At 42.2% G+C, this 144179-nt stretch overlaps 3 protein-coding genes and 1 pseudogene across 4 annotated transcripts in view; 3 read left to right on the forward strand and 1 right to left on the reverse strand.

Annotated features, from left to right (window-relative positions):
- Nucleotides 1–6258: 6258 nt before the first annotated feature.
- On the forward strand, nt 6259–8085 carry LOC117462199 (tripartite motif-containing protein 16-like; annotated as a pseudogene).
- Nucleotides 8086–67049: 58964 nt separating this feature from the next.
- LOC117462636 (zinc finger BED domain-containing protein 5-like) lies at nt 67050–68456 on the reverse strand. The gene is made up of 2 exons (XM_034104902.2): nt 68271–68456; nt 67050–67490 (listed from the first exon to the last, which is right to left on the reverse strand). The coding sequence occupies exons 1-2, from the start codon at nt 68454–68456 to the stop codon at nt 67050–67052; spliced, it is 627 nt and encodes a 208-aa protein (XP_033960793.2).
- A 3332-nt stretch (nt 68457–71788) lies between these two features.
- On the forward strand, nt 71789–104880 carry LOC117462198 (zinc finger and SCAN domain-containing protein 31-like). 2 transcript variants are annotated; one of them, XM_071206350.1, is made up of 3 exons: nt 71789–72280; nt 102675–103214; nt 104382–104880. In XM_071206350.1, exons 1-3 carry the CDS (start codon nt 72037–72039, stop codon nt 104465–104467), a joined length of 870 nt encoding a protein of 289 aa, XP_071062451.1. In that variant the 5' UTR covers nt 71789–72036; the 3' UTR covers nt 104468–104880. The 2 variants fall into 2 exon arrangements, with proteins under 2 accessions (XP_071062451.1, XP_071062450.1); XM_071206349.1 differs by having other exon boundaries at nt 102675–104880.
- A 29089-nt stretch (nt 104881–133969) lies between these two features.
- The window catches only part of LOC139435619 (zinc finger protein 3-like), a 22221-nt gene continuing 12011 nt past the window's right edge, over nt 133970–144179 (forward strand). Inside the window, exon 1 of the mRNA XM_071206348.1 lies at nt 133970–134454. Coding sequence (XP_071062449.1) covers nt 134211–134454 — 244 coding nt within the window. The 5' untranslated portion in view covers nt 133970–134210. The remainder of the gene's footprint in view (nt 134455–144179) is intronic.

Genomic DNA, 144179 nt, shown 5'->3' on the forward strand with positions numbered 1-144179 from the left:
GTTGGTGACCTATGCAAGACCAGAGTTGTAGTTCATTGAGCGCTTCACACAACAAAATGTGTTACTTCACAGTTTTACGGCACATTTTTATTTTTTTGACAAATTGACAAACATCATATGTGTAATTCGTTCCACAATTCAAACGGGATCAAAAGATAATCTTTCTCTCTCCATTGACTTTAATACATACTTTTTCCGAAATAAGGTCCCATGGAGGTCCCCCGGAAGGGGAGGGACTTTGCCACTCTATAAGCGGGATAATAACACCTTCATGCCGATCTAGATCCCTCCGCTTCAAGTCGGGCTCCTGATCAGCCTGTCGGTGTTATTTTCCCCATAATAGCGTCACTGCACATTATCCCTTACATATGATTATATAGAGTCATTATTCATTTGTTTTAAAGCAGGAGGCGCAAACTCTTGCCTCGGGGAGGGAGAAAAAGAGCCACAGTGGAGAATAAACAGAAGGGCAACCATGGCAACCATGAGCAGGAAGTCTTCTTCGCTTCTTTTGTGGCAGACTACAGCGCCACTTACAGGCCTGGCATATGTACTACAGCGTCTCCAGTACTTTCGAGCGGCAATGGCCGGCCGTGGCCCAACCTCTCATTCCCCTGATAGGTGAAGAATTGACCACTAAGTGGAGCACCCCTTTTGTGACATAGAAAATAATTCAAATCTGGATCAGTCTGTATCAGATCCGTTACAGCCCCATTTTTAAGAGATTTGGGTATAGAGGAAAAGAGAGAGGGTTGTATTTTCTGACACTTGGTGAGTTCCCTGACACACCGGGGAGACATATTCATGTATAAAAAGACGTACAAGAGTGCATTTTGCATGATAGGTCCCCTTTAAAGTTGTGACCAGATGGTGTCGCCCTAATCCGTGTATCCACGGTCCATTTGTTTTTATTTATTACACAAGTAAGTGGAAGAGCGTCTGAGAGATCTTTTCGTTTTTGTTTTTTACCTTACTAAATGGTCGGTCTTATGCATAGCCGCGGGAAGTCATTTTGCTCAGGGAGTGCTGCCAAAAGTGGGGAGGGAGCCGCTTAAAAAAAAAAAAAGGCGGTGCCAGGCCCGGCTGTCAGCAATACGAGCCGCATAAATTATTTGTCAAAGGTGAGACACGACAGGGAAAAACATCGTTTTTCATGCACTGGTCAATTTTGAGATGTTGTGCTATTTTGATTCCATAACATGTTTTCTTTCAGGCTTTTGGATGGAAAACGTAAGTGTTCATTTTACTATAGTTTGTCTATTTGCATCTGTATATTTTTCCTAAATTCACCAAAAGTTAGCATTCTAACGTAACATGAAGTACCGCGACCGCTGTTTGCACAATGTCATCGTTGGAAAAGCTCCGTCTCTCCTGCACAATCTAATCGGATCCAAATATGGTCATTTCCTTTGTATCAGCAAACAATCGTAAAAGCACAAAAGGGTCTTAAACCAAGAAACGAAATTTCATTGGCTGGTGTCAATTTCTGACAACGTGATTCGTTTAGATGCGTCACGTGGTGTGCTAAGACACGTCCTGATTAGCTTTCCGCTAGAAATTTAAATCTCAAAATGTCAAAAGAACGGCGAAAAAACTTTCACAGAGAAGACGACAACAATTGTCACTTGCACGAAGCAAGGTTATAGAAAAAACAAATGACCCCGAACATGAAATACCTTCACGGAGTGCGTCGAGGCGCAAGCTGTCTTCCAAAGAACAGGAGGGTTTAGCTTGCGCCTCACTGCAATCTTTAAAGGTCATTTTCTCAAAATGAGTTTTTTCCGTCCGCAAATTTCCACTTCAGTTGCACTTACATACACCAAACCTTCCAGTTATATTCCTAACAATATTATGAAGGCTTTTACAGAAGGGTTTGTTCATATATCATTCATAGCCTGAATTATATAAGGTTTTATACCTAGAAACATGGCGAAAATTGATATTTTAGGGCTGTTGACAGTATTTTCTGATTTATGGAGTGATAAAAAGAGATATCCAAAATCCCTTCTGTAAAAGCCTTAGATGCTAATATGACTACAAAATGAAATGAGAATTTTTAACCTGGCTTTATCCAAAGTTCAGATTTCGGTTCCTGAAATGTATTAAAATATGCGCAAATGTAATGAGATAATGGTATAATTTGCATATTCAGAAAACTTGTAATATAAGAAACAATTGCCTTATTGTAGGTAATTAACTGGAGAAATTACCCTATTCACCTGGGGTGTCTCGCCTTAACTAGGCTTAATAAACTATTATAGACCTACATCACTTAGCAACAGCTGCACATGCCCACATGCTAACTATGGGTCTTACAAACCTACATAACATTACAAATAGTCAGAAAATATTATTTGCAATATTAATAAAACTATGAATTCAATTTGAACTGATTTACAAGGCAACACACTGCACAGCGGCAGCAGCATTAAAGGAAAAATATCGTCTTACCTTGTGTTGGGGCTTCACAAAACTCCAAATGTAGCCTGGGGTGGCACTAATGAAGACATTACATTTTTTACATTACATTGCATTTAGCTGACGCTTTTATCCAAAGCGACTTACAATAAGTACATTCGACCAGGAAGACACAACCTTGAGGAAAACAGAATCATATAAGTACATCAGGTTTCATAGAGCCAATCAGTTCAAGTGCTACTCAACTGGCTTTAGATAAGCCAGTCCTTTATTAGTATATAAGTGCTCTGTTAGCAGTTCTTTGTTAGTCATTCTATCGCTCTAAGTGGAGTCAAAAGAGATGAGTTTTCAGTCTGCGCCGGAAGGTGTGTAAGCTTTCTGCCGTCCTGATGTCAATGGGGAGCTCATTCCACCATTTAGGAGTCAGGATAGCAAACCCACGTGTTTTTGCTGATGGGAACTTGGGTCCCCCTCGCAGTGAGGGTGCAGCGAGTCGTTTGGCTGATGCAGAGCGAAGTGCACGCGCTGGGGTGTATGGTTTAACCATGTCCTGGATGTAGGAAGGGCCAGATCCATTTGCAGCATGGTACGCAAGTACCAGTGTCTTGAAGTGAATTCTAGCAGTTACTGGAAGCCAGTGGAGGGAGCGGAGGAGCGGAGTGGTGTGGGAACATTTAGGAAGGTTGAAGACCAGACGAGCCGCTGCATTCTGGATGAGCTGCAGAGGTCGGATGGCACATGCAGGTAGACGAGCCAGGAGGGAGTTGCAGTAGTCTAGGCGTGAGATGACGAGAGCCTGGACCAGAACCTGCGTCGCTTTCTGGGTCAGCTGGGGACGTATCTTCCTGATGTTGAAAAGCGTGTATCTGCAGCAGCGGGTTGTAGCAGCGATATTTGCAGTGAAGGACAGGTTGTTATCCAGGATCACACCCAGATTCCTTGCAGTCTGGGTCGGGGAGACAGCAGAGGTGCCGATGTTGATGGTCAGGTCAAGAGTGGGACAATCTTTTCCCGGAAGGAAAAGCACTTCAGTTTTGTCAAGGTTGAGCTTGAGATGATGAGCGGACATCCACTGAGAGATGTCAGCTAAACAAGAAGAGATGCGTGCGACCACCTGGGTCTCTGAGCGGGGAAAGGACAGAATTAGTTGGGTGTCGTCAGCGTAGCAGTGGTATGAAAAACCATGCGGGCTAATGACAGATCCGAGCGAGTTTGTGTACAGGGAGAAGAGGAGGGGACCAAGAACAGAGCCCTGAGGGACCCCTGTAGTTAATTGACAAGGGTCGGACTCGGACCCTCTCCAAGTTACCCTGTAGGTGTGGTCTTTGAGGTATGAGGTGAGGAGGGAAAGTGCAGAGCCTGAAACTCCAAGTTCTTGGAGAGTGCGAAGGAGGATCTGATGGTTCACCGTGTCGAATGCAGCAGACAGGTCCAACAGGATGATGACAGAGGAGAGGGAGGCTGCTTTAGCAGTGTGCAGTGACAGCAATGAGGGCAGTTTCTGTGGAGTGACCTGCCTTGAAACCAGACTGGTGCGGATCCAGAAGGTTGTTCTGATGGAGATAACAGGAGAGTTGTTTAAAGACAGCGTGTTCAAGTGTTTTAGACAGGAACGGGAGGAGAGAGACAGGCCTGTAGTTTATAACATCAGACGGGTTGAGAGTGGGTTTCTTCAGGAGAGGGTTTACTCTTGCCTCCTTGAGACTGTTTGGAAAGTGACCAGAAGTTAGAGAAGTGTTGATGAAATGGGTGAGAAACGGTAGAATATCAGGAGCGATAGTCTGAAGGAGGTTTGAAGGGATAGGGTCCAGAGGACAAGTGGTGGGGCGGGCAGAGGTAATGAGGGTAAGAACCTCACTTGGCGAGAGAGGGGAACAAGTAGTTAGTGTGCCGGTTGACCGTCGGTCAGGTGATCCAGCGGTGAGTAGAGGTGAGTCAGAAAAAGACGAGCGAATATCGTCAACCTTTTTTTCAAAGTAGTTAACAAAGTCGCTTGACAGAAGGGAGGAGGGGGGAGGGGCTTTGGGAGGGTCCAAGAGGGTGGAGAAGATGGAAAATAGTTTTTTAGGATTGGAATAGGAAGATTAGATCTTGTCTTGAAAGAAAGTGCTTTTTTCCTGAGAGATGGAAGCAGAGAAAGAGGAGAGGAGAGCCTGATAGGTTAGGAGGTCGTCGCAATGTTTGGATTTCCACCGTTTCCGCTCTGCTGCCCGAAGGACGGTTCTATTAGCACGCAGTGCGTCATTTAGCCAGGGAGCAGGAGGGGACTGACGAGTCTGCCGAGATGTGAGAGGACAGAGAGAGTCCAGAGAGGATGAGAGAGTAGAGAGGAGAGTTTCTGCAGCAGTGTTTGGAGGCAGGAGTTGGAAGGAGTCAGAGGAAGGGAGGTCTGAGAGCACCGAGGAGGCAAAGGTAGAGGGGGAGAGGGAACGGAGGTTACGGCGGACAAGTGCAGGATGTGAAGAGATTAGTTTGTTATGTTTGGAAAGGGGTAGAGAGAATTAAATGAAGAAGTGATCGGAGGTGTGGAGCGGGTTTACAGAGACCCTCATTAGAGCAGATACATCCACATTGTCCAAAATGTTACTATGGACATGCATTAAAGTCAGATGTGTCAGTCTCTTCTGTGTCATATTACTCTAGTTGTAGAGGTGGTGGGCTGAGAAGTAGCTGGTGGTCCACTCTTTTTATTGGGTTGTTTGTTGGAGAAAAAAATCCAAAATCCTTTTTTGCGCCATTCTAGAAAGTTGTCACTCTGCAGTGTGTGTGTCGCGTCAATTACGTCACTCTCCCAAGACCTACGACCTAGATGACTCGGATTTTATTTGGAAAATAAATTCAAGCCACCTAATATATACAAATATATACTATGACTATGATATGCTACTGTATCCAGGTAATTGTGTTTTAAGTAAAATCATAACTATTTTATGTAGTTTCATCATTTTTATTTAGGTGGTAACTCAGTTACTCACCCCCAGCACCCCTACTTCCCGCGGCTATGGTCTCATGGCCATTGGAGCGAAACTCGCAAAAGTGATTTCAAAACAAAAGCACTCGTTTGCTTGGAACGGTGATATTATATACAAGGGGAAACAAGGTGAATATAGCAATCACAACGAAAACGGCCAAAGCACATATTGAGCCCAGAAAATGAATGTTATTATAGCTTTTAGTTACTAGTTAGATATAGATTATTAGATCATTCAAAACATAAATCAATTATTAAATACACATTGACAGATATTTATAGTTTAAGATATCCAGCAGCAGGACATCAAGTTATTCAAGTTAGCTCTATATTTTCTAACTGTGATAAAACACATCAATAATCATTATAATAACACAATGCAATTCTGAAAAGAGCCATTATGCATAAAGAGTACTTTTACTGTTGGTACTTTAAGTATAGTTTGATACCAATGCTTTTGTACTTTTAACAGAGTATTTTTACCCTGTAGTATTTCTACTTTTACTTTAGTAGAATATCTGAGTACTTCTTACACCACTGCTACCATGAATGTGGAGCTGTGTGCTACAAAAGCCTTAAATGTAGAGCAGGTTGTAAGCGAGGCTCCATTTGTAAATGAGGAAACAGTTCAGTGTCAGCGCTGCTCCTCCTCCTGGAATGAGTCAGAGTTTGATAAGCCCTCCCTCTTCCTCCTGCTCTCAGACACAGCCAGCTGCACTGTATTTCCTGGCTCCTCCCATTTAGATCCACACTGAGGAGGATGGGTGTAACCAACATATGGGTAAAGTAAGAGTTGCACACACACATCCTGTTCAGATCACAGCTCACATAGTTTCAGCTCTCAGGAAGTGAAACTCAGACACTCGCTGCCACTGAGAGGTGAAATGGCGCAGAAAGGAGTTCAGCTGGACCGGGAAACCTTCTCTTGTTCGATCTGTCTGGATCTACTGAAGGATCCGGTGGCGACTCCCTGTGGACACAGCTACTGCATGAAGTGTATTGAAGGCTTCTAGGATGGAGAGGATGAGAAGAAGATCCACAGCTGCCCTCAGTGCAGGCAGAGCTTCACACCGAGGCCTGTCCTGCTGAAAAACACCATGTTAGCAGCTTTAGTGGAGGAGCTGAAGAAGACTGGACTCCAAGCTGCTCCTGCTGATCTCTGCTATGCTGGAGCTGAATATGTGGCCTGTGATGTCTGCACTGGGAGAAAACTGAGAGCCTGTAAGTCCTGCCTCGTGTGTCTGGCCTCTTATTGTGACAAACACCTCCAGGGTCATTATGACGTAGCTCCATTAAAGAATCATAAGCTGGTGGAGCCCTCCAAGAAGCTCCAGGAGAACATCTGCTCTCGCCATGATGAGGTTATGAAGATGTTCTGCCGCACTGATCAGCAGTGTATCTGTTATCTCTGCTCTGTGGACGAACACAAAGGCCACGACACGGTGTCAGCTGCAGCAGAGAGGACTGAGAGGCAGAGAGAGCTAGAGGGGAGTCGACAAAACATCCAGCAGAGAATCCAGGACAGAGAGAAGGAGGTGAAGCGGCTTCAGCAGGAGGTGGAGGCTGTCAATCGCTCTGCTGTTAAAGCAGTGGAGGACAGTGAGAAGACGTTCACTGAGCTGATCCGTCTCATGGAGAAAAGAAGCTCTGATGTGAAACAGCAGGTCAGATCCCAGCAGAAGAGAGAAGTGAGTCGAGTCAAAGAGCTTCAGGAGAAGCTGAAGCAGGAGATGGCAGAGCTGAAGAGGAGAGACGCTGATCTGAAGCTGCTATCTCACACAGAGGATCACAACCAGTTTCTGCACAGCTACCCCTCACTGTCAGCCCTCAGTGAAGCTACACACTCCTCCAGCATCAACATCCGTCCTCTGAGCTACTTGGAGGACGTGACGGCGGCCCTGTCAGCAGTCAGAGACAAACTACAGGACGTCCTGAGAGAGGAATGGACAAACGTCTCACCGACTGAAGTCGATGTTCTACTGTCAGCAGCAGAGCCCACCACCAGAGCTAGGTTCTTAACATATTCACAGGAGATCACACTGGATCCAAACACAGCAAACACACAGCTGTTATTATCTGAGGGGTGCAGAAAAGCAGCATACATGGGACAACTACAGTCTTATTCTAGTCACCCAGACAGATTCACTGATTATCCTCAGGTCCTGAGTAGAGAGAGTCTGACTGGACGTTGTTACTGGGAGGTGGAGTGGAGAGAGGCAGCAGTTCATGTAGCAGTCACATACAAGAATATCATCAGAGCAGGGAAGGAATGTTTCTTTGGGCTCAATGACAAATATTGGGTGTTAGAGTGTTACCAAAACAGTTATACATTTCGTTACAACAATATCAACACTCCCGTCTCAGGTCCTCTGTCCTCCAGAGTAGGAGTGTACCTGGATCACAGAGCAGGTATTCTGTCCTTCTACAGCATCTCTGAAACCATGACTCTCCTCCACAGAGTCCAGACCACATTCACTCGGCCGCTACATGCTGGAGTTTGGCTTTATGGTTATGAAACCACAGCTGAGTTTTGTAAACTGAAATAGCCTGAAGTCATTTGAGGAACTCTTCTACTTCTTAAACTCATTAGGCGCATTCACACTGCCGTACTTTTCCCACAAAGGTTCATGCGAACTTAGTTCATGATCGCGTTCACACCAAAAAGAGCCGGTACTAAAATTAGTTCATGCGAACCTTTATACCCCCTCGAAAGTCCCTGCTAGAGAGCGGGGACTTTCGAGCGGCTCTTTTGTGAGAAAAGAGCTATATTTCTGATTGGCTGGGCGGATTGCAAACCACGCCCCGTAAAACTCCCAAAAGGTTTTGTGAAGCCGCCATTTCATTATCCTCGCATTAGCATTATTAGCATTAGCATTAGCCCAGCGCAGAAATGCAGAGAGACTAACTTATGGCAACACAAAATAAAACATGGGAGCGGTGGAGATGAGGAGGTGTCAGCGCTCTGGCGATTTACTCAGAAGGCCAGTCCCCAACTCCGGCGACTTCCGGCCGGGGACTTTGGGTGGCAGTATACGCCGTGAAGTGGTTTGCGGCCTGCCAGTAAACCCAAAGCAGAAGAAGAAGAAATGACGTCAGCGGCTTCATTTGCCTAATCCACCCCTAGGGACTTTTTCCGGTGTGAACGCGATCTGTACTTAGTTCATGCGAACTAAGAGTTCGCATGAACTAAGTTCGCATGAACCTTTGTGGGAAAAGTACCGCAGTGTGAATGCGCCTATTGTGTCCATCATTGTTGCTGAGAGCTGATAACTAAACTGATAAAGCTTTAACATCTTCTCATGAGTTGTTCTGTAGATGTTGTAGTTTCTTTAGGCGGCGCTCCTTCCTGTGTCTGTTTAGCCATGGAGGCTGTCACTGCTCAGGAGGATTTCTGTTAACCTCAACTGATATTTCTCTGCATGAAAATGTAAACTTTGCTCTAAATATTTGTTCAATATCGATATTGATGTATTTGTATGTTGTTGTTTCTCTTGTAAAGCTTGAGTCTTTAGAGAGAAAGCACCAGAGCTTCTTTCAATGTAGATAATGTATTCTAAAGGTCTTTTATTTTTGACTAAGTCTCAATGTGTTGAATGCATAAATGAAAGTTTGAAGAAGGAAAGAAAACACATTAAAAGAAAAGTCAAAAAACAGGTTGAGTTTGTAATAAATTCTATTTTCAAGATGTGACGAGTGCCACATTTACATGTCTGTAAAAAATATAAAATGTTGGGGTTTTTCTTGTTAATAAAAGAGCTAAGAGGACAAAAGTGAAAATCTCAGTTTTTGTTAAAATGAATGAACTCCTCTCCAGTGAAGCTGCACTAAGTTGAGTTGAATTTTAAATATATGTAGTTCTTGTTTTACTGCTACGTCCCCCTATGTCCCTCTAGGACAAAAATGGAGACAGTTACACACAACAACAAATAACATTGAGAGCAGTGACGTGCGGTGAGGTTCATGGCTGGTGAGGCACTGACTCTTTCAGAGTCAGATTTACAAATATTATATTCTGACCTTAATCGAAATATTCTGTTATTTTCAAAAGCTTTTTTGGTCTGATGTTTCGATTCATTATAAACAGACCGTTCAACAAAAGGATACCCACAATCTAAATATTGCATTGTTCTTTCTTAGTAAGATCCCATTTTCATTACAATTGTGGTCTTACTTGAAGATGAAGTCCTTGCTATCCTTCTGGACAACAATCTCTATTACTTTTTTGTAAAAGTCCTCCTTATCTTCCTCTAGTTTCAAAAGTCTAGTTTGTTGTTTGCGTCTACCGTCTCTGCATAGAATAACAGTAGCAACAAGGACCTGTGGGCTCACGTGCGCCCCCTTCAGTGCGGCAAAGGTTATGGCTGCCTCCCCTGGTGCTTTTTTCATTGCCGTTGTACGATGAGACCAGCGAGCCTAAATATCATATATACGTGAAATAAGTTATTTAGAGACTATGGATGGCGAGGATAAATGTAATAAAGGGATCTACAAACATTACATTGGTGACCTATAGTGAGATGGTAACAGGCATGCGCTTAGTGCCCGCTTTCCAGACAGTTTCTGTGGGGTGACGCATTCTGAGGTGAGGCAGAGCTCATCTGTGCCTCACCTTACCCCACAGTTAACTGGCTGGAGCGCACTCACAAAATAAGTGCCCGCGCTAAATTAGTGCCCGCGCTCCAGCAAGTTACTGTGGGTTTATGGCCCAATCCCAAACCACTCCCTCGACCCTACCCCTCCGTGTTGGAGTGAACTCCGTCTGGAGCCACACTCGCAGCTCAACGAGGCTCCCTCCTGTCAGATGGAGGGAGTAAATACAGCAGCAAGCTTTGGGACGGCCTCCCCCTTTCTCCGGCAGAAACAGGAAATGCCGTAACTGTATGTAACAACGGTTTCAAATCAGCATCTCTTAGACAAAAAGTTTAAATGAATAACTCAAATAAAACTCCAAACATCTTTCATTGAGTTTCAAAGCTCTTTTAGTTTTAAACCTGATGTTTATAAGCTTCTTAGTTTTTGCAACGGTCTGTAAATATACACAACTTTATAATAAAATGCACACATTTACCTTTTTCTAGACTAAACACAGGTTTGATCCTAAGTTAAAAACATATGAGGTTGTTAACATCGCAATTTATCAGTGGATGTTTGCTGGAACTACTTGTAAACAGCGTGTTTCATGACGGACACACACAGCGTGACTCCGGTCAGAGACCGGTCTCAAGTCAGCACCACTGCAGACTCGGGCTGCAGTCGGATAGTTTAAAAATCAGCTCCTAAGTTCTAACCCTATCGTCTATTCCTTGACCTCTGAGTGAAACGTCACGGGGTTAAGGGATAGTGGATAGGAGAATGCAAAAGGACTTAGGAGAAGAGACTGTGGTACTTTAGAGAATCCGAATGCACTTTCACTATCCGACGTGTTTATGATGCGCCAGCGGACGTCATTGTGTGCGTCTGCTGCTGTGGGGAAACCATGGAAACCACAGTTTTCTATACAGCGGACTACAACATGGATGTTTAATAAGAACGAGGGACTGCTGTGAACTCATCTAGAGACTCTGCACCGTGCTTTGATGCTGCTGCTTTGCTTTATGAACGTGGACAACAGAGAAACAGATTCTTCATGACCAAAGTTGGAACTGAAATAAAAAAGGAAAGTGAAACTTATGCTCGTCTCCCTCTCCCTCCGGTCCACATTAATACAAATGATCCCAATACGTATGATTGTATGAACTAAAGATCTTAAAATCAATACAGATGTATTTATTATAAACGTTAGTCCTTAACATCTATCACTGTGTATATCACCATTCAAACATCTTTTAAAAGTTGAACAAACCCCACACAGCTCAGTAAAGACTGAAATGTTGACTTTATTTGATCATTTCAGTGAAAACTAACGTTCATATTTCTCTCTTTGATTATAATACTGATGAACGTTCAAAACAAAGCACTTTGGCAACTTACCACCTACGTTATAAAATGCTTAATAAGCACCGTAACTTTCATGATATAATTTCTCGGTCATAATCGGTTGTTTCCGTGAACGGCCGACTGTTGAGTGACGGCAAATGCTGCGGCTGCAATGCATTGTGGGGCAGCATTTTCGCTTCTCCTGTCGGTTAGGGAGGTCCAGTGGTTCCTAAGCTAAAGGAGGTTATAAAGGAAGTTTGAAACCTCCTTTCCTATCATTCTAGAGAATTCTAGAGAATTCGAACGGCACTTATCATGGCTGCCACTGAGGGACTTCCGGGTCATTTCACTCCTTTAGGAAGGTTCCTAAGCTAAATGGACTATTCGACTTCAGCCCTCGTCCCTGCCTCACTTCTCATCGCTACCCGTAGTTGTAGCGGAGCTCGGCAAATTTGCTGATTTTGACTATAAAAAGCGATTGTAATCATACATAAATACAACACAGATCAGTGGAGATATTTTATTATTATTACTATTTAGTTTTTCTTTTAGTTGTTTTTCCGTTACATTGTAATATGACCAGTCTGGTGTTGCTCTGCCTCCCCTGACTGCACGTCGCTGATTGAGAGAGTCGGGGGGAAAGTGAACACAAGTGCATTTATTTATACCAAAGAATGGAGAGGAAGAAGCGTGAAGAGGGTTAGGAACATGTGAGATCTGAACTAAAGTGATGTTTTTTTTTATGTTTCAAGAATTAAGTCAGAATATTGAGAAACAAGTCAGAATATTTTAATAAATATTTTTCTTAAGAACATTTTTTTTCTGAAATCTCAGAATAAATATATTTGATTTCTTTTCTTTTTTTATGAAATTACAGAAATCTGAGATTAAAGTCAGAAAAAAATCACTTTGGTCAGACCTCAACATTTTCTTTACTATTGAAAGTCAGAATTCTGATGAAATTAAACTTTTTTTTCAGATTTTCTATTTATTTTTTAAGAAAATCTCAGAAATCTGACTTATATATATTTATAAAATATATTTTATTTATTTTCATGAAAACATTAAGAATCAGTCTTCATAGATCTGAGATTTAAGTAAGAATTTTGATTTATTACTCAAAAGAAATAATCACTTTTGGTCAGATCCAAAAGATAGGACATGTGGTCCTCATCCTCTTCTGTATTTCAGAATTCTGAGATTTTCATTAAAATGAATAAAAAAGAAAAAATATATATATATATTTTATTTTTTTACATATATATATATATATATAATCATAGATCTGAGAGTAAAGTCAGAATACAGAAAAGTTTCCTCTGAATAAAAGATAAAAATCATTTTTGGTCGAATTTAAAAAAAAATGTTCACATGTGACCCTAATCCTCTTTTGGACCCTCTTTTTTCCCCACGCTCTCTTAGGCCCTGTTTACACGGAGACGAAACGGAGACAAAACGAAAACGAACCGTAGTCGTTTGCAAAAAAATCTTCCGCCCACACGGAGACGGCTCAAGAAACGTGTCCGTCCACACGAGACTGCTCGACCCGCAGGAAACACTGTAGTACATATGTGACCCGCTCTATCGAAATCAGTCGGAAGTCGCAACGGCTCATTTAAAAATAAATGTGGATTTGCGTAAAAAACTATTTTTTCGGGGTTTGGGGTTTGATTTTAAATAAACAAAGTCTTGGCTTTCAGAATATGAAACTTTTATTTCCAAAATCACACATAAATACATTTTTGAAGCTTGTAAAGGGAAGATGACAGGCACCTCTCATGCGCAATCTGCTCTTCCGCAGCGCCGCCCCCCCCTCTCTCCGGCTAACATTATGAATGTACGCGTATAGTAATTATAAATAACACGGCAGGGTCCGTTACAGTTTGTTTTCATCTGATTTCAATTAAACAAAGTCTTGGCTTTCAGAATATTAAACTTGTTTCGGCAAATTCAGATGATAAATACAATTTTGAAGCTTGTAACGGCATAATTACAAGCGGAGAACGGAATAACTTAACGTCACAGTAGGCATACGGTGTTTCTCGTGAGGGTTTTCTCCGGGAAACAAACACAATACACACAAACGCAAAATTACACAAACACACACACACACACACGTATACACACACACACACACACACACACACACACACACACACACACACACACACACACACACACACACACACACACTCGCGAGCTTCCCCCAGACCAGTAATCCAAACGAAAATATCTTCCCTCTGTAGTATTTTGATAATTTGCTAATAATCAATCAGATTGATGGATTCCAGAGAAGAGAAAACTTTTTCTCAAAATGATGACTCGGTGACAGTCGTTATATAATGTGACATATTTCGCTTAATATTTGGAGTACAAAAACAATCCTGATATCATTACAAAGCTAGGAATCTCCTCTTTCCAGCAGTGTATACAACTCAAAATGTGTCTTCGGGTCAATGCGACTGATTTCGATAGAGCAGGTCACATATGCCGGGCCTGTAAATGGCGCTGTACTTCCGCCACAAAATACACCAAAAGCAGCGAATAAGACCACCTGAGCAAGGTTGCCATGGTTGCCTGGTTGCCCTTCTGTTTGTTCTCCGCGGTGGAGTTGTAATATAGTGCTCCATGTCCACTTGTTGCTTATGGTTGTGGTAGAGGAGCTGTAGATTTTGCACTAAAATCTGTAGCATGGTCAGTAGCGTCTGGAGCACGAACGCAACCCTGTGATCCGCCATTGTTGTTGTTGTTGGCGAAACACATCAGCAATGATGCGGGTAACGCGAGGAAAAGCAGCAGAGGTAGGCAGGGCTATGGCATCATCATTACACACGGAGCCCCCAGAGCGTTTCGTCCGCAGATCTACCCACCTTGGGAGCCTTTATCGTTATCCGCGTTTTTGTGTCGGCCCGGTCGGCCTCGTGTGACCGAACCGTCTATACCAGGGGTGGGGAACCTTTTTCCTCTCAAGGGCCATTTCAATTTTTCCAACATCCTCCGAGGGCCGTACAAATGATTGACCTCTGCTTAAAAATACTAAAATCACAGCCCATTCATTTCGCCTTTCTTTCAGGCTGTGCAAAGAAAAAGCAACCTCTTAATCTAGATATTTTACCATGACTAATGCATGGCACGGTTGTAGCATGACCACCCAAACAAAAATATATGGACACAAGATGTGTGCAAATGTATTTAGTTTCCTATCCATGTGAACATGATTTAAGTGGGGACCTAACCTCCTCTAGGGGGGTGTTCTCCCCCAGGAAGATTTGTTTGAATGTTGAAGTTAAAAGCATCAATCTGGTGCACTTTGAGAGCAACATTAAGAGATCTATGGATACATCTCTCAACACCCATATGAAACATAACTGTAAGCAGATTTTCTTTTTCTTTATGGATATTTTACAAATCACTCCCCTTTCAAACTGTATTCTTGTTTATTAATAACAACTTTTTTTACTGTCATATAGTATTTTATACCTGTTTACTTTATTCTCTTATTTTTTTATAACTATAATAATGATCATATAAAGATGTGCCTTTACCTCACTGGTTGTAGAAAAAGCTTCTTATATTCGTGTCACAGTCTGCTTTCTCACTCACCTATTTTCTGCATTAACATTCCTTAGTCACCTGGTAGTCACACCCTGTCTCTCTCTCACTCTGTTACACCCATCAGCTCCATTAGTATTTAGGCCCACTTCACTTTCACCTCAGTGCCAGATCGTACTTTGCAGCATGCCAGTCTTTCCCGCATTACCCTTCAGATTGCTCTCCCGGTTTCGACCCTGCCTGTCCCTGACCAGCCTGCCTCGCCTGCTCCCTGACCCGTTCTGTACCTGCGACTCCCGTCCTGCTTTCTCCTGGAACCCTCGCCTGTCCCCGACCAGCCCTTTGTCTACTATCTGCCGTTTTGTCTCCTACCAGCCTATTGCCTTCAATAAAGCTGGTTACCGACTATCCCTGGTTTCCCGTGTTCTGCATTTTGGTCCTCAGCTCGTTTGTGACAATTCGTTAGCATAGCTAGCTAACCAGATGCTAATAACAACACAGTTATTGACTTTATGTTCAGTATGACAGATGAACAGACCACTGGGCTTTCAACTAAAGGCAAGGCAAGGCAAGGCAAGTTTATTTATATAGCACCTTTCAACACAAGGCAATTCAAAGTGCTTTACAAAAAACAAAAGACATTAAGAAAATGGCATTTAAAATCAGTCATTAAAAAGAAAAGATAATAAAATAAACATTAAAAGAAAAAATACATGGATACACGTTACAGTGCAGTTTAAGATGTCAATAGTTCAATTAAAAGCAGCGGCAAAAAGAAAAGTCTTTAGTCTGGATTTAAAAGTAATCAGAGTTGCAGCGGACCTGCAGTTTTCAGGGAGTTTGTTCCAGATATTTGGAGCATAATAACTGAACGCTGCTTTACCATGTTTAGTTCTGACTCTGGGGACAGAAAGCTGACCAGTCCCTGAAGACCTGAGAAATCTGGATGGTTCATAATTTAGCAGTAGGTCAGAAATGTATTTTGGGCCTAAACCATAGGTTTATAAACCAGCAGCAGTATTTTGAAATCTATTCTTTGACACACAGGAAGCCAGTGTAAAGACTTCAGAACAGGAGTGATGGGATCCATGTTCTTAGTGTTAGTGAGGACTCGAGCAGCGGCGTTCTGAATCAGCTGCAGCTTCCTAATAGATGTTTTAGTGAGACCTGTGAAGACACCATTGCAGTAGTCCAGTCTACTGAAGATAAAAGCATGGACAAGTTTTTCCAAATCCTGCTGTGACATTAGTCTTTTAATCTTAGATATATTCTTTTGGTGATAGTAGGCTGATTTAGTAACTGTTTTAATGTGACTGTTGAAACTCAGTGCAGAGTCCATGACTACACCTAGATTTCTGGCTTTATCTGTTGTTTTGAACATTGCAGACTGAAGCTCAGCGCTAACTTTTATACGTTCTGCCTTGGCTCCAAAAACCATTACCTCAGTTGTATCTTTGTTTAATTGGAGAAAGTTCTGACACATCCAGTCATTGATTTGTTCAATGCACTTACTCAGTGTTTGAATTGGAGCATAGTCTCCTGGTGAAATTGTTACGTAAATTTGTGTGTCATCCGCATAGCTATGGTAACTTATTTTGTTGTTTTTCATTATCTGAGCCAGTGGTAGCATGTAGATGTTAAAGAGAAGAGGCCCCAAGATGGAGCCTTGAGATACCCCACATGTCATATTTGTCAACTCAGATGTGTATTTACCTATAGAAACAAAGTTGTTTCTGTCCTTTAAGTAGGATTCAAACCAATTTAGAACTGTTTTCGAAAGTCCCACCCAGTTTTCTAGTCGGTCGAGTAATATGTTGTGGTCAACAGTGTAAAATGCAGCACTGAGATCTAATAATACTAACACTGAAGTTCTGCCACTGGCTGTGTTTACTAAAGACACAGCCACGCAAAAACTGCGGCATGTGTACTGCTCCTTATGGGTACTGCAATTTGTGGAAGTGGTGGAGCGGAGCTGCGTTCTGGTGCTCCCCGAACTACACCCCTGTCAGACGAGACATATACCACGTGATGACACGTTAGGCTCGTGATGTGTTCAAGGACCCTGACCTTGGCCAGGAAAAACAGGCACTCGCTTGTTTAATTTTTTTGCGGTCTAGATTTCTTTCATTTTTTTCTTTTTTGCGTATGTTTATAAATTACCTCGAGGGCCGTAGCAAAAGGTCTCGCGGGCCGTATACGGCCCGAGGGCCGGAGGTTCCCCACCCCTGGTCTATACGATAGAGAACTGTAGTGGATACAACCCGTTTCGTCTCCGTGTAAACGTGGCCTAAAGTTTTATCTCAAAGTGTGTAGGGTCCTTTAATCCAATGTTTTAGTGAGAAGTGCATTAAAGATAGTTCAGTGTGTAATGACTTTTAAACATATATAATTTTAAGGGACATTTTCTTCTTAGATAGTGAAGAGAAAACTGTAAGACAAAAGAAAAGATGGCATGAATTCTGATGTGTTTGATTTCTTTTTTAAGAGCCTCAAACGCCTCTTCCCAAAAGGCTTTGTTAAAAAAAGGAACATGTACAGTATAATAGCGCTTATCATGTGTGACTGATTAGTCTCAATGTTGGGAGATAGCCACCAAAAGCTCTCAATGTTTAGGAATAATAATGGTCCCTCGACCAAATGCAGATTAAAACTAAAGTAACGGGTTGGTTTTGAAAATGTAAGAAGTAGAAAGTACAGGATTTAGTGTTAACAATGTAAGGAGTTTCTCCTGTCAATCTGCTCTACAAGACAATGAACGAATTACCCCCCATTGCTAAACAGAATCTTTTGATGACTAATGCTTAGTGGTCATGGAAGAAGCTTAAGACCAGATGTTAGAATCTGGCAAAGAGCAGGTATTATCAGAATGTATGATCTCTTTGACAGTGGAAGGCTTTAAACATTTGAATCACTGAAAGCTCATTACCATTTACAAAATACAGACTTCTACAAATATTTACAGGTCAGACATTGTGTGTATAAAAAAGACAATTCATTGGAAATCTCGAGAGACTCTCACCTACTAAAGATGTGTTTCCTGGATCACAAAGAACTAAGACGCTTTATATCCAAATTCAACCCGGAAATGTTGAATCTAAATGAAGAAAAATGTGGAGGGTTGAGAACATCTTGGTGTACTCTGCTTAACTGTGTGATGCATGATGATATCTGGGTTCATATATTGAAGCTACCTTGCAACATTTCAATTTGTAACAGATACAAAGAGTTATAATATTCTCCTTTTATATATAGTAAGTATAAGACGGGGATCCCACAGAATTGTCCAACATGTAAGACTCGTGTAGGGACTAGGCTGCATTGCAATGAAGAAATGCTGCAAAACTCAAGTACTTTGGAGGGCAACATGTGCAAACATCACAATAGCAATCGGTCAACAGGTGTCAGTAGAACCTCTATTGTGTCTGCTTAGATATGGCCCTCATCCTCTAAAACAGTGGTTCCCAACCTTTTTCAGTCAGGCCCCCCTTGGGTGATTGGAAATATTTTCGAGCCCCCCTTAACCCGGTTCCCACTTAGATTGTTAGAATTAATTGTATATAGTTGTACGAACATTACATTTTCTCTGCTAATAACAACAAGACAAAAATATATATACTTTTATATGTTATTATGGATTGAACATGAATATAAGTGCTTGTATTGGCAGATGATCCTGTGCCACTGTGAAATAATGAAGCCTAATTGAAACATTTACAAATACTGTTTATTGATCCGGTTCTTTAACAGTATTTTTATAGGTTATTTGTTATTTTTTTAAGGGAAAAACTAAATAAATTGAAAACAGAATTAACATTAATTTATTGTATATATAGTGTAGATTATGGGCTGCTAACACACATGACATACCTGCAGTCGTGGTAGTAACTACGTAGATTTACTCAAGTACTGTACTTATATTGAGGTACTTAAGTATTTCCACTTTTGTTTCTTTGTAATTCTGCTCCTCTACATATATTTAATACCTTCAGTTACTTTACAGATCTGGATTAATGATGTGAAATATAATAAACTCTTAAATAAGACTTTAGTTAGACCTGGAGTAAATTCACAAGCTACCCTGCAGTATACTACTTTTACTTAAGTACTTGATCTGAGTACTTCTCCCACTCTACAGGTAATTGGGGCAATAGAACTCTGACTTAAAGGTGGGGTAGGTAAGTTTGAGAAACCGGCTCGAGATCGCTAGAATTTGAAAATACACAAACGGAGAAAATCTGCCACTTCCTTATAGAGCCCCTCCTCCAACACACACGAACGCGCACATGACCAATGAGGGCACGAGATAAGTTTGTGCCCCGATGGAAGGCTGACAGGCAGGTAGGTTGTACTTTTTACAGTATTACGGCTTCTACAGATGACATTTTTTTATGGATTTTTTGTCAAAGCACTTAAGATGTTCATTGCTATCGGGATGTTAAGAGCATTCCATGGAATATAACAAAAAGTGTATCTCGAGCTGGTTTCTGAAACTTACCTACCCCACCTTTAAGGAAGTTGAAAACGGTGCATTTCTCCGTATGAATATGCCTTTTGGCCAGATGATGGACAGATTGCTCGTGTTTCCGCGCCCCCCAGGTTGGGAACCACTGCTGTAAAACATCATGAGGATATTGTTCAGTCTGAATGCTGGCCAGGAAACCCATCATGGGGAAATGGGTCGAGTAGGATTTAAATGTAGCAGTTTTAAATGTCTCGTTTTAATAACATTCTTGTAAAAAGTTGTCAGAAAATAAATAGTGGAGTAAAGTACTGATACCAGAACAATCTACCTGAATACAGTAACGACGTATTTGTACTTCACTACTTCCCACCTCTGGTTCCTCTTGGAATTTATCTCTTGTTTTTTTGTTGAGAGACATTGGATTTATTTGTCTTTCCCTTGGATTATTCAGTTCTTTTAAGAAGACTGTTTTTAGATGTACATTGCCTGAGAACCTTAAAGAGAACATTACTCCAGATGTATTTTCTGATTGTGCTTTTTTTGGAGGTGTTTGCAGTTGTCTTTGAGATGCCAGTCAAAGTCTGTCTCTGTTTTTAGTTTAGGCGCCTCTACTTAATCCGAAAACAGGATGCCCCCCCAACAAACAAACGTACATTTTTTACTTGAATATTTTCATCCACATCCGCTTGGAAGTGACTGTTATTTTGTATTGACTGTTGTGCCTTTTCATGTATGCCTCTTAATGTGCATATGTGTCTGTTGATTATGTATTTGTATATATTTTCTAAATCCTCGGGATTGTGGGAAACAGTATTTCGATCTCTCTGTCTGCACATACAAACTGAAAGATTGATAATAAAGTTGACATTGACTATGAAATGTATTATTTAGAGGACACTGTTGACAGGCTAAGCCAGGCATCCTCAAAGTACGGACTCCGGTCCGGATCCGGACCGAACCACAACTGTCTCTGGACTCTGAGCAAATTATACTTTTCATATGTATTATCTGTGTTATCTGCGAGACATCGCCACAATGCAACGAGTCAAAATGATCCGCTATGTCCATAGACTGGAAACAGCGCTCATCGGACATTTATGAGAGAAAGTCTCTAATGTCCGAGTGCAAGTGAATGCAGCATAAGATGCACGTCATGTAACCCCTCCCCCGGTCCTGGCGCGAGCGTGGACATAAGATTGGCGGCGATTTCAGTTGAACGGGACGGCGCAAAACGAGAAGCATTCGGACCCAAGCACTGAAGGAATGAGGTATTTGCGGTCTACACTGACAGAGAAGAGACTGTCAGTTTGGCTGTACTCAGCATTGAATCAAAACGCACTAAAGCTGTTGATCTTAATACGTTTGTGAGACGTTTTGCTGAACAAAATGGTAATCGCCGCATTCAGCTGCAATAGACGTCAACGTGATGCTCTGCTCACGGATGAGCATACAAAACTATTAAGATGATGAAATATATGATGTAAATATATTTTTTTCTTTGAGGGGGTCTGCCCCCAAAAAACAGTTTTAAGTCCTGAGAAAGTCAAATAAGACGGTGTGTAAAACTACACTGCCCAGCCAAAAAAAAGTAACCACTTTGATTTAACTAGGCCAGTAGTTAAGGACTTTCCACTGGATAATAACTGAAGTATAAAAGAATGCATGACTGAAGTGATGGAGACCATGTTGAAGGCAAACAAAAAGAGAACATAACAGGTCAAATCAAGCAAATCCCCCTCTCAGATTCCACAGCAACCAGAAGAACATAAATACTTGCTGGTGATTTGATTAATCAGCTTTGTGATGGAATAAAAAATGCACAGTGCATTTCCTTAGCTGTGGGTGAGTCCACTGACACCACTGACATTGCTCAGTTGCTGGTGTTTGTGAGTTTTTATGATGAGGCAAAGGGGGAGTTTGTTGAAGATGTGTTGGGCCTGACGAACCTCAGTGGACACACAAGGGGGCAAGACATTTATAAAGCAATAATGGGAATGCTGAATGAAAAAGAGTGCAGCTGCCTTTATTCATAACTGTGCAGCTCTTACACTGCGACTCTGAGGGGTCAAGCACAGACACAATAACAATGACAACTGCTGCATACAGATTATTTTTGTTTTTGCAACCTCGTGTTAAGAATCTTGTTGCAATTGTTTAACAGTTTGAATGACCGTAATAAACGGACCTTTGTCTTATTGAAACATTTATTTTGGACCTTTAAGATTTGTATTTGAGTACCCCTGGGCTAAGCCAACGCTTTAAGCCTCTGAGGATCTGCTTGGTGGGTGTAATTGACGCACACCTTGTTTGCTGCCGAATAAAAGTCAGAAACAACGTTTCCAGTTCGAAATAGTCCATTTATTTCCCTTTTTACTGGTTTCTGGTTTCCAGTGTCACCACACGATATTTATGGTTTACACAATACCTTTTGCTTTATTTTTAATCTCGTGTTTGTGTGTGTGCTCCGTGTGTGCTCCGTGTGTGTGTTCTCCGTGTGTGGTCAAAAACGGTATGGGCCTTCCGGTGGAACCTCTCACCAACAAACATAGGTTGCTACCTTTATACCCGCAGTTAATTGGCTCCTACAGACACACTTTGATTATCAGCCCATCCAGGGCTGGACTGGTACAGCAAATCGGCTCTGGCATTTAGACCCAGACCGGCCCAAATCCATAAAACAAACGAATAGTAGCGGTTATTGACAAGAAGAATAACTCAGTATAATTTAAAAAAACGCTATTATTATCCTTTTTACGTACCAGGGGCAAACTAAACTAATACATACAACAAGTATGTGTAACTATCAATCATTAGAAATTAGACCTTCAAACCCTCTCACAAAGCGAACAGTGACCGAGCACTAATAGGGGGGTCTGATGGTGGTGGAGGCGGGGAGGGAGCGGATCAACAGCTTGAGCAGCTGTCAACTCAACATTGTAAATAACTAACAAAAGACGATCACCGGTTCATCTTGTTTTTGGCTTGAGAATAGTTTGGGCAGCGTGAGAGCGTGAGATTGAGAGTGAAAGCGTGTGTCACACGCCAGATGCGTGAGAGTTGGCAACTCTGGAGTACCTGCTGCAGGTGGGGCACCAGTTATACGAGAGGGAGACAATAGCTGTACTTATTTTTTATGAGCCACATGCCATGATGCACCAACTTCAGACTTCCTTACAGAGCCACTCCTCCAACACACACGAACGCGCACATGACCAATGAGGGCACAAGATAAGTTTGTGCACAGATGGAAGGCTGACAGGCAGGTAGGCCAACCCAAGTTCCCATCAGCAAAAACACGTGGGTTTGCTATCCTGGCTCCAAAATGGTGGAATGAGCTCCCCATTGAAATCAGGACAGCAGAAAGCCTACACATCTTCCAGACTGAAAACTCATCTCTTTCGACTCCACTTCGAGCGATAGAACTATTAACAAAGCACTTATATACTAATAAAGGGCTGGCTTATCTAAAGCCAGTTGAGTAGCACTTGAAATGTTTGGCTCTATGAAGCCTGATGTACTTTATGATTCTGTTTTCTGCAAGGTTGTGTCTTCCTGGTGGAACGCACTTATTGTAAGTCGCTTTGGATAAAAGCCTCAGCTAAATGCAATGTAATGTAATGTCTGGGGGGGTATTCCCCCCCCCCCAGAAGAAAAGTTTTAAAAATAACCCCTTAAATGATGACTTCTAGTTAATTTAAGGGGGGGGGACCCTATAGTGCCCTGCCGCCCCTTTCTATGACAACACAATAGAGATAGGACCAGATGAGTCTACTATCTTTTCTTGGGCTCGTTTCTCCCACAGCTTGACACTCTGATATGACTCCCTGATAAACACTGCTATGTCATTGATTAGGTTGAAAAGTGTTCCACATTCGATGACATTTTGGGTAGTTTCAGCCAGGACAAGATTAAGAACAGGAGCATAGCACCACACATGGACATGAGTGGGTGACTGGGAGGTCATCAGTGCAGAAAATCCTTTGTACCGGCCTTGCATATTGGATGCTCCATCTGTTGCATTACCTATACACACATGCCCTTGTCCAGTTTCAGATGCATGAAGTATTGTCCGGTGGATGCATGGCACTTCACTAAAGCCACAAGCCTCTCTTGCACAGTCTCATTGACATATTTTAAGATTACTGAACACTGATCCTGAGAAGTTATGTCTTGTGTTGTGTCCAGCTGAACAGAAGACATTCCGGCCTTCTGGACATCACTGGAGATACTTTCTTTGATTAGACTACCAACAGTTTCTATTATGGAGTTAACAGTAGTTTTGGAGAGTAGGGTGATGAGAGACCCTCTACCTTTTGTTCCACTGGATTGGTGCAATTTCTTGCTCTTCTCTACGCAATCATCCAGATGCTCTTTTAAGCAGACATCATACTTTCCTAATAAAAGGATGAGCTCCAAAATGTTACCGTGGTCCACGGTGTTGTCAGCTAGCATATATGCTCCCTCATTCTCTACCTGCTTTGCACTTTCACCACATCCACCACACGCTCCAAAACCTGACGTCTCTTTTCAGACTTGTTCCCTATGAGCAGACATCTGCCTGCCAGCAAACATGCTTTCGATGTCTGCTTTAGAGCACCGTAAGAAAAAAGCTTCAGCACAGGTTGAATGTGTAATGCTCTTTTCGTGCTCCTCTGTACGCTGGTGTGCGTGCGTCCAATCTGACATTCCAGTTATAAATGTGCCAGTGTCAGTCCTCTTCCCAAATGCCAGACATACAAAACAAAACAACATATGACGTCCCTTGCAATATGACGCCACTTTCTGCTGGTGCCATCTTTACAGGTGAATACCGTCTGCACCAACTGGATTTCTGGTATGTTGTTGTGGGTGCTGTTCTAAAAACATCTGTAACATAGATGGCTCGGGCGGGCAAAGTAATCTATGTCTCCTGCTCTGTGCTCTCCTCACTCTCCTCCTCTGGGGATGCTACCTGGCTCAACACGATGATACAGAATGAATGGATCCCTGATAGAGGTCCATACAAATAGGCATTGACATAAACAATACCACACAGTTAATGGTCAAAACTACATGTGTGCCTCCATTTTTTATCTATTTCTATATTATTCATTCTATATATTGTCCATCAAAACTACCACAACAAGCTGACTATAAACATTTTTCTTCAGGTCCCAAAAGACCACTGTTGCCCTTATAACCAAATAAGTAAATACACTAAACAAAACAAGCTGCCAGCTGACAGTAATTGTTCATGAATGTTGGTTAACTTTCAATGAGAACACGTATCAGAGTCCCATTAAGCTATATTTTAACTTGCCAGGGAAAACCTAAAAAAGCCAGCTTACTTAGCTTGTAGGCTAACGAATGTTTTCTCTTATAATATTTGTCTTATTAATGCTTCATCAAAGGGATATTAATGGGTTCCAGAACTACAGAGTATCATAACCTTAATAATAATCTTTTCCTAATTTTCTTAGCTTCTGCTTACCGCCAGTTCCAGTGGCGGCCGGCCCATAGGGGCGCTAGGGGCGCCGCCCCACCTCTTGCCAGATACAAAATAAAAAATAAAAAAAAATATTAAATAAAAAAAAAAATATTTAAAAAAAATATATTTAAAAAAAATATATATTTTATATTTTAATTTTTAATGAACAAGGTAAATATCATACAATTAGTATCACAAAAATGTATAATCTACAATACAATCTCGTTTAAAATTGTGTTACGATGTCTAAAGTTACTGATAAGTCACCTGTTTCCTGCCTGGCCTTGCCCATGGCATTAGTTTATTCATTACGGGGCAGAGCCCCCGAGCGAAACAGCAGCAACCAGCAGGTTGCAAAAGTCTCAATAGTAAACTGTGCCGCCGCAAACATAATTTCAGCCAATCAGCGCCGTCAAATATGTTGGTCACGTGGGCGCTCACGTTGGCGCCCATGTTGCTTACGTGCGTTGACGTGATTTGTTTTTTAGACTCTGTGAGTAACTAAGGGTGACGCAGTATTTGGATGAGAATGGTGTGCAGCGTGGAGTCGCTGGAACCTCGGTCCGCCCAAGAGCTACTCTCCAAATCCTTTTGAAAGGAGAAGTTTGGGAGATAAATTGATACTAAAGACCTGGACCGGACCAACCCGATTGTATATATCACAGCAGGCTCGTGAAAAGACAAAACGTATCAACAAGGCTTCTCACATGCAGCTGGATGCAAACAGTAAATGCTATCTTTTGTTTCACATGCTTGCTCTTCAAACAAGCCGGCGGACAGATACGGTCTGTTCAGAACCTAGACAACAGTTAAACAAGTACAAACCACAGACTGTCTGTGTCATGGAGATACAGTCGCTGGTTTATTTATGTCTGTAGGCCGTTGTTGTGAGTGTGTACGGTCGGAGCATATATAGCGTTAGCTTAGCCAAGCTCCATTCAGGGAACAAGCATTCTAAAAGGTTTTTCGCCTGCCGTCTGTCTGCAGACTTGTCAAAGCATTAATTCATGGTTTTTACTAACCGGTATCAGTATGTTGTTACGTCGGCATCATTTAGAAACGTGTATTACAATTTAATCACGGTCAAATATGTTCATGTTGTTGTAGCTCCCGAGCCAGCGCGTCTTGTTTGAATGATGCGAGTAAACACAGCTGACAGCTGCGGTGAAACTCGAGCGACTAGAGCGATGCGATAGGAGCGTTTAGAGCGAAGCGAATATTCGCATCGCGTCCGGTCTGAACGCAGCATTAAAGCGAGCTCCACGCTGCACTGGAAACGCGCCATTACATCACCAGAAGTCCTAATTTAAGGGGTCATTTGTCCCAAAAAGAATTTTTTTACTCACTCTATCAATAGCCCCACCAAAAATATTTTCCACCAGCCGCCACTGGCCAGTTCTCCTCGCTCTCCCCCCTCGCGCTGACTCTCTCTCCCTCTCATTCATCTGCCTCACCACCAATATCGGCCACGGGTTAGAAGAGATGGACCTGCACCTGTACTAAACATGTCGGTTATTTTGACACAAGCGGCAGCATCAGCACGAAGGGCCTGCTTTTTTCTTGCCCGCAATTGTTCTGCTCTCCCTTTTCGCTTGGCCTTCGCCATTTCTAACTCGAACTTTTTTTTTTCTCAAAAGAAAAAGGCAGTTTGGCTTCAACGGCCGGCTCACCTCCTGGGGGCGTGATTTAATGATGCACACCGAGCGGCCCAAAGGGGGAGGTGATTAAAGATTTGATTGGGCCGGCCCAGTGTCAATTACTAAAAACATTTAAACAGAGGGCCAATCTACCCGTCTTATGGGCCGGGACTTCAGAAAAAAAGAAATGACGTGTCGGCCCAAAAGGCACGTCGGCCCACCGGGAAAATGCCCGGTATGCCAGATGGCCAGTCCACCCTGAGCCCATCTCTTTGCCTGCTTTAAGAACCACAGTAGCTCCTGAATCTGTTTAGTGGTAATGTTGGAGGAAATCTGGGTCTGGGCCAGTTGAAGATCCGGACCTCTTCACACTATAGCAACACATTTTAAACAGGTTCAGAAGAAGTGGCTGGAGGCAGACAGAGTTTGATGCAAAATAGCTTTTATTACGTCAAAGACATAAATCAAAGTCCGAGCAGACCCCGGAATCGAACTGCTAAACAAACGTTGTTCTAGCACTTTTAGAGCTAAGCCTTCTTGTTCCTTATTGGTTGACCTTGGTGAAGGACGACAAACCACCTCCCAATTTCTTTCTCCAAATTTTTCGCAGGCGTTTAATTTATTTACACTTCCGCACACGTGTCCTGGAGGCGCTCCGTCACATTGACCCTTTTTCACCTTCACCCAGGTTCATGGGAGTTTTACTACTGGTCTTTTCCCCAGTCGTAACCTTGTACCCGATTAGCTTCAGGCAATGTGAAGAATAATTAACCTGAACCTAAAAGTGACATTACGTTCAACCTGACATTAACATTACACTATATTATTATACTGTATTATACCAAGTATTAGAGCATTATACTACCAGGATAAAAACCTCCATCTCAACGTCAGCAAAACAAAGGAGCTGAATGTGAATTACAGGAAGCAGCAGAGAGAGGGACACGCCCCCGTCGCCATCAATGGGACTACAGTGGAGAGAGTCAGCAGCTTCAGGTTCCTCTATAGACTCTATGGGTACTGCCTCTCAACCACACTATGCAAGCATTCACCTACTGAGATATCTATAAACGTAGCCGGCCCCATAGGCGGCGCGTGAGGCTCAGGTTTGGGAAGGCTAAATAACTTTTTTTACCTGACGCTGCTCGCTTCCGGCGTCTATAGAAAAGAGATCAACTCAGTGTGCGGAGTTTAAATCTCTCAAGTCATATTATAGGATAAAGGAAATACAGTTTAAACTGCCGTATGCAGAGAAGACGCCGACGTGTCGCACTTATCATTTATATTACATCATCAATCCGATCATCGATCTTATAATATCATAATATATCATATATTTCCTTATCTGAGTCAGCTTCTCCAGCCTCATCTGGCTGTGCAACACTTACAGTGTCACATACTGTATGCAGAAGTATTATTTTAAGCAACACATTATGTTGACGAAACACTCGAGTCAAATGTAATTAAAGTCAGATCCACTCGTGTCTTAGACGGGGCAGTGATATCATAAAACTATACGCTTTCAAACACTCGGTAGGCCTAGTTATCTTTTAAACAATAAGTTCCATGTCAAAAAAGTCACATTTTGTCGTAAAACTGTTGAAATATAAGACTATGAAAAATACGCGACTACAAAGACTACAAATCCCAAATCCCATTCTGGCTCGCGTAAGTGATGTCCACAGGCGATAATGCTCCAAGTGGTTACGACTCGTAATTAAAGCGAAGAAGAAGAAGATCTCATAACTGATTTATTCCCTCCAATAAATAAGAGATTGCTACAAATAAATTAACTTTTACAAGATGCCGGTGTGCTTTGTACCAGGTTTTAATCACATAAGTGATCATACCACTTGCTCGTTCTATCGATTCCCGTCTGATGAAAGGACTAGGAGTCGCCGGATCAGACATATCAGGTAATACACATGTTGTGCATGGAACACAGTCAAGTTAGCTACCTAGCTAGTAGCGACGAGTAGCGAGCACGTTAGTTAGCATTACATTACTTTAGTAATGGTAGCCTTACCATGAAATTATTATTTTATTACATGAAGTAAACTAAAGCAAACAGATATTGTTCTAAACTGTATTAAAGTAAACAGGTATTATCTTGAACTGTATTGAAGTGAACATGTTTTATTTGGGACTGTTTTAAAGTAATCCTATATATATAAACCTTCTTACATTTCACTTTCCCAGACACCCTGACACCACACATCACACTACACTCCCTGACCAAGATATCAACACACACACACATACACTTTCCCAGACACCCTGACACACACAATACACTCCCTGACCAACACAAAAACACACACACACACACCCACACAACGTCATTTCAAGGTTCTTTTTGGGGCCAATATAATCTCAAGTACTGATAGCTTTGCATGACATTCTCTGGACGTGTTTCATTGTGATGACAGTAAGGGTGAGTCAATCTGTTTGTTGGAAAGACAGTAGTTGAGTGATTACTGAGAGAAAATTATTAGAAGAGATAATTATTCAAAGTGTTGTTACTGACCTTTTCTCTTTTATTTCCTTTCCCCTCACCTGTAACTGCTGAGACCCTGAGGAACATGCACACTGACCTGCCCTGGCAACCTGATTTCCACTGTACGTAATAGTATTTGATTATGGTATATTATTTATATACTTCAAAGGCACAATGCACCCCCAGAGACACACATGTATTGAGTGTGATATTGTTGCATAGGTCAAGTGAAATCATCTTTACACACTAGAAAACTGTAGGAGCGGCAACTTGTTTTGAAATTGAATTTTTAATATCCGATAATAAGTTGTTCTGTTTTCTTTATTCTTCTCTCTTCCCAGCTCCATCCATCACCGTGCTCTGTTCCTGCAGGTCCTGCTTGCTAATCAATGCTTTATTTTTTTACACAATTACAAATAAAGTCAATGTATTGTATGACATGAAGTTGTGCTTCATTCGGAGTCAATAATAATTTCATTCTGCCTTCATCCATTCTGCTTTCAACTGCACAATGATTGTGGACTGCACCGACATCCATTGGTAAGATGAACCAAGCAAAGAGGGTCACCATCATGCCCAAGGACATCCAGCTGGCCCGCCCGTCATCCGCGGAGAGAGGGCTTAGACTGACCCGAGACCAGCACACCCAAATACAACGGCTCTTTTAAGAGCCACCTACAGTTTCAAAGAGTTGCAATCCTACGTTATTATAATGATTAAACTGGTTCATGTATCACTTAGTTTACTGAACCGTGATGAATGAAAGAAATGAGTGAGGTAGTGGTTTACTGAAGTTACAAAGACATTAATATATGAGTAACAGGTCAGTGTAAACACAAGCTTCTGTCAATTATGGATCATTCAAACTATATACAAATAATATGTAATAACGTTCTAAAATAAGTATTCGGTATATTCCTTGATAGGTTTTGGAGAAGTTGTTTTAAAGTTTACTAAAATCTATCGTTTCAACTGCTTTCACTTTATAAAAAGGAACAGGTGAGTAGAGCATCATTGAGTTTCTTATTCTGTCAGTAAATTATCCAGATGAAATGTTTATCATTATTTTAGTCAACCCTAAACAAATTGATTGTACCTTTTTAATAATGACCTTACATGGTCGACAAAGTTAAATTAACTTCAGAAAATCAAATCAATTAATTTCTCCAACAGTCAACTATTTTCATAAAGAATATATATATTTTTCAAAGTCAACTTATTGTCAATCTTACTCAGTTTGTGTTTATAGACAGAGAGATCAAAAAGACTTTTAAATCAAATAAATTATACAATTTACAGATATGTATACAAATATATATTATCCTATATACACCATCATGTATAATGATGGTGGACACTTCACTGTCTGGATGGAAGCTTGCTGGTCCTCTGCTCAGTCGCATTGAGGCAAGCATTGCCTCAAGCCCCCGACCCCCATGCCCCTTCACCCAGCTCCCGGCACGGTGACAATGGCCTGATGTTGAGGCCGAGGCTCTGGCTCAGGTGACAAAAGCCATGCCATGCACACTGTGCGCCCCTCAGTGCAGACCTGAACCAGTCTACATCCTGAGTGGCGATGTCTCTGGCCAGTGGGTTGTATGTCTCCTCTCACTGTTGGTAAAGTTGAGACACCGGCTGGACTACTTGGAAGTGCCAGGCTTCCTCCACTGGCACTCAACATCTGTGGAGCTGATCTGCCACATGGCACATATTGCCAATGCCTGCAGCGTGGCTGCATTTGTACATCCCCCGTGCACAATCACAGACAGCGCTCTGCATCGCGCCATCGTCTCCCATGCAGATCTGTACAAATAAAGTAAGTACCATGTTTGTTAGCATGCTATAATAGATTGAATGAGCAATAATACAAGGATGGTCCGGATCTGGGGGGTGGGAGGGGTTATTTTTCCATAGTTTTGTCCTCTTGTCTGATTGTTGTTATTGTTTGTTTTTTCTGTATTTTTTGTAATGTGTGTTGTACTGGTTGTGATTGTACATTGTATTTTTCTAAATGTGTATGAATACATTTTTGAAAAACATTTGATCAGGATCTAGACTCAGTGTGTAGTTTATTAATTAATCAATGCTCTCTACATTAAGAAAACACATACCAGTGTACCCGAGGGAGTCACGCACAGCTGTGCCTGGATAACCAAACAAATTGACAAGATAACCAAAACCCTTGAATCTACACACAGCAAATAAACTCAAATGACACAACGAGATGTAAAAGGAGATCACACATACAGTATAGTCGATATAAAACTGGCCGCTTCAATCTGAAGAGCAACTAAAACAAAACACGGGAGTTTACCTTGTTCTTGTGAACACTAATGTTATCCACAGCATACACAGACCACGAAGTTCTAAAGGAGAACACTAGTTACTGAAACAAAACACATTGCACTCATATTACTCACCGAAACCTTGTAAAGCCGGTCCCGCTGCTCTTACAGAACCGACTAACTCCCCTTTCGTGTATGGACAGCTCTCAACATGCCCAGACTTGTAGTGATGTTCACCTCGTTTTATACTTTTATTCTCATTCTGAAAGAAACAGGTGAAATTTGCTAACGTGACGGCCGTCTTTGTGATGGTGACGCGTATTGTGCGAGACTAGAGACCTGTAGTTCACTCAGCGGTTTCACACAAAAAAATGTGTAACTTCACAGTTTTACGACACATTTAAATTTTTTTTGACTTGCAAAATATTCTTTAAATTGACAAACATTATATGTGTCATTCGTGGCACAATTCAAACGGGATCAAAAGATAACCTTTCTCTCTCCATTGACTTCAATGTATAATTGTACGCTTCCGGGGTCCCATGGAGGCTCCCGGAAAGGGAGGGACTTCGCCTCTCTGTACACTTGTCCCTGTTTGTGATTGGTCAAATGTAGCTAACCCCGCCCCTTTCACGTGAATGCGCTCTCAGCTGGTGAGAGAAACCCTGGCTTGATTTACCGAGTTGATAACCAGCGTCGTAGGACCGCTTAGCGAGATCTCGTTTGTTAGTTTGTTGTTTGTTAGTTTGTTTGTTACTCAAACATATCCAGGGTATGTTGAACTGGCTTCGTAGTACAGGGCACAGGTGGCTAGCAGCGCTAATGTCAAAGACACAGACATTATACATTACATTTGTATTTTACCAGGATGCAGTGACACAAATATTTGGGAAGGCTTAGCCTTAGGTGTGTTGTTGGATGTCTCGCTGATCACCCCTCAGCAGGATGCCCCCACCTCAGGGCGGAAGCGATTATTCGGACAACTGCATTAGTCATATGAACAATCTTATCCACGGTGTAGCCGCCGCAGCTGGACGTGTGATGAAATATACAGGGAAAAATGCATATTAATCAAGTGGAAACAAAATGCAAAAAAAGTATTAAATGTATTGCGAGCTGTAGCTGGATGCAACTGGGGCACAGACAAACATGCATTAATAGACATTTACAGATTAATTATGAGGTCCACAATAGACTATGGTTGTATAGTGTATGGAGCAGCAGCAAAAACATCGCTTTTATTGATAGAATAAAATATAAAGCATTGCGGCTGTGTATTGGAGCGATAAAGTCATCTTAATGCAGTTCTGATAGAAGCAGGAGAGACACCTCTGTATATCAGAAGAGAGAAACTCTGTGGACTCACTGGGTGAGGCTACAAGGACGTGGAGGAGGAAAATATCACAAACAGAATTGCTGGGAATATACAAAGTTCCAGGGGCGTGGGTTTGGGCTGGACAAGTAAGGGAGAGAACGAGGGCCTATGGAGTGGAGACCATAAAGTTTGCCAAAGCAAGCCCATTTAGCAGTGTTCCCCCATGGCTTTTCCCAGAGGCTAATATAGATGTGAGTATCATAGAAAGGAAAAAAGAGTGGCAAATAAAATGAAGTGGGAATTAAAACGAGTATGTATCCGAACGAAAAGTATTACAATTACCTACACATTTACCCAGATGGATCGAAGAAGCAAGAATGTGTGGGGATAGGCATGTATATCAGTTTATACAGCAGAAATACTAGCAGCAATTATTGGGCTACAATCATTTGAAGAGGTCAGACCTGATAGGGTGGTGATATGCACAGACTCACTATCTGCTTTGGAAAGCATACAGTCCACAATAACAGTTAGAGAAATGTAATCATTGAACTTAACCACTGCTTACTGAGACTTCAGAGGAGGGGAATATATGTGCAGTTATGCTGGGTGCCTGCACATGAGGGGGTTCAAGGGAATGAGCATGCTGATAAGTTAGCAAAAGAGGCGTTACAAAAGGAAAAGTGCATTAAAGTAAAGTTGCATTATCACTAGACTCAGACTGGATCATACAGGATTAAACGGCACAATGTTTTTAATGGGAAAAAGCGAAGTTGAAGAATGCAGGGGGTGTGGTGTGAAAGAAAAAGTGTAACACATCATATTACACTGCAAACATGTACAAAACAGAGAGGTAAAAACTAAGAGACAGGGTCAGAGAGACAGGAAGCGAGTGGAGGCTGATGGGGTATAATTCCACAAGTGGTGATAGGATGGTATGGTGATACACACTCTTGTACAGTAGGTACAGTAGGTAAGAAGAAGAACCTGTATCGAGGTGGCGTCTCGTCGCTACGGTAGTGATGGCAAAATGAAGCTTTGAATGAAGCATCGAACCACTTGGACAATTGTGTCAGAAATAGGTTCATTTCTCGAAGCTTCAGTTCAGGCGAAGTGCAAGGCTGCAGTGGGTGTAACGTATCTTTGCCTGAAAAATATTCAATGCACACACTCACTAAGACTGAATATCATGTTCTATTTGCAATTAAAGATTGATAATTGTGTGTATTGGGTTATTGAGAAGAGACTAGAGAGTACTGAACATTATTTTGGGTGGAGAGGGACCTTTGATCAGTTATTAAAGTATTAAAGTTGAAAAGCAATGATTAAAAGTCAATCCATTCCGGGCTATGAACCAGCTGCGTGGGGGATATCGCCACATTCGGGCCCGCCGGCTCTGTCCACTGGGCTATCTATTCCTTAAAGCAGTGGTTCTCAACCTTTCTACACCAAGTACCACCTGAGAGAATAGTTGGCTCACCACCAAATGACCAATGTTAAAATACAGTCTATGTCCAGTTCATGCAGGACTCGGAGGCAAATGTATTTATAATAACATTATTTATTGTCAGCAACAGTTACTTGTACAAAGGGCAGTCCCTCTCCCTCTCACTCTCACTCACTCACTCACTCACTCACTCACTCACTCACTCACTCACTCACTCACTCACTCACACACACACACACACACACCACAATTGAGAACATAAAGAACAAAATAATAACTTATTCTCACACAACACATGACAACTGTACAGTACTTCAATCATACATACACACACACACCACACACACACACACACACACACACACACACACACACAACCACACACACCACACACACACACACACACACACACACACTCAATTAAATGCAATAGCTTTATTAGCATGACCATAGTGACATATATTTCCAAAGCTCGATCTAAGTTGCAACATCTATACACAAATACACACAAATAAACACACACACAGTTATAAACAAACTACTTAGAATGTGGTGTATCAGCTCAGTTCTAATTCTCCTACTCCTGATGTCGGGTAACGTGAAACCGAATCCAGGCCCAGAACTGTCTCAGCTGCAAACGCCAGAGGAGTTTAGAACGAAAGACGGATTACGTATTTTTCACCTTAATGTTCGCAGCATGATTAATAAGATGGACTCCATCAGAATATGGGCCGATTCGACTGACTCTGATATCATTGTCCTTTCTGAGACGTGGCTCAAAAAGTTGATAAATATAAAAGATTACAATGTCTTTAGAACAGACCGCGTGGGAAAAGGGGGCGGGGTTGCGATGTATGTTAAAAACCATTTAGACTGCATCTGCATCGAATCCCTGACAAAACCAAAATGCTTTGAACTCTCTGTAATTAAACTATTGCTCCCAAGTGGTTCAGACATTATAGTGGTCAGATGCTACCGCCCGCCCGCTGCCTCAAGCGAAGCCACGAATATACTCTCCAATCTTCTCCATAACTGGACTAAATCCGAGATGGTTTTACTCGGAGACCTAAACTGGGACTGGCAAACGGATTTACAAAACTCTTTCAAGGACACTTGTGACTCTCTCTGTTTGGTGCAACTAGTTAACTCGCCAACTCGGTTAAACCAAAAAGATTTAGAGAAGTCCACTTTGATTGATGTTATTCTTACAAACGCACCTCACCGTTTCTCCGCAGTAGGCACGTTTTGTAATGATATAAGCGACCACTGCGCAATTGCTTGTGTGAGAACCTGTAAGATCCCTAAAGGAAAGCCACGTTTCATTCACAAGAGGCGATTCAAACATTTCGATGAGCAGGCGTTTCTACATGATGTTTTTAATAGTGATTTACACATTGTTTCACTTATGAGCAGTGGCGTGCACAGACATTTATAGGGGCAGGTGCTCAAGAGAAAAAAAAAAGGGCACCTTCTGAGTCGTCGTGGCGGTCTGGCGGCCGAAATTGTGCGCGAAAATGTGCCGGATAATGGCGGATTTTGTTAGTTTATTTTCGGTTTTTGGTTACTCCTTCCATCTCTCCCTCATTTCGGTCATCATCAGAGAGCACTGTTTCTGAACATGGTGCTGCTCTGGACTCTGACATTTCTGCTTCATCTGTGTCTGACTCAGAGATATTTTCTATGGATTTGTCTCCCTCATCTTAGATGGACTATTGCAGGACAGCAGGGGGCTGCTTCCCTGAGCCTGCTGTACCTAGAATACAAACAATATAGAAATATGATGTTTATTTCAATTATTTGGGTAAGGCAATGCAATGCATGACAACATTAAGACTCACCAGACTTTAACTGTCATGGCCAAAATTCAACACCCTACCACTAGTTGTTGTTTTCTGTCATTTGGCAAGTAGCTTCATGTCTGATTTAGTATCACCAAAGCACTTATGGCGCATTTCCACTGCAACGGGGTAGCCCCGTTTAAGCGTCCCTAAGCGTCCTCGCTCAGGCCTCGGGCTGCCTCGCTGGCCGGCCGCGGCCGTGGCGCATTTCCATTACAGTTTAGGACCTGGGGTAGCAACGCAGTGTAGGCGGGGCGATCAGCTTTTTGGTCGGAGCGACGCTGGGTAAAACTGCAGTGGCGTCATCTTCAATGCGACACAACTCACAAAACACACACAACAATGGAGGATGTGGAAGCGATCGTTTACTTGTTTCTTGGTGTGTGGCTTGTTATCACAGCAAGAAGGAAAGTGATCACAGCAAGCATTGTATTGTATTCATTGTATTGAACATAAATAAATCCTTTTTTTTTCATATACATGTGTTTGTCAAATGTTTTAAACAAATATTATCTGAATTGAATATTTGAAATTCAAGCACCAGTAAGTACTGCCCCATAATGACATTTGAGGAAATATCAGATCATGAAGAAAATCTTTCTAATCAATTAAGCGAATATCAAAGCTAACTATAAACATAAATACTAAAGTGTAAAACACGGCAACACTATATTCATAAATGCAAGTGTAAAATAGTGTGGACAATTGTAAACATGGATGGAGACTAAAGTATCCACAACATAAAATAATATATTAAATATAACCTCAATCTTTCTTCTAGACATGTTAAAAGCTTGCTTGAATGGGTTATAGGTTTATTTTGTTCTCGTCTTTGAAATATATAAGGAATGTGTTGTTTGAGTCTAGTAGAACGAGGGTATTACAATTGAGCAATTTCTACATGTATAATGTATTTATCATGTATTCTTAATACCATTACAAAATAAACATGTAATAATGTTTTAGAGGAGGACCTCAAGCTAGCAAACTCAATTTCTTGCTTTAAATCTCTTAAAAGTAAGGGGCTTTTTCCTAACTGATGGTGTTTGTTATTGCTTTATAAATTCATGTATGTTTATGATTTTTTTCTGTTGGGTGCCATTCATTATCAACAAGAGATAAGATAAGTCAAAGAAGTACTTTATTGATGGCAGTATAAAAATACAAATGTTGTATCAAAAAGGCATGCCATTAAACAATACAAATAAAAAATGTAAAACTGTATTGCAGCCAGCATAAATATACATGGAATTGTAAATATAAAATTAACATTTTAAAGAAAATAAAAAACAAGGAAGTACAAATGTTGCATTTAAAAATTAACTAGATAAAAAATATATAATATGTACAATAACTATTAAGGTTTTTTGAAGTATCAGGGAGGAGACGGGCCACGTCGGCTGCCCAGTCATGGTGCCGTTCCTGCTGGGCCCGATCCTCACCTCCTCGTTTCCTCTTGCCTGGGTGACAATAAGATAATAATTAGCAATAAGGAAAACACACAGGACAGGTACAGGTCACACAAGGATATAAGAATAACATGTATAAACAGAACAACAGTAAGGTGAACTAAAGAAAGTTCTGGCCCTGAATGATTGTGAAAAGTGAATTACATTACGTCCAGCCTGTTGATAATGAATATAAATATATGTATGATAGGATGTCACACACAACTGTACTAGCTGCTTACTAGCTAAGACTTTACTTGTAACAGAGCATTTCCACACAGTGGTATAGCTTATTTTAATTACTGACGATGGATGATCCACGGTTTAAAAAAAAAAATGATCACGATTTTTAAAAAAATGGCACGGTTGTAGCATGACCACCCAAACAAAAATATATGGACACAAGATGTGTGCAAATGTATTTAGTTTCCTATCCATGTGAACATGATTTAAGTGGGGACCTAACCTCCTCTAGGGGGGTGTTCTCCCCCAGGAAGATTTGTTTGAATGTTGAAGTTAAAAGCATCAATCTGGTGCACTTTGAGAGCAACATTAAGAGATCTATGGATACATCTCTCAACACCCATATGAACATAACTGTAAGCAGATTTTCTTTTTCTTTATGGATATTTTACAAATCACTCCCCTTTCAAACTGTATTCTTGTTTATTAATAACAACTTTTTTTACTGTCATATAGTATTTTATACCTGTTTACTTTATTCTCTTATTTTTTTATAACTATAATAATGATCATATAAAGATGTGCCTTTACCTCACTGGTTGTAGAAAAGCTTCTTATATTCGTGCACAGTCTGCTTTCTCACTCACCTATTTTCTGCATTAACATTCCTTAGTCACCTGGTAGTCACACCCTGTCTCTCTCTCACTCTGTTACACCATCAGCTCCATTAGTATTTAGGCCCACTTCACTTTCACCTCAGTGCCAGATCGTACTTTGCAGCATGCCAGTCTTTCCCGCATTACCCTTCAGATTGCTCCCCGGTTTCGACCCTGCCTGTCCCTGACCAGCCTGCCTCGCCTGCTCCCTGACCCGTTCTGTACCTGCGACTCCCGTCCTGCTTTCTCCTGGAACCCTCGCCTGTCCCCGACCAGCCCTTTGTCTACTATCTGCCGTTTTGTCTCCTACCAGCCTATTGCCTTCAATAAAGCTGGTTACCGACTATCCCTGGTTTCCCGTGTTCTGCATTTTGGTCCTCAGCTCGTTTGTGACAATTCGTTAGCATAGCTAGCTAACCAGATGCTAATAACAACACAGTTATTGACTTTATGTTCAGTATGACAGATGAACAGACCACTGGGCTTTCAACTAAAGGCAAGGCAAGGCAAGGCAAGTTTATTTATATAGCACCTTTCAACACAAGGCAATTCAAAGTGCTTTACAAAAAACAAAAGACATTAAGAAAATGGCATTTAAAATCAGTCATTAAAAAGAAAAGATAATAAAATAAACATTAAAAGAAAAAATACATGGATACACGTTACAGTGCAGTTTAAGATGTCAATAGTTCAATTAAAAGCAGCGGCAAAAAGAAAAGTCTTTAGTCTGGATTTAAAAGTAATCAGAGTTGCAGCGGACCTGCAGTTTTCAGGGAGTTTGTTCCAGATATTTGGAGCATAATAACTGAACGCTGCTTTACCATGTTTAGTTCTGACTCTGGGGACAGAAAGCTGACCAGTCCCTGAAGACCTGAGAAATCTGGATGGTTCATAATTTAGCAGTAGGTCAGAAATGTATTTTGGGCCTAAACCATAGGTTTATAAACCAGCAGCAGTATTTTGAAATCTATTCTTTGACACACAGGAAGCCAGTGTAAAGACTTCAGAACAGGAGTGATGGGATCCATGTTCTTAGTGTTAGTGAGGACTCGAGCAGCGGCGTTCTGAATCAGCTGCAGCTTCCTAATAGATGTTTTAGTGAGACCTGTGAAGACACCATTGCAGTAGTCCAGTCTACTGAAGATAAAAGCATGGACAAGTTTTTCCAAATCCTGCTGTGACATTAGTCTTTTAATCTTAGATATATTCTTTTGGTGATAGTAGGCTGATTTAGTAACTGTTTTAATGTGACTGTTGAAACTCAGTGCAGAGTCCATGACTACACCTAGATTCTGGCTTTATCTGTTGTTTTGAACATTGCAGACTGAAGCTCAGCGCTAACTTTTATACGTTCTGCCTTGGCTCCAAAAACCATTACCTCAGTTGTATCTTTGTTTAATTGGAGAAAGTTCTGACACATCCAGTCATTGATTTGTTCAATGCACTTACTCAGTGTTTGAATTGGAGCATAGTCTCCTGGTGAAATTGTTACGTAAATTTGTGTGTCATCCGCATAGCTATGGTAACTTATTTTGTTGTTTTTCATTATCTGAGCCAGTGGTAGCATGTAGATGTTAAAGAGAAGAGGCCCCAAGATGGAGCCTTGAGATACCCCACATGTCAATTTGTCAACTCAGATGTGTATTTACCTATAGAAACAAAGTTGTTTCTGTCCTTTAAGTAGGATTCAAACCAATTTAGAACTGTTTTCGAAAGTCCCACCCAGTTTTCTAGTCGGTCGAGTAATATGTTGTGGTCAACAGTGTAAAATGCAGCACTGAGATCTAATAATACTAACACTGAAGTTCTGCCACTGGCTGTGTTTACTAAAGACACAGCCACGCAAAAACTGCGGCATGTGTACTGCTCCTTATGGGTACTGCAATTTGTGGAAGTGGTGGAGCGGAGCTGCGTTCTGGTGCTCCCCGAACTACACCCCTGTCAGACGAGACATATACCACGTGATGACACGTTAGGCTCGTGATGTGTTCAAGGACCCTGACCTTGGCCAGGAAAAACAGGCACTCGCTTGTTTAATTTTTTTGCGGTCTAGATTTCTTTCATTTTTTTCTTTTTTGCGTATGTTTATAAATTACCTCGAGGGCCGTAGCAAAAGGTCTCGCGGGCCGTATACGGCCCGAGGGCCGGAGGTTCCCCACCCCTGGTCTATACGATAGAGAACTGTAGTGGATACAACCCGTTTCGTCTCCGTGTAAACGTGGCCTAAAGTTTTATCTCAAAGTGTGTAGGGTCCTTTAATCCAATGTTTTAGTGAGAAGTGCATTAAAGATAGTTCAGTGTGTAATGACTTTTAAACATATATAATTTTAAGGGACATTTTCTTCTTAGATAGTGAAGAGAAAACTGTAAGACAAAAGAAAAGATGGCATGAATTCTGATGTGTTTGATTTTTTTTTAAGAGCCTCAAACGCCTCTTCCCAAAAGGCTTTGTTAAAAAAAGGAACATGTACAGTATAATAGCGCTTATCATGTGTGACTGATTAGTCTCAATGTTGGGAGATAGCCACCAAAAGCTCTCAATGTTTAGGAATAATAATGGTCCCTCGACCAAATGCAGATTAAAACTAAAGTAACGGGTTGGTTTTGAAAATGTAAGAAGTAGAAAGTACAGGATTTAGTGTTAACAATGTAAGGAGTTTCTCCTGTCAATCTGCTCTACAAGACAATGAACGAATTACCCCCCATTGCTAAACAGAATCTTTTGATGACTAATGCTTAGTGGTCATGGAAGAAGCTTAAGACCAGATGTTAGAATCTGGCAAAGAGCAGGTATTATCAGAATGTATGATCTCTTTGACAGTGGAAGGCTTTAAACATTTGAATCACTGAAAGCTCATTACCATTTACAAAATACAGACTTCTACAAATATTTACAGGTCAGACATTGTGTGTATAAAAAAGACAATTCATTGGAAATCTCGAGAGACTCTCACCTACTAAAGATGTGTTTCCTGGATCACAAAGAACTAAGACGCTTTATATCCAAATTCAACCCGGAAATGTTGAATCTAAATGAAGAAAAATGTGGAGGGTTGAGAACATCTTGGTGTACTCTGCTTAACTGTGTGATGCATGATGATATCTGGGTTCATATATTGAAGCTACCTTGCAACATTTCAATTTGTAACAGATACAAAGAGTTATAATATTCTCCTTTATATATAGTAAGTATAAGACGGGGATCCCACAGAATTGTCCAACATGTAAGACTCGTGTAGGGACTAGGCTGCATTGCAATGAAGAAATGCTGCAAAACTCAAGTACTTTGGAGGGCAACATGTGCAAACATCACAATAGCAATCGGTCAACAGGTGTCAGTAGAACCTCTATTGTGTCTGCTTAGATATGGCCCTCATCCTCTAAAACAGTGGTTCCCAACCTTTTTCAGTCAGGCCCCCTTGGGTGATTGGAAATATTTTCGAGCCCCCCTTAACCCGGTTCCCACTTAGATTGTTAGAATTAATTGTATATAGTTGTACGAACATTACATTTTCTCTGCTAATAACAACAAGACAAAAATATATATACTTTTATATGTTATGGATTGAACATGAATATAAGTGCTTGTATTGGCAGATGATCCTGTGCCACTGTGAAATAATGAAGCCTAATTGAAACATTTACAAATACTGTTTATTGATCCGGTTCTTTAACAGTATTTTTATAGGTTATTTGTTATTTTTTTAAGGGAAAAACTAAATAAATTGAAAACAGAATTAACATTAATTTATTGTATATATAGTGTAGATTATGGGCTGCTAACACACATGACATACCTGCAGTCGTGGTAGTAACTACGTAGATTTACTCAAGTACTGTACTTATATTGAGGTACTTAAGTATTTCCACTTTTGTTTCTTTGTAATTCTGCTCCTCTACATATATTTAATACCTTCAGTTACTTTACAGATCTGGATTAATGATGTGAAATATAATAAACTCTTAAATAAGACTTTAGTTAGACCTGGAGTAAATTCACAAGCTACCCTGCAGTATACTACTTTTACTTAAGTACTTGATCTGAGTACTTCTCCCACTCTACAGGTAATTGGGGCAATAGAACTCTGACTTAAAGGTGGGGTAGGTAAGTTTGAGAAACCGGCTCGAGATCGCTAGAATTTGAAAATACACAAACGGAGAAAATCTGCCACTTCCTTATAGAGCCCCTCCTCCAAACACACGAACGCGCACATGACCAATGAGGGCACGAGATAAGTTTGTGCCCCGATGGAAGGCTGACAGGCAGGTAGGTTGTACTTTTTACAGTATTACGGCTTCTACAGATGACATTTTTTATGGATTTTTTGTCAAAGCACTTAAGATGTTCATTGCTATCGGGATGTTAAGAGCATTCCATGGAATATAACAAAAAGTGTATCTCGAGCTGGTTTCTGAAACTTACCTACCCCACCTTTAAGGAAGTTGAAAACGGTGCATTTCTCCGTATGAATATGCCTTTTGGCCAGATGATGGACAGATTGCTCGTGTTTCCGCGCCCCCCAGGTTGGGAACCACTGCTGTAAAACATCATGAGGATATTGTTCAGTCTGAATGCTGGCCAGGAAACCCATCATGGGGAAATGGGTCGAGTAGGATTTAAATTAGCAGTTTTAAATGTCTCGTTTTAATAACATTCTTGTAAAAAGTTGTCAGAAAATAATAGTGGAGTAAAGTACTGATACCAGAACAATCTACCTGAATACAGTAACGACGTATTTGTACTTCACTACTTCCCACCTCTGGTTCCTGTTGGAATTTATCTCTTGTTTTTTTGTTGAGAGACATTGGATTTATTTGTCTTTCCCTTGGATTATTCAGTTCTTTTAAGAAGACTGTTTTAGATGTACATTGCCTGAGAACCTTAAAGAGAACATTACTCCAGATGTATTTTCTGATTGTGCTTTTTTTGGAGGTGTTTGCAGTTGTCTTTGAGATGCCAGTCAAAGTCTGTCTCTGTTTTTAGTTTAGGCGCCTCTACTTAATCCGAAAACAGGATGCCCCCCCAACAAACAAACGTACATTTTTTACTTGAATATTTTCATCCACATCCGCTTGGAAGTGACTGTTATTTTGTATTGACTGTTGTGCCTTTTCATGTATGCCTCTTAATGTGCATATGTGTCTGTTGATTATGTATTTGTATATATTTTCTAAATCCTCGGGATTGTGGGAAACAGTATTTCGATCTCTCTGTCTGCACATACAAACTGAAAGATTGAATAAAGTTGACATTGACTATGAAATGTATTATTTAGAGGACACTGTTGACAGGCTAAGCCAGGCATCCTCAAAGTACGGACTCCGGTCCGGATCCGGACCGAACCACAACTGTCTCTGGACTCTGAGCAAATTATACTTTTCATATGTATTAATCTGTGTTATCTGCGAGACATCGCCACAATGCAACGAGTCAAAATGATCCGCTATGTCCATAGACTGGAAACAGCGCTCATCGGACATTTATGAGAGAAGAGTCTCTAAGTCCGAGTGCAAAGTGAATGCAGCATAAGATGCACGTCATGTAACCCCTCCCCCGGTCCTGGCGCGAGCGTGGACATAAGATTGGCGGCGATTTCAGTTGAACGGGACGGCGCAAAACGAGAAGCATTCGGACCCAAGCACTGAAGGAATGAGGTATTTGCGGTCTACACTGACAGAGAAGAGACTGTCAGTTTGGCTGTACTCAGCATTGAATCAAAACGCACTAAAGCTGTTGAATCTTAATACGTTTGTGAGACGTTTTTGCTGAACAAATGGTAATCGCCGCATTCAGCTGCAATAGACGTCAACGTGATGCTCTGCTCACGGATGAGCATACAAAACTATTAAGATGATGAAATATATGATGTAAATATATTTTTTTCTTGAGGGGGTCTGCCCCAAAAAACAGTTTTAAGTCCTGAGAAAGTCAATAAGACGGTGTGTAAAACTACACTGCCCAGCCAAAAAAAGTAACCACTTTGATTTAACTAGGCCAGTAGTTAAGGACTTTCCACTGGATAATAACTGAAGTATAAAAGAATGCATGACTGAAGTGATGGAGACCATGTTGAAGGCAAACAAAAAGAGAACATAACAGGTCAAATCAAGCAAATCCCCCTCTCAGATTCCACAGCAACAAGAAGAACATAAATACTTGCTGGTGATTTGATTAATCAGCTTTGTGATGGAATAAAAAATGCACAGTGCATTTCCTTAGCTGTGGGTGAGTCCACTGACACCACTGATATTGCTCAGTTGCTGGTGTTTGTGAGTTTTTATGATGAGGCAAAGGGGGAGTTGTTGAAGATGTGTTGGGCCTGACGAACCTCAGTGGACACACAAGGGGGCAAGACATTTATAAAGCATAATGGGAATGCTGAATGAAAAAGAGTGCAGCTGCCTTTATTCATAACTGTGCAGCTCTTACACTGCGACTCTGAGGGGTCAAGCACAGACACAATAACAATGACAACTGCTGCATACAGATTATTTTTGTTTTTGCAACCTCGTGTTAAGAATCTTGTTGCAATTGTTTAACAGTTTGAATGACCGTAATAAACGGACCTTTGTCTTATTGAAACATTTATTTTGGACCTTTAAGATTTGTATTTGAGTACCCCTGGGCTAAGCCAACGCTTTAAGCCTCTGAGGATCTGCTTGGTGGTGTAATTGACGCACACCTTGTTTTTGCTGCCGAATAAAAGTCAGAAACAACGTTTCCAGTTCGAAATAGTCCATTTATTTCCCTTTTTACTGGTTTCTGGTTCCAGTGTCACCACACGATATTTATGGTTTACACAATACCTTTTGCTTTATTTTTAATCTCGTGTTTGTGTGTGTGCTCCGTGTGTGCTCCGTGTGTGTGTTCTCCGTGTGTGGTCAAAAACGGTATGGGCCTTCCGGTGGAACCTCTCACCAACAAACATAGGTTGCTACCTTTATACCCGCAGTTAATTGGCTCCTACAGACACACTTTGATTATCAGCCCATCCAGGGCTGGACTGGGACAGCAAATCGGCTCTGGCATTTAGACCCAGACCGGCCCAAATCCATAAAACAAACGAATAGTAGCGGTTATTGACAAGAAGAATAACTCAGTATAATTTAAAAAAACGCTATTATTATCCTTTTTACGTACCAGGGGCAAACTAAACTAATACATACAACAAGTATGTGTAACTATCAATCATTAGAAATTAGACCTTCAAACCCTCTCACAAAGCGAACAGTGACCGAGCACTAATAGGGGGGTCTGATGGTGGTGGAGGCGGGGAGGGAGCGGATCAACAGCTTGAGCAGCTGTCAACTCAACATTGTAAATAACTAACAAAAGACGATCACCGGTTCATCTTGTTTTTGGCTTGAGAATAGTTTGGGCAGCGTGAGAGCGTGAGATTGAGAGTGAAAGCGTGTGTCACACGCCAGATGCGTGAGAGTTGGCAACTCTGGAGTACCTGCTGCAGGTGGGGCACCAGTTATACGAGAGGGAGACAATAGCTGTACTTATTTTTTATGAGCCACATGCCATGATGCACCAACTTCAGACTTCCTTACAGAGCCACTCCTCCAACACACACGAACGCGCACATGACCAATGAGGGCACAAGATAAGTTTGTGCACAGATGGAAGGCTGACAGGCAGGTAGGCCAACCCAAGTTCCCATCAGCAAAAACACGTGGGTTTGCTATCCTGGCTCCAAAATGGTGGAATGAGCTCCCCATTGAAATCAGGACAGCAGAAAGCCTACACATCTTCCAGACTGAAAACTCATCTCTTTCGACTCCACTTCGAGCGATAGAACTATTAACAAAGCACTTATATACTAATAAAGGGCTGGCTTATCTAAAGCCAGTTGAGTAGCACTTGAAATGTTTGGCTCTATGAAGCCTGATGTACTTTATGATTCTGTTTTCTGCAAGGTTGTGTCTTCCTGGTGGAACGCACTTATTGTAAGTCGCTTTGGATAAAAGCCTCAGCTAAATGCAATGTAATGTAATGTCTGGGGGGGTATTCCCCCCCCCCAGAAGAAAAGTTTTAAAAATAACCCCTTAAATGATGACTTCTAGTTAATTTAAGGGGGGGGGACCCTATAGTGCCCTGCCGCCCCTTTCTATGACAACACAATAGAGATAGGACCAGATGAGTCTACTATCTTTTCTTGGGCTCGTTTCTCCCACAGCTTGACGCTCTGATATGACTCCCTGATAAACACTGCTATGTCATTGATTAGGTTGAAAAGTGTTCCACATTCGATGACATTTTGGGTAGTTTCAGCCAGGACAAGATTAAGAACAGGAGCATAGCACCACACATGGACATGAGTGGGTGACTGGGAGGTCATCAGTGCAGAAAATCCTTTGTACCGGCCTTGCATATTGGATGCTCCATCTGTTGCATTACCTATACACACATGCCCTTGTCCAGTTTCAGATGCATGAAGTATTGTCCGGTGGATGCATGGCACTTCACTAAAGCCACAAGCCTCTCTTGCACAGTCTCATTGACATATTTTAAGATTACTGAACACTGATCCTGAGAAGTTATGTCTTGTGTTGTGTCCAGCTGAACAGAAGACATTCCGGCCTTCTGGACATCACTGGAGATACTTTCTTTGATTAGACTACCAACAGTTTCTATTATGGAGTTAACAGTAGTTTTGGAGAGTAGGGTGATGAGAGACCCTCTACCTTTTGTTCCACTGGATTGGTGCAATTTCTTGCTCTTCTCTACGCAATCATCCAGATGCTCTTTTAAGCAGACATCATACTTTCCTAATAAAAGGATGAGCTCCAAAATGTTACCGTGGTCCACGGTGTTGTCAGCTAGCATATATGCTCCCTCATTCTCTACCTGCTTGCACTTTCACCACATCCACCACACGCTCCAAAACCTGACGTCTCTTTCAGACTTGTTCCCTATGAGCAGACATCTGACTGCCAGCAAACATGCTTTCGATGTCTGCTTTAGAGCACCGTAAGAAAAAAGCTTCAGCACAGGTTGAATGTGTAATGCTCTTTTCGTGCTCCTCTGTACGCTGGTGTGCGTGCGTCCAATCTGACATTCCAGTTATAAATGTGCCAGTGTCAGTCCTCTTCCCAAATGCCAGACATACAAAACAAAACAACATATGACGTCCCTTGCAATATGACGCCACTTTCTGCTGGTGCCATCTTTACAGGTGAATACCGTCTGCACAACTGGATTTCTGGTATGTTGTTGTGGGTGCTGTTCTAAAAACATCTGTAACATAGATGGCTCGGGCGGGCAAAGTAATCTATGTCCTCCTGCTCTTTGCTCTCCTCACTCTCCTCCTCTGGGGATGCTACCTGGCTCAACACGATGATACAGAATGAATGGATTCCCTGATAGAGGTCCATACAAATAGGCATTGACATAACAATACCACACAGTTAATGGTCAAAACTACATGTGTGCCTCCATTTTTTATCTATTTCTATATTATTCATTCTATATATTGTCCATCAAAACTACCACAACAAGCTGACTATAAACATTTTCTTCAGGTCCCAAAAGACCACTGTTGCCCTTATAACCAAATAAGTAAATACACTAAACAAAACAAGCTGCCAGCTGACAGTAATTGTTCATGAATGTTGGTTAACTTTCAATGAGACAACGTATCAGAGTCCCATTAAGCTATATTTTAACTTGCCAGGGAAAACCTAAAAAAGCCAGCTTACTAGCTTGTAGGCTAACGAATGTTTCTCTTATAATATTTGTCTTATTAATGCTTCATCAAAGGGATATTAATGGGTTCCAGAACTACAGAGTATCATAACCTTAATAATAATCTTTTCCTAATTTTCTTAGCTTCTGCTTACCGCCAGTTCCAGTGGCGGCCGGCCCATAGGGGCGCTAGGGGCGCCGCCCCACCTCTTGCCAGATACAAAATAAAAAATAAAAAAAAATATTAAATAAAAAAAAAAATATTTAAAAAAAATATATTTAAAAAAAATATATATTTTATATTTTAATTTTTAATGAACAAGGTAAATATCATACAATTAGTATCACAAAAATGTATAATCTACAATACAATCTCGTTTAAAATTGTGTTACGATGTCTAAAGTTACTGATAAGTCACCTGTTTCCTGCCTGGCCTTGCCCATGGCATTAGTTTATCATTACGGGGCAGAGCCCCCGAGCGAAACAGCAGCAACCAGCAGGTTGCAAAAGTCTCAATAGTAAACTGTGCCGCCGAAACATAATTTCAGCCAATCAGCGCCGTCAAATATGTTGGTCACGTGGGCGCTCACGTTGGCGCCCATGTTGCTTACGTGCGTTGACGTGATTTGTTTTTTAGACTCGTGAGTAACTAAGGTGACGCAGTATTTGGATGAGAATGGTGTGCAGGTGGAGTCGCTGGAACCTCGGTCCGCCCAAGAGCTACTCTCCAATCCTTTTGAAAGGAGAAGTTTGGGAGATAAATTGATACTTAAAGACCTTGGACCGGACCAACCCGATTTATATCACAGCAGGCTCGTGAAAAAGACAAAACGTATCAACAAGGCTTCTCACATGGCAGCTGGATGCAAACAGGTAAATGCTATCTTTTGTTTCACATGCTTGCTCTTCAAACAGCCGGCGACAGATACGGTCTGTTCAGAAACTAGACAAAAGTTAAACAAGTACAAACCACAGACTGTCTGTGTCATGGAGAATACAGTCGCTGGTTTATTTATGTCTGTAGGCCGTTGTTGTGAGTGTGTACGGTCGGAGCATATATAGCGTTAGCTTAGCCAAGCTCCATTCAGGGAACAAGCATTCTAAAAGGTTTTTCGCCTGCCGTCTGTCTGCAGACTTGTCAAAGCATTAATTCATGGTTTTTACTAACCGGTATCAGTATGTTGTTACGTCGGCATCATTTAGAAACGTGTATTACAATTTAATCACGGTCAAATATGTTCATGTTGTTGTAGCTCCCGAGCCAGCGCGTCTTGTTTGAATGATGCGAGTAAACACAGCTGACAGCTGCGGTGAAACTCGAGCGACTAGAGCGATGCGATAGGAGCGTTTAGAGCGAAGCGAATATTCGCATCGCGTCCGGTCTGAACGCAGCATTAAAGCGAGCTCCACGCTGCACTGGAAACGCGCCATTACATCACCAGAAGTCCTAATTTAAGGGGTCATTTGTCCCAAAAAGAATTTTTTTACTCACTCTATCAATAGCCCCACCAAAAATATTTTCCACCAGCCGCCACTGGCCAGTTCTCCTCGCTCTCCCCCCTCGCGCTGATCTCTCTCCCTCTCATCATCTTCCTCACCACCAATATCGGCCACGGGTTAGAAGAAGATGGACCTGCACCTGTACTAAACATGTCGGTTATTTTGACACAAGCGGCAGCATCAGCACGAAGGGCCTGCTTTTTTCTTGCCCGCAATTGTTCTGCTCTCCCTTTTCGCTTGGCCTTCGCCATTTCTAACTCGAACTTTTTTTTTTCTCAAAAGAAAAAGGCAGTTTGGCTTCAACGGCCGGCTCACCTCCTGGGGGCGTGATTTAATGATGCACACCGAGCGGCCCAAAGGGGGAGGTGATTAAAGATTTGATTGGGCCGGCCCAGTGTCAATTACTAAAAACATTTAAACAGAGGGCCAATCTACCCGTCTTATGGGCCGGGACTTCAGAAAAAAAAGAAAGATGACGTGTCGGCCCAAAAGGCACGTCGGCCCACCGGGAAAATGCCCGGTATGCCAGATGGCCAGTCCACCCCTGAGCCCATCTCTTTGCCTGCTTTAAGAACCACAGTAGCTCCTGAATCTGTTTAGTGGTAATGTTGGAGGAAATCTGGGTCTGGGCCAGTTGAAGATCCGGACCTCTTCAACACTATAGCAACACATTTTAACAGGTTCAGAAGAAGTGGCTGGAGGCAGACAGAGTTTGATGCAAAATAGCTTTTATTACGTCAAAGACATAAATCAAAGTCCGAGCAGACCCCGGAATCGAACTGCTAAACAAACGTTGTTCTAGCACTTTTAGAGCTAAGCCTTCTTGTTCCTTATTGGTTGACCTTGGTGAAGGACGACAAACCACCTCCCAATTTCTTTGTCTCCAAATTTTTCGCAGGCGTTTAATTTATTTACACTTCCGCACACGTGTCCTGGAGGCGCTCCGTCACATTGACCGCTTTTTCACCTTCACCCAGGTTCATGGGAGTTTTACTACTGGTCTTTTCCCCAGTCGTAACCTTGTACCCGATTAGCTTCAGGCAATGTGAAGAATAATTAACCTGAACCTAAAAGTGACATTACGTTCAACCTGACATTAACATTACACTATATTATTATACTGTATTATACCAAGTATTAGAGCATTATACTACCAGGATAAAAACCTCCATCTCAACGTCAGCAAAACAAAGGAGCTGAATGTGAATTACAGGAAGCAGCAGAGAGAGGGACACGCCCCCGTCGCCATCAATGGGACTACAGTGGAGAGAGTCAGCAGCTTCAGGTTCCTCTATAGACTCTATGGGTACTGCCTCTCAACCACACTATGCAAGCATTCACCTACTGAGATATCTATAAACGTAGCCGGCCCCATAGGCGGCGCGTGAGGCTCAGGTTTGGGAAGGCTAAATAACTTTTTTTACCTGACGCTGCTCGCTTCCGGCGTCTATAGAAAAGAGATCAACTCAGTGTGCGGAGTTTAAATCTCTCAAGTCATATTATAGGATAAAGGAAATACAGTTTAAACTGCCGTATGCAGAGAAGACGCCGACGTGTCGCACTTATCATTTATATTACATCATCAATCCGATCATCGATCTTATAATATCATAATATATCATATATTTCCTTATCTGAGTCAGCTTCTCCAGCCGTATCTGGCTGTGCAACACTTACAGTGTCACATACTGTATGCAGAAGTATTATTTTAAGCAACACATTATGTTGACGAAACACTCGAGTCAAATGTAATTAAAGTCAGATCCACTCGTGTCTTAGACGGGGCAGTGATATCATAAAACTATACGCTTTCAAACACTCGGTAGGCCTAGTTATCTTTTAAACAATAAGTTCCATGTCAAAAAAGTCACATTTTGTCGTAAAACTGTTGAAATATAAGACTATGAAAAATACGCGACTACAAAGACTACAAATCCCAAATCCCATTCTGGCTCGCGTAAGTGATGTCACAGGCGATAATGCTCCAAGTGGTTGCGACTCGTAATTAAAGCGAAGAAGAAGAAGATCTCATAACTGATTTATTCCCTCCAATAAATAAGAGATTGCTACAAATAAATTAACTTTTACAAGATGCCGGTGTGCTTTGTACCAGGTTGTAATCACATAAGTGATCATACCACTTGCTCGTTCTATCGATTCCCGTCTGATGAAAGGACTAGGAGTCGCCGGATCAGACATATCAGGTAATACACATGTTGTGCATGGAACACAGTCAAGTTAGCTACCTAGCTAGTAGCGACGAGTAGCGAGCACGTTAGTTAGCATTACATTACTTTAGTAATGGTAGCCTTACCATGAAATTATTATTTTATTACATGAAGTAAACTAAAGCAAACAGATATTGTTCTAAACTGTATTAAAGTAAACAGGTATTATCTTGAACTGTATTGAAGTGAACATGTTTTATTTGGGACTGTTTTAAAGTAATCCTATATATATAAACCTTCTTACATTCACTTTCCCAGACACCCTGACACACACACACACTACACTCCCTGACCAAGATATCAACACACACACACATACACTTTCCCAGACACCCTGACACACACAATACACTCCCTGACCAACACAAAAAAACACACACACACACACACACACACACACGTCATTTTCAAGGTTCTTTTTGGGGCCAATATAATCTCAAGTACTGATAGCTTTGCATGACATTCTTCTGGACGTGTTTCATTGTGATGACAGTAAGGGTGAGTCAATCTGTTTGTTGGAAAGACAGTAGTTGAGTGATTACTGAGAGAAAATTATTAGAAGAGATAATTATTCAAAGTGTTGTTACTGACCTTTTTCTCTTTTATTTCCTTTCCCTCACCTGTAACTGCTGAGACCCTGAGGAACATGCACACTGACCTGCCCTGGCAACCTGATTTCCACTGTACGTAATAGTATTTGATTATGGTATATTATTTATATACTTCAAAGGCACAATGCACCCCCAGAGACACACATGTATTGAGTGTGATATTGTGCATAGGTCAAGTGAAATCATCTTTACACACTAGAAAACTGTAGGAGCGGCAACTTGTTTTGAAATTGAATTTTTAATATCCGATAATAAAGTTGTTCTGTTTTCTTTATTCTTCTCTCTTCCCAGCTCCATCCATCACCGTGCTCTGTTCCTGCAGGTCCTGCTTGCTAATCAATGCTTTATTTTTTTACACAATTACAAATAAAGTCAATGTATTGTATGACATGAAGTTGTGCTTCATTCGGAGTCAATAATAATTTCATTCTGCCTTCATCCATTCTGCTTTCAACTGCACAATGATTGTGGACTGCACCGACATCCATTGGTAAGATGAACCAAGCAAAGAGGGTCACCATCATGCCCAAGGACATCCAGCTGGCCCGCCGCATCCGCGGAGAGAGGGCTTAGACTGACCCGAGACCAGCACACCCAAATACAACGGCTCTTTTAAGAGCCACCTACAGTTTCAAAGAGTTGCAATCCTACGTTATTATAATGATTAAACTGGTTCATGTATCACTTAGTTTACTGAACCGTGATGAATGAAAGAAATGAGTGAGGTAGTGGTTTACTGAAGTTACAAAGACATTAATATATGAGTAACAGGTCAGTGTAAACACAAGCTTCTGTCAATTATGGATCATTCAAACTATATACAAATAATATGTAATAACGTTCTAAAATAAGTATTCGGTATATTCCTTGATAGGTTTTGGAGAAGTTGTTTTAAAGTTTACTAAAATCTATCGTTTCAACTGTTTCACTTTATAAAAAGGAACAGGTGAGTAGAGCATCATTGAGTTTCTTATTCTGTCAGTAAATTATCCAGATGAAATGTTTATCATTATTTTAGTCAACCCTAAACAAATTGATTGTACCTTTTTAATAATGACCTTACATGGTCGACAAAGTTAAATTAACTTCAGAAAATCAAATCAATTAATTTCTCCAACAGTCAACTATTTTCATAAAGAATATATATATTTTTCAAAGTCAACTTTATTGTCAATCTTACTCAGTTTGTGTTTATAGACAGAGAGATCAAAAAGACTTTTAAATCAAATAAAATTATACAATTTACAGATATGTATACAAATATATATATATATATATATATATATATATATATATCCTATATACACCATCATGTATAATGATGGTGGACACTTCACTGTCTGGATGGAAGCTTGCTGGTCTCTGCTCAGTCGCATTGAGGCAAGCATTGCCTCAAGCCCCCGACCCCCATGCCCCTTCACCAGCTCCGGCACGGTGACAATGGCCTGATGTTGAGGCCGAGGCTCTGGCTCAGGTGACAAAAGCCATGCCATGCCACACTGTGCGCCCCTCAGTGCAGACCTGAACCAGTCCACATCCTGAGTGGCGATGTCTCTGGCCAGTGGGTTGTATGTCTCCTCTCACTGTTGGTAAAGTTGAGACACCGGCTGGACTACTTTGGAAGTGCCAGGCTTCCTCCACTGGCACTCAACATCTGTGGAGCTGATCTGCCACATGGCACATATTGCCGATGCTGCAGCGTGGCTGCATTTGTACATCCCCCGTGCACAATCACAGACAGCGCTCTGCATCGCGCCATCGTCTCCCATGCAGATCTGTACAAATAAAGTAAGTACCATGTTTGTTAGCATGCTATAATAGATTGAATGAGCAATAATACAAGGATGGTCCGGATCTGGGGGTGGGAGGGGTTATTTTTCCATAGTTTTGTCCTCTTGTCTGATTGTTGTTATTGTTTGTTTTTTCTGTATTTTTTGTAATGTGTGTTGTACTGGTTGTGATTGTACATTGTATTTTTCTAAATGTGTATGAATACATTTTTGAAAAACATTTGATCAACAATAAAAAAGGATTTGGTCAGGATCTAGACTCAGTGTGTAGTTTATTAATTAATCAATGCTCTCTACATTAAGAAAACACATACCAGTGTACCCGAGGGAGTCACGCACAGCTGTGCCTGGATAACCAAACAAATTGACAAGATAACCAAAACCCTTGAATCTACACACAGCAAATAAACTCAAATGACACAACGAGATGTAAAAGGAGATCACACATACAGTATAGTCGATATAAAACTGGCCGCTTCAATCTGAAGAGCAACTAAAACAAAACACGGGAGTTTACCTTGTTCTTGTGAACACTAATGTTATCCACAGCATACACAGACCACGAAGTTCTAAAGGAGAACACTAGTTACTGAAACAAAACACATTGCACTCATATTACTCACCGAAACCTTGTAAAGCCGGTCCCGCTGCTCTTACAGAACCGACTAACTCCCCTTTCGTGTATGGACAGCTCTCAACATGCCCAGACTTGTAGTGATGTTCACCTCGTTTTATACTTTTATTCTCATTCTGAAAGAAACAGGTGAAATTTGCTAACGTGACGGCCGTCTTTGTGATGGTGACGCGTATTGTGCGAGACTAGAGACCTGTAGTTCACTCAGCGGTTTCACACAAAAAAATGTGTAACTTCACAGTTTTACGACACATTTAAAATTTTTTGACTTGCAAAATATTCTTTTAAATTGACAAACATTATATGTGTCATTCGTGGCACAATTCAAACGGGATCAAAAGATAACCTTTCTCTCTCCATTGACTTCAATGTATAATTGTACGCTTCCGGGGTCCCATGGAGGCTCCCGGAAAGGGAGGGACTTCGCCTCTCTGTACACTTGTCCCTGTTTGTGATTGGTCAAATGTAGCTAACCCCGCCCCTTTCACGTGAATGCGCTCTCAGCTGGTGAGAGAAACCCTGGCTTGATTTACCGAGTTGATAACCAGCGTCGTAGGACCGCTTAGCGAGATCTCGTTTGTTAGTTTGTTGTTGTTAGTTTGTTTGTTACTCAAACATATCCAGGGTATGTTGAACTGGCTTCGTAGTACAGGGCACAGGTGGCTAGCAGCGCTAATGTCAAAGACACAGACATTATACATTACATTTGTATTTTACCAGGATGCAGTGACACAAATATTTGGGAAGGCTTAGCCTTAGGTGTGTTGTTGGATGTCTCGCTGATCACCCCTCAGCAGGATGCCCCCACCTCAGGGCGGAAGCGATTATTCGGACAACTGCATTAGTCATATGAACAATCTTATCCACGGTGTAGCCGCCGCAGCTGGACGTGTGATGAAATATACAGGGAAAATGCATATTAATCAAGTGGAAACAAAATGCAAAAAAGTATTAAATGTATTGCGAGCTGTAGCTGGATGCAACTGGGGCACAGACAAACATGCATTAATAGACATTTACAGATTAATTATGAGGTCCACAATAGACTATGGTTGTATAGTGTATGGAGCAGCAGCAAAAACATCGCTTTTATTGATAGAATAAAATATAAAGCATTGCGGCTGTGTATTGGAGCGATAAAGTCATCTTAATGCAGTTCTGATAGAAGCAGGAGAGACACCTCTGTATATCAGAAGAGAGAAACTCTGTGGACTCACTGGGTGAGGCTACAAGGACGTGGAGAGGAAAATATCACAAACAGAATTGCTGGGAATATACAAAGTTCCAGGGGCGTGGGTTTGGCTGGACAAGTAAGGAGAGAACGAGGGCCTATGGAGTGGAGACCATAAAGTTTGCCAAAGCAAGCCCATTTAGCAGTGTTCCCCCATGGCTTTTCCCAGAGGCTAATATAGATGTGAGTATCATAGAAAGGAAAAAAGAGTGGCAAATAAAATGAAGTGGGAATTAAAACGAGTATGTATCCGAACGAAAAGTATTACAATTACCTACACATTTACCCAGATGGATCGAAGAAGCAAGAATGTGTGGGGATAGGCATGTATATCAGTTTATACAGCAGAAATACTAGCAGCAATTATTGGGCTACAATCATTTGAAGAGGTCAGACCTGATAGGGTGGTGATATGCACAGACTCACTATCTGCTTTGGAAAGCATACAGTCCACAATAACAGTTAGAGAAGATGTAATCATTGAACTTAACCACTGCTTACTGAGACTTCAGAGGAGGGGAATATATGTGCAGTTATGCTGGGTGCCTGCACATGAGGGGGTTCAAGGGAATGAGCATGCTGATAAGTTAGCAAAAGAGGCGTTACAAAAGGAAAAAGTTGCATTAAAGTAAAGTTGCATTATCACTAGACTCAGACTGGATCATACAGGATTAAACGGCACAATGTTTTTAATGGGAAAAAGCGAAGTTGAAGAATGCAGGGGGTGTGGTGTGAAAGAAAAAGTGTAACACATCATATTACACTGCAACATGTACAAAACAGAGAGGTAAAAACTAAGAGACAGGGTCAGAGAGACAGGAAGCGAGTGGAGGCTGATGGGGTATAATTCCACAAGTGGTGATAGGATGATATGGTGATACACACTCTTGTACAGTAGGTACAGTAGGTAAGAAGAAGAACCTGTATCGAGGTGGCGTCTCGTCGCTACGGTAGTGATGGCAAAATGAAGCTTTGAATGAAGCATCGAACCACTTGGACAATTGTGTCAGAAATAGGTTCATTTCTCGAAGCTTCAGTTCAGGCGAAGTGCAAGGCTGCAGTGGGTTTAACGTATCTTTGCCTTGAAAAATATTCAATGCACACACTCACTAAGACTGAATATCATGTTCTATTTGCAATTAAAGATTGATAATTGTGTGTATTGGGTTATTGAGAAGAGACTAGAGAGTACTGAACATTATTTTGGGTGGAGAGGGACTTTGATCAGTTATTAAAGTATTAAAGTTGAAAAGCAATGATTAAAAGTCAATCCATTCCGGGCTATGAACCAGCTGCGTGGGGGATATCGCCACATTCGGGCCGCCGGCTCTGTCCACTGGGCTATCTATTCCTTAAAGCAGTGGTTCTCAACCTTTCTACACCAAGTACCACCTGAGAAAATAGTTGGCTCTCCAAGTACCACCATATGACCAATGTTAAAATACAGTCTATATACAGTTCATGCAGGACTCGGAGGCAAATGTATTCATAATAACATTATTTATTGTCAGCAACAGCTACTTGTACAAAGGGCAGTCCCTCTCCCTCTCACTCATCACTCACTCACTCACTCACTCACTCACTCACTCACTCACTCACTCACTCACTCACTCACACACACACACACACCACAATTGAGAACATAAAGAACAAAATAATAACTTATTCTCACACAACAAATGACAACTGTACAGTACTTCAATCATACATACACACACACACACACACACACACACACACACACACACACACACACACACACACACACACACACACACACACACACACACACACACACACACACACACACACTCAATTAAATGCAATAGCTTTATTAGCATGACCATAGTGACATATATTTCCAAAGCTCGATCTAAGTTGCAACATCTATACACAAATACACACAAATAAACACACACACAGTTATAAACAAACTACTTAGAATGTGGTGTATCAGCTCAGTTCTAATTCTCCTACTCCTGATGTCGGGTAACGTGAAACCGAATCCAGGCCCAGAACTGTCTCAGCTGCAAACGCCAGAGGAGTTTAGAACGAAAGACGGATTACGTATTTTTCACCTTAATGTTCGCAGCATGATTAATAAGATGGACTCCATCAGAATATGGGCCGATTCGACTGACTCTGATATCATTGTCCTTTCTGAGACGTGGCTCAAAAAGTTGATAAATATAAAAGATTACAATGTCTTTAGAACAGACCGCGTGGGAAAAGGGGGCGGGGTTGCGATGTATGTTAAAAACCATTTAGACTGCATCTGCATCGAATCCCTGACAAAACCAAAATGCTTTGAACTCTCTGTAATTAAACTATTGCTCCCAAGTGGTTCAGACATTATAGTGGTCAGGATGCTACCGCCCGCCCGCTGCCTCAAGCGAAGCCACGAATATACTCTCCAATCTTCTCCATAACTGGACTAAATCCGAGATGGTTTTACTCGGAGACCTAAACTGGGACTGGCAAACGGATTTACAAAACTCTTTCAAGGACACTTGTGACTCTCTCTGTTTGGTGCAACTAGTTAACTCGCCAACTCGGTTAAACCAAAAAGATTTAGAGAAGTCCACTTTGATTGATGTTATTCTTACAAACGCACCTCACCGTTTCTCCGCAGTAGGCACGTTTTGTAATGATATAAGCGACCACTGCGCAATTGCTTGTGTGAGAACCTGTAAGATCCCTAAAGGAAAGCCACGTTTCATTCACAAGAGGCGATTCAAACATTTCGATGAGCAGGCGTTTCTACATGATGTTTTTAATAGTGATTTACACATTGTTTCACTTATGAGCAGTGGCGTGCACAGACATTTATAGGGGCAGGTGCTCAAGAGAAAAAAAAAAGGGCACCTTCTGAGTCGTCGTGGCGGTCTGGCGGCCGAAATTGTGCGCGAAAATGTGCCGGATAATGGCGGATTTTGTTAGTTTATTTTCGGTTTTTGGTTACTCCTTCCATCTCTCCCTCATTTCGGTCATCATCAGAGAGCACTGTTTCTGAACATGGTGCTGCTCTGGACTCTGACATTTCTGCTTCATCTGTGTCTGACTCAGAGATATTTTCTATGGATTTGTCTCCCTCATCTTAGATGGACTATTGCAGGACAGCAGGGGGCTGCTTCCCTGAGCCTGCTGTACCTAGAATACAAACAATATAGAAATATGATGTTTATTTCAATTATTTGGGTAAGGCAATGCAATGCATGACAACATTAAGACTCACCAGACTTTAACTGTCATGGCCAAAATTCAACACCCTACCACTAGTTGTTGTTTTTCTGTCATTTGGCAAGTAGCTTCATGTCTGATTTAGTATCACCAAAGCACTTATGGCGCATTTCCACTGCAACGGGGTAGCCCCGTTTAAGCGTCCCTAAGCGTCCTCGCTCAGGCCTCGGGCTGCCTCGCTGGCCGGCCGCGGCCGTGGCGCATTTCCATTACAGTTTAGGACCTGGGGTAGCAACGCAGTGTAGGCGGGGCGATCAGCTTTTTGGTCGGAGCGACGCTGGGTAAAACTGCAGTGGCGTCATCTTCAATGCGACACAACTCACAAAACACACACAACAATGGAGGATGTGGAAGCGATCGTTTACTTGTTTCTTGGTGTGTGGCTTGTTATCACAGCAAGAAGGAAAGTGATCACAGCAAGCATTGTATTGTATTCATTGTATTGAACATAAATAAATCCTTTTTTTTTCATATACATGTGTTTGTCAAATGTTTTAAACAAATATTATCTGAATTGAATATTTGAAATTCAAGCACCAGTAAGTACTGCCCCATAATGACATTTGAGGAAATATCAGATCATGAAAAGAAAATCTTTCTAATCAATTAAGCGAATATCAAAGCTAACTATAAACATAAATACTAAAGTGTAAAACACGGCAACACTATATTCATAAATGCAAGTGTAAAATAGTGTGGACAATTGTAAACATGGATGGAGACTAAAGTATCCACAACATAAAATAATATATTAAATATAACCTCAATCTTTCTTCTAGACATGTTAAAAGCTTGCTTGAATGGGTTATAGGTTTATTTTGTTCTCGTCTTTGAAATATATAAGGAATGTGTTGTTTGAGTCTAGTAGAACGAGGGTATTACAATTGAGCAATTTCTACATGTATAATGTATTTATCATGTATTCTTAATACCATTACAAAATAAACATGTAATAATGTTTTAGAGGAGGACCTCAAGCTAGCAAACTCAATTTCTTGCTTTAAATCTCTTAAAAGTAAGGGGCTTTTTCCTAACTGATGGTGTTTGTTATTGCTTTATAAATTCATGTATGTTTATGATTTTTTTCTGTTGGGTGCCATTCATTATCAACAAGAGATAAGATAAGTCAAAGAAGTACTTTATTGATGGCAGTATAAAAATACAAATGTTGTATCAAAAAGGCATGCCATTAAACAATACAAATAAAAAATGTAAAACTGTATTGCAGCCAGCATAAATATACATGGAATTGTAAATATAAAATTAACATTTTAAAGAAAATAAATAAACAAGGAAGTACAAATGTTGCATTTAAAAATTAACTAGATAAAAAATATATAATATGTACAATAACTATTAAGGTTTTTTGAAGTATCAGGGAGGAGACGGGCCACGTCGGCTGCCCAGTCATGGTGCCGTTCCTGCTGGGCCCGATCCTCACCTCCTCGTTTCCTCTTGCCTGGGTGACAATAAGATAATAATTAGCAATAAGGAAAACACACAGGACAGGTACAGGTCACACAAGGATATAAGAATAACATGTATAAACAGAACAACAGTAAGGTGAACTAAAGAAAGTTCTGGCCCTGAATGATTGTGAAAAGTGAATTACATTACGTCCAGCCTGTTGATAATGAATATAAATATATGTATATGATAGGATGTCACACACAACTGTACTAGCTGCTTACTAGCTAAGACTTTACTTGTAACAGAGCATTTCCACACAGTGGTATAGCTTATTTTAATTACTGACGATGGATGATCCACGGTTTAAAAAAACAATTCCAGTCGCTTTGCCATTTCTATTTCTTACCTAGAACCACACGCTGCGGTGTCGTGATGGCACTCGGTGTTGGTGGTTGAGTTGGTGTCGATTATTCGGCTGGGGTCCGTTCTGGATTCGATGACGAAGTGGACGGAACACTGCCATCACCCGTTGTTCGGGAATGTTCCTCCTCACGAGTCCCAATGTAATCATCTAGAACAGCAAAATGACTTGTTAATTCCACAAACTACTGCAGCACAATACTAAATAGCAACAGCAACTATAGAAAAGAAAAACTGAACGTAAACAATGGCACATATGGTGCTAAGGCTATCTGCCTTAGCTAGCTATGTAGCTCTCCGGGGCTCCATAAAAGCATGGGTTGTCGAACATTAATGTAAGGATAAAATAGACTTCTTTGTTAGAAGTGAGCGTACCTTGCAGGGACTCCAGTAAAGCCGTTGCCGTTTTCCCTACATCGCAGGAAAGTCCTCGAAAATCCGCGCTCGGACATCTGTGCAGAGACATCCTGGAACACTTTCACATTTCGCGTTGTTCCGTCGAGCTCCCGCTGGATTTTATCATCCCCAATGAGATGTAGGAACGTCGTCACCTCCTCGGTCGACCACGGTGTGCTTTTCTTCGACGTTGCCATTTTTGTAGCTCCTCCGTTTACAAAATGCTGCAAGCTTGCTTCTTGATATATATGTGACGCGAGGGATGATCTCGCGCGCGATCTTGTGACGATTCTCTCTGACCAATCAGCAGTCGAGTGTTGACGTCACAGCCCTGGCCTGGTCTGATAGAACCACGATTTTATGGGGCCGGAAAAAGAGGGAAAAAGTACCCGCTAGCCGGTACTAGGCTATATGGAAATGCCACCAAAAACTGGCCTGGCCGCTTGAGGACGGTCCAGGACGCTTAAACGGGGCTACCTGCTGCAGTGGAAATGCGCCATTAGTGTGGTTAAAATAAATGGTGGGCCTCTCAATAAAATTATATTATTATTTATTATTATTATTACTACTATTATTATCACAGTTCAAATCTGAGCATGAAAGGGCTCTAGACAGACAGTTTGTCCCTTAACATGACTCTGATCTTTCTTCTTCATCTTCATCATTGATGATAGGTAAGGGTTCATCAGGCACATCTGCATCCTCATCTTCCTTGCTGGTAGGCTCAGGCTGCTTTACCCAGGAGAGCAGAGAGCTGCTTCCCCGGGCTGCTTGCTGGAGCTCTCTTTGTTTTTCTTTTCTTATCCTGTCTCTTCTTGGCATTATTCTACAAGTGGTACATGCAAGTAGCTAAATCAATGTACTGCTCTGCTGTGCATGATAATTAAGGATTAATCTCCGAGAAACATTTAACAGCAGCATTAATGTAAACCTATAAGGTTACTAGGCTACTACTTATATTGTACTTTTTGAGGCATTTTTACTTTACTTGAGTATTTCCCATTTTCAATACTATTTACTTCTTCTCCACTACATCTCAGATGCAAATATTCTACTTTTACTCCACTACAATTATTTGAAAACTTTAGTTAGTTACTATGTAGATTTTGATTAAGATTATTACAAAACATACATTTAATCACTTCAGCCCTAGCATAATGACGCATTGTGAGCGTGTAGATCTGCTATTTTCAAAAGTGCACAACGAGACTAAATGGATGGATGCAAGAAAAGAAGTGAAGTTATAGTTTAGTTTGGCATCTGATTTAGGGTACTAAACAATACACTCGTTGTATTAGTTACCTGGTGGTTACTTACTTGGTCGTCACTAGGGCACTTTTAATCGTGTTGCTGCGTGCTGCTGAACCACAGACCCGCCGTGGCCTGCCTGACTGACTGACTCTGCGCGCTGCGCGTTCACGTTGAGAGCAGGGAAGGGAGGGGATGCAGCCAGGGCACGTACGGGAGTGCCGCGGGGCACGTGTGGGGATGTCTGACAAAATTACAACGCGCATTTGGGGCATTGCTGTATATATGAGAAACTTTTAATCCAGAATTGATCGATGTTACCATGAGCCACATACAGTACACTGTAAAAAAAAACAAAAAAACGAACTTTTAAAAGGGCACATTGCTGTCCAGAGGGCAAAACGGGCAGGTGCTCAAGCACTACCTTGAGTCTATGTGTGCACGTCTCTGCTTATGAGTATGACCGATGTTGAGTTAGCATGGAATTATTTTAAATCCACCTTCTTGGCTATATGTGACAAGCATGCTCCTTTTAGGACATCTAGGATAAGCGGTAAAGACAACCCCTGGTTTAATGATTCTATATCCTCTCTCATTCGACAGAGAGACACTGCCTGGGCTAAAGCAAAGAAATCGAATATTCCATTAGATTGGAATCTGTATAGGACATTAAGAAACAAATGCACGAAGCTGATTAAAGACTCTAAATGTGCCTACTATCTTAATGCAATACATGACAATTTGAATAACCCTGCAAAGTTTTGGAAACTTGTTAAATCCTCCTCAGGTTCTATCACTCCAAACAGCCTTCCTGATCTCTTAAGGGTAAATCAGAGTGAAATCAAGGGCAAAATGGATATTGCAGACAGCTTTAATAATCATTTTATTTCTGCTGGCTCAATCTTTGATTCTAGCAACTCAGAGATGATCGCTGCAGAAGGAGAGCCAGGTTCTCCGCCACTTGACCCTGATCAACTGTTCACCTTTGCCCCCATCTTGACCTCTCAGGTTCACAAAGCTTTAATGAGCCTAGATGTAAAGAAATCTTCAGGCCCAGACAAGATAGAGCCGTTCTTCTTCAAAGTTGCTGCAGGTCTGATTGCAGAACCCATAACCTCTATTTTGAATCTCAGTCTTTGTGCTGGTGAATTACCTTGCTCATGGCTCAAGCACTTTGAGATTTGTCTTGGCAGATGAGAAGCGCTATATAAATTAAATATATTATTAAATATATTATGGAAGTCGGCCATGGTTCTCCCCTTGTTAAAGGGCGGAGACCCCTCTGACCTAAATAATTATCGCCCTATTTCCAGACTGTCTGTCATGGCCAGGGCTGGACTGGGACAGCAAATCGGCCCTGGCATTTAGACCCAGACCGGCCCAAATCCATAAAACAAACGAATAGTAGCGGTTATTGACAAGAAGAATAACTCAGTATAATTTAAAAAAACGCTATTATTATCCTTTTTACGTACCAGGGGCAAACTAAACTAATACATACAACAAGTATGTGTAACTATCAATCATTAGAAATTAGACCTTCAAACCCTCTCACAAAGCGAACAGTGACCGAGCACTAATAGGGGGGTCTGATGGTGGTGGAGGCGGGGAGGGAGCGGATCAACAGCTTGAGCAGCTGTCAACTCAACATCGTAAATAACTAACAAAAGACGATCACCGGTTCATCTTGTTTTTGGCTTGAGAATAGTTTGGGCAGCGTGAGAGCGTGAGATTGAGAGTGAAAGCGTGTGTCACACGCCAGATGCGTGAGAGTTGGCAGCCCTGGAGTACCTGCTGCAGGTGGGGCACCAGTTATACGAGAGGGAGACAATAGCTGTACTTATTTTTTATGAGCCACATGCCATGATGCACCAACTTCAGACTTCCTTACAGAGCCACTCCTCCAACACACACGAACGCGCACATGACCAATGAGGGCACGAGATAAGTTTGTGCACAGATGGAAGGCTGACAGGCAGGTAGGCCAACCCAAGTTCCCATCAGCAAAAACACGTGGGTTTGCTATCCTGGCTCCAAAATGGTGGAATGAGCTCCCCATTGAAATCAGGACAGCAGAAAGCCTACACATCTTCCAGACTGAAAACTCATCTCTTTCGACTCCACTTCGAGCGATAGAACTATTAACAAAGCACTTATATACTAATAAAGGGCTGGCTTATCTAAAGCCAGTTGAGTAGCACTTGAAATGTTTGGCTCTATGAAGCCTGATGTACTTTATGATTCTGTTTTCTTCAAGGTTGTGTCTTCCTGGTGGAACGCACTTATTGTAAGTCGCTTTGGATAAAAGCCTCAGCTAAATGCAATGTAATGTAATGTCTGGGGGGGTAATTGGCAATTGTTCTGCTCTCCCTTTTCGCTTGGCCTTCGCCATTTCTAACTCGAACCTTTTTTTTTTCTCGAAAAAAAAGGCAGTTTGGCTTCAACGGCCGGCTCACCTCCTGGGGGCGTGATTTAATGATGCACACCGAGCGGCCCAAAGGGGGAGGTGATTAAAGATTTGATTGGGCCGGCCCAGTGTCAATTACTAAAAACATTTAAACAGAGGGCCAATCTACCCGTCATATGGACCGGGACTTCAGAAAAAAAAGAAAAATGACGTGTCGGCCCAAAAGGCACGTCGGCCCACCGGGAAAATGCCCGGTATGCCAGATGGCCAGTCCACCCCTGGTCATGGCCAAAGTCTTTGAATCTCTTGTAAACGAACAACTGAAAAAGTTTCTAACTGACCATAATATTCTTAACGAGTCTCAGTCAGGCTTCAGATCAGGCCATAGTACTACTTCAGCGGCTATGCTAGTCTCAAATGACATAATTGAAGCACTAGACAAGAAAAAACGCTGTGCAGCATTGTTTGTTGATCTGTCTAAAGCTTTTGATTCTGTGGATCATGCATTGCTACTGCAGAGGCTTGGCTGCATAGGTCTTGGCAAAATGGCATTGAGCTGGTTTAAAAACTATCTATCTGAAAGAACTCAGTGTGTCTCAGTAGAAGATTATACCTCAGCTGCTCTTATTGTAAACAAAGGTGTCCCACAAGGTTCTATTTTGGCCCCTGTCTTATTCTCCATCTTTATAAATGAACTAGGAAATGGGATAAACCCAGCACGGTTTCATTTATACGCCGATGATACAGTTGTTTACACAGTGGCTTCCTCTTTAACTCAGGCCATAGAGCTTCTACAGGATGCTTTTAATACACTGCAACACTCCTTGCTAAGGCTAAGACTGGTCCTTAATGCAAAAAAGACCAAGTACATGACCTTCTCTCGCTCTCGAGCTAATACAGCTGTCCCTCCGATTCTGACACTGGAAGGGACATGCCTTGACAAAGTAGCATCCTACAAATATCTGGGCATATGGATTGATGAAAAGATGGCCTTTGATGTTCATATTGGGAACCTACTGAGAAAACTTAGACCTAAACTGGGCTTTTTCTTTCGTTTAAAGAAATGTTTCCCGTCTGAAGCCAGGAAGAGAATTGTGCAGAGTTCCTTTCTGTCTGTATTAGACTATGGCGATGTGATCTATATGCATGCTTCTTCCTCCCTGCTTAAAAAGCTGAATTCTGCGTTACATACTCCTATACGTTTTGTAACGGGTGCAGGCTCTCGCACCCACCACTGGACTTTGTATCAGTCCTTAGGATGGTCCTCTCTGTCCCAAAGAAGACAATCACACATGTTGATTGTTATCCTTAAGTCATTGCTCGGTAAGCTGCCCTTATATATCTCCAGACTTCTGTCCTTTTATACTTGCTTTTTTAATACCAGACGAGCAGCAAATGGAATGCTTTTAAATGTTCCTTTGATGCAGTCAGAGCTCGGTAAAGCTGCATTCTCCCACTATGCTCCCGTTTTATGGAATACGCTGCAAGTAAAACTTTGTCTAGAGGCACTTCCTACTGTAAATGCTTTTAAAGGTATGCTACGATTAGCCCTTCATGAAACATGTAACTGTTTTACCTAATGCTATTGCTGATGTGATTATGCTTCTTGCCACTGCACAAATGGCCTTCTGTATTTATATTTGAATTGTATGTTTTTTTTGTTTAATGCCCTTGTTGTTATGATTCTGTTTAGTTGTATTTTTGTTGTGTGCTTTTGTGTGCTATTTCCTGTCTCACCCCTCTCTTCTCTGTGTTCCTCTGCAGGGCTGGCGTGTGACAGAGAGTTGGCTGGCTCCTCCCAGTAGCAGACGAGGCACACCTGTTTCCACTCACCTCTTCACCTGGAGAGATAAAAGCCCGGTCCTCATGCCACTTCCCTGCCAGATAATTCCTCTGTGTTTCGACCCTCCGGTGTGTCTCGCTGCTCTCCTTGTTTGGATTTATTGTTTGGATATTTGGCCAGCCAACTTCCTGACTCCACTGCCGTATTTTTTGTTTTCTGCTTGAATTAAGCTTTTTGTTTATTCACCATCTCTCTCCAGTCTTTTGCTTTGGGGTCCAAAATTCTATAGGCCGTAACACTTGTTTTATGTTGAAACTTGTTGTGTGCCGTGTTGGTCAGGACTCCCTGGAAGAAGAGATCTTGTATCTCAATGGGACATTCCTGGATAAATAAAGGATAAATAAATAAATAAAAAATCATCAAACACATCTGATAAGGGGAATTTTTTGTCCTGTAAGAAGACTTGGACTTTTCTGTGCAATTCAAAAAGCCTTGAAAGCACTTTCCCTCTTGATAGCCATCTTACTTCTGTATGGAGCAGAAGTTGGACATGCTCGCTGCCCATCTCATCACAGAGCACTTGGAATAGGCGAGACTGCATCGGTCGGGCCTTTATGAAGTTCACACTCTTCACAGCAGAGTCCAGCACAGACTTCAAGCCATCGGGCATCTTCTTCACCGACAGCGCCTCCCGGTGGATGCTGCAGTGTGTCCATCGCATCTCCGGTGCGACCTCTTTGATCCGAGCTGCTACTCCGCTGTGGCGGCCAGTCATAGCCCTTGCGCCGTCTGTGCAGACTCCAACACACTTTTTCCATGCAAGTCAATAGAGAACCGCAGTGACGCGTCCTAAAACCCGGATGTAAACTCCTTCCGGTTCCTTCGTCAAAAACGCAATGCAATTTCTCCATAGGATTTTGGAAAATAGCTCGAAATAAGGTCTGTGATTGAAACACATTTAAGAGACGGATCACGTTTTGTTCAGCCGGATAATATCCACATGTCTATCCTACTTTTATAATTTTCGAAGCATAAATCTAGTCGCAAAATGCTAACGTTATGCTATAAAGGAACTACAGCAGGGTCGCTGCTTCAACGTCACGCCAACTTAAGATCCATATTCAAACATACAGATTGTAAATGGTACAAGTTGAAGTGTTCGTTTGAACAGTTTGCAGGAGGCAGGAACTTGCTTTCAAGCAGAACAGGGCAAACAAACTTAGCGGGAGTGTTTTACGTGTTCGGTGTAATGACGTACAACGGCCTGGACAACTTCTGTAGTCCTATTCAGCCACTTGTTAACAACCATCGTTTTTCAGACACGTAAACTCTTCAAAAATCACCAGCTGGGTCACTGCTGATGTATTTAATGTCGTAGAACAAAACGTGATCTGTCTCTTCAATTTGTGTCAAACACAGACCTTATTTGGAGCTATTTTCCAAAATCCTATGGAGAAATTGCATTGCTTTTTATCGAAGGAACCGGACGTGGTAAAAATGCTAACTTACTTCCGGGTTTTAGGACGCGTCACTGCGGTTCTCTATTCTCTTGCACAAACGCGTCTAGGAGCTGGAATATGTGCTCAGCTGTTGTTCTGGTCTTCAGTGGTTGACAGAACAGAAAGTCTTCCTGAGCTGCACCATCATGTTCATATCTGACATAAACCATCAAATTGGCCAAATCTGCAACATCAGTAGTCTCATCCAGCTGGATGGAATAATAGCTACTACTTTTAATGCGCTCAATCAATGTATTTTTAACATCCTCTGCCATCTCTACTATTCTCCGTGACACAGTGTCATTTGAAAGTGACACAAAATTTAACTGTTTGGCAGCCTTCTCGCCACACATGATTTCTGTCATTTCTTTTGCGAGTGGGAGACAAAGTTTTTCGCCAATTGTGTGTGGCTTACCGGCTTTTGCAATGCGGAGGCTGGCACGATACGAGGCTTCCTGGGCTTTGGCTATGGGTGTACAGCTGGATTGGATCGTTGACTTGCACTTATTCAGTTGATCACATTTTCTTGTAAAGAATTCCGCTGGCTTGTCTTGCAGGTGGGCGTGTTTAGTTGTAAGGTGCCGTTGGAGGTGCGATGGTTTCATAGAATTATTACTTAACACTTCACCACAAATCACGCACTGTGGTCTGGGCTCATTATCTGTCCCACTGCAGCTGAATCCAAATGTAATGTAACCCTGGTTGTATTTCCGAACTGGTTTGTGTCTCTTTTTTATGGACTCACTTGCTCTGCTGCTGATGGAGTCACTCGCAGCTACGTTAGCATCGTTAGCACTGGGAGGCGTTGTGGCTGCGCATATCACTGTTGCGTTGCTGGCGGAGCCTGCGCTTGCGCTCGCTTGACTCTCCTCCTCCTCATTCACTTGTTCCCTTTCGCTGGTAATGTTCTCCTCTGTACCTCTCTTCCGTATACCTCCTGTTTCGAGCCACGTTTTTAGCATAATTCCGCTTTCTTCTTTCTTTCATTGCTTGCTTGCAACGTTCTAATCTTTCGCGGGTAGTATGGTCGTCATAGCAACGCCAAAAATAAATAAAAAAATGTTTTTCAATTTCTAAATCTAGAAACAACAATAGCCTATTATAACTAATTCAAACCACAGTTTCAATTATCTCAAGCTTATTTTCATTCGTTGTAGTATTTCGATAGTATGATTGAATGGCGGTCAATACAAATTCTGAAGTTTTTGCCAATCCGATAAAAAATCTTTGAAAACCGTGGATTTTTGGATCTTCAAAGAGCTCGATTACGATGGCCAGTCAGGCAAACAATTACATTTGATCATTTGAAATCGACAATCGGTCTTGATATATGGTTAAATTAAAATCACTAGGCGAGGCTATAATTTCTCCAGCGGTTACTCTCTTGAGCGAGGCAGAACATAATAGTTTTATCATGCCAAAAAGCTGCTGTGTCGTTTATTGCACCTCAAACATTAACAATAATCAGTAGTTCAGTGTTTCTGTACTTACTCTAAGAAGAAAGGACAGTAAAAGAAGAGCTCTGTGGCTTCAGGCTCGATCACCTTTCAAATGACAGCGTTGTTTCCCCCAAAAGTGGGCGGGGCTGTAAAGTCATGTAGATGTTACTCTCATCTATGCAAATCGATAGCCTACTTCTATATTTAACCATATATCAAGCCCGATCGTCGATTTCTAATGGCTTAATGCAATTGTTTGCCTGTCTGGCCATTGGAATCAGGCTCTTTGAAGATCCAAAAATCTTTGGTACATTTCTGATCGGATTGGCAAAAACTTCAGAATTTGTATTGACCACTGTTCAACTGACAGCGTTGTTTTCCCCGGAAAGTGGGCGGAGCCGTTATTTTTGCCCGGAGGTGACGCATTTGTTACTCATCTATAGCCTGTTTTAAATGGAAGTTGTTAAGGAAGGTCCTTACCACCAGCTGCTCTTGCAGTAATAAGTAGTGCACCTTTCTTACTGTCCCAAATGTGCACAATGTAGTGACAGATTTTCGTCTTTTTGTTTACTGTGTTTTCTGTATTTTGTATGTCTGTGTTATGTGAAAGATAAAGGTTAAGGTAAAATAAAAAAAATAAATAAAAAATGTTACATTGTTTTTTTTATATTTCAGATTCCTCCGCGTACCACCTAGCGGGAGCTCGTGTACCGTACCACAGGTTGAGAACCACTGCCTTAAACTATAGAACTTATTTTATATTACTCATAATTGTCTTTTTATTCACAACTTCTCCACATTTCGAAGTGTTTCCCGAGCCAGAACGACCTATCTTTCTTCCTGGCTTGCTCTATAATGATACAATTAAAATGCAATACCAACAACAACTCAACAGCAACAACGCAAACTACGACAACAACCCACACATTGCGCATTGTTTAGAGCGGTTATAAAGTGTTGAAGCGCTCAAATTAGAAACTGTTTCAACCTGTCACCTGTCAGAATAGAGACGAGGCAGTGCATTGAATCGCGTGATTGGACCGCGAACCAGTCAAGTGATTCATTCAGGAAATGAAGCAGTTGCTGGTTCGGACCCTTATTATACATCCATGGTTCGGACGTCACATGTCATGTGATTTGAAGCAAGCTTCGAATCACTGCTTCTATGGAATAGGAAGTCCAGGGTTGAAGCTCATGGATGTATAATAAGAACTGGATACAGCGTGGGAGGCGGGGCCTCATTCATTCCTATGAGAGTTGCTGATTAGCGCATGATGATAAAATGGCCCAACTTTTGAGAGACCGAAACGTCACAGATTACCCGGCATGCCTGAGAAGTATGTGCGCTCATAGCGCATGCGCAACTTTAACCAAAATGCTCGTTCACATCAAGCACGTCAATTTGCGTACACGTAACAGCACCGCGCGTTCATGACAGCATGGTAATGGATTGTTGTTATCATGGATTTGATATTAACGAGGCGGCAGTTAGCAGCTAGCGGCTAGCTAGTAATGATGCTAATGTACACATCCATCGTTATGTAGGCCTACTTATATTACGTTGTAACAGGATCTAGTGATATCCAAGCAACAGAGCTTCATTTAGCATGAAATAATTATTGCACTGTATATATATACACACACAGTGCAATAAGCTTCTTAGTGTAATAAAAAGCTAAAGGGACGTTAATCTAACGTCGGTAATATTAACTTTATTTAATACAACATTTACGGTACAATATGTAATCATACAGCCCATGTAGTATAATGTTTTACAAATGATGAATTACAGCAAACATGTGCAATATATCCATTATTACAGCTCCGTGGGCTGGCAGTAAGGCGATATGGGTCCGTTGTTATTGTGCATCCATGGGTAAAGATAAACGCATGTGACATGTAGCGCGGTCCGTGGGTTAGATGCAGGTTCATAATGCAGAGGGAAATAACTCTCAGAATAACATTATTAGCACATTTTTACAACTTGAGGAACGAATGTTTTTAATAAGGGCTATACAAGTGTTCATACTGGGTAGTTTATTTAGTTTAAAAAAAATTATCCAACGATTTACAGATCACTCTTTCCCCATGTAAGTCAATGGGAAAAAGTGTTTCCGGCCCTGGCAACCACACGGATGTGCAGTACCGCCGTTTGGCCAACACGAATATTTTCATCTGACTCCGGCGCACTTCCTGGGGGCTTGTTGAAGCTACGCTACGGTTCTCTCTCTCTGTGTTCCTGAGGAAGTGTGTGTGAGCTCCAGCACTACTGATCCACCATCTGTGTGTTTGGATACACCTCTGAATGGACTGTGTGCTCTTTTTTCTGGAGCGTTTACCTCGGACTATAGGAGCTAGCTTAGCATGCTAGCTGGAAACACATTAGCAATAGCCTACTAGTCAGATTGAGAGTTTGATGGAGAGAGAAACGGTGTGTTTAACGGAGTTTGCAGGAAAAGGTGATCTAGTAAACATGAGTAAAGTCCAAATGCTGCTGTCGTTGAAGAAGCTGCAACTCACTGTTGAAGAGATATTTGTTCTGTTTGAAAAAACGATAGCCGAGTACGAGGAGGAGCTGTCTCTTTCCAAAGAGGAGAACAAGAGACTCCAGAAACTACTGGACGCTGTGTTACAGCCTCAGCTTCGGATACACAGAGCAGGTCTGTTCCCTTTACCCTTAATTAACACTTTACACTCTTTAGTAGCACTTTATTATCACATTAATAACACTTGTCTTTAGACCCTTTATCAGCTCTTGCTGCAGGTAGTAGATCCTGAAGTAAAAGTACAAACACTGTGAAAATACTCCATTACAAGTTAAAGTACTGCATTCATATCTTATTCAAGTAAAAGTATGTAAGTATTATTAGAAACATGTACTTTATTATAATAATTCAAATTACGGAAGAGCAAACCTACCAAAATAAATATATTTATAAAAATACATAGGCTACATTGAATAATATGCCATTTACTGATTTAAATATTTATAGGATTAGTTTTGTATCATAAAGATAAAGCAACACTTTTTCAGAATAAAGCAAAACTATGAGTTTAAAAAAAACAAAAACTGAGTCAAGCAAAATAAAATAAATTTCAAAAATGTAACTATAAGTTGCAAACAAATCATTTGTGTAATCATGTGAACTATAAGTATTTTTTCTTTGTTTTAACATAGGTTTTTGTTTTCAGTTCTTGTTTCTTCTTTCTCAATGATCAGACTTTTGCTCTCGCTGCAGTTCTCTCTTTTGCACTCCCTCATTTTTTGTTTGAGATTCTGACACAAACCTCCCAGGTGGGCGGGACTTTCAGGGGTGCGTCCCCATTGTCTACTCAGTGTTTGAGTGACAGCCCAGTCCTCCAGCAATTGTACAGTGCAGGAAGCTGCGGTGCGGTAGCTAGCTGAGCGTGGACAGAAGAGCCAGCATTTCAATTATTATAATACCAGGGTTGCCAACTTTGGGTACCTGGCTGGAGTGAGATTTTGATATCATGGGTTTAATTACACATATGCGCACGAAATGACTGCTCTCGTGTCAGTAGCGGGACCTTAGCATATAGGATATACAATATATACCAGGGTTGCCAACTTTGGGTACCTGGCTGGAGTGAGATTTTGATATCATGGGTTTAATTACACTATGCGCACGAAATGACTGCTATCGTGTCAGTAGCGGGACCTTAGCATATAGGATATACAATATATACCAGGGTTGCCAACTTTGGGTACCTGGCTGGAGTGAGATTTTGATATCATGGGTTTAATTACACATATGCGCACGAAATGACTGCTATCGTGTCAGCAGCGGGACCTTAGCATATATATTGGATATATATACAATATATGCAAATACACAATATTGGACACAGACTATAAAGGACACACAGTCTTATTCACTAATGAAAGTCAAACACATGTTTGTTTCCACTGTTTTATTGTGTGCCTGTCGCGATAAGCAATTAATTGACTTATCGTACGATAAATAAAAATGAACTCGATAAATTGCCATTTACATGAGGATGTGACTAGCACTTTGAAAGGATGTACTTGAATTATTATTATTATATATTATCATTATGTCAGTGGTCTAAAATGGTCATACAACGGTGCCGACAATATTATCGTTTATCGCAATAATTTCTGGGAAAATGCATCCAACAAAATTAATTATCGTGAGAGGCCTATACATGAAACACACACACAAACAAATCTACAGACTTACTCCAAACTGCCAAATATATTAATTAACACACTCACTCTCATATACTCTTTGACTCTATGTTGGCCTAGTAGAACAATAAGCAGCATTTTTTTATAATTTCTACTGGATCTTAGATCTGCGCATGCGCAATACGGGTCGGCAGTTGCGGCTCCAGAGTATCTGTGTTGGGTAATCTATGGTAGGGCTAACCCATACAGCGGTGGGGCTCAAGTCAGTATTTGCAATGTAATTACACGCTCCCCTTGACAGTGAAACGCCACGCGTGAGGTTTAGATTATTTCCCTGTCTCAATCCAAATTGAACTGTATGAAATAAAAAGGCACATTTGTCTTGTAGTAAATAAAAAGGGCGACCTGGAGCCAATCCTGCAATTTCCCCACAGGTGAAAGAGTTGACATGCTGAAAGCCCAACCCCTGCAGGAGAGTCTGGGGGGATTCTCCCCCAGGAGATTTTTTGAAATACTAACATAAAATACACATTCTGGTACTCTCTTGAGAAGAAAAATAAAAACATATATTACTCCACGACATATTTAAACAAATGAATGCCATTTTAGTTTTGTGTTACTTTGTTCTGAGAGCTGAACCTGCTGCTCCTCACAGAGAGAAGAGGGAAGAGGCTGAATTAATTACTTTACATTGTGGATCCACAATGTAAAGTAATTCACAGCCTCTTCCCTCCTCTACCCTTATCCATAAGGGTGGATAGCCCCCATTGTTCTGTGTGTTAAAATGAAAGACAGCCCACACACCCATCAATCATCAAACCGTGGGGTCTTATTTCATTACTTGTTGATTTCTATCAACACGGCGCGTTTCCACTGCAGGCCTCGCTCGGTTTGGTTTGGCCTTATTAGGTCCGGCTCACTTTAATGCTGCGTTTCCATTACTCTTTAGGAACTGGGGTAGTTACTATAGTAACGCAGTGTAGGCGGGGCGATCAGCTTTTTGGCGGGCGGAGCGACGCTGCATACAACTGCCGTGAGGTCATCTTCAATGCGACACAACTCGCACAACAACAATGGAGCATGTGGAAGCCATCGTGTCCTTGCTTCTTGGTATGTGGTTTTTTATCACAGCAAGAAGGAAAACTTTGTTTCGGAAAAGGCTGCTTATAGCAAGACGGAATACAGAAGAAGCTGAGGGGAGACTTATGGCAATCGTACAAGGCGGCAGAGACTACTCCAGGACGACTCAACGACAACGCTACTCGGTAAGCTAACGTTAGCTAACTAGCAATGTGTTTCACGCTCATTATATGACAAAAGTGTTTCAAGTATTTAATTAATTGTAGCTACCACTTTTACGTATTAAAATATGTATGCTTTTGTTTGTGTATTTCAGAAGTTAGGTTGCCACCGCAGACCATGTGTTTGGATGCTTGACCGAGCAACCGAGTGGTGGGGTGTGATTGTTCCATCTTTCACACACACTCAGTGGGTGGAGAACTTCAGGATGTCTGAGGAAACCTACGTCTACCTGTGCAATAAACTGCGGCCAGCGATGGAGAGACAAGACACACCATTCCGCGAGTGTAGGGTTTGATGCGCTACCTGAATAGCTAAATATTCATTGTATACAGGAAACTTGAATGTTTTGGTTCATAACATCATCAGTGATATACATTTCTTGTGTTTGTAATTATAAACACGACATTGAAAGATTGTGGGCCATTAAGGCTAGTGCCATTTGTTTTGTTTTTATTATTACTACATTGTATTGAACATAAATAAATCTTTTTTTCTCTTTCACATATGTGTTTGTCAAATGATTTAAACAAAAAAATGTTATCAGAATTGACTATTTAGTAAATATTTGATTTTCAAGCACCACTAAGTACTTCCCGTAATAAGAACATTTGAGCAAATATGAAAGTAAACAAATACAAATATGAAAGTAAACAAATACAAATGATCTCTTATCCCCCTTCTCTTTCTGTTTTTTTCTAAATACCCCCTTCCAGTTTATTTGTAAAAGGAAATCTTTTACTTTAAGTAATGTCAGTTACCAAATAATGTTTTAGGAGGACCTCAAGCAGGCAAACTCAATTTCTTGCTTTAAATCTCTTAAAATTAACTTTTATCTTATGGGCTTTTTCCTAACTGGTGTTTCTTATTGCATGTTTATATCTCTAGATCTTAATTGGGCTATTTTTACAATTGTTTGAGTGATGTTTTTTTTAAAGATCCACAAATATTATTAGTAATGGTATTAGTTGTAGCCTATTTTTATTTAGGAAAAATATAGGCCTATAACTTCTATCTCATGTGAATCTGAGTTTTTGTTCTGCTGATTTAAAGCCCTTTAATTGTACATTTCAGTTTGATTGGATTCCAAAACTGTAATTTTGTGTGTGAGTGGCAACCCAGTGACTTTGTTTACATGCTCACGAAAATCAGTTTGTTAATCAGATTATGGCAGGAAATCAGATGATGCATTTATCAACAAGAGATAAAATGAGAAGTACTTTATTGAATCCCAATTTGGGAAGTGTTTTTTGTTGCAGCATAACAAGGCATGGCATTGTATGTACAATAGAAATAAAAAAGATATATATATTTGTTGCAGCAGCATAAAAAGGCATGGCATTGTACATATACAAAATAAAAATATATGGCATTATATATATATATAAAAAAGGAAAGATAAGAAATAAACAAGAATTAACAAAAACAAGAGCGATGAAACTGAATAATATTAAAATTACAGAGGTGGTTCGTCTTCCTGAGGAGACGGGCCACGTCGGCTGCCCCCTAGAACCTGGCCGAGAGTGCGCAGGAAGGCTAGGTTAAACGCATGAGTTTGAGCGTTCGCCTCTCTTCTCAAGGCCATTTCCTCCTCCCTCGCCCGGGCAACAGCCTCCATGGTCAGCTGCCAGTGCCGATCCACCTGAGCCAGGCTCTGTTCATGGTGCCGTGCCTGCTGTGCTAGGTGCTCGTCTCCTCCTCGTTTCCTCTTGCCTGTATGACGATAAGATAATTATAGCAATAAGAATTAGCAATAACAATGAAAAATACAGGACAGGTACAGGTCACACAAGGATATAATAAAATGTATAAGCAGAACAACAGTAAGGATGAACTAAAGACAGTTATGCCCTAGATGTTTACAATGATTGTGAAAGTGAATTACATTATGTCCAGCCTGTTAATAATGATTATAAATATATGTATATAATAGGATGTCACACACAATTGTGCTAGCTGCGTACTAGCTAGTTTGTAACAGAGCATTTCCACACAGTGGTATAGCTTATTTTACTTAATGACAATGGATGATCTAAAGTTTAAAAAAAAGTCACAATTCTAGTGGTTTTGCCATGCCTATTTCTTACCTAGAACCACACGCTGCGGTGTCGTGATGGCACTCAGCGTTGGTGTCGATTCCTCCTCAGCTGGTGTCTGTGGTCGAGTTGTGGTCCGTTCTGATGTTGAGGACGGAACACTGCCACCACCCGGTGTTCGGGACTGTTCCTCCTCACTAGTCACAATGGCATCATCTAGAACAGCAACATGACTTGTTAATTCCACGAACTACTGTAGCACAATACTAAATAGCAACAACAACTGTAGAAAAGAAGAACCTAAACAATGGCGCATGTGGTGTTAGCAAACAATAGCTCTAGCTAATGCTATCTGCCTTAGCTAGCTATGTAGCTCTTCGGGGCTCCATAAAAGCATGGGTTGTCGAACATAAATGTAAGGATAAAATACTTGTTTGTTAGAAGTGAGCTTTAGAATAGATAGGGACACAACGCTTTCAAGCAAATAACAGAGCGTTAGCAAAGACTTACCATGCAGGGACTCCAGTAACGCGGTTGCAGAGTCCAGGCCTCCCTCCCTCCCAACGTTGGCCGGTCTATGGCCATAAATAGCGTCCAACAGGTCGAACCACTTCCAGCTTTTCCTATCGGAACCACTCCGGCCGTTGTGGTCCTTCACGGCTCTATACTCACTCTTAAGCTTTTTCAGTTTTTCCCTACACTGCTGGAAAGTCCTTGAGAATCCGCGTTCGGACAACAGTGCAGAGACCTCCTGAAAAACTTTTAGGTTGCGAGTTGTGCCGTCGAGCTCCCGCTGGATTTTATCATCTGCAATCAGCTGGAGGAACGTCGCAACTTCGTCAATCGACCACGGTATGCTTTTCTTTGTCATTTTCTTAGGTTTACAAAAATGCTGCAAGCGTCCCTTAATATATGCGACACTAGGGATTAAGTCGCGCGAGAATTGTCGATTTTCTCTGACCAGTCAGCAGTCGTCACTAGTTTAGCATATTCCGCCCGGTTGTTGGCCCCGCTTGTTGGCCTCGATAGAACCACGATTTAGTCGGGCCAGAAAAAGGGTGAAAAAGTAGCCTCGGGCCAAAACTAGGCCAAGTGGAAACGCAACCAAAAACGGGCCCCGCACTGCAGTGGAAACGCGCCATAAGCTAATTTACAGATGGCCCTGAGTCCAATAGAGATGGCCCTGAAAAATGCACGTGGACGAAATGACACACGAAAGGTTTGGGGGACCTGCAGGTCTTAGATGCTGTCTGGTGCATTCTCTAGAATTATAAGATGAACCACCACAATATTATATTGTACAATTTAAATTGTATTCTTAATTTCACTTCTTCTTGTTTGTGTTTGCTGATTCAACGACTAATAGTCTTTCAAGAAAGTGTCAATGTCTGACTCATCTATGTCTGACTCATCTGAGTCGTCAAGAGCTTCAGCCAAGCGCTTCTCGCCAGCAGCCACATTCTCTGCCTCAAGTCCGAGCTCGTCAGATATGGCCTCCTGGCGCACATTCTCTTCCTGCTCGGCTTCCTGATCCATAAGAACCCAACCCAGTCTCACAAAAAAAAGTATAATAGCTACGTTGGTCCACAACGTAGGACGTAGTAGTTCTACGAAAACGCCTCTGAAATCGTAAGATGCCTACGTTTTTTTTCACCCTGTGTTTAAATTCCCCTGTCTCCCAGTGTTCAGTGTCGGTTCGTCTTGTGATTTGGCTTGTCCTCGGTGAGTGTTCTGTTCTGTCTGTGTATATATATATATAGCCTTGAAATAAAGGAATTATTTTTACTTTAATCTGCATTTGGGTCCTACCTGCTTCCTTCGCTCTACCGTAACAGGTAGGAGCACTTGTGGAGTGTTCAGCGTCCAGACTGGGTGAGGGGATGGTGGTAGGAGCACTTGTGGAGTGTTCCGCGTCCAGACTGGGTGAGGGGATGGTGGTAGGAGCACTTGTGGAGTGTTCAGCGTCCAGACTGGGTGAGGGGATGGTGGTAGGAGCACTTGTGGAGTGTTCAGCGTCCAGACTGGGTGAGGGGATGGTGGTAGGAGCACTTGTGGAGTGTTCCGCGTCCAGACTGGGTGAGGGGATCTGCATTTGGGTCCTACCTGCTTCCTTCGCTCTACCGTAACATTACGAACCGACCCAAGATGGACCCAGCGGATTCAGCTTTTTTGATGCCACAGGCGGCTGCTAAGAGAAGGAGGCGCAAAGCCAAGCTAGCAGCCATGCCTCAATGCTCCAGTACCGGCCCACGCAGCTTTGCGTCCATACTGGATTACCTGGCTTACACAGCCAGGGTCCAGGCTTCCGCTCCGGACCTTACAGCCAGGTTTCCGGCCCCAGCTGCCACAGTCCCATCTCAAGTTTCCTCTCGAGTCCCCTCTCCAGTTTCCTCTGGAGTCCCCTCTGGAGTCCCCTCTGGAGTTCCCTCTCCAGTCCCCTCTCCAGTCCCCTCTCCAGTCCCCTCTCCAGTCCCCTCTCGAGTCCCCTCTCCAGTCCCCTCTCGAGTTCCCTCCTCTAGTCCCTGCTCTAGTCCCTGCTCTAGTCCCTCCTCTCGTCCCTCCTCTAGGTCCCCTCGCGAGTCCCCTCGCGAGTCCCCTTCTCTAGTCCCATCTCTAGTCCCTCCTCTAGTCACTTCTCGAGTCCCCTCTCGAGTCCCCTCTCCAGTTCCCTCCTCTAGTCCCTCCTCTAGTCCCTCCTTTAGTCCCTGCTCTAGTCCCTCCTTTAGTCCCTCCTCTCGTCCCTCTTCTCGTCCCTCCTCTAGTTCCCCTCGCGAGTCCCCTCTCGAGTTCCCTTCTCTAGTTACTCCTCTAGTCCCCTCTCTAGTTCCCCTCTCGAGTCCCCTCTCGAGTTCCCCCTTGGTTCCCCTCTCGAGTCTCCTCTCGAGTCTCCTCTCGAGTCCCCTCTCGAGTTCCCCCTTGGTTCCCCTCTCGAGTCTCCTCTCGGGTCCCTACTCCGGGTCCTGTCCCGTTGGGGGCTCCGTCGACTACTCCTCTGCCGGAGGTCCTGCCAATCGTATGTCTGTCCCGTTGGAGGCCCCGCCGACTACTCTCCTGCCGGGGGTCCTGCCAACCCTTTGTCCTGTCCCGTTGGAGGTCCCGCCGTCTACTTTCCTGCCGGGGGTCCTGCCAGCTCCATGTCCTGTCCCATTGGAGGTCCCGCCGTCTACTCTCCTGCCGGGGGGCCTGCCAGCTCCTTTCTCGTTGGAGGTCCCGCCGTCCACTCCCCTGCCGGGGGTCCTGCCAACCCTAGGTCCGGTCTCGTTGGAGGTCCCGCCGTCTACTCCCCTGCCGGTGGTCCTGCCAACCCTGTGTCCTGTGCCGTTGGAGGTCCCGCAGAATACTCTTCTGCCGGGGGTCCTGCCAACCCTATATCCCGTGCCGTTGGAGTTTCTACCGGGGGCCCTGCCAGCCTCATGTCCATCACCTGTCTCGCCGGGGTTCCTGCCAACTCCTGGTCCACTTCCGTGGGGGATCCTGCCGAAGCCTGTCCGACCGGCTCCGGTTTCTGTCCGGCCGACACCGGGTCCTGCCCGGTCTCCGGAGCTGTCCCATCAGCGCTTTCCTGCCCGGCCTCCGGATCCGGTCCGGTCGACACCGGTTCCTGCCCGGTCTCCGGAGCTGTCCGGTCTTCGCCCTCGAGCCCGGCCCTCTGAGAGCCACGGCCTTCACCCTCGATCCCGGGCCCCTGAGAGTCACGGCCTTCGCCCTCGAGCCCGGCCCCCTGACTTTCCCGGCCGCGGACTCTGTCTTGCCCCCGGTCTTGCCCCCGGGCCGTCCGCCCGAGTCCCCTTTCTCCGCTTCTACCTTGCCCCCGGGCCGTCCGCCCGAGATCCCTTCCGGGTCCTCCGCGGTGCTCCTGGGTTGTCAGCCCAAACCCGTCCTCCTGACCCCCTCCACCCACCCTGGTGGCCCTAGTTTTATGTCTCCTGTGCTCATCAGTGTTGGCCCCACCCCTGATTGTTCCCACCTGTGTCTAGTTACCCTGTGTTTAAATTCCCCTGTCTCCCAGTGTTCAGTGTCGGTTCGTCTTGTGATTTGGCTTGTCCTCGGTGAGTGTTCTGTTTTGTCTGTGTATATATATAGCCTTGAAATAAAGGAATTATTTTTACTTTAATCTGCATTTGGGTCCTACCTGCTTCCTTCGCTCTACCGTAACAGGTAGGAGCACTTGTGGAGTGTTCAGCGTCCAGACTGGGTGAGGGGATGGTGGTAGGAGCACTTGTGGAGTGTTCCGCGTCCAGACTGGGTGAGGGGATGGTGGTAGGAGCACTTGTGGAGTGTTCAGCGTCCAGACTGGGTGAGGGGATGGTGGTAGGAGCACTTGTGGAGTGTTCAGCGTCCAGACTGGGTGAGGGGATGGTGGTAGGAGCACTTGTGGAGTGTTCCGCGTCCAGACTGGGTGAGGGGATGGTGGTAGGAGCACTTGTGGAGTGTTCCGCATCCAGACTGGGTGAGGGGATGGTGGTAGGAGCACTTGTGGAGTGGTCCGCGTCCAGACTGGGTGAGGGGATGGTGGTAGGAGCACTTGTGGAGTGTTCAGCGTCCAGACTGGGTTAGGGTTGTGGGTTAGTCAATCAATCAATCAATGTTTATTTATATAGCCCAATATCACAAATGTTACATTTGTCTCAGTGGTCTTCACAGTGTGTACAGAATATCAGTATGACAATACGACACCCTCTGTCCTTAGACCCTCACATCGTACAAGGAAAAACTTCTGAAGAAAACCCAGTTTAAAGGGAAAAATGGGAGAAACCTCAGGGAGAGCAACAGAGGAGGGATCCCTCTCCCAGGACGGACAGACGTGCAATAGATGCCGTGTGTAAATTGAAAAGATAATACATTTGCAACATAGGTAGTCCAAATGTTTGGAAATGCATGTGTGTATAATAGGAAGATGAATCCATGAGGATATCCATCCAGGACCGATGATCCAGGACCACAGCCACGACTCAAGATCCAGCGCTCGCGATCCAGGACACAGGACCGCAGGATCATCCATGACTCCGGATCCCGGCGTATATAGACGCCAAAAAGAAAGAAATGTGGGGAAGCTGGGTTAATCGGAACATGAGAGTACACAGGTACAGACGGAGAGAAGGAAGAAGTAAGATGTCCCCCGATAAACTAAGCCTATATCAGCAAAACTAGGGGCTGAATCTAATCAGCCCTAACTATAAGCTTTATCAAAAAGGAAGGTCTTAAGCACACTCTTAAAAATGGATAGGGTGTCTGCCGCCCGAACACAAACTGGAAGCTGATTCCACAAATGTGGAGCTTGATAAGAAAAGGCTCTGGCTCCCATTAGGGCTGTACCCGAATATTCGACTATTCGAATATTCGTTCGTTGGCCAACTATTCGGGTTTCAATTTCATTATTCGGATATTCGTTTTTTTTTTTTTTTAAACAAAAAAATATTTAAATTTTTTTTTTAATATTTAAAAAAAAAATTAATATATTTTTCTAAATGTATGCTATTAATAAAGGCGAATTGCCATAGTCTTATACTATATTTATACTTTTGAATTGCACTGTTAAAATGCGGAAATATATACAATCTCAGTCTGTGCTCCTGACATCGCGTTCACTGTTCACAGTCACGAACGCAAACGGCACGCTTCACCTCGCTTCACCTCGTTTCACCCATAAAATGCCGAATACTTCAGCTGTGTGGGGCCATTTTAAATTGGATGACTGTAAAAAGAAGGCAGTGTGCCAAATATGTGATAAGAAACTGGCCTACCACGGTGGCACAACAACTCTGAAAAGTCACCTGGATGCTGTAAGTAGTAGCCTAGCTTAGCTTAGCTGTTGTGAAGTTGCCATGATGAAGCTGCTTTATCCGCCGTTTAAACAGTAACGTTAAACATGATAAAAACGTGCACTTACTTTGCTTGGAAAATAGTTGCAAGCAAGCAACCGAATTGCTTTTTTATATTAGTTTTTTAATTTTATCAGAATAGTGAAAATAATAGGAGTAATGTGGGAACATCTGGGGCTAAGGCAATTATTGGCAAAAAGTTGAGTAGCTCAGCCTAATAATAAATTGTGTCAATAGGTGCATCCCCACGCATCCCAGCCATCAACATCCTCAAAAATACAGCAGACCCTACAGTTCCAAAAACCGATGCCATAGTAGATTTCATCGCTATGGATATGAGACCCATTTACATAGTCGAAGGCTTCAGAAAATTAATGAAGAAGATGGAGCCCGGCTACACTGTCCCCAAACGCTCCAGTATTTTAGATGCCATGTCTCTGAAGTACAGCGATCACCGAGACCAAATTGTAACTCAGATTGAAAACTCAACTGCCGTAAGTTTTACAACGGACATTTGGACCACCTCGGTGCGTATGGAGGCGTATATGGCTGTCACCTGTCATTTCATAACTCGGGAGTGGAAACTCTGTAACTTTGTTTTGGAAACCAAAGTAATGGAAGTAAACCATACGGGAGTAAATATTGCAGAACAGCTTGGAGAAGTGGCGGACGCCTTTGCCATTCTGAATTATAAGCGAGTAGCCGTTGTCCACGACAATGCCAGCAACATGAAGCTGGCAGCTGAAATATGTGTTTTGTATCTTTGTTTGACTGTTCAGGTTGTAAAATGTTATAGACGGAATGTGGAACCAGATTTGGTCCCCGGGTGCTGCGCTGGGTTAAATGCAGAGGACACATTTAGTTTTAATGTTTGCGAGTACTGAGACAATAAATACATATAAATCGTAATAGTATGCTCTTTCTGCGCTTCTGCTTAACAGCGTGTTGTCAGGTGTCTCGGATTCGGAGCGTGTTATGAAGCCTTTTGGGAAAAAAAAAAAATGTGAAAAAAAAAAAAGTGAAAAAAAATTAAAAAAATACAAATCTCTCCGCACCGAATATTCGAATATTCGCTGCTGATTACTACCGAATATCCGGAGCCCGAAAAATGGTATTCGGGACAGCCCTAGCTCCCATTGTACTTTTAGAGATTCTAGGAACAACCAACAACCCTGCATTCTTGGAACGCAATGCCCTAGTAGGACAGTAGGGTATAATGAGTTCTTTAAGGTAAGATGGCGCCTGCCCATTAAGGGCTTTGTAGGCGAGAAGAAGAATTTTAAATTCTATCCTGTGTTCTATAGGGAGCCAGTGTAAGGCAGCCAGAACAGGAGTAATGTGGTCCCTTTTCCTAACTCTGGTTAGTACACGAGCCGCAGCATTTTGAATCAGCTGAAGCGACTTGACTGACTTCTTGGTACTCCCTGATAATAAAGAGTTAGAATAATCCAGTCTTGAAGTAACAAATGCATGGACTAGTTTCTCTGCATCGTTTTGAGGCAAGATATGCCTGATTTTTGCAATGTTACGTAGATGGAAGTAGGAGGTCCTTGAAATTGATTTTATGTGGGCGTTAAAGGATAAATCCTGATCAAATATAACACCAAGATTCCTTACAGTCTCACTGGAGGCCAAATTAATGCCATCCATAGTTAGTATATCTTTAGATAATTTGTTTCGTAGATTCTTCGGGCCAAGTACAATAACTTCAGTTTTGGTCGTGTTTAACATCAAAAAGTTTAAGGTCATCCACGTTTTTAAGTCCTTAAGGCAGTCTTGAATTTTATTTAGATGATTAATTTCATCAGGCTTGATTGATAAATATAGTTGAGTATCATCCGCATAACAATGAAAGTTTACAGAATGATTCCTTATAATATTGCCTAACGGAAGCATATATAATGTGAACAAAATAGGTCCGAGCACTGAGCCTCAATGACACAAAAAGACAAAACTATCAGAGTAATGTTGATTTGTTTTGCATTCAGCAGCTCAATTTCTACTTTGAATATATATTTATACAACATAGTAACACAATTGTTTCTGATGTCAGCTTCTTCTTAACTACACATTTATTTTACCTAGACTGTGTGTGTATAATTAAATGAATTGTTGAATCATTAAGAATTTTTTTTGCCATAAATTGTTCATGAGCATTTTAGAATAGACTGAGCTATATGGTAACATTTGAAATGACCACAAATATAATTGCTTACCATCTACTAACACCTCATATAAAGCCTTCATCCGGTGAAGGCATTTTGCAGCCTGGTCCGACAGATGCCATCTCGGATGTGCAACATTTGTCTTCCAGGTGGAAGGCTTTTTCCCTGGTTTTGAGAGAAACACCATGGCCCTATACCCAAGGGTGTTCAGTTTCTCAACCTAAAAAAAAAGATTTAAATGTAATACAGAAACATTATCAGACTTAATTTTGTAAACTACAATTACAGACATAAACACACACCAAAACAGATGCCTCATCAAGAGCATGTGAGTTGGTTTTGTTCTTTTTTTGTTTTTTTAACCAATCGTCTTTTTTGGCCTCACATTTTTGCAGTTTCTTGGCCAGTCGTTGCTTTCTCGGCTGCAGTGTTTTGCAGAACTTGCAGGTCTTGGTGGACACAGCAATGACTGCTTTGCAGCTGACGCAGGTTGTGTTTGTTGACCCTCTTGGCATCTTGAACCTGCAATAAAAACAAGCACAAATATAAACACCAAATTGACAAAGGAACTAAATAACTTTAATATGATCAAATTATCAATTTGTCATGTAGGCCTACCCTACTTCAATGTTTCAGTGACATTTCTGCCAGAATACTGGTGGTGGATTACAGGTGACTCTTTCATGCCTTCTGTTACCCACCTCTATAGTACACAATACCAGTATTAACCTGGTTAACCATGCAAAGTAGTAGTATCGGAGAGAACCATCTTGCACCAAGTCTGTACAGGCAGGTCTAGAAGATCCATTCTGAACTATGTACAGACAGGGGGTGGTTGTTTTGTTTTGTAGTGAAAGTTTACACTTATTTAGTTAAAATACCTATGACATATATATATAGTATGTATTTTTACTATTTCAAATGTTCACTGTAGATGTTCTTATGACTGACAAAAGAGGAATTAAGTATGGACAGTGTTCTTGGACAGACATCAATCGGTACCACATTAGTGTCAGCGCATACATCTTGTGCATGAGATGCAGACTAAATTAAAGACATTGCTTATACTCTGTTCTATTTTTATTGGCCTACTAGTAGGCCTACTAATCAACAGGTTTTCAAATATTGCTCAACTGTTTTCAAGTAATAATATATTTCAGCATCATACATAGTATCAATACTGACATCATTGTCTTTGGGGATTTAACCTTATCATTAGTAAAACAACAATCTATCTAAAAAATCTCTGGCCCTGTCACCCATATTTAATGCAGTTGTTAAATGCCGCTAACTAAAAATAAAATAAAACCCATAAAAAAATAGTTCGATTAGCTGAGGGTATGTTTGAGAGTGACTGCTAGCTGCAACTGCCAACATTAGGTACAATGGATACTGCCACTTTCATTTTGAGCTATAAAATACAAAATAGCTCCGTAAACAAGTTTAAGGTAGGCCTATTACCGCACGTCCACACCCTATAGCTTACAGTTTAAGATGCATCTTAATAAATAAGTGGCTGTTTTGCATAAACATCTTTGCGTTGTTTAACATAACGTTACCCGTTATAGGCAAACTAAAAAGTTGGTGTATATTTAGCTTTTTAATGCATAGAAATGTGTGCTCATTACCTACCGTTCAAACTGTCCAGCTTAATAATTGGTACCTCGGAAGCGCGCTAATTTTCGCCCACGCAGCATCGATGTTGACAGCTCCCCCCTCTCAGACAGAATTGTATATGTTGTGTAACTATTTAATGGTGTTATCTTTATTGCTACCCCCTTCCCCATCAATGTATAGTGGTGGTCCATAGCGCAAATGCTCCAGAGATCTCGGAAATATGTTGGCACTAAACAATTAGTAAATAAACAAGTAAAGAATTGATGAATATTTCATATGCTCAGACACACACTCACAAGCGCGCACACACACACACGCGCGCACACACGCACATGGATCATAAATATATCAGCCATTAAACAATATCTTACATTTCTTTTCACACAATGCGTCTCCTTGCAGTATCAACACTAATTCGGCTGACTTTTGTATTTGATCCAACTGGTAGATAGGCTGTATTTACACCATGAACGTGCACACCTGATATAACGGGACACCTAGTGGTTAAAGCATGTTATTGAATTTCAGTATTTTTATTATTAGATATTAATAGGATCCCTATAAAGTATATTCATTACTCGTTATTCTCTACTAATAGTTAATTAAAGACTGTATATAATGACTATTTTGCACATCCCTTTCAAGATTTCAAGATTTTCTAAGGTTTATTGACATATCATATAGGCCTACACAACTATGGTGTAGTTCTGCACTGAATGAAAAACTTGGGTCGCAGGTTCCTCAGTAGTGCATTACAAGACATCTATCAATATTTGTGCATACCTCCAGCAATGTTAACTATGTTGAAGCACTTATTTTAACTGATATTATACATAATGTATTATACTCTTATAAGATGTATGTAGATATTTCATCTCCGGCCTTGTCAGGTATTGAACAATCAATAAATAAAGAACACAGAATTGTTAAATATAAAACACAGAATTTGTGTGATTATACTAAATGATTTACAAATAAACACCACTGCATATTTACAACTCTTACACATGCTGATGTCATGCAAATGTTTCCAACTTGGGATCAATAAAGTATATCTTATATTAAGATGATCGATGGCTACTACCATATTGCCAAGTGCATGTTTCAGGCTTATCAATTAATGTAATGTAATCAATTAACAACAGGGATCACAGACATAAGACCAGCTGTTAAATAAAGCTCTTCTGACCTTAGCTGGCATGTGTGTATATATATTAATACTGCCCATAATGGGCACAAGCAATTTTCACCCATTTATTAATTATATGTTTTAAATGTGAGTGTTTCCTGTCCCCTAAACCTCCAGGGATGTACACAGTTTAATACTGGCAACTTCTTATTATGGGAAATACGAAAACGTCTTTTAAAACTACAACTCCCAGTAGAGACGTGCCATAGAGAACATGTTGCGAAACAGAATAGCCAGCATGTGTATTTCTGGGGACGGGGAGGGGGGGACGCGGTGGTCCCGTTCAAATCCAGTTTTGGACAGTCTGCCGTGGTTCCATCCCATTTCAAGTGCTGTTCGACGCTCGGCATAACCCTCGGAGCACACTCAACCATCCAATCACAGAGCTTGAGGACTATCACGGGGTTTGTCAAGTGAAGCGGAGAGAATACTTACTTCCCGGTGTAATATTCTCTAAAGCAAATGAGCTGCTCCGACCCTCGGTCCTGACGGACTCCAACTTGTGTTTATTAATCAAACAAATAAACACAAGGATAATTATGTGTTGTTGAGTAAATGGAGAATTGCACTGGGGAAAATAACGTGTCGGCTATGCCACAATTTTAGATGCGGATTTTGTTAAACTAATACGTTTGCACTGTGGACCAACACTATACATTGACGGGGAAGGGGGTAGCAATAAAGAGAACACTATTTTACACAACAGAAATAATATCGATAGCAGCGTCCCTAGCAACCACCTTGGTAACAATGACAACGTTGTATGGACACAATTTCCTGAAGTAATCTTCGTAATAACTAGCCAACTAAAGATCATGCACATCCACTGCACACACAATCTGAAATAACAACTCATATTTCAATACAATTTCAGAGGCGTTTTTGTAGATAATCACCACTCTGAAATGCACTGATTCTAACTAACTCTTCCCAAATACTGTGCAATTAACTGATGGACTACACAGTATATTTACACTGACATGAATGTACTGGTATGTATGCTGTGTGTCTCTGTCATTGTCTCTCCCTGTGGGTGCCTGCATCTGTGTTATTGCACTTAAGGAACAGTTCTCAGTCATTTCATTACATTTTTGTATAAAGAGAAAGTCAATTCTTATTCCGTTTTTATTCAAATAAAAATCTGTACAAAAGCAACCAATGACAGGTATGCACATTCTTGCAGCAATGACAACTGTATTCAAGTTTCACCAAGGCATTGTGAGACAGGTTCTTAGGGATTTTTATGATAGCAGATATGTAATTTTACAATGATGGCAAAAGCTTAACATCTGATGTGAAATCAGTACAGAAACACATACCCTGATTGGTCTAAGGCAATGCATATATAATTTGGTAACCATGACAATACATATGGACGTGAACTGATAATTGTCAGTCACTGGAATTAGATTTACCCATTGGAGCTTCTGATGATGCAGGATGACAATCATTAGTTTATTTAGTCAGTCTGTAGAGGTGTAATTTATCTTGGTTAGTTTGTGAGAGGTCAGTGTGAACAGGACCAGAACTTTAACAAATGCATTTATCTTCCTTTGTTCCAAGGTGTTAAAGCAGCCTTATAGCTTGAAGTCATTCACTGCTGTCAAAGTTCTTCATCAGTAGAGGAGCTTCTGTCAGAGGGTTGCTCTTCGGAGGAGTCATCCAAAGACACCGTTTGCTGTCCCAAAATGCATTGGTATACAATACGTGCCATGGCCTGCTGCGCTTTCACTTTGTGGAGTTGTTTCTTTAGAACACAAAGTAGCCCCTCACGTCCTCTCTCCGTCAACGCCTCGGTACTGCCTGAGAATGTATGACATCAAATAAATAAATCATCAAATAAGCTAAATGTTATTGCCAGACCAAAACACTACCACAGTGTGAGAAAAAGTTTTTAGAGAGTACTTGTCCATGGACAAGTGAGTTTGGCAATTTACTTGTCCGAATACATTTTTCACTTGTCCAGAATGGACAACAATTGGGGCCACTGGAATCTTCTTCTTCGTCATCGTATTTTACACTTTCCCACGGTTTTTACGACACCGCTCAACGTAAGTGAGCGGTAAGATTTTACTGCATCACACATAGGGTTGGGTATCGTTTGGATTTTAACGATTCCGGTTCTGCTTTTCGATTCCGGTTATTTTCGGTTCTCGATTCCGGTTCTTTGAGAGGGTAAAAATGAGTCAAACTGGGAGAAAAATATATTTATGAAAACATTAAGTCAAATCTGTATTCCTATTTACAAATCACTTCCATCCATCTTCCATCCATCTTCTCCCGCTTATCCGTGGTCGGGTCGCGGGGGTAGCAGTTCCAGCAGAGAGCCCCAAACTTTCTTTTCCCTGGCGACATCAACCAGCTCTGACTGGGGGATCCCAAGGCGCTCCCAGGCCAGCGAAGAGATATAATCCCTCCACCTGGTCCTAGGTCTACCCCTTGGTCTCTTCCCAGCTGGACGTGCCTGGAACACCTCCCTAGGGAGGCGCCCAGGTGGCATCCTAACTAGGTGCCCGAACCACCTCAACTGGCTTCTTTCGACGCGAAGGAGGAGCGGCTCAACTCCGAGTCCCTCCCTGATGACCGAACTTCTCACCTTATCTCTAAGGGAGACACCAGCCACCCGGCGGAGGAAACCCATCTCGGCCGCTTGTATCCGCGATCTCGTTCTTTCGGTCATGACCCATCCTTCATGACCATAGGTGAGGGTAGGAACGAAAATGGCCCGGTAGACAGAGAGCTTTGCCTTCTGGCTCAGCTCCCTTTTCGTCACAACGGTGCGGTAAAGCGACTGCAATACCGCTCCCGCTGCTCCGATTCTCCGGCCCATCTCACGCTCCATTGATCCCTCACTCGAGAACAAGACCCCGAGATACTTGAACTCCTTCACTTGGGGTAAGGACTCATTCCCTACTTGGAGTGGACAGTCCATCGGTTTCCTGCTGAGAACCATGGCCTCAGATTTGGAGGTGCTGATCCTCATCCCAGCCGCTTCACACTCGGTTGCGAACCGATCCAGTGAGTGCTGAAGGTCGCAGACCGATGAAGCCATCAGAACCACATCATCTGCAAAAAGCAGTGGTGCAATCCTTAGTCCACCGAACTGCAGACCCCCCCCCCCCACGACTACGCCTCGAAATCCGATCCATGTATATTACAAACAGGATTGGTGACAAAGCGCAGCCCTGGCGGAGGCCAACCCTCACCGGAAATGGGTCCGACTTACTGCCGAGGACCCGGACACAGCTCTCGCTTTGGGAGTACAGAGATTGGATGGCCCTGAGTAGAGACCCCCTCACCCCATACTCCCGCAGCACCTCCCACAGTAACTCCCTGGGAACCCGGTCATACGCCTTCTCCAAGTCTACAAAACACATGTAGACCGGATAAGCGTACTCCCAGGCCCCCTCCAGGATCCTTGCGAGAGTAAAAAGCTGATCCGTCGTTCCACGACCAGGACGGAATCCGCATTGTTCCTCCTCAATCTGAGGTTCGACAATCGGCCTGACCCTCCTTTCGAGTACCTTGGAGTAAACTTTCCCGGGGAGGCTGAGTAGTGTGATGCCTCTGTAATTGGCACACACCCTCTGATCCCCCTTTTTGAAAAGGGGGACCACCACCCCGGTCTGCCACTCCTTCGGTACCGTTTCCGACTTCCACGCAACGTTGATGAGACGTGTCAACCATGACAGTCCCTCAACACCCAGAGCCTTCAGCATTTCCGGGCGGATCTCATCCACCCCCGGGGCTTTGCCACTGTGGAGTTGTTTGACGACCTCAGTGACCTCCCCCCGGGAGATTGGCGTTGATCCCCCGTCATACTCCAGCTCTGCCTCTAACATAGAGGGCGGAGTTGTCGGGTTCAGGAGTTCCTCAAAGTGTTCCTTCCAACGTCCCAACACTCCATCAGTTGAGGTCAACAACGTCCCATCCTTACTGTACACAGCTTGGATGGTTCCCTGCTTCCCCCTCCTGAGGTGTCGGACAGTTTTCCAGAACAACTTTGGTGCCGCCCGGAAGTCCTTCTCCGTGTCTTCTCCGAACTTCTCCCACACCCGCTGCTTTGCCTCGGCCACGGATGAGGCTGCTGCCCTTCGGGCCTGTCGAAATCACTTCATACGGTTTAATTTCTTACGGTTATTGAATACAATTATATAAAAATAATCTCTGCATTGTTTAGTTAGTTCCAAGTGGTGCAGTTTGAGAATGTACAATTGGCCCAGTCTCCTCTGATGTTACATTGCAACCTGCCTGTGAGACAGAGTCCAACCACACATGTCCAACACATAGGACATAACCTAATAATAATAATAATAATAATACATTATATTTATAGCCTACAGTATAGGCCTATAGCGCTTTTCTACAACTCAAAGACGCTTGCACGCTTGCACATGTCCTGCAATACACATGCTGCAGCTGCCCAGCTGCTCACTGTTTGTAAAAGTAAATAAATAGTATTTTCATTTCAATAATGTACTTTCTATACCCTGCTTCATAAACAATACTGACATCCGTGTGCTCCTCCGAGTCTGGGGGTCCGGGGATGTGAGGACAGCGCGAGGACACAGACAGGGAGGCTGCTTCACTTCATAAAGGAAATGGCGGTCAATATTAACAACACAGGAGCTAAAACGCTTAATAACCTTCATTACGTGTTAGAGAAAGAACATAAGAAAATTTGACAAAGATGAGGCTGTGAAACAGGCAGCGGATGCGCTGTGTGTAGAAAGAGAGAGAGGCCCTTCTCACCAGACTGGCGATACAGCTGATATTTTCGCTGCTTGATGCTCAGATACAGTCCTTCAATGGTCTTCTGCAGGTCATTTTGAATGGGTGTTCCTTGTGAAGAGAAGTATAACAATTATTTCACATAAAACTCTAATTAAACCCTTTCACGGCCATATAGCCTACAACAGAATAGAGAAAAATATGCTTTTTTTTATTGTGCAAGAAATAATTTTTTCACAGTACCTGTAGTCCACTGCTGAACATCAGATACCCACTGCTGTACTTGGTCATCCTGTAGTGACAATTCAGCGGTGAGTTTCTCCAGATCCTCTGTTGCTTCTGTAATCCTTTGCACCGTCTGTCAAAACAAATATCAAAGTAACAAAATGTTGACCAACATTTAAAAAAAAAAAATTGTAATTAACATATTTGTGTAGTCAGTACCTTCATGTATCTTTTAGCCAATGTTTGCTCAAGGTTTGCTGCCTTTCGCTTGTTCCAGCCACTTGCTTGGATTGTAAGCATATCCGTGCGAACTGAAGACAGAATTTATGTTAGGCCAGGAAACCAAAAATACAATAATTGAGTTTGCATGAAAAATACTTACCAGCTTTTGACATGTACTTCGAACATATGGCTGCTCGAGAGAGAGGAAGCTGTTCACCTGTTCAACCTCCTCCCCTATTGTATTCCCTGCTCCTTTTTGATTCCGTCCTCCCCATCACAACTGTAAACACATTTAGACGACTGTTACCATTTGGATAACAGAAAAATTAAGAAAATGAGTAATGTTGTCTTCTGCCAATTATTGTATTTACCTCACACAACCATGAATGTGCTTTGGCATGCATGATGGACAGAAATGGACGCATGTTCAAAAGGTTTTGCAGCTCTGGACAGTGGCTCGCAACCCTCTGCAGATATGGCCAGTATTTGCAGACCACATCAGAGTAAAAAAACTGTACATTCCCTGAAGAAAGCTGTTTCTGCAGATATAAAGGATATGCAAAAATTTCTCCACGGAACATATTCAATCCCTTAAGCAATAATCCATGACGGCAGACGGCAACCTCCACGCCTTCCTCATCTAGTTTGCTGGCAGACTTGTTGGCAGTCTCTCGGGCAGCCGACCACTGACCGGAACCACATCTTCCTTTTGCAGGATTCTAAAACAGATGAAAGAATATAGAGACATATAGACAGGAGACTGGAAGTATGCTGAAGACATTGCCTACACAATGGGGACATCATATTAATACACAACAAAGGCGAGAAGCATGCTACAAGTGTTCATTACACTTACAAATGCATGTCTTAAAATATGGAGAATGTAAAATAACTTTACGTGTCTTGTTGTCCCATGGATGTAATCGACAAAGGATGACACTTCAGCATCCTTGGCTAAAAACACTCCGTCGAAAAATCCACAAGGTCTTAAAGAAGAAATGTTTTATTATTGTACAAAAGTACCATAAAAGGCACTCTAAAATTTCAAATCGAGAAAATTCTACACACCCTGGTTGGCTCTTAAAGCGGTAGAGTTTACGGTTCCCATCGACTGCGACAGCCAACATAGAGGGTGTGCATGAAGGGCACTGAAAATGCTGCACCTGAGACAGCCTTTCGACCTCAAATTTGGCATAAGTCCATTCCAGAAAGGACTTCTGCAGTGTGTTGCCACATATCTTACCACTCTAAAAGCAAATAGAAAGGATTATTTATTTTTTAATTAAAATCATACAAATATATTTTGAACTTACGCAACTACAATTTAAATTGTACAGTTACTTCCATCTTGTACTCACCCGACCGAAGAGCTTTGTACGATGTTCGAGCATGCTGACAAAAGCTTGCCGTGACATTCCAGGAGCAGTGACAAGGTCTCAAAATTGACAGTGGCTGGCCAATAGCCTCTTTCAACCAGATCACCCATGCCTATCGACCAAGTCTTTCCACAGGTGCAGTTTATTTGTGGAAGGAACAGATTGTATCGCCCTGAAATGTAAAGAGACAAATCATTACTATGATACAGTATCAACTACAAACATTTTTTGTTTCATACATTTCTTTGATTTAATTGGTGAGTTTAAATTAAGTGTGACAAAGAGCTAAAATGCATTTGAATCCCTGGCTCAAAAGCGGAATACATAACAGAAAAAAAAACAAATAGAAAAGTCTTGAAATGTTCTTACCATTAATTCCAATCAAAATGATTTCCTTTCCTGCGGAAACACTTGTTTGCCCAGTAGCACAATCGCAGCAGGGATGCATTATAGGTATGAAGCATTCTAGGAAAAAACAATTGAAATAGTCAATTAGATTCATAGGTCATTTATTATTAGCGTCTTTTGATCAAATACATCTTCCCCCAGGAAGTTTTTTTGAACCTAATTTACTAATTGTAGTATATCATATAATATAATCGATATCATATAAAAGTTGTGTGTGATTTGTAGTTTAAAAAGTACCTCTTTCATGATATGAGAACTTTCCTCCCTCATCTTCCGTGATGTGAGTGGATGGTGACAGTGGCCTTAAGAACCCTTCTACCATAGAAGATCTGTTGTGGAGTACACTCGATTGGTGTATGGCAACATCACAGGCAGTGCAGGAAAGAGGTCTTGGCAAACAATCTTGACATGTGACGACTGCAACCTTTTGTCGACAGCGTTGTCAAACCCCCTCTTTAGGTTTCTCAGAAGATAACATCTGATTAACCATAAAAGGCCTTAACAACGTCCACTTTTCCAAGGAGGATGCTTGTCGTTTCTTCCACTGTGAGGAGAGAGGTTCTTCACTCGGAAGCCCTAGAAGTTCTTGTACCTCTTGTATGAGGGAGTCTTAAAAATAAAGTAGAAAAAGTACATATATAAAGCAAGGGTCAATCTAGCTAACCACTTCATGATAAGTGGGGAAACAATCATCATTAAGTGTAGGAAAAACATACCTAAGCTTTGGATGGTCCCAGTCTCACTCTCTTGACCACTAGTAGACGGAGTACATACAAGATCTACACTTCTTGAAGCACCTGCAAAATTGTGATGATGCATTTAATAACTTCCTTGAAGAATATGTGAATGTATTGATCTACAATTAATTGATGTAAACAACAAACAAAACAAAAACACAAACCAGTGGCCGAACTCCGCTTCCGTTTCTCTCCAGTTCGCCTCCTTTTTGGCATTGGTTGACCGTCATGGTCCTCTTCAAGCCAAACCATTGTCCTTGTTTGCGACCCTCCTGCTGTTGGTTTACTTTGATCCTCCTTTAAATCATTATCACGACACAGAACATATTTCCTTAAAACGTCAATCACCACCTACACATTATGATAATCTGATAAAACTTCACTATCATTGCATCATACTGTAACGTTCCACAATAGGAGTCGGAAACAGGGCTCAACTTATTAGTTTTAATAACTCCTTTGATAGCATACATATATAGGTTCATCCGTCACAGGTTCTACATCACACAGTACTCCACTCCCTCACTCACACACCAGTAGGGTCAACGTCATTCACTCTCCAGCCCTCCCCCCTCTGCTCCCCCAACTACCACACCGGCCAGCATTACTGTGCAGCTCTGTGATTGGCAGATAGACGGGGGATGATTGAGTGACACACACAGTACCCTATACCGTGGCCGTTTCTCAATATTGAGTAAACCTGCTGCAGAGCAACTATTTCAAGTATACTACGTCATCGAGTGGCGCCGAAGGACTGTTTAAATGCATGTTAAATGCCCAGCATTCTGCGCCACTCTTTGAAATAGTGGCTCTGCAGTATAAACGGCCCGGGTCGCTACACTACCTTCGGTCAAAAAATATATAGAACTGTGCTTACATTATAGGCCATGCTATTTATAGCTAAAGAGTACGAAACATTATGGAAGAATGTCGAACGAAGCTAATGTTATCAGTGTTTCACACGTGCTAACCAATGCTGACGTTAGCTCTTCACTCGAGCGTTCACATTTCGGCGATACCTTTAAAATAAACTTACCACACAGTCATCCAAGAGCACATCAGCAAGAAATATGGCGTCATTTTCTTCCAGTGGATTCATTGTGCAAATCAGAATGTATATGACGACTTTCCAATTGAACTGCTAATGTCTCTTCTGAGACTTTCTGCCTATTTAAAGAACTTCCTAAAACAGGCTGAAACCGGTATTGTAGCATGCCCGTCTCTCTGCCAATCACAGAGCTGCACAGTAATGCTGGCCGCATAGAGGGCCTGTGGTTGGGGGGGGAGCAGAGGGGGGAGGGCTGGAGAGTGTGTGACGTTGACCCTGTTGTGTGACGTTAAACCTGCGACCTGTAACCTGTGACCTCTGAACCTGTATGCTACCAAAGTAGCTATTAAACCTAAGAACTTGAGGCCTGTTTTCGACTCCTATTGTGGAATATTACACTATTATGACTTCCGGGTTCACAGGAAATGCCAGGCCTGTAGCGTTGCCATTAAGTACACAACAAATACCTGCGCATTACGAACATGGATGTACAGCTCCTTATCCGTTATCTGTTAGCGTAGCTAGCTAGCACCAGATGCTAACACTAACAATACACGTAAGGTCTCGCTCGGGCCACACTTAAAATACGTTAAATGTACACAATTTCCTGAGGCATTTTTGTTAAACTGCTACGTTCGAGTTGTGCGCTAACAGCAATATAAATAAATGAGGGCAAAGACGTTATAATATTACAATTTCAGAGCATACACTGATAGCATCGTCCCTAGCAACCACCTTCGTAACAATGAATGGACACAATTTCCTGAAGTAATCTTGGTAATAACTAGCAAACTAAAGATCATGTACACCCACTGCACACATAATCTTAAATAACAACTCATATTTCTCGCATGAAATGACATCAAAACGCATTTTAATGACCTAACTAACCTTAAAATAGGCATTTTACACCGAGAATAAAACGGAGGTCGGCCATGTTTCTTTTTCTGCAGAGAGAAATTTGAAGATCACGTGACATAGAAGCCAGCCATTGGAATGAATGGTGAAAAAAACGTAGGCATCTTACGATTTCAGAGGCGTTTTCGTAGAACTACTACGTCCTACGTTGTGGACCAACGTAGCTATTATACGTTTTTTTGTGAGACTGGGTTGAAGAACCAGGTCTTCATAGAGGTCGTCCCGTATCTCCTGCTCCTGCTCCTTCTGCCACGGGTTGAAGCCAGGGCGACGAGCCCTATTTCCTGAGGTCCACCACTTCTCCACGGCTCCGGCAGCATCAAAGTTGTCCATTGAGGGGCCCTCAATGGAGGAAAACATCAGGCGGCTGAGCTGCTCAGTACCCAGACAGGAACGCCAGTCGTTTTTCACCCTCTTCATGCAGCTGAACCCCCGCTCACACACTGCAGTGTTGACTGCCAGAACGAGGTATATTTCAAACAGTATTGACAGCCCCTTATACTGTTTGCATCTCTGTGTCACACAGGATGCCAGAGAAGATCTGTGGCATTCGAAGTGTGCGGGCTGCTGCATAACTCTTGTAGAGGTTGAACTCAGACTTCAGCATTTTAGTTGTAACACTGTGCTCGTCCATCAGGGGCTGATAATGCTCACAGATATCAGCAACGTTTTGTTTGCCATAGGCAGCCAGATCCTGTCTGTCAGAGGGCCACTGACTGGGGTTGAAGATGGAACATTTTGAAGGGACACTCCCTTTCTGGAGATCTTGGAATCTTTTCTCCAGGTGCTTGATGAGCACATCTGCAAACACATACAAAATGTCAAATTATAATCCCTGTCTCTGGACCACCATAAAAAATCATTTATATCATAACAAATGTGAAATTATATTCCTGTCTCTGGACCACCATACAAAAATTATCTATTAAAACATATTATGCCCATATTACATTACATTACATTGCATTTAGCTGACGCTTTTATCCAAAGCGACTTACAATAAGTACATTCGACCAGGAAGACACAACCTTGAAGAAAACAGAATCCTATAAGAACATCAGGTTTCAAAGAGCCAATCGTTTCAAGTGCTACTCAACTGGCTTTAGATAAGCCAGTCCTTTATTAGTATATAAGTGCTTTGTTAGTAGTTCTATCGCTCGAAGTGGAGTCGAAAGAGATGAGTTTTCAGTCTGCGCCGGAAGGTGTGTAAGCTTTCTGCGGTCCTGATTTCAATGGGGAGCTCATTCCACCATTTTGGAGCCAGGATAGCAAACCCACGTGTTTTTGCTGATGGGAACTTGGGTCCCCCTCGCAGCGAGGGTGCAGCGAGTCGTTTGGCTGATGCAGAGCGAAGTGCACGTGCTGGGGTGTACGGTTTAACCATGTCCTGGATGTAGGAAGGGCCAGATCCATTCGCAGCCTGGTACGCAAGTACCAGTGTCTTGAAGTGAATTCTAGCAGTTACCGGAAGCCAGTGAAGGGAGCGGAGTGGTGTGGGAAAATTTAGGAAGGTTGAAGACCAGACGAGCCGCTGCATTCTGGATGAGCTGCAGAGGTCGGATGGCACATGCAGGTAGACCAGCCAGGAGGGAGTTGCAGTAGTCTAGGCGTGAGGTGACGAGAGCCTGGACCAGAACCTGCGTCGATTTCTGGGTCAGCTGGGGGCGTATCTTCCTGATGTTGAAAAGCGTGTATCTGCAGCAGCGGGTTGTAGCAGCGATGTTTGCAGTAAAGGACAGGTTGTTATCTAGGATCACACCCAGATTCCTTGCAGTCTGAGTCGGGGAAACAACAGAGGTGCCGATGTTGATAGTCAGGTCAAGAGAGGGACAATCTTTTCCCGGAAGGAAAAGCACTTCAGTTTTGTCAAGGTTGAGCTTGAGATGATGAGCGGACAACCACTGAGAGATGTCAGCTAAACAAGCAGAGATGCGTGCGACGACCTGGGTCTCTGAGCGGGGAAAGGACAGAATTAATTGGGTGTCGTCAGCGTAGCAGTGGTATGAAAAACCATGCGGGCTAATGACAGATCCGAGCGAGTTTGTGTACAGGGAGAAGAGGAGAGGACCAAGAACAGAGCCCTGAGGGACCCCTGTAGTTAATTGACAAGGGTCGGACTCGGACCCTCTCCAAGTTACCCTGTAGGTGCGGTCTTGAGGTATGAGGTGAGGAGGGAAAGTGCAGAGCCTGAAACTCCAAGTTCTTGGAGAGTGCGAAGGAGGATCTGATGGTTCACCGTGTCGAATGCAGCAGACAGGTCCAACAGGATGATGACAGAGGAGAGGGAGGCTGCTTTAGCAGTGTGCAGTTCCTCAGTGACAGCAATGAGGGCAGTTTCTGTGGAGTGACCTGCCTTGAAACCAGACTGGTGCAGATCCAGAAGGTTGTTCTGATGGAGATAACAGGAGAGTTGTTTAAAGACAGCGCGTTCAAGTGTTTTAAACAGGAACGGGAGGAGAGAGACAGGCCTGTAGTTTATAATGTCAGACGGGTCGAGAGTGGGTTTCTTTAGGAGAGGGTTTACTCTTGCCTCCTTGAGACTGTTTGGAAAGTGACCAGAAGTTAGAGAAGTGTTGATGAAATGGGTGAGAAACGGTAGAATATCAGGAGCGATAGTCTGAAGGAGGTTTGAAGGGATAGGGTCCAGAGGACAGGTGGTAGGGCGGGCAGAGGTAATGAGGGTAAGAACCTCACTTGGAGAGAGAGGGGAAAAGGAGGTTAGTGTGCCGGTTGAAGGTGGCTCAGGTGATCCGGCGGTGAGTAGAGGTGAGTCAGAAAAAGAAGAGCGAATCTCGTCAACCTTTTTTTTAAAGTGGTTAACAAAGTCGCTTGACAGAAGGGAGGAGGGGGAAGGGGCTTTGGGGGGGTCCAAGAGGGTGGAGAAGATGGAAAATAGTTTTTTAGGATTGGAATAGGAAGATTGGATCTTATCTTGAAAGAAAGTGGTTTTTGCCTGAGAGATCGAAGCAGAGAAAGAGGAGAGGAGAGCCTGATAGATTAGGAGGTCGTCACGGTGTTTGGATTTCCACCATTTCCGCTCTGCTGCCCTAAGGACGGTTCTATTAGCACGCAGTGCGTCATTTAGCCAGGGAGCAGGAGGGGACTGACGAGCCTGCCGAGATGTGAGAGGACAGAGAGAGTCCAGAGAGGATGAGAGAGGAGAGAGGAGAGTTTCTGCAGCAGAGTTTGGAGGCAGGAGTTGGAACGAGTCAGAGGAAGGGAGGGCTGAGAGCACCGAGGAGGCAAAGGTAGAGGGGGGGTGAGGGAACGGAGGTTACGGCGGACAAGTGCAGGATGCGAAGAGATTAGTTTGTTATGTTTGGAAAGGGGTAAAGAGAATGAAATGAAGAAGTGATCGGAGGTGTGGAGCGGGTTTACAGGGAGGTTAGAAGTAGTGCAGTTCCTTGAGAATATGAGATCAAGGACATTGCCAGCTTTATGAGTCGGTGGAGACGGAGACAGTGAGAAAGCAAAGGTGGTTAACAGAGATGTTAGTTCGTCTCTATCTTCCCCGTCTGGAGGTTGAAGTCTCCGAGAAGTACAGCGGGAGGACCAGTTTCAGGGATGTGTGAGAGGAGATTATCTAATTCCTCCAAGAAGTCCCCCAAGGCGCCTGGTGGACGGTAGAGAACAACAATGGTTAGTTGTATAGGATGGGTTACTGTGACGGCATGGAATTCAAAGGTGGAAGGAGTGAAGTTAGGTAGCTTGAAGAGGGAAAAGCTCTATTTGGGAGAGAGCAGGAGACCAGTGCCACCTCCTCTGCCAGTGGGTCTGGGTGTATGGGAGAAGGAATATGCTGTGGAGAGAGCTGCTGGGGTGGATGTGTTGGATGGAGTAATCCAGGTCTCAGTGAGAGCAAGGAAATCCAGAGACTGCAGGGAGGCATAGCCAGAGATGAAGTCAGCCTTAGGAACAGCTGACTGGCAGTTCCACAGGCCGCCTGAAACTAGATGCTGGATCTCAGTGGAGCACGTGGGATACCTTGGTCGTTGTCTGGTCAAAACTGGTCTTCAATGGCATTAACGCTGCTGAAGTAAATCCAATGTGTCTGTCTCCCTCTGAAATGATTTCTGATAATCCATAAGCAATAAACCCTGCTTTTCTGTGTTCAGATGTCAGAGCGAGAGATAGCTTCACTCTCATGCAAAACTATATGCGCAAAGCCCTCACCTTTTTGTGTTAACATTGGTGTCTATGTGAAAACTCCCCTTCGATTCTATTAGCTCTAACGGTCAGAAAGAGATGTCAATCACCAAACACTACCAATGGGTTCCAGAGAAACGGTAAAAATGCTCATTTCCACCCAAATCACCCCAGAAGTGGAGTTTTTTTTTGCTAAACCTCTCTAAAAAGGTTAAATGTAACTTGTTTTGCATCAATCTCCATACAGGGTACTTATTATATATTGTACTTTGGATTTATAAAGCTTTTAGTCTACCTTACCATCATCCAAGGGTAGTTTTCACTATAAGTAAACATTTATTTTTGGACGGACACTATAATTTACAGTTGTTTACTATGTTCAATCTGAATTTTCTTTAAAATAAAAAAAACATCTATATTGATTCCGACTTTCCTACATCCAACTCACAGGTTTATAATTACTTTGAGAAAAAAGATTATTAATTGAATCCTTTTAGAAGTGCAGTTATGGTCATTTGTTCTGGAAATGTTTTTTTCAAGCCTGAGACTTGAAAAACAGGCTCAGGGCTTAACAGGTTAATATTTGCATACTTAAATAAGTTTTGAATGCAGGATTTTAATTTGTAACCGAGTATTTTCATTCTATACTGTAGGCGTAGTGTATCTATGAACGATCACAAATACAATTCATTGTTTACATTACAGCTAGTGCTAAGCCAGAAAAAAAAAACCTTTTTCATTTTTAACTGGAAGTAGAAAGGGGCTGGGCTATATAAGGTGAATTGAGCCATCACAAATACACAATAGGTGGGACTAGGAAAGATAATGTGAAAATATAAAAACAAAGGCATGAAGTAGGGCTGCAAAATGTCTCCCATTATAATGGTGATTAGATTTTTAAATACTAACATTTGTTCTGACTGTGTGTTTCCTGTTTCCTGTAGATGTCCAACTGCTGGTGGTGGTTAAAGAAGAGCTTCTCCCTGACCAGCAGGAGTGGAGCACCAGTCTGGACCAGGAGGACCCAGTGCCCCCCCCACACATTAAGCAGGAACAGGAGGAACTCAGGATCAGTCAGGAGGGAGAGCAGCTTCAGGAGCTGGAGAAGGCTGATATCACAAAGTCCACTTTCACTCCTGACCCTGTGAAGAGTGAAGATGATAAAGAGAAACCTCAGTCCTCACAGCCTCATCAAAGACAAACTGAACACATGCAAACAGAAGCTGATGGAGATGACTGTCGAGAACCAGAACCAGCCAGGAACTCAGATCCAGAGAGCAGTTTACAACCAAAGACTGAGGACGGCACTGAAGAGTCTTCTGAACCTGACACTGAAGACTCTTCTGAACCTGACACTGAAGACAGTGCTGATTGGACAGAGACCAGAGAACCTGCATCAGGCTCAAACTCACTGAAAAATAGACATGAATCTGTCAGTGATCAACAATGTAGTGCTGAAAATAAAAGATTCAGCTGCTTAGTCTGTAAGAAAGCTTTTTCAAATAGTGGAAATGTAAAGGAACACATGAGAATCCACACAGGAGAGAAAATCTTTAGCTGCTCAGTCTGTACCAAATCTTTTACACATAATGGAAGTTTAAAGGAACATATGAGAATCCACACAGGAGAGAAACCATTTAGCTGCTCAGTTTGTACCACATGTTTTGTGCATCGAGGAAGTTTAAAGGAACACATGAGAGTCCACACAGGAGAAAAACCATTCAGCTGCTCAGTCTGTAACAAATCTTTTGTACATAGAGGAAGTTTAAAGGAACACATGAGAGTCCACACAGGAGAGAAACCATTCAGCTGCTCAGTCTGTAAGAAAGCTTTTGCAATGAAAAGACATGTAAAACGACACATGAGAGTCCACACAGGAGAGAAACCACACTGCTGCTCAGTCTGTAAAAAAACGTTTTCACGGAGGGATAATTTAAAGGCACACATGAGAGTCCACACAGGAGAGGAAAAATAGAGCTGCAATGTTTGTGACAAAAGATTTAAATGGCGTAATCATTTCAAAAGACACAAGTGTGTTGGTCGTCAGATGCTTCTGTAACTGTAAGGAAATACATTTGTCTAGTTTGTATCCTGATGACCTAATGCTGTTACATGTAATACGTTCCTAAGCCTGATTTCTCCCAGCTGCAACCGATTAGCTAGTAATCACATATGTTCATTTATTTGACCCCTTGAGTCGACTATTTCTTATTTAATAATCATTACATCTCCTCAGGACCAAGTTCCTGTGTCCTGCCTTTCATCTGCTGATCATTCAAGGTGGACTGACCTTTACAAGGGACCAGCTAGTCTTAGTGTCTTAATGTAAACGTTTTGTAAAGTGATGCTAGACCAAAAACGTGTTGTTGGGTTGTGTGCTCTCTGCAGGACGGTGTCTGTACTCAAAGATTGTTTATGAAATGAGAGCTTCACTTTGTTTTTGTTGTCTAAACAACGCCAACAGAGCAATACGTCTTCTTTCCAGCAGATGGCATAAATGTTACATCATCCAGTTCAACTGTCATCCACATATTAATTATTCAAAACAGCAATGTGTAAGATATGGCTAGTAATTGACTATTTCAACAGAATGTGAAGAGGTTACAGTCTTGAGGCCATGTCCAATATGTTTATGTTTTGTTTGGTTAAAGGCACGGCGAGGCGGCACAGTTTCTCTCCACGGGCTGCGGAAGCGAAATGCTTGATGGGGAAACGTCTCGCTGGTATCTCGAGCTGAGCGCTCATTGGTGGTGTTTACCCCGTGCTGCTGATGAAACTCTCCAATTGGCTCGGCAAAAGTTTGTTGTTGTTTTGTGTCAGTTTTACGTTGCCACTTCCATTCCCATTTTTCATCATTGTTCCACAAAGTTTATCATCATGAAATTAATATCTATATATTTTATACTATACTTGCACTGCTTACCGTTTTCATACTTTATATATCTTAGCATATTCATACACACTGTTCATACTGCTCACAGGCTACTGTGTATATCTAGTGTATTCATACGATTCATACCCCTCACTGTTTATTCATCATTCTATATTTTATTCTGTAGATTTTGTACATTACTTTTCACTTTACTGCTTTTTGCACTCCTGGTTAAAAGCTAAACTGCGCAATAACAATAAAGTTGAATCTAATCTTGAGCAGGAACAAATGTATTTACTTAGTACATATCTGACATTAACGATTAAACACATTTGTGCATTCTTTATTAATGCAAACCGAGTCAAGCCAACTCCAGAGGTGGCAGAATGCACCTTAAAGTTGTTTGCAATCCGCCAAAAAACCGAGAGAAGAAGAAGAAGCCGACTCCGAGCTGCCCGGTTTCTGGCGAGCTTTTTGAGACCTCCACCGCTGCGCTCGGCTATTCTCGTCTACTTTCGAGGCGAGCCGCAGCTCGTCTCAAACAAGCCTAGTATCACTGCTGCTGTGGTCACATCGGGGACCCGTAACATTTACAATAGTTGAGATTAGGGATGCTCCGATCGGTCATCGATCAAGATCGGCCGATACTCACTCTCTACCGATCGATCGGTGCTCTCTAAACATGCCGATCGCTAGAGCCGATCGCATGACGTAAAATACATGACACTTTTCTCTGTCTGCGGCAAAACAAGCTCGCTAAAATGACTTCACCGGTCTGGCATTATTTTAAAGTGTCCGAAAAAGACAGTAAAATAGCGGAATGCAACGTGTGTGAAGCAGAAATCCTGCAACTCCACCCGCCGGACCGGTAAGCGGAGCGAAACAGACAAGAGTTAGACCTAACACACTTAGCTATTTTATCTACCTCTGGAACAAGCTAAACTAGTCATTATAAATATATCTATTCTTCACTGTCGGGTCACTCATTACTGGATCAGTGAGCTGCATGAGATACTGACAGGCTGTCAGGAGAGGGAGAGAGGAAAATAGAGCGCTTCCGCTCATTTCTCCCGTGTTATTATCCAAAGTGAATGTAAACTTGAATAATGTACATCATTTGAATGTAATAATTAAGTTGATTGTTGTTTGTGGAAGCTCCAGTGAATGAGCCCCATTAACTGAGTTTTAAACATCACTTTAAATGGAAGATTTAAATTGATGTTTAAATCTTCCATTTAGGCCCCGCCCACTCAATCGGATCGGCGATCGGTATCGGCCGATACTGATTCCGCCGATCGGCCCCGAAATTGTCAATCGGAGCATCCCTAGTTGAGATGTGAAGGGGGTTATGTTTTTTTGTCTGTGTTCTGGGTTCCTGCAGTTTTTTGAGGATGAACGTGTGTACTGTTTATGGGAGTTTACGCTGTTGACAGGAAGTTGTTGTTGCTATGGAAACACCAGATACTGTACCATTTCGGAAGGTACCTACCATGGATGTATAATAGTGGCGAAGTCATGCCCATCTACTTCCGGTCCATGGGACCTTATTTCGGAAAAATAATGTATTGAAGTCAATGGAGAGAGAAAAGGTATCTTTCGATCCTGTTTGAATTGTGCCATGAATTACACATATGATGTTTGTCAATCTTAAAAAATTATTTCCATGTCAAAAAAGTCACAGTTTGTCGTAAAACTGATGAAATATAACACTATGAAAAATTCCCAACTAGAAAGACTACAAATCCCAGAGTAAGTGATGTCACAATTGTTTTCCTCCACTAAGAAATATAATCTATCTATATGGCGCTGGCTAAGATAAGATAACTTTAACAAGATGCCTGTGTGCTTAGTTGTTATCATACCAGCAATGGGTCTTGCTCGTTCTTTCGCTTCCCGTCTGATGAAAGGACCAGGAGTGGCTGGATCAAGTTAGCTACCTAGCTAGTAGCTAGCACGTTAGTTAACATTAAAGCCTTGTCATTTATATTAGCCTTAATATGAAGTAACATTAAAGGAATGGTATGCTCATGACACTCATTTTTAAATAATTATCATCCGATAAAACAGACCAGTCTCTGCCAGTCTTTCTTTTTTTTTTTTTAATCCGATGACATTATCAGTGATTTTAAACTGATTATATACCGAAATAACATCAACACTGTGGGCGCCGCCATTTTCCGGACGTGACGTAAACCATGCGTTTGGTTTTCGAGGACATGTTGATCTCCATGTTATTTACTGTAGTTTCTCTCTTCAAATATGCCTCACTGTATCGCGAAATATTGCCACAATTCTGATAGGAACAATCCACGGAATGCTCGGTTCCATCTGTTGCCAAAAGGTAAGCGTAAGAAGTACATTCGGAGGCAGTGGCTAGCGAAATGTGGCCGGTGTTCCGGTTTAACTGGTTCCCCGATCAACTGGTTGACAGATGTGGAGGCGTGGCCTTCGACTGAAATACACATTTCGATCGCTTCTTCTGTCGTCTACATAAATCTTTTGGTATATTTGGCTGGATAGGAACACTTTGATGCACATTCAGTACCAGTGGGTGAGGTTGTGGTTACGATGGCGATATCCGGACGCGAACAGCGAGGACTACAAAAAGAAAAACGAGTTGACATGGGCATGTCTGTTCAAAACATTGCGAGCTCCAATAAATCATTTAAACCAGCTATTGTTGGCAGACTTATTACTGAATATCGTTCTTAATGTGATACCAAGTCCATCTGAGACCTGTGTACACCTTCAGACAGCCTCCAAGTGAAGCACACGTTGTTTACTCACAGTTTGAAAGCAGCGTGGAGAAGTCTTCAGCTGTGTTAAGCTGTGATCCGCTCGAATAAATCCTTAAAACCAGCTATTGTTGCCCGAATTATCACTGAATATCGTTCCTAATGTGATACCAAGTCCATCTGAGACATGTGTACACCTTCAGACAGCCTCCCAGTGAAGCACACGTTGTTTACTCAGAGTTTGAAAGCAGCGTGGAGAAGTCTTCAGCTGTGTTCAACTGTGACCCTCTCAGGTAAACTGTGATTCGCCCAGGGAAAATGGGATCCGCCCAGATTAAACTGTGTTACATCTTCTGTGGCTATCTACCAGCGATCATGTTTAATATGAAAGACACACACATACATCCCTTATAAAAACGGCATTCTGCAGCACTCATCCAGATAACATGTGACTGTTAACTCGTTTTGCAAAGATAGCAGCAGAAATGTCATTGCTGCATGTGCAGGGATATTTAGACTTTAAAATGCTGATGGGTCGGCAAACAATATTAGGAATCTTCTATTCCAACTACATAATATTTAGTGTCCATCGACATGAAAATAACAAAAAGGTTCATGCTGGACTCAAACCCGAGTCCCAACAGCAAAAGTCACTCCAGCCCTGCAGGTTATGAGTGCGCCACGGATCAACACGATACTTCCCAGAGAATCAAAAATAAAATAACAGTGTTCAAAACACTCACGTCAATTACATTACATGACATTGCATTTACCTGACACGTTTATCTAAAGCGACTTACAATAAGTGCATAAGACCAAGAAGATACAAACTTGAAGAAAACATAATCATAAAGTACATCAGGTTTCATAGAGCCAAAACATTTAAAGTGCTACTCAACTGGCTTTAGATAAGCCATTCCTTTATTAGTATATAAGTGCTTTGTTAATAATTCTAACGTCAATAAATCCTTTACAAACTATTCGTGTTGTCAGTCTTACATTTGTATCATATATCGTTATTAATATGATGTCGAGTCGATTTGATACTCGTTTATACTTGTATAAACAAGGATATCTGATCTCGGTGGGTCTTAATGAGGCTTGATACAGACCTCAGTCAGTATACTATATTATAATATGTATATTATGGCTTAAAGTGTACATACATTCGCTCACATTATAAATGATGGTCGGGTTGCATTTTTCTGGAACTTTTTAACAAGGTTAATCTAAAATATTGTAGTGTGGTGGTTCAATATGTCGTGTTGATCCGTGGCGCACTCATAACGTGCAGTGCTGGAGTGATTTTTGCTGTTGGGACTCGGGTTTGAGTCCAGCATGAACTTTTTTGTTATTTTCATGTCGATGGACAATGAATATTATGTAGTTGGAATAGAAGATTCCTAATATTGTTTGCCGACCCATCAGCATTTTAAAGTCTAAATATCCCTGCACATGCAGCAATGACATTTCTGCTGCTATCTTTGCAAAACGAGTTAACAGTCACATGTTATCTGGATGAGTGCTGCAGAATGCCGTTTTTATAAGGGATGTATGTGTGTGTCTTTCATATTAAACATGATCGCTGGTAGATAGCCACAGAAGATGTAACACAGTTTAATCTGGGCGGATCCCATTTTCCCTGGGCGAATCACAGTTTACCTGAGAGGGTCACAGTTTAACACAGCTGAAGACTTCTCCACGCTGCTTTCAAACTCTGAGTAAACAACGTGCGCTTCACTGGGAGGCTGTCTGAAGGTGTACACAGGTCTCAGATGGACTTGGTATCACATTAGGAACGATATTCAGTGATAATTCGGGCAACAATAGCTGGTTTTAAGGATTTATTCGAGCGGATCACAGCTTAACACAGCTGAAGACTTCTCCACGCTGCTTTCAAACTGTGAGTAAACAACGTGTGCTTCACTTGGAGGCTGTCTGAAGGTGTACACAGGTCTCAGATGGACTTGGTATCACATTAAGAACGATATTCAGTAATAAGTCTGCCAACAATAGCTGGTTTAAATGATTTATTGGAGCTCGCAATGTTTTGAACAGACATGCCCATGTCAACTCGTTTTTCTTTTTGTAGTCCTCGCTGTTCGCGTCCGGATATCGCCATCGTAACCACAACCTCACCCACTGGTACTGAATGTGCATCAAAGTGTTCCTATCCAGCCAAATATACCAAAAGATTTATGTAGACGACAGAAGAAGCGATCGAAATGTGTATTTCAGTCGAAGGCCACGCCTCCACATCTGTCAACCAGTTGATCGGGGAACCAGTTAAACCGGAACACCGGCCCGAACCGAAAGATTCACAGGCTCATGTATGCAGCGAACATTTCAAATTTCCGGACGACTACTCTGAGAGTATGATAAAACATAACATGGGATTTATGGAACAACCATTACTTAATGGAGATGCAGTACCATCGGTCTTTCTGGTGTCATCACCGACCAGGACACCAGTTCAGCCAGTTGAGAAATCGCCCTCTGCAAGTGTGAAGCGACAGAGGAGCAGAAGTAGTGCTCGGAGTAAGAATAAGGTATGTTATAGCGCATTTCCATTGCAGCGGCTAGTCCCGTTTTAACGTCCTTTAGCGTCCAGGCCAGGACAGTTATTGGTGGCCTTTCCATATAGCGTAGTACCGACTAGTGTGTATTTTCCCCCAGTTTTTACCGGCCCCATAAAATCGTGATTCTATGGCCAGGGACAACGAAGCTGGGTATGCTAAACTAGAGAGGGAATCGCTAGCAAGGGTGGTACTACATGCATACATATAGTATCTTATATCATCTTCCTATTATACACACATGCATTTCCAAACATCTGGACTACCTATGTTTGCAAATGTATTATCTCTTCAATTTACACACGGCATCTATTGCACGTCTGTCCGTCCTGGGAGAGGGATCCCTCCTCTGTTGCTCTCCCTGAGGTTTCTCCCATGTTCCCTTTAAACTGGGGGTTTTCTTCGGAAGTTTTTCCTTGTACGATGTGAGGGTCTACGGACAGAGGGTGTCGTATTGTCATACTGATAAAACATCAAAACTTCTTCCTCTACTGACGAGTCCGAACTCAAATATTCAGCCATGTTTCCGTGTGTTGACAAAGTGAACGCATGGATGACGTCACGACCATCACGTGACTACTGAAAATGGCGGCGGCCAGACGGAATATAAAGGTTTTGATAAAAAAGAGCTATAAAATCATTATTTACCGGGGAATATCGCTGATTTCTTCAGGGTATGGTTTAAACATAATGTTTCACTAAATACGAAGTTTTGATTAATTATCTAATGAGTGGACCATTCCTTTAAGCAACCCAAAATGTTAAACAGTAAGAGTCATATTTCGTGAACCCTTTGAAGAGTACTGTTACCGGTGTGATTATTCTATAATACACAATTTAAGCCCGGGGGAGAAATGCTAACGCTAGCATCGGCGATCGCCGATCTTTTCTACTTCATGCTATCTGCAAAAATGGTTGACATTAAAAATTAAAAAGACCAGGCAGTTCAGAGAGAATCAAAGGAAGGAAGGCAGGCAGATTTGCATGACATTCTTCAGGACGTGTTTCATTGTGGTGATAGTGAGGGTAATCAATCGTCTCATTGACAAGACAGTAGTGACGGCCATCTTGGTGACATGTGTTGTTCTGCGAGACCAGAGATGTAGTTCATTGACCGTTTCACACAAACAAATGTGTTACTTCACAGTTTTACGACACATTTCCTTTTTTTTTACTTGGAAAATTATCTTTTAAATTGACAAACATCATATGTGTAATTCGTGGCACATTTCAAACGGGATCAAAAGATAATCTTTCTCTCTTTATTGACTTCAATACATAATTTTTTCTAAATAAGGTCCCATGGAGGACCACGGGAAGGGGAGGGACTTCGCCGCTCTATAAGAACTGGATACAGCGTGGAAGGTGGGGCCTCATTAATTCCTATGAGAGTTTCTCATTGGCGCATGGATGACAAAATGGCCCAACTTTTGAGAGAGTGAAACGTCACAGATTACCCAGCATGCCTGAGAAGTACCCGTATGTGCGCTCATAGAGCATGCGCAACTTTAACCACGCCCCCCAAAAGGCTTGTTCACATCAAGCACGTCAATTTGCGTACACGTAACAGCACCGCGCGTTCTGGATTGTTATGATGGATTTGATATTGTTAGGTGCCGTGTTTGTGTGGGTGTGTGTGTGTCTTTCTCTCTCCCTCTGATTCCCCAGGTACAGCCCGATTGTCCCCAGGTGCAACCTCTCTCCAGGTGCTCCCAATCCTCAATCAGGGCCTCTATAAAGGACCTGAGGAAGGCTGCAGTAGTCTCTCTCCTTCTCCTCTGTCTCCGTGTGAGGCCTGTACATGTGTGCATTGTTAAGAGTTCCGGTATACATTGGTACCTTAGTTTACTTTACAAGTTGGCTGGTGCGCCTGTTTTTCTTTTTTGTCCATTAAACCCTCAATTTGTGGCTTCAGAGATCCGTTTCCTCTCCCTTTTCTCTCGCCCAGTCATTTTATATCTTGTTACTTCCCTTTGGTTCCCCTAGCCCAGTAAGGAATGTAACAGATATTAACGAATAACGAGGCAGTTAGCAGCTAGCAGTTAGCAGCTAGCAGTTAGCAGCTAGCAGTTAGCAGCTAGCGGCTAGCTAGTGTAACGTCCGAGCCATTAGTAATTATGCTAATGTACACATCAATCGTTATGTACTTTTATATTGCGCAGGTGTGAACGCACCCTTATATTACGCTGATGTAACAGGATCTAGTGATGGTTTTGTTCAGCATTGCCAGTTTCGCTGTTGAGCTTTATGTTGTGCCCAGCATTCTCATGTGCTCTGAAATCAAAATGTGGATAAGCATAAAACAACACTAAAATAAAAACTACAATACAACTTGTTATTTGACACACACAAGGTTGGAGAAGGACTTTCGGGCGGCACCAAAGTTGTTCTGGAAAACTGTCCGACACCTCAGGAGGGGGAAGCAGGGAACCATCCAAGCTGTGTACAGTAAGGATGGGATGTTGTTGACCTCAACTGATGGAGTGTTGGGACGTTGGAAGGAACACTTTGAGGAACTCCTCAACCCGACAACTCCGTCCTCTATGTTAGAGGCAGAGCTGGAGTATGACGGGGGATCAACACCAATCTCCCGGGGGGAGGTCACTGAGGTCGTCAAACAACTCCACAGTGGCAAAGCCCCGGGGGTGGATGAGATCCGCCCAGAAATGCTGAAGGCTCTGGGTGTTGAGGTACTGTCATGGTTGACACGTCTCATCAACGTTGCGTGGAAGTCGGAAACAGTACCGAAGGAGTGGCAGACCGGGGTGGTGGTTCCCCTTTTTAAAAAGGGGGATCAGAGGGTGTGTGCCAATTACAGAGGCATCACACTACTCAGCATCCCCGGGGAAGTTTACTCCAAGGTACTCGAAAGGAGGGTCAGGCCGATTGTCGAACCTCAGATTGAGGAGGAACAATGCGGATTCCGTCCTGGTCGTGGAACGACGGATCAGCTTTTTACTCTCGCAAGGATCCTGGAGGGGGCCTGGGAGTACGCTTATCCGGTCTACATGTGTTCTTTAGACTTGGAGAAGGCGTATGACCGAGTTCCCAGGGAGTTACTGTGGGAGGTGCTGCGGGAGTATGGGGTGAGGGGGTCTCTACTCAGGGCCATCCAATCTCTGTACTCCCAAAGCGAGAGCTGTGTCCGGGTCCTCGGCAGTAAGTCGGACCCATTTCCGGTGAGGGTTGGCCTCCACCAGGGCTGCGCTTTGTCACCAATCCTGTTTGTAATATACATGGATCGGATTTCGAGGCGTAGTCGTGGAGGAGGGGGTCTGCAGTTCGGTGGACTAAGGATTGCACCACTGCTTTTTGCAGATGATGTGGTTCTAATGGCTTCATCGGTCTGCGACCTTCAGCACTCACTGGATCGGTTCCCAACCGAGTGTGAAGCGGCTGGGATGAGGATCAGCACCTCCAAATCTGAGGCCATGGTTCTCAGCAGGAAACCGATGGACTGTCCACTCCAAGTAGGGAATGAGTCCTTGCCCCAAGTGAAGGAGTTCAAGTATCTCGGGGTCTTGTTCTCGAGTGAGGGAACAATGGAGCGTGAGATGGGCCGGAGAATCGGAGCAGCGGGAGCGGTACTGCAGTCGCTTTACCGCACCATTGTGACGAAAAGGGAGCTGAGCCAGAAGGCAAAGCTCTCTGTCTACCGGGCCATTTTCGTTCCTACCCTCACCTATGGTCATGAAGGTTGGGTCATGACCGAAAGAACGAGATCGCGGATACAAGCGGCCGAGATGGGTTTTCTCCGCCGGGTGGCTGGTGTCTCCCTTAGGGATAAGGTGAGAAGTTCGGTCATCAGGGAGGGACTCGGAGTTGAGCCGCTCCTCCTTCGCATCGAAAGGAGCCAGTTGAGGTGGTTCGGGCACCTAGTTAGGATGCCACCTGGGCGCCTCCCTAGGGAGGTGTTCCAGGCACGTCCAGCTGGGAAGAGACCAAGGGGTAGACCTAGGACCAGGTGGAGGGATTATATCTCTTCGCTGGCCTGGGAGCGCCTTGGGATCCCCCAGTCAGAGCTGGTTGATGTCGCCAGGGAAAAGAAAGTTTGGGGCTCTCTGCTGGAACTGCTACCCCCGCGACCCGACCACGGATAAGCGGGAGAAGATGGATGGATGGATGGATGGATGGATGGATGGAAGGTTGTTCATTTGTGTGTATACATTTACAACACAGGCTATATACATATATATATATATATATATATACAAGTATAATTAATACAACTGTTAATTCAATTTGAGCTTTGACACATATATCTTTATTTATATATGTATAAGTATGAAGACTTCCTCGGGCGATATCATATGGTATAGCTAAGAGGAAATAACTCTCAGTATAACGTTATTAGCACATTTTTACAACATGAGCAACGAATGTTTTTAATAAGGGCTATACAAGTGTTCATACTGGGTAGTTTATTTAGTTTAAAAAAAATTATCCAACGATTTACAGACCACTCTTTCCCCATGTAAGTCAATGGGAAAACGTGTTTCAGGCAACCTGATCTCACCAGAATGCGTGACTCCACCACGACTCCTTAACACCACATTGCGTGGTGGACTCACGAACTTTGTTACATTTACGTGTCTGCACCACGCAAACAACCCCAATGTAAAGTGAATGAGGCTCTTTTGTCGTGGTGCACACACGCATTTCTACAACGTCCTGCAGTGAGCTTTTATTCTATAAAACGTTTTTAAAATCTATTGTATAGCTTGTAGTAACTCACGGGAGGCTTCTTTTATTTTATTTGTATTCATAATAATTTTTATTTTTCGTCAGAATGTATTATGGTGCATTAGTTACGAATTTTTTTTCTCAAAAAACAGTGCATTGTGTGTAATACAACTGCGATTTTTTTTAAATTAGTTAGTTTTTAAGGAAGGCCAGAGCTTCAGCTGTGTCCAATAGATTGTTCCCTTTTAGTTAACGTTTTTTAAAAGAACATTATATTCTGATTTGATCATTTCCCCTTTATTGTATTACGGAGAGCAATGTGAGCATCCATTCCCATTGGATAACGGAGGATTTTACCCCGGAAGTAAGTATTCTCCTTACTGTCGATTGATTTTACAGTGATATCAGCACTACTCATCAACTCAAAAACACCAGATTATCCTTGTTGATTACACAACATTGATTGGTTTAAATTGTGTACAATGCTTTTATATATAATATAATTTGACTTTATTATTAGTATAATCAGTGATCCATCTGAATAATAAATGAGGGACTGTTAACCTACAAGATTTGTACCATAGACTTCCATTATAACCACATTGTTGTTTCCCCTCCCCCCCTTTAAATTAAAGTGAAAAAAGGATTTTGCACTAATTGTCCTCTGCATTTTACCCTAAATGTTAGTGGTGCCATGGCAGCCCGGGGACCGACTCTAATTCTGAGGTGAAATGAAAGGAGTATCTGAACATCCATAACATGCATGTTGTTTTAGGAGTATAATAATTATCTTTATGCTGGTTGGTCTCCCACCCTCGGCGGGTTATCAGCACAAATTATGTCCCCATATGATAAAATCCACCATCCCCCCGCCCAGCAACCTAACGGAAGTGTAGTACCGCGGTTTGGCCACAACGAATATTCTCGGCAAGGCAAGTTTATTTATATAGCACTTTTCAACAAGGCAATTCAAAGTGCTTTACAAAAAACGAAAGACATTAAGAAAATGGTATTTAAAATCAGTCATTAAAAATAAAAGCTAATAAAATAAACATAACAAGAAAAAATACATGGATCAAAGTTAAAGTGCAGTCTAAGATATGAATAGTTCAATTAAAAGCAGTGACAAAAAGAAAAGTCTTCAGCCTGGATTTAAAAGTAGTAAGAGTTGCAGCGGACCTGCAGGTTTCTGGGAGTTTGTTCCAGATATTTGGAGCATAGTAACTGAACGCTGCTTCTCCATGTTTAGTTCTGACTCTGGGGACAGAAAGCTGACCAGTCCCTGAAGACCTGAGAGATCTGGATGGTTCATAATTTAGCAGGAGGTCAGAAATGTATTTTGGGCCTAAACCATTCAGTGCTTTATAAACCAGCAGCAGTATTTTGAAATCTATTGTTTGACACACAGGAAGCCAGTGTAAAGACTTCAGAACAGGAGTGATGTGATCCACTTTCTTAGTGTCAGTGAGGACTCGAGCAGCGGCGTTCTGAATCAGCTGCAGCTTTCTCATAGATGTTTTAGTGAGACCTGTGAAGACACCATTGCAGTAGTCCAGTCTACTGAAGATAAAAGCATGGACAAGTTTTTCCAAATCCTGCTGTGAGATTAGTCTTTTAATCCTAGATATGTTCTTTAGGTGATAGTAGGCTGATTTAGTAACTGTTTTAATGTGACTGTTGAAACTCAGGTCAGAGTCCATGACTACACCTAGATTTCTGGCTTTATCTGTTGTTTTGAACATTGCACACTGAAGCTCTGCGCTAACTTTTATACGTTCTGCATTGGCTCCAAAAACCATTACCTCAGTTTTATCATCAGACTTCGGCGCACTTCCTGGGGGCTTGCTTGGTACCTGTTGTCACCATAGAGTCTAGACATATAAAGAGTAGACGCCGCATTGGCTGCTGGGGCGCAAGAAATACGGCCGCCATCTTGGACCGGTCATCCTACTCATATTGTACAGACATTCTACCGAATATTCTCGGCAAGGCAAGGCAAGGCATTCTACCCATAGACAGCAGAGGTTTCAAGATGCCAGAGCACTGTGCGGCATATTGCTGTGCAAATCGGCGGACGATTGCTAACAGGGGTCGGGGGGTTACTTTTCACAAGTAAGATTCAACATTATTATTGGTTGTATTTTGTAAATAGAATATTATTGTACTGTATCGATGTCTGCCAGCGAAATCGTAGCCAGCAAACATTATGTTTATGGCCAACTGAGACTTTATAAATCATATGCAGCAGCATATGCAGCATAACAAGTGAATTTCCCCGTTGTGGGATGAATAAAGTACAATCTAATCTAATCTATCTAGGAAGAAGAAGGAAGAAAATAAGCTTGACCTCCTTCTTAAAAAAATGTGTGTTGACTCTCTCAAATTTCCTGTTTTTCTTTTGAAGGTTTCCCAAAGACGCGTGCGTGCGTGCGAGCGTGCGTGCGTGCGTTCGTGTATATATATTCTTTTCAAATATTATGCTTCTTCATTTCAGCCGGAAAGGGCAGGACTACGTCTACTTCCAGAAAAGCTGAAGAGAGCCTGTCTGTGGCCCCTCAGGACGACCCAGAAGCTTCAACCTCACACTCACAACCTCAGCCTAATGATGTGAGTATTTCTATTTTCAACATCATATCATAATGGTCCTAGACAAAGTAAAATCTCTCTTGTTTGCTGCCACTCATATTAAGCACACTCACAAATAAACCCATACACACACAATTGAAGACATGTTGAACATGCATTCCTGGCACACACACACACACACACACACACACACACACACACACACACACACACACACACACACACACACACACACACACACACACACACACACACACACACACACACACACACACATGATGCTGGCAGTGGCTTTGACAGGTGATGGCTATAAGAAAGAATGTGGGCCATACTCTAGTTGTGTCAAAGTGATGTATGTGAAGTGAAACATCACTCAAACCATGTTCATCCCTCTTTCTACTAGGATCATAGCTATGTCTCGCCTGCTTCTCCTACTGCTCTTAAGGCCAGACTCAATGAAGCTTTAGCAAGAGTGGAGAGTCTCGAGCGAGAGAGGAAGAATACCATGGCTAGAGAAAAGAGGGCAAAGACCACAGTGAGGAGTCTTTTGGGGGATTTGAGGGAAAATAACCTCATTAATGAAGAACTCAAAGAGAGGCTTGATTTCTACATTGAAATTCATGTATATCTTACTCTTACACTCTTTATTAAACTCCTTTGTTATTATATGAAAGGGACTTATTATTTTTTTCTCATACAATTTCAGATCTTCAAATAGACTTCAAGGCAAAGCAGAGCCATGAGTACTCAAAGGACCACAGAGAGTTTGTCCTCACACTCCATCTACATGTTCCAAAGGCCTACAAATACCTCAGAGAGACTACAAATCTTCCCCTCCCTCATCCACATACATTACAAAGGTAGTCTTAAAGTTGTTCAATTTCATTTTTGGAAATTACGGTTGCAAATATGTTAAATAGCTACTTCTCAATTTTTTTACAGGTGGCTGTGTTCGGTGGATGGCAAGCCTGGCCTGAACAAGATGATGCTGGATATGCTGGAGAGAAGATGCCAGGAAGACCAGGCTAAATATGGATGTGTTGCACTCATGTTGGATGCCATGGCCATCAGAAAACATGTGCAATATAATCCACATAACCAGTCAATGTCTGGTTTTGTAGACATGAGTGATGGAAACAATGAGACCGATGCTGCTACTGAGGCTCTTGTGTTCATGGTGGTTGGCCTACAAGGACATTGGAAGGCTCCCATTGCATATTACCTGACGAAGTCTTTGTCACCTGAAACACAAAGGGTCCTTCTCAGTCATGCTTTGGAGGAGCTGCATGCATGGGGCATTCGGGTGGTATCTGTCACGATGGATGGGCATGCCTCCAACGTCAGCATGTGCAACCAACTTGGGTGTGAGCTGAAGGGAAACCCACAGGAGCCACTTAAAACCAGTTTCCCGCATCCCTCGACTGGTGACAAAGTATTTGTAATGATGGATGCATGCCACATGCTGAAGTTGGCACGTAATATGTTGCAGGTAAATGATGATTGTTGTAGACCTATTTGTACAAGTTATGTCTCTGCTGCTAAAAGTTGTATCTAAATATTGTTGTCTGTTCATTTGCACAGTTATGGCTGGACGTGATGATCAACATTTTGCTGTTTGTACTTGTTTGAGCAGTGACTGAATCTTTCTCTGCAGGCATACAGTCCAATTGCAACGACCACCGGACAGATCAAGTGGAGGTTCATCAATCATCTCAATGATGTGCAAAACAAAGACGGACTGCATGCTGCCAATAAAATCACAGACAAACATGTCTACTTTGAGAACCACAAGATGAGGGTGTCCCTGGCTGCACAAACACTGAGTCGCTCCGTGTCAGTTGCTCTCCGTACAATGAGGGATCTTAGGTACTCTCAGTTTAAAGACTGTGAGGCAACGGCAGAATTCATTGAGGTAAACAGTTAGTGATTATAGAACCAAGTGCGTGTTTTATTAAAAAGAATTGATCAAAATGTGATTTGAGCATCAGGAACAATTTGTTGATAATTCTCTAAGTTCAACATGCAAATAAATTCATGAAACGTGATATTGCACATTCATAAATACAAAAGTGTATATATAACCTTACACATACCTTCACAAATTTTAGAGTGGTAAAGCTCTGTGTGAAATTTGCTGTAGCACAAAGCAGGCCTATGGAGAGAAGGAAGTCAAGCAAATACTAAGTTTGCATGTTGCACGTTGAACATACAGTTTAGAAATAAGTACTCTGTTCTCTTTATATCTTGAATAGATGAGTATTGATTACAACTATCTGATACCTAATGAAACACTGTAATGATAGTGATTTAGATGCCGATATTTCTTTATAGATTATTGACAGGCTGTTTGACACAATGAATGGACGCAATCCTCGTGCCAAAGGATTCAAATCTCCCTTGGGTGCTTTGAATTGGATAGAGAGGAAAGCATTTTTGTCAAGAGCCAGGGAAAAGTTCACGACATTAGTTCAACGATACTCTGTTCCGTTATGCATTGAGTTCATAAGATGCTCTGTTCTCTACATCAGGTTCATATGATGCTACTGTTACAATGGGTTTTCCTTTAGTTTGTCTGCTAACCTGATGCTATTTTATTTCAATGTTTTTCTGTGTTCAGTGTTGTTTGTTGGAATTATCTTGTATTCATTGTTTTTGAGGTCCCAGATGCTTCTAAATTCAATTAAATTCAAAACCTTTATTTATCCAGGTAAAATCCCATTGAGATCAATGATCTCTTTTTCAAGGGAAATCTGCAGCAGTAGGTTCCACAAGAAGACATAAAAACATAAACAACAGAACAACAAAAGGACATCATACAGCAAAATGTACAGGGATTACAATTTACATATTTAACCACATGTACAGGTACCAACAGCATCTGATTTTGTAGCATCCAACCGAGCTTTAAAAACATGTAGTGGTACTAGCTTGTTAATTTTCCACTCCTTTTGCAGACTGTTCCAAGTTAGTGGAGCTGCACATCTAAAAGCTTTCTTCCCTAAGACAGTCCTAGCACTTTGCACATTTAATAAAACCACAGCATGCGATCTCAGGCAATAAGTACTTTCAATTCGCAGAGAGATCAGGGAGCAGATATAAGATGGTAGTTTATCCAACATGGCTTTGTAAATGAAAAAGTACCAGTGACTGAGCCTCCGTACAGTAAGTGATGGCAACACCGCCTTGGTATACAGAGTACAGTGATGCGTAAGTGCTTTACAATTTATCAAAAATCTCAGTGCGCTGTGATACGCAGCATCTAACTTGCTCAGGTAATTGGCAGGTGCATTCATATATAACAAATCCCCATAATCCAGCACAGGTAAAAAGGTCACAGTGACTAGCCTTTTCCTGGCCTCAAGCGAGAAACAGAACTTATTTCTGTAAAATAAACCTAGCCTAACCCTCAGCTTTTTAAGCAGGTTATTTACATGAAATTTAAAAGTGAGACAATCATCAAGCCAGATACCCAGGTATTTGTAACAGGTAACCACTTCAAGTTATATTCCTTGCGTAATTACAATATCCAAAGCAGTCTCCGGTGTATTTTTAGCTTTAGCTTTAGAAAAGAGCATTACCTTGGTTTTATCCACATTTAAAAGAAGCTTAAGCTCAGAGAGCTGAGTCTGAATAATGTTAAAAACAGCCTGTAATTTAAAAACAGCCTCGTTAATCGAGGGACCTGCACAGTACATAACGGTATCGTCCACATAAAAATGTAAGGTTGCTCCTTCGACATTTTCAACTAAACTATTAATATAGATAGAGAATAATAGCGGTCCTAAAACTGAACCTTGTGGTACACCATTAGTGATGTTTAACCACTCAGAAGACAGCCCATCAAAGTGAACACATTGGGACCTTTCAGAGAGGTAGTTCACAAACCACCCACTGCATGGCTGGATAGGCCAATACTGACCAGCCTCTGCTTCAAAATGCGATGATCGACGGTATCAAAAGCTTTGGATAGGTCAACAAATAGAGCTGCACAACTCTGCTTATTATCTAAAATACTCGTAATATCATTTACCACTTTCATTGTGGCAGTGATGGTGCTGTGTTGCTTTCTGAAGCCTGACTGAGGTTTAGACAGGATGTCATTTGTACATAAAAACTCCTTTACTTGTTCACTCACTAGGCGTTCAAGAACCTTAACCAGAACTGACAATTTAGAGATGGGTCTATACAGTGGCGGCACCAGAGTATTTTTGCTGGGTAATCTATGGTAGGGCTAACCCATACAGTGGTGGGGCTCAAGTCAGTATGTGTAATGTAATTACATACATGATACACGCTATATCGCCACCCTTGACAGTGAAACGCCAAGCGTGAGGCTTTTATTAGCTTGTATTAGTCTCCTTTTATCAGCTAAATTACATCGAGAGCAACAGGTGTGAGTTAAACAATACAATAGCCTATTCTGCTAATTCCACGTTGTTACAACATGCTACGCAGCGGCAGAAACAAGAAAAGTTGGCATTTAGAATTGACACAGAGAGAGAGAGAGAGAGAGAGAGAGAGAGAGAGAGAGAGAGAGAGAGAGAGAGTAGAGAGAGAGAGAGGAGAGAGAGAGAGAGGGAGAGAGACAGACACAGGTAAACAGAGAGAGACTGACACAGCACACACAGGTGGCCTGTGTATCTATTGTCATACAAAACGCTTTTTCAAATGACTATTACAAAATATATTCAAAACTCACTATTCACTCTTCAGGTGGGTCATGTGACTCTGGCACCTGTTCGACTTGTACCTCAATGGGAGGGCGTTTAAGAACACATCTATCCATCCGAAATATACAATTAATCCTAGAAATTCTGCTGTCTGTCTGCAATTTACTCGGCGCGAGTTTGGGGACTTTTCACTGTGAACGTGACGTATCGACGTATCAGTAATGCACGACGCAGCAGACCCAACGTTTCGTTGCTCTGATTGGCTGTAGGTCTATTCAAATTGCATTCGGAGGCATTTTGATCTGACCACGGCCCGCGCTGATATTATAACGCCAGAGAATTTTCACACCTTTAGTGTATAAAACTCCCCCACTACTTAGACTATTCCTTACACCCCTCTAGCATCAGCCCCAGTGGACTCAACCATATTGCGTCAGAAACATGCACTTGTTGTTACAGCAGGATCAGTTTGTGTGTTATGGACACGATTTTCGCAATCCGTGTTCTCAACATGCTTACTTTCATGGTCGGGCTAAGGTAGGGCTAAGCCATTTCTTGGTATGGCTGTAGCCTACCCCAGGCATACCCTGGCGCCGCCACTGGGTCTATAGTTATTTAATAAGGTGGCCTCCCCTCCTTTTAGTAGAGGCATAAGCTGACTTCCATACTTTTGGGATTTTGTTCGTGCTGAGAGCGAGGTTAAAAAGAGTAGTAAGAGGTGGAGCAATAAAATCTGCAGCTATCTTTAAAAAGAAAGGTTCTACATTGTCCGGACCAGCCGGCTTTTTAGGATCTGGCTTGGTTAAGACTTCACGAACAACATCAACCATAAAAGGAGTAAAACTGAAAGGGTTTTCCAGACCACATTGTTCAGAGTCACCGACTGTGGTGTTCACAGAAGCAGAATTAGAAACAGAATGAAACAGAGAGCCACAGGACACAAAATGCTCATTAAAACAATTTAACATGGTAGCCCTATCCGATATAGAGCCAGATGCTGTGGTAAGGCACGGAGGTAGCTCATTACGGATCTCACCGGTGGATATTGATTTTATGGCTTTCCAGAATTGTCTAGGGTTGTTCAGGCTCTTTGTAGTAACTGACAGATAATACTTAGATTTAGCACTTTTGACATGTGTAGTGAATCTATTTCTTAGCTGCCTAAAACGCAGCCATTCTACCTCTGAGCCTGATTTCCTAGCCTTTGCCCAGGCCTTGTTTCTCTCATGTAGGAGACTAGATAATTCAGCAGAAAACCAAGGATTGTCTCGTCCCTTCACTCTAAATGTACGCAGGGGTGCATGTCTATCTATAATTTCCAATTATACCATAAATAGTATGTATTACACAACATCAAGTTTTGCAGGTGTCAGAAGGAGGGTATGTATGTTGAAATGATGTTCTCTTGTTTCAATGTTTTTCAATCTTCAGTTTTGTTTCTATTTGAATGATCTTGTATTCAGTGTTTTTGAGGTCCCAGATGCTTCTAATGGTACGTATTACACAACATCAAGCACATGTAGGTGTCAAAATGGTATGTATTGCATGTGTTCTTGTTTTCAAGTTATCCCAGTTCTGCAATTACATTGTTCCTAGTTAGCTAAGTGTCCTACAAGTATACTGTATATGTTTTGCCATGATCAGAGTAATAAAATGTTTTTCTTTTGCAGGTACTGTCAGTCATCGGATTTGTCATTAACATCGACACGTTGATGCTGATGATTCCTGAACTGCTCCAAGTTCAGCGGTATGTCCTCACCTACAGGTTCAGCCAGGATCACTTGGAGCTCCTATTTAATTCCATCAGAGCGTCAGGTAGGGTTGATGTTCTTTTAATTGCAATACATTCTGAAAATTACTTATGAGTAATGTATGTATTGTGTGCCTGTTTTCCATACAAGGTGGCTGAAATAACAATCCATCTGCACGCCAGTTCCAGGCCATCTTCCGCCGTCTGATGGTTCGGTGTTTCACCTAGTGAGACAGGCAATGTGGCAGCCCAAGATCACACTGTCTGCGGTAGAGATGTCCTCTGCTGAAACTGCCAGTTTGGTGGTCTGGTGGAAAATGCGCTGGTCTACATCGCAGGATTTGTAGTCCGGCAGATTCTGCGAAAGCTGTCCTGTGATGTGTGCCGTGCAAGCTTGGTCAGAGATGCTGTACCTTCATCATTTGATGAGAGCTACCACCTTCTAGCCCTGAAAAACAACGGTGGCCTAGTGATTCCATCACAAGGCACAGTGAAGGTGCTGAGAGCTGCAGAGAGGGTGATTCGCCAAGCTTCAACAAGGCAAGCTCCAAAGGAGTCGACAGTCACCTACATCATCCGGGAGGAGATTGGAACGGAGGGTATTTTTCAGCTTGGGGAACACATTGAGGAGTTTGGCATCAACAACCATTATTCCAACTTGTTGTCATTGGTTGTGTCTGTGTTTCTGAAAATAAGACGACACCACATTGCCAAACTCACCTCTCTTGACCTGCAGAAAGGGAGCATGAGAAAGAAGCTCTGCAAAACATTCCTCTTTCAGGGCTTTTAGCTCATTTAATGAGCAACTTTGTGTAAATATGGTTTGGGGCGGTGTGGTGTCATGTTCTTGTGTTTAACTTGAAAATTGACATTTTTTATATAAATATAGATGTAGATTTTCATTTTTTCTGACATCAATATAGATATTCATTTTTACTGATATATAACTTCTGTCTATGTATAATGTATTATTGTTTCTTCATTTTTCAACTTATTAAAATAGCTGAGTAGTAGGCCTACACAATCTGCTTCTCTATCATATAGGGGAACTACACTGTTAGCAGTAACTTGGTATGCATGTATTTCATGTTAGCTTAGCTTCTTAGCCTGAGCTAGCTCTGTTTACTTCCAGTTCGGAGGCAGCAGGTCCCGCCTCGGCTCCGCCTCTTTGCCCTTATTTGGAGCAGGCGGGATTAGACTCTGACGTCACAGTCGAGCCGTTAGTGCCGACTCCGCCTACTAAGGGCTTCTCGGCAACTCTGCAGAATCCTATGGGTGACGTCACGGACCCTACGTCCATTTATAGACCCTTTTTGTGTTTGTACACAATGATGACGTAGAACGTATGCGCACGCATGGTGGCAACAGAAGGATCATGGCAGAGATAAACAGCTTGTCAAGCTACGCAAGGGGATTATCAACTAAAGATCGGGAATGTTACCTTAACAAGTTGACTTTGACAAATGGTGTCCGACTTCCAGATCCGTGTTCTATTGATGAGTGGGTTGAAGACGTTAGCAAGTGGCCGAATATACAGTGGCCAGATACCTATTTAATTGAGAAACCGAGCGTGTACACCAGAGAGAAATTACAAGCCTATAAGTCACTGGATGCTTACGAATACGTTGTCTGTGGTCATGTACAGAACGTCAAATAACATAGACTCAGAGTTTTGTATTTTGAGATCAGAAATTCTCCCTAGTCAAAGACAAGGACACAAGACAACGATGTATGAGGCTTGGGTTGTAATCAACTAACGAGAAAACTACATCCTCACAGCGAATTGCACCTGTATGGCGGGGTAAGTAGCCTATTATTTGATGTCGTGGGCTTGTAGGTAACAGTTCAGGGGTGTGTTACTGTCCTTTCAGCTGGCTATTACTCTCCTTTCCATATCAAAAATCGTATGCCTTGCCCTGTAACTTTCTCATCATAACCAGGGTTTGAAACTAACATTTTCATGAACAACAACACAGTGACAACAGGGTTCAAAATGTCAGCAGCCAATATCATTCAGTTACATTCAAAACCTGATTAAGCTTAGGATACTTACTCACATGTCTAGTAAGTTAGATGTTTACCTACTTCATAGCCAGAGCCGAGATTTGTCTGAGAGCAAATGTTACTTTCAAGCCCAGTATGTTTATTATGATTTTGTGAAATTTCAGGCTTGGGTCATGCTGCAGCCATGCAGCTGCAATATTATTCAAAGTTGAGCTCTATGTTAGGATGGGAAGGACAGAGAAAGCAGCGGTTACTTCTGGAGTGTGCATGTGGAAAAACATCAGCAGGAAAGAAGTCAGACCAGCTCCATTGAGGGAAATCAGCTTCCACAAACCAGAGGCTTGGCAGGCAACTTCCAGCAGCTTCAACATCTGCTAGGAAGAATAGTATCACACCCAGAGGCATGTAATAGTTGACAGAGCCTAGATAAGTTTCCTTTTGCCATCGTGCATTTAATTAATTCTCAGGATTTCTTCTCAGTGTTTTGACACCATAATGGAGCCTGAGAAAGGTGTTACTTGGTGATGCAGAGATGAAAAGGCCTTACAGACCAACGTGGCATCATGACTTTTTGTAAACATACACGCTCAGTTTGAATAGTTTCAGTAACATTTGTTATGTTAGTTTGAATATGTCTGTCATTTTGTCTTCAGATTACTGATTCTTGAAATTGTTTGTTATCTACAGCTTAACTGGTCTGGTTTTAGAATAATTCAGTCATTATTCTTAAAATGTGAACATTATGCAGCACACTAATTGTGTCTTTTTGTTGCTCTATTATCAGTGTTGACAGATGATGACATCCGGGAACTGCGGGATGTGGACCCAGGTGCTGCAGTGCTGACGAGCCTGGAAAACAGTGACACGGACACTGCATCGTCTGACACTGATTCCAAGGAGCATCCAGACTTACCTGATCCCTTGACTGCTTTATTTGATGCAACACACCGGGAACTCTCACCACAGGAAATGAAGGTGAAATGTGAGGATACATTTCACAAACTAAAAACTACACTACAACCTCAACAATGTGAGAAACTGGAATTTGTGACACGGAAACAGTCAAGGTCAAATGAGTGGCACACCTATAGGGCTGGTCGGATCACAAGCACCAAATTTCACCATGCAGCCACAACTGACAAGATCAGCAAAACATACCTAAATGATATAATGCAGTACAACAAAACAGAGTTAAATGTCCCATCTGTGCTCTGGGGGCAAAACATGGAGGAAACGGCAAGACAAGCCTACACTCCATTTATGTCCCAAAGCCATCCAGATTTCAGCATCAGCTCATGTGGCTTAGTAGTGCAACCTTCTGAGCCACACCTTGGATCATCGCTAGATGGGATAGCAAGATGTACCTGCTGTGGCAAAGGGGTGGTAGAGATAAAATGTCCCTACAAATACAGGAATAGCCTTCAATGATGTACAGACAAAAGCAGTTTTGTCTGGACAAGTCATTCTCGTTGAAACATTCACACACATACTACTCTCAAACTCAACTTCACATGTTTGTGTGTGGTGTTAGCTACTGTGACTTTGTGTTGTGGACTAAGGAGAAGTTCATGAAGAGTTTCTGCAGGAGGCTTTGCCAAAAGCACATGACTTCTTTAGCTCGAGTGTGTTGCCTGAATTACTGACAAGAAGACATGATCCTGTCTTGGTGTCACAGAGAGCCTGCGAATACTGTGAAAGACCAGATTTAGGTCAAATGATAATCTGTGTCAAATGCAACAACCACATTCACTACAGTTGTGCACACATAAAAAGGAAGCCAGCAACATGGTTATGTAGGAAATGTCTGAGAGTTGAGGCTTGAATGCCTTCATGTAGGCAACATAATGTATTGTGATAGGAGACCAGATATGGTGTAAGATGTCGGTTATGGATTGTCTTTCCCTGGTTGTTAAAGTTGCATTACAGTTGAAACAATGAATTCATCATCAGCCTTTTCTTTACATTTGATGTTGTTATTGACAGCTGTGTCTAGATGCACTTCAGTGCAACAAGATATTTTAAGTTTTATTCTGTAATGGTATATATGTATCCATAGAGATAATTTGCGACCTAAAATTATTATTTACTGTTTACAACATACAGAACCAGTTTGATTCTAATATATTGTACATACTCCTACTTTCCATGTTGTTAATGTTTAGTGGCACTTTAATGGAATGAAACTCTGTTAGTAACAACATTACAAATAAATGTGATACTGCACTCTGAATTGTTGAGATAATCTGGGGGGGAAAGGACCATTAGACACACCAGTGGCAGCCAATGTGGGGAGGTTTATTAAAATGCATTAAGTTTTAAGTACAGTAGGCCTATATACATGTTTTACAAATGTAAAATCACTTTATAAGTCATACATGGTTATGTGTAACTCATTTGGGAACAACACTCTTAAGAGGTTTGTGAGGGCACCACATACAATAACAACATCATCTAGTATGTCAACCTGCGACAAAGGAATAACTGTTTGTAAATCTTAAAGTTTTTCCACCGACCAATATCTCGCTCTACAATCTACATGGATCCTCACACGAGAAAGTTGTCTAGATGTGTCCACTTCCTGTGCAGAAAGATGCTTCTTTCCTTTTGTGAAATGAGGGATACGAAGGGTTGCACTATAGGCCGCAAGCTCGTCTCTGATGAGAAATCCTCTGTCTGCTAAAACCTCATCCCGAGGCTCCAAAAGTTTGAGGAAACCTGACTCCTTAGTGATGTGCTTGTCTGAAACCCGTCCACCCCATCCAGGAGACAGAAATGAAATTGCACCAGCTGGAGTGATGCCGATCAAATATGTAATGGTGTTGTTGTGTTTATAGTTTGACCATGTCTGGGCCCTGGAAGTCAGATTACTGGGTCGAGCTATGAACATTTCTGTGCAATCTATTATGCACTGGCATCTTCTAAAGTTGCGCTTGAATATTTTTGGCATATTTTTGGCATATTTTTACGTACTGCACCCTTAACATTTAATGTGTGGCTTGAGGACCAAGGCCATAGCAGGGACCCAGCTCCGCAAAATATTTGATAAGGTGGTTTTTGATACCTGAAATCTATAAGCCAAGTCAGTATTACATAGGCCCAACCTTAATTTCATCAACACAATCAATAGGTGGTCCTCTACTGTAAGTTTGTTGTGAATTCTTTCTACGCTGCCCATCATTTTTGTAATCAGCCACTCAAAGACCACAGAGGTCAGTCCTGTGAGAAAAATCAAGTGTCCAATGTTGCACTTAACAGTGGTGTAGGACAGGGTCGGCGTAATGGGGGGTCATTTGCGGGTCATGCCCCCCCAAATGAGTCACTGTGCCCCCCCAACGCAGGATGGGCAAGCCTTGCCACTTTGCCGTTTAAAAAAAAAATCAAGTGAAAAACGTTTCCCACTAAAGGTTTTTTGTGGTGTGAAATACGTCAGAAATAAAGAATACAAATATAAAACACAGCCTGAGCTGTGCTCACTGCTGCCTCTCTGATTGGTGTGTTGCTTGACCAATGACCCCCGACCTTTGTTTTGTTATCATTACGTGGCTGTGTGTTTAGATGAAAGCCCAGTGGTGGATCTGTTTCATCTGTTACAACTGATTATACAGTAAAGCCATCGAAAATAATATGATATACAGTACAAGTAGGCCTACTTCTGGGTCTCTGTGTTTTCATTCAAGCTCGGCTCTGTGTGTGTGTGTGGCTACGAGCGCATTTTGTGAGTGCGCGAGTGGTAACGTGGAATGTTGATGTTAGCATCTGGTTAGCTAGTTATGCTAACGGATATAAAGAGCTGTTTCTACACCAAGGTGGAGGAGAGTCCTCTCCTGTCAGACTGAGAGGATCGTATAACCTCAGCTCAGTGAGGTAAAGACTCTCTCAGTGTTTAGATAGTTCACTTTAGTGTAGGTTATCTCAGTGGGTCTCAAACGGTTTGGTCACCATTTATGTAAACAAGTATTTGCGAGGAATACCTTTTATATGATCATTATATAAAGTTTATATTATATAAAGTTTTAATCACACAAAGCCAGAATAAATTGAATAACGACTTCTTCCAACCTTATACTTTTTCTCCAGAGTGCCGTGGTTCATTGTTTATTAATGTGTTTCTGCAGCATTTACCGACCGCTGCAGTATTGGCTGCTCTTCCACAGGAGTTTATTCTCCCGTTAGCTCCCGGTTAGCTCACACTGCAGCGGCCGCTCTAAAGTATTCACTGTCCGACTCACACAAGCAGCTGATGCATATCCCCAGTTCCCCTTAGCCTAAGTGAATGTGTGTCAGTCTGAATTGACGCTGTTTGGTATCACAAACGCTGTTATGAAAGTTTCTCTGGTATAAAACGGGTGATGTCGGCATAGCAACCGAAGCTAAACTGACTACTTGCATCCGATAGCTGCAATAATACAAAACAACACGTCTGCCTCTCTCCACAATGATCAATGCCAGTGAACGGATGGTCAAAGTAAGGCACAAATAAACAGAATCACACGAAGCCTGGTTAGTGTTGCCTGACTTTATAAAGTGTGTTTATAAGCACAATGCTTGTAGGCAGGCATAACAGTCGACCCATGGGAGGTGGGTTTAGTTTCCTGCACGCCTCGACGTAAGAGAGACGTAAGCGACGCCACCTCTTAGCTCCGAAGCTCTTGCCTCTAGACCGACAATTTTTTGGAGCTGGAAGTGAACCCGATTCCGGAGCTAAGAGCCGGCGCCGCTGCGGTGTGAACAGGAAAAACCAGCGCTTTTTCAGCTCCAGCTCGGAGCTGGAGCGGAAAAAGCGCTGGTGTGAAAGGGGCACTAGAGGAGGTTAGGTCCACACCCACCTAAAACATGTTCACATGGATAGGATACTAAATACATTTGCACCCTTTTTATATGGTGGCCTATGTCCATATATTTCTGTTTTGGTGGTCGTGCCACAACCGTGCATGTATGCACAAGTCATAGGTGCGCTATACAATAGCACTACACCCCTGCAATTTGTGTGAAAGACAATAGACTTTACAGCATGTTTTTTGAAGTTGCGTTGGTGTTTGTGTGTTGGTTATTGACGGCAGTGTGTGCCCCCCCTTTGTAAATGATTGCCCCCCCATTCGATTTGTTCTAGAGCCGACCCTGGTGTAGGAGAATGTAGATTTTTGCAGCTCCTCTTTCAGATTTACATTTTCTGCTCATAGTGTGTCAAACTCCTGTCGCAGGTTGACATATTCCTCCTGAAGTTGACTGTATCTCAGGTTCAGATCATCGTACTCTCTCTTTGGAACTGGGATATCCTCTTCAGCTTTAATATAGAAAAGTGAAAAATGTGCATGTGCTGCAACCGATGCAAACAAGTTCACAATTCAGGGGTTCTCACACATTTTTACCAATGAATTTTCAAAACTTTTCCATGACAGAAGAGAAGATAGATTATTGATCCCAGGGGGAGATTTTTCCTCTGCATTTGACCCATCCAGGGGCCAGTGTACACGTCACACACAGACATACAAAGCAATTGGAGCAGTGGGCCTGGCAGGAGCACACACACACGAGGAGCACACTGACTCTTTCAGTGAGGGTGGGAACCCTGACAATCAATCAGTTAATTGTAAGATGATATATTCATATATTCATAAATATATTCATACCAGGACAATGATCCATGCTGCATTCTTGTTCTGGATCCATGCTGCATTCTTGTTCTGGATCCATGCTGCATTCTTGTTCTGGAATTTCAGAAGTAACACGTTGATTTGCTGCAGTGTCAGCTCTCCTCCTTTTCCTATGGTACCTACAGTAACAGTAGAAATGTATAGTTACACTAATCCATATCTCAAAACAGCAGCTGTAGGCACCAAAGCTTATGCAAGAGAGGAAAACAAAACAAAAACGACTGAGAGGAGGGCAACTCTAATCTTACCTGTCCATATTTACATTTCGGTTCTGGCTTTGTTTTGTGTACATGAACACAGATGGCACAAAATCAGGACTACTAGAGTCCAATGATGCCTCGCCTGCAAAAATAAAACACAAACACATTTGTTTAGCCTAGCAAGCTACTAGGCAAATCTAACGCCAGCTTATTAAACTTTAGCTGCATTTGATTATTATTCTACATCATACAGACAATCACTAATGTAAACAAGGCTTTCCCGTAAAATCAAAGAGTAGGCATTTTTGATTATGTCCTCATTCCAGTCCACACGTTTAATCGCCTGCTGTCACAGACGCCGCCGGTTGCTCTGAAATGGTCGTGGTCCTCTCGGAATCCTATACAACTTTAGTCCGCCGGTGGAATAGCGATTCGTACAACCGTATACGCAACAACCAGACATGTTGATGCTGGATACAGTTTGTAAATGCTTGCTAACCAGTTGCTACCTCGTCTTTGTCATTCAGAACTGCTGGAAAACAACACCACTTCTGTTGCCCACATGCGCGCGCACATTTTTGATGACGTCGGCTGTAAAAGGGTCTTATAGGTCTTTTAAATTGACAAACATCATATGTGTAATTTGTGGCACAATTCAAACGGGATCGAATTCTCTCTCCATTGACTTTTATAAATAAGGTCCCATGGAGCTCAACCGGAAGGGGAGGGACTTCGCTTCTCTATAAATCAGCCAGTCTTCAGACAGAGAGGGTGGAGGGAACGTGTACAGGGTGAGATCCTTGTTGCTGGTGACGATGTGCACATGAGAAATAAATGCCCCCACCGGGTTATATTTGAACTCTCTGCCTCCTTGCTTGGTCGGGTTGCTCAATAGTCAGCTTCACAATGCTTTATACTTCAACAAACCAGTATTGTACTTTTTACTTCACTACAATTATTTGACAAAATTAGGTACTAGTTACAAATTCAGATTATTAGCTAAAATAAAACACAACTAAACAATGATGTATAATTATAGGTTGAGATACTCAGTAGAAGTTGCTCCACCTTTAACAGCTCATGAACTCTGGTACGTGCCAGGCGGGCTTTGCTGGTTGTGTTGTGTTTCCCTCCTCCCAAGGCCATGGGAAGTAGGGGTGCTGAGGGTGCTGCACCCCCTGGTGGAGGACAGGGGATCTGCACTTCCACAAGATATAATACAAATATAATACAAAAAAACCGAATTTTCAGCCTTGATGTAACAACATTCATAATTAAGTAAAGATAATACCCTTTTCACCCCGGTTACATTTTCCATTTGCCCTGTACGATGGGCGCTGTAGTGATGAAAGTGGGGGATGTTGGCTTATCAGGCGCCCGCAGCTCACAGCCAAAGTGAGAGAGATAGAGGGAGGGGGTGCACCGATACCGGCGGGGATTGTTGTTAGCTTCTGCTGCGCTAACGGATATAAGAAGCTGTTTCTACAATAATGTGGAGGGAGAGTTCTGTGCTGTCAGACTGAGAGGCTCAGTGAGGGTTTAGATAGTTCACTTTAGTCTAAGTTATCTCAGTGAGTTTCAAACGTTTTGATCACAATTTATGTAAACAAATATTTCCAAGGCACACCTTTATAATTATTAAGATAAATAAAAACAGGTTTGAAATCATTCCAATGTATACTATAGGACAGTAAACCAAACATATCGTTTAAAACTGGAGAGATTTAAAAATATGCATAAATAAATAAATGTTAACTTGTCAAATAAGTTATGAATGAACAACACAAATAAAATAAGTTACATTTATTTGTTATTGGCTATGGTAGGTTATTGATTATGTTCATACTTATTTGATTAATAAAAAAACGATCTTTTTCATATGGGTGTTTAGAGTTGTACCCCCTAGATCAGTCTCTAGTAATTGGGCGCTCAAAGTGCACCAGATTGAAATATTTTACTTTAAAATGTTAAAAACATCTTCCCGGGGGGGCACCCCCGGACCCCCCCTAGAGGATGTGAAGTCCACCCCCCCAATTAAAACATGTTATAATACTAAATACATTTGAAGCCTTTTTATATAAGCTGTCCACCATGTTTCGGTGTGCATCACTCCGTGTCATTTCTCTTCGAAATTCACCTCTATAGGGAAAGGAATATTAGCCACATGCTAAAATGAATGAATGAATGAAAACGTTATTACAGACTCAGAGTCCAGATAAATGCTAACCAGAGATGAAGGATTTTCAGAATAAAAGCTTGACATCAGACATTGTGCGCAAGAACTTCTGCTTTTTCAGTATAAAACAGCATTTAAACTGACGGTATGTTTAAACTAAATTATGCCATAAAAACATTGATTTTAATTTCTAACACTACACAGTGGTATAATTCCACAAGTGGTGACAGGATGATATGGTGATACACCCTCTCGTATAGTAGGTGGCGGTATGCACCTTAAAGTTGTTTGCAATCCGCCAAAAACCTAGAGAAGAAGTAGAAGAAGAAGAAGAAGAAGACGAAGACGAAGAACCTGGATCCATGTGGCGTCTCGTCGCTACGGTTCTCTCTCTCTGTGTTCCTGAGAAAGTGTGTGTGAGCTCCAGCACTACTGATCCATCATCTGTGTGTTTGGATAAACCTCTGAATGGACTGTGTGCTCTTTTTTCTGGAGCATTTACATCGGACTATAGGAGCTAGCTTAGCAGGCTAGCTGGAAACAAGTTATCAACACTAGTCAGATTGAGAATTTGATGGAGAGAGAACCGGTTTGTTTAACGGAGTTTGCAGGAAAAGGTGATCTAGTAAACATGAGTAAAGTCCAAATGCTGCTGTCGTGGAAGAAGCAGCGACTCACTGTTGAAGAGATATTTGCTCTATTTGAAAAAACGATAGCAGAGTACGAGGAGGAGCTGTCTCTTTCCAAAGAGGAGAACAAGAGACTCCAGAAACTACTGGACGCTGTTTTACAGCCTCAGCTTCGGATACACAGAGCAGGTCTGTTCCCTTTACCCTTAATTAACACTTTACACTCTTCAGTAGCACTTTATTATCACATTAATAACACTTTACTTTAGACCAGGGGTGGGGAACCTTTTTCCTCTCAAGGGCCATTTCAATGTTTTCAACATCCTCCGAGGGCCGTACAAATTATTGACCTCTGCTTAAAAATACTAAAATCAGTATTTTGCTGTGCAAAGAAAAAGCAACCTCTTAATCCAAATATCTTACCATGACTCGCGCATGCATGCACATGCACGGTTGTGGCATGACCACCAACACGGAAAGATATGGACACAAGATGTGTGCAAATGTATTTAGTTTCCTGTCCATGTGAACATTATTTAAGTGGGGGGGACCTAACCTCCTCTAGGGGGGTCTCGGGGGCATGCTCCCCCGGGAAGATTTGTTTTGAAATGTTCTTTAAATCTGGTGCACTTTGAGAGCAACATTAAGAGATCTATGGATACATCTCTCAACACCCATATGAAACATAACTGTAAGCAGATTTCCTTTTTCTTTATGGATATTTTACAAATCCCTCTCCTTTCAAACTGTATTCTTGTTTATTAATAACAACTTTTTTTTACCGTCATATAGTATTTTATACCCGTTTACTTTATTCTCTTATTTTTTTATAACTACAATGATCATATAAAGATGTGCCTTTACCTTACTGGTTGTAGAAAAAGCTTCTTATATTCGTTAGCATAGCTAGCTAACCAGATGCTAATAACAACAAAGTTATTGACTGTATGACAGATCGCCACTGGGCTTACAACTAATGCGGCTTTCACACCAGCGCTTTTCAGTTTCTAGCTCCGAGCGGGAGCTTTTCTGGTTCAGCTCCGGTTTCCCTTTTCAGCTCCCGCTCTGTTCACACCGCCCACTGGCGCCCCAGAGCTGCCCCTGCTGCGTCATTACGTCACCGTTTACATCGCTGATTTGCTCCCCAACGGCAGCTCACAACAACAACAACTGCGTCGGGTCGATGATCGTGTTGCTTTTAATCACACGAAGCCAGAATAAATTGAATAACGACTTCTCCAACCTTATGCTCCAGAGTGCCGTGGTTCATTGTTTATTAATGTGTTTCTGCAGCATTTACCGACCGCTGCAGTATTGGCTGCTCTTCCACGGGAGTTTATTCTCCCGTTAGCTCCCGGTTAGCTCACACTGCAGCGGCCGCTCTAAAGTATTCACTGTCCGACTCACACAAGCAGCTGATGCATATCCCCAGTTCCCCTTAGCCTAAGTGAATGTGTGTCAGTCTGAATTGACACTGTTTGGTATCACAACGCTGTTATGAAAGTTTCTCTGGTATAAAACGGGTGATGTTAGCATAGCAACCGAAGCTAAACTGACTACTTGCATCCGATAGCTGCAATAATACAAAACAACACGTCTGCCTCTCTCCACAATGATCGATAACAGTGAACGGATGGTCAAAGTAAGGCACAAATAAACAGAATCACACGAAGCCTGGTTAGTGTTGCCTGACTTTATAAAGTGTGTGTATAGGCACTACTGCTTGTAGGCAGGCATAACAGTGGTGGGTTTAGTTTCCTGCACGCCTCGACGTAAGAGAGACGTAAGCGACGTCGCCTCTTAGCTCCAAAGCTCTTGCCTCTGGACCGACAATTTTTTGGAGCTGGAAATGAAGCGGATTCCGGAGCTAAGAGCCGGCGCCGCTGCGGTGTGAACAGGAAAACCCGGCGCTTTTCAGGCTCTAGCTCCGAGCCGGAGCTGAAAAGGCGCTGGTGTGAAAGGGGCATAAGACACAGCCACGCAAAAACTGCAGCATGTGTACGGCTCCTTATGGGTACTGCAATTTTTGGAAGTGCCGGAGCGGAGCTGCGGTCTGGTGCTCCCTGAACGACACTCCTGTCAGACGAGACATATACCACGTGATGACACGTTAGGCTTGTTTTGTGTTCAAGGACCCTGACCTTGGCCAGGAAAAACAGGCACTCACTTGTTTAATTATTTTGCGGTCTAGATTTCTTTAATTTTTTTTTTTTTGCATATGTTTATAAATTACCTCGATGGCCACACCAAATGGTCTCGCGGGCCGTATACGGCCCGGGGGCCGGAGGTTCCCCACCTCTGCTTTAGACCCTTTATCAGCACTTGCTGCATGTAGTAGATCCTGAAGTAAAAGTACAAACACCACACTGTGAAAATACTCCATTATAAGTTAAAGTACTGCATTCATATCTTCTTTAATTAAAAGTATGTAAGTATTATTAGACGCTTGGACTTTATTATAATAATTAAAATGTATTACAGAAGAGCAAACCTACCAAAATAAATATATTTATAAAAATACACACATTGAATAATATGCCATTTAATTTATTGATTTAAATATTACCCATGTAGGCACTAGTTGGTTAAATGTGACATACATTGATACTTTAGTTTTAATTTGTTTCTTTATTCACCTTTTCTTTTACTATAATAATATTTAATTCAAATTGCGGGAGAATAATTCATAAAGAAATCAATGAATACATATGTTCAATAATAAACTAAACACATCTAAAATGTTACTTGATAAAGAATAGGGGAACTAGTACAAAGGTAATTAAAACATTAATATAAATTCATTTAAAATCAATCAATTATTGCCAACATGTATTTGTATATTTATTTTTTTGAGAGAGATATACGCTAATATTAGACGCAGTCAAAAGTTTGGACACATCTTCTCATTCGAAGTTTTACATTTATTTAAATTGGTTCTACTTTGTAGATTTATACTGAAGACATCAACACTATAAAAGAACACATTAACTAGAATTATCTAGTAAACAAAAAAGTGTTAAAAAAATCCAGAATATGATTTATATTTTTCTGGCTGCTGCAGAATCCTGTGGTAGCCATGCTAGTTATGGGTGCCTTGAATTCTGAATACATCACCAACAGTGACACCAGCATGCAGAAACCATCCGCTCACCTTCTCTGCGTCTCACAGAGACACGGAGGTTGGAACCAAAAATCTCTAATTTGGACCGATCAGACCAAAGTACAGATTTCCACCAGTCTAATGTCCAATCCGTGTGTTTCTTGGCCCAAACAATTCTCTTCTTGTTGTTCATCCTCAGTAGTGGATCTTTGCAGCAATGAAGGCCTAATTCACGCTGTCTCCTCTGAACAGTGCATGTTAAAGGTCCCATGTCATGCTTTTCCGGTTATTACCCATCCCATTTTGTGTTATGTAGCTTTTTCTGCAGTCACAAATCCTCAAAATACACCCTGTAGCGAGTAAAACTCTAACACCGAAAATACATGTTTATTGTTACGACCCACCCTCTACTCCGTAGTAGTGGCTCGTGGGGAGACCCGCAACATAAAATAATACACGCAAAAACCAGTACTTGATAACGATAATTTATTGAAGTACAGCCGTTTACTCACACAAACAATCCGGCAAAATAAACAAACAGAAGGAGGGAACCCGAGCCAGCCACACCACGGGCCGTAGGACCCAGAGTTTCCCTCCCCTAACCAGAAATCAAATAAATATCCTATGGGAAACAAAGTAAAGCCGCGAAAACTGGACTACCTAAACATAAAAACATCAGCAGATAAATGTTCTACAGCTCAAAAGTAGTGGAGAGATAATTAAAGGTGAGTGTCTCCCGGCGTTAGGATAGGCGAGACCTCCTTCTCCTCCAGTTTGTCCTTATAATACGGCTGAGTGGAATTAGGAACACCTGGGCAGAGGCGAAGCCAGGGGCAGACCAGATGCAGCAGGGAGACAGAAAAGAGTACAAGGAGGCGAGCATGTAACATCTACGCTGCCTAGTGTTGCACGGTGTACCGATACTTGAAAGGTACCGCGATACCCTGCCATTAAAACGTTACGATTGCTCCGTTTAATTAGTATCGGTACTTTAACAGGGTGTCCGCAGGGTCTTCAAAAGTATTAAAAGTTGATAAATCAAGTTAGCGAAAATTGAGGCTATTAAAAAGTATTAAACGGCATTTGCCAAGGTATTAAGAAGGTCCACAGCCACGACAACACGAAACACCCTTTAATTTACTGAAACGACATGTCGGGAAACCCCCTCAAGGTGGCCCCATGCATAGCGCGCCGTAAAATGATGCTTCTTATTTTAAGTTTCGTTGCCTTGCTCCGCTCTGTGGGGGGGAGGGGGGGGAAGGGAAGAGAGTGTATGTCGATGGGGATCAAAGCTGTCCGGCCCCACATGCTAAGTGCTAGCCAGAAAGTATTCTCTTCGCTTCGCTTGACAAACCCCGTGATAGTCCTCAACCTCTGTGATTGGAGAGGGTGCTTCGAGGGTTACACCGAGTGAACAGCACTTGAAATGAGATGGAACCACGGCAGACTGTCCAAAACTGGATTTGAACGGGTCCACACCGTCCCCCCCCTCCCCCTCCCTGTCCCCAGAACTACACATGCTGGCTATTGTGTTTTCGCAACATGTTCTCTCTCTATGTTCTTCAATTCTCCGTTATCCAATGGGAATGGACGCTCACATTGCCTTTAAGGGCAGCCGACACAAACGAATGCCGTGCTTCCATGAGCGTCAAATCCCGCCGCGGATGGGAATACATTCAAATCAGTTGAAAGCTATTTGCGTCCCTTTTATGAAGCTGAAGGAGCCTAGGAGCGTCACAACTACACGCCACGGGACCCTGACCAAGCGTCGCTCCTGAACGATTATGGAGTGAGAGTGTGTTGCCCCTGACTGCACGTCGCTAACACACACCACTGCAGTGCAGACTCTCTGCACGGAGGAGCCGCGAAGGAGCAGCGGAGTCCGGGCAATGCTGCTCTTCCAAGGAAGAGACACATGTTCACTAAGCCAAACTATATCCGGTCACAGAGATCTGCTATTTTAAAGTAAAGTCAACACATATCGACCCTAAATATAGTCTATATTAAGAACGAGAAAAGTCTTAACATATATCTCGTTTTTTGGAAACATATGACAAATGTGTGAGGGTGATGACGTCAGAGCATCGTCCTATGTGCCAGGGCTTAGCCCCAGACAGCCCCAGCCCAATTGAACCCCTGGGTATTTGTGAGGGAGCTCCTATATGGCATTACCCCGCTGAAGCTCACCAACATTTAATATATTTCATAGTTCAAAGTTTTGTCAATTGTTTTGTTTTTTGGTCGAATACTGGTTTATAATGGTTTCTGAGGAGTTCTACTGGAATGAAAGAGCACAGTCTACAGAAGCAAAAAAGCAGCATACTGCATTAAACCTGACCTTGACAGAGAGGTTGAAGTTCATGTGGAAAGGAGGCTTCAGTAGTCTGTCTGCACTCTGTTTAGTTGTGCTATCTTACAATCAATATAGTAAATGTGAGGTAAAGTGTGTTGCCAATGTAACCGGTTAGAACTCAAAGTTGCGATGAGGTCTTAAAAAAGGTCTTAAAAGGTAATACAATTGACTTCAGGATTCCTGCATATACCCTGTTTAAGAATGACGCGGAAAAGTACTCCGGTGAGAAAGCGCCATTTTAAAGGGAAATGGAAACACTTTTCAAACTGCTTTCCATGCGACAATATTCCCATTAGGAAATGTATTTATCTAGTCTATTTCCAATGTAAACGATCGAGATACGCAAATTTACTTTTTGAAATACGTGCCTAATGACCATGGGCGCTTCCATTGCTCCGGGACTTTCCCAGTGACGTCACTGATTGGGTACGGCTTCCTGGGCCAAAGCTCAATAACAAACAACATGGCGTGCAATGCACCAGTAGTTTACATTACAAGAAAACGGTCGTCGTCAGGAGTTTATTGTATTGCCCCAGGCTGCACAAATGGATTTTATACGAAGAAGGAAGAAGTACATTTCCATAGGCTGCCACTAAAGGATGAGAAGCTGCTCAAAGTCCAGTCTGGATGCCTGGTTCAATACAAAACATCGGATTTGAAGCCAGGATCTGTTCCCACAATATTCGATTTCTCAACGTATGCAGTCGGGAACACCGACCGTCCCAGCACGTCGGCCGCGCAAGACAATGACAGTGTCAACAAACGTGAAGTTCGAGCCACCAAACGAGTTGCTTCAGCTGCCGAGAGAGAGGTACATATTGCAGCACTACCAGATTACTAGCTCACACATGTATTTACTGACACAGTGTGACCTTATTAATTAACGCAATCGCGTCCAAACTAAATGGTAGCTATTATTATGACGTACAATGGAGAATTGGGGGTGTTCTATAGCTCAACTAATTAAACTGGCATACACACGCTCATCTGTCGAAAACAGCCCTAAAAAGGCTAGTATTGCTATTGATGGATGGTATTGCAGGACCCAGAGCGCACGGAGCACAGAGCGGACAGCAGATAACGGAATTGCAGTTGTATTGCTTATAGATTATCAGAACATTTCAAAGGGGACACAGCCCCATTGGATATTAACCTATGGATTAACTACATCATCGTTTTTATCGTTGTAATGCCATTGAAGACCAGTTTAGACCAGACAATGAGGAAGGTAAGCCGTTAGCCTGGCGTATGTTAGTACCTAGCGCCACTTGTTTTGATGTACGTTTTTGTTGATAACCTCGCGAGTTTGTATCTTTCAGTGTTGAGGTGGGCACCGTTATATTCTGTGTCTCCTTGCGATCATAAACGATGTGTTGGATGTGCAGCTAGGATAAGTAATATGCCACTCTATTCGACCGAATCGGTTCATAAGCATAGGCCATGGGATGCCTGGTAACTGTAGATGCTTCCACATCAATGTCATCTCCCGACGAATAGTCAAATTCATCGTTCAAAACGTCGATCTCATTGCAAAATTCCTCCATCGCTGCCATATCTGCTACGTTGTGTTGACTTCCGGTATGGATACCTGGAGCGAAGACCCATCCAGTGACGTCACCATTTGGTGACTGCATGTGACGTCCGAACCGTGACGGTACGGGACGAATACGGATACCGTTACACCTAGGGATGGGTATCGTTAGGATTTTATCGATACTGATACCGATACCGGTACTGCTTATCGGTATCGGTATTTGTCGATACTTTTCAATCATTTGGTGCTCAAAATTATAGACATGAACACAAGATGTGAAGATTAAACAGTAATTTTATTATAATTTTATTGCAGAAATAACTGTATAACTTATACATTAGCTTCTCAGAAGCAGAGAAAAATAAATAAAATATCTTAAAGGGGCCTGGCTCGCCCTATTGGGGTTTTCCCTCAGACAGAGGATGAAAAGAGGCATTTAAATTAAAAAAAAATTAACATTTGTAAATCAGTTACATCTTCATCCATACATTTCAAACTGACAACCTAGCTCGACAAGAGATCCTTAAAACACTGTCCTACAGTGACATCATACAAAACTGTGATATGAAGAAATTGGTAAAAAGGCTAAGATGGCAAAAAGATAAAGGCGATAAATCATCACAAAATAAATGATGTGCTGAACTGAAACACGTCAAAATGTGTCTGAAGGTTTAAACATAGAACAAAGTATTTGAGCTTAAAATATGTCAATTCCTAGTAAACGACCAACAATTACATTACACATCGTCAACATACATTGAAACGTTGACCTATAACAACATTTAAATGCAGTTTTCCAATTCACAATGACACCTGTAAGTTTAACTGGTTTATAAAGCATTCAATGAAATGCCATATTATTATAGGTGTAGGAGCTCACATTAATTGTTTATTAACACTGTTAGTGTTAATAAACTAAAAAGAGACAAGGCGATGTGCCTGCAAGACTTCACTCAGGTAAACAAAACATATTTCCCGTGCGCAGCAGCTGACCTGCCCGCGACCCTTCACTAAGGTCACATTTACACACGGCGCGGCTGAAGCCCGCTAGCACTATTAGCACTAGCAGTATCCTAGCAGCCGCATTGTTTAGGCTGTCAAATACGCTGCACCGTTTTACATTCAATGAGTGTCTCGTTTGCAAATGCTTCATTAAGTTGCTTGTGTTACCCCCTTTACAATCAACTAATTGAGTACATAGATTGCACCTTGCACTATCGCCACTACATTTTTAAAAGTGCACCCAGACCTTCGATCGCTTCGCTCTGTCTGCCATGCCTGCGGGAGTCTCACAATAATAAGAGCGCTGTTGAGAGAGATGCGCATTGGCATTTACAGTGGCCAATCAGAGGGGTCTCAAACCGGATATATCACACAGGATGAGGGTTCCCAACCAACCAGAATGGTTTAAAGTTAAACTCAGGAAGTAAATATACACTGTATATCAGGGGTGCCCAACCTTTTTTGAACCGAGAGCTACTTTTAAAGTTGCCAGTCTGCCGAGATCTACCAGTCCAAATAGAGGCGTAGCCAATACTGACAGCCTACTACCAAGTAAATACACACATCTACTTGTATACAACTGACCTTTGTACGATTAATAGCCTACTTCATAAAATACTGCAGATCCTTTATCTTACCTCTTTCTAATCTACACACATACAAGTATTCAAATGAAGTTACACAACAGTGTTGTTGGTACAGAGTTGGAGTTTATTCACACGTCACACTACAGTGGGTAATGTTTTCAAGAAACATTGAACAGTGCTGCCACATATGACACAGGAAAAAAAGAAAATACTCTGAACCCTTTCTTTGCCATTATATAAAAATAGTGTTGGTACAAAAGTATGAATTAGGCTTACTAATAAGACAACTCAGATCTGAAGCTACTCAGGAATCTGCTGCAACAGTGCAATAAAAAAGACAAAATTAATAGAATCAAACCCTTTTTTTTGCATTTTAGTAGAGTATAAAAAGAAATGGGATGCAAGCAACACTAGTTTCTTAACCTGAATTGATAATGGACTATAATCAATGTAAACAGAACAGATCTTAATGTTTGCATTCTTATACCATTTTGTACAATAATTATAATGAATAAGTTCATACAAACTCAAACTTACAGCTGATTAATAACGTATCTAACTTGAGTTTTTATTATATCAAAAACCTGTTGAAATGCTACTGTTATTTTTACTGTCCCCCAAAAGCACGTCGGCAGCCTCCAGGAATGCTTCTTTCACAACTTCGCCGTCTTTGAAAGACTTAATGTGTTTCGCAAGAACGTAACTGACACGATAAGATGCTATGGTAGCAGCCTTGCTCTTGTTGTTGGGCCTGGTGAAAATGGACTGCTGTGCATTTAGCTGTCCTTTCAGGTCCCTCCTCTTTTTGGAGCGTAGGGCAGAATTAGGAGGGAATTCCGTCTCGTAGCTTTTGTGCACTGTTTTGAAATGCTGCTCCTTAATTACCCTTCTTCGATAAAGCCATGCTCGCATTCCAGATGAGACAGATGGACTTTGAATTGGAATAGATAAAAAAAATAATCATCCTCCCACTCGGAGTGAAAATTATATATGTTGGGCTCTTTTGCTTCTGCCATAATTGCGGTCTTGTGTGTGTGCAGACTGTCACTCCTGTTGATACGGACAACGTCAGCTAACTAGTGTCCGCTGCCCACCAGCCACGCCCCAACACATGGGGTCACGCCGGCCAATCACAAAGCTTTGATGCGTTCAAGTGCATTATTCTGGCACAGGAAGATTATGTTATAGGACATTAACGATAAAACTGAATATTGTTGTTCTATTTTTAGACACATCTTGCGATCGACTGGGAAACTCCCAGACCCAGTGCCCAACCAGTCGATCGTGATCGACCGGTCGATCGCGATCGACTGGTTGGCACCCCTGCTGTATATCATC

This window comes from Pseudochaenichthys georgianus, chromosome 17, assembly GCF_902827115.2.
Source record: "Pseudochaenichthys georgianus chromosome 17, fPseGeo1.2, whole genome shotgun sequence".
Taxonomy (NCBI): domain Eukaryota; kingdom Metazoa; phylum Chordata; class Actinopteri; order Perciformes; family Channichthyidae; genus Pseudochaenichthys; species Pseudochaenichthys georgianus.

What these genes read in the sequence shown, in the direction of transcription:
- LOC117462198 (XM_071206349.1), top strand. Translation starts at nt 72,037, where the DNA reads ATGGAGAGAGAAACGGTGTGTTTAACGGAGTTTGCAGGAAAAGGTGAT. An exon ending in GCTTCGGATACACAGAGCAG is followed by an intron (nt 72,281 to 102,674) that starts GTCTGTTCCCTT and finishes TGTTTCCTGTAG; the next exon opens with ATGTCCAACTGCTGGTGGTG.
- LOC117462636 (XM_034104902.2), bottom strand. Translation starts at nt 68,456, where the DNA reads ATGGCAGAGGATGTTAAAAATACATTGATTGAGCGCATTAAAAGTAGT. An exon ending in CACTGAAGACCAGAACAACA is followed by an intron (nt 67,491 to 68,270) that starts GCTGAGCACATA and finishes GCATGGAAAAAG; the next exon opens with TGTGTTGGAGTCTGCACAGA.